This window comes from Daucus carota, chromosome 5 (assembly GCF_001625215.2).
Source record: "Daucus carota subsp. sativus chromosome 5, DH1 v3.0, whole genome shotgun sequence".
NCBI classification, from domain to species: Eukaryota; Viridiplantae; Streptophyta; class Magnoliopsida; order Apiales; family Apiaceae; genus Daucus; species Daucus carota.
In genome coordinates, this window is record NC_030385.2 from 12,066,313 (window position 1) to 12,209,918 (window position 143,606).

The window sequence follows — 143,606 nt, forward strand, 5'->3', positions numbered from 1 at the left end:
TGGGCCAATCTCTATTAATAATATTTTTACTCCTTGAACTAAAATTTGGAGGTACTTAATTGATATTTATTGTGACTTTAATGACTGAAATGATACCCCGTTAAGATCGGTGAGTGAAGTGATACATGACCTCCACTTCGATGATCACTTTTATATTTAACCCATTCACAAACTTAGTCTGCGGAAGCTTTGAAACACAGAGAAATGAAACCAGGCTCCCTTACATTTGTAACCAGTTTGAACGTAAAGTTTTCAAAACTAACCAGCCTACGTTCAACTTTTCAAAACTAACCAGCCTAATTCATTCAAAGTCGGGCGACCCCTGGAGGAAATCTTGGAGAGTGAAGGTCGCCCCTGGCAAGGGCGACCTGTGTTGGTGGTTGGTGCAGGCAGGGTCGCCCCTGCCAAGGGCGACCCCTGTTGGTGGTTGGTGCAGGCAGGGTCGCCCCTGCCAAGGGCGACCCCTATTGGTGGTTTCCCTCCGACAGGGTCGCCCGTAGCAGGGACGGCCCGCACTTAATTTAATTTGTAAATATTTTTACCCGCACTTAATTTAATTCGTAAATATTTTTTTATATACCTAATATTTTTTTATTTACCTAATATTTAAAGTGTATAAATTATTTACCTAATATTTAAAGTTTTATTTACCTAATATTGAAATGTGATGCAGATAATTATTTTTTGAAGGGTGTGCAAATAATTTTGATTGTATGGTCACATCCAAGGCCTGCACTGCAGTAGATTTTTTAGCTTTTTATATGCATGCTTTGTATAAAGTAACTGCAAAAGAAGGCTGAAAAAAATTTAAAGATACCCTAGACAAAAATGCAGCAGAGACTTGTCATTTCGAAATTTTAAAGATGCAAGAAGAGCAGTGCAGGGAGTTGCCATAATACAAATTTTGAATTATGTCATAACTGCAGCTACTTTTGAATATACATACATAATATTACAACAATAATTCATTGTGGAGCTGTCCTATAAATATGTCCTCCCCCATACATTCAACACATACACTTCACTCATTTTATTGTTTGTCATTGCAACACTTCTTCTTTTAATCACTTCAATCACCGCAGAATGGATAAGGGCAAGGCACCAATGACCCCCGGCTACGAAAAACGCCTAAAAAAACAACAAGAGAGAAGACAACCGGAGCTATTGTTGGGAGGAATGCGCAACAACCAAAACAACCAACAACCTGCAGCAGCTCCTAAAAGCAAACCACCACTGGTCGTGCAAGAAAAGCGTCGCCCACCACTGGGACGGATGGCCATGAATCAGCATCCAGGGGGGGCTCCAATGAGCCTGAAAGAGGAGATCTTACAGGAGAAACGTCGCCAGGCCGAAGAGCACGCTCGAGAGCTGGCCCAGATGAAATTCAACAAGTCTTTCCGCAAGTTTACTACTAGGAGAATCAGAAAGGGCAAAGATTGGGTGCCGACGTATGAGGAGGTATTAGACGAGTCGGAACGTTATCCTGAAGTTCAACAACTTTATTTTGACAGACTTCGTCGGTTGGGTATCCCATTTTCTGATGCTCGCTACAATCGATACATGGTTGGAATTATGAAAGAATGTGATGCACTGCAGAAGAAACTTGATGCACGTGAAGAAGCTGAATTTTGGGAAGTGTGGGGAGATGTGCCAAATTTTCTTTATGATTGCAATGAAAAGCATACCTCTGTGGCCGCTGATGCTGAAGATGATGATGAAGATTATGATTCCGACTATTATGTCGACATAACTCAGGATTGAGAATATTAAGGACTTCGAACTTATGTCATGCTCTTATTTAATGAAATGTAATTTTATTTGCATTTTTTATTTCTGCAAATCGGAATGATATGAGCAATATCTATTTATATTAACCTCAACAAAAATATTCATATTACCGAAAAAACCACATATTTTAGTGCTTGTTTTTTATTGTTGTTAATCCAAGCATTACATAAACTGAGGGATGTGTAATTTAAAGGAAACACAAGCATTATAGAAAATTAAAAGAAACACAAGCACTGCATAAAATTAAAGGAAACACAAGCATTACATAAAGTGAAAATAAAATTACATTTGATTAGAAATCTCCCCACTCCTTGTATCTTTAAAATATTTGAAATGACAAGTCTCTGTACTTCTTGTATCTTTTTCAGTCAAACTTGTAATGCAGTAGAACAGTAGCTGCAATTTAAAGGGCTGAGTAGACTACTCATAATTAAAGTTTGATATGACAAGTCCTTGCCGTTTGATATGTTATTGAAGGATGCAGTGTCTTGTGAAGCTGGTCAAAATAACCTACTGTTGATCATGTGAACCTCTGCATTATGACAGTAATGTTGATCATGTGAACCTCTGCATTATGATTTTGTTAGTGTGTAGTGTATTTATAGAGTTATAGTATGATAACGTGGCCTATGTATTTTTAATGCAGCCTTTGTTTTTTTGTGTCTTGTGAAGCTGGTCAAAATTACCTAATGTCATGCAGCTTTTCATTGTGCAGTGTGTTGTCAAGCTCTTCATTGTGCAGTGTGTGGTCAAGCTTTGCTTTATATCATGCAGGAGTATTTGCACTATTCACTACTGATGATCATGTGAAAGTTGCTATTATTCTGTACATTTGATCAATTGGATTGTAACTGCATTATTATCGTAGCACAATGATATGCCTATAAATAGGTTCACATATTAGGTTGTCAATGCACACACAACCATAGAGGGCGCATATAATATAGTGTAAATAATGAATTACACACCAGGTGATTTGTTTGTTGCCATGGGTAGAAAATGGTGGTGTGATTCAGAGTTTACGTACTCTTTAAACCCAAATTTACGTTACTCCCCTGAGTCAATTACTACCATGTTGCATGAGTGGGAGTGGCGTGTGCGTACGCTTGAAGTGTGCAGGGAACGTTGTGCACTAGCTGACCTTTCAATTCCCAAGCAAAGGGCTCGTACCATGCCTCGAGAAACGCCACAGGAGATGGAGGCCGCCCTCTTCAGAGCGAGAGAAGAGGAGAATCGCATGAATCTGCGACTGCAGCGTCAGAGTCTATACGATGATGCTAGGATGTTTCGCGAAGAAGGGGACTGGTTTAAAGAACAACAATACCTTGTATTGGTCACCAGCCCTGATTACTATTCTGATAGCTACATGTCTGATGACGAGTAATTGGTTTGTAGAAACGTCATCATTGTTTCCTGCTTTGAAGTTGAAGTTGTATTACTAGTTTTTTATTGTCTTTTATTAATAAACTTTGTTGTATTTCGTCAAAAGCACAACAAACACACAACATGAAAAGAAAACACAAACACACAACAAACATAAAACATGAAGAAGATAAGAAATAACATCAATTTTCGTCATCCCATCTAGATCCCTGTCCCCTCATGGTCTTCTTCATCTTCTTTAGTTTCTCAGCATGCTTAGTCTCCATGTTTGTAACTTCCACCGCCTGTGACCATTTCAGGTCACTAATTTCGTTTGAAAGCTTGCTAATCACCTCGGCAGCACGGCTTTCATGACGGTCCTCTAGCCAAAATATGTAGCCGCAACCATTGGGTCCGTCAGGACATTGCATCATCCGCCTCCCAGCGTCGGGACCGTTGTCTCGCCAAACTCTACTAACTACGACTTTGTCACAATAGCACTTCTCTAAAGCAACAGGCTCCATAAGTTTTGAAATTTTTTTCAGTTGTGGATACAAGTGAGGTGTGGAGCCAGTTATTTATAAATGAAAATAATGAACATCGTGACAACAAATTTAATGTAGCCATACATAACTTATTAAACTAAATAGGGAAAACAACAATAATTGCACATTGGTGAATCTAGCATTTCCTGCTTGAAGAACCCTCCCCCTTATTTTTTCCCTTGAGGCGTTCAAATTCTTCGTCATGCTTCTCTCTAATCTTTTCCTTTGTAAAATAATGCTCCCATATAAGATCACTCATCTCCTTAGTCATCTCAGTTAGCACAGCCGCTGAACGTGGTTCAAGTGGATCATCAATCCAAAACATATAACCGCACCCGTCCGGCCAGAATGGACACCGTGACATCTTTCTTCCAGCGTTTGGCCCAGTCCCTGGATATGTACTATGAACAGCAAGCTTTTCACAGTAGCATGTATCCCCTTCAATAACCGCATTTACTCTCTCCATGTAATTAAGTTTTTGTTTTGAGATGTATAAACGAGCTTTCCACTATTTATAACCAATATTTTCCCACATGGCTACAATAGACGTATCTGTATGCAGCATATTATTATATGTATACAGCATATTATAATCGCAAAAGCCAAAAAAAGTTCACATGGCTACAGTGGACGAAATAGTATGCAGCATATTATCATTTCAAAAGCCACAAAAAGTTCACATGGCTACAAAAAACAGGTCACATGCCTACAGTCTTCGTATTTGTGCACCCCCGACAATGCTATTTACTTTTAATGGTTCACATGCCTACAGTGGACGAATATATATGCAGCATTATATAATTGCAAAAGCCAAAAAAGGTTCACATGCCTACAGTGGACGAATATATATGCAGCATATTACCATTGCAGAAGACAAAAAAAGTTCACATGCCTACAGTTGACGACTTTATATGCAACATACTATGAATGCAGAAGAAAAAAAAAGTTCACATGGCTACAGTGAACGAATATATATGCAGCTTATTTTCATTGCAAAAGCCAAAAACAATTCACATGGCTACAGTCTTCATATCTCTGCACCCCTAACAAATGCTATTTACTTTTCATGGTTAAAGTAAAGGAATCTCTGCCTTCCTCCTCAACTTGTTCACATGGGTACAGTAGATATTAGTCTATATGTAATCCTATTTTTTGAAAGCTTGTACACTCGCAGCTTCAAACTTAAATCATCTTCTCATAAAATGTACTCACCCAGTAGAAAATGGTTGCTTAAACAAATGAATGACGACTACTATAGCTTGAAATACACTGATCCCAAAGAGTATTTTGCTGGAGTGAGGCGCGAGTGGGCATTCCGTCTTGAGGAATCCGATCAGTTGAGAAATGATTTGATTGGACTCGGTGCAAAGCTCCCCGTCCGCGAGTCTTTAGGCGTTTATCCGGCTCGTAACTTTAACGGTAGTTGGGCTGATTATCGTCGTTTGGTCATTGAAGCTGTGGAACTAATAAGGGAAGAGAACAATAGAATGTTGATGCGTCGTTGTCGTTTCTACATGATTAAGTTGGCTCAAGATTCAGCAAATGCTAGTGGTAGGGATATGTCTTTCGAAGAAGAATGTTCACTTCTTCAAAACCCAAATTACATTTCCGATTACGATATGTCCGATGAAGAGCCAACTGATGACGATGATTCTGATTAATAAATATGACATTGCTTAGGGTTTCTTTGTACTTCTTCAAAATCAAGGTGTTTGTACTCTTTTTATTTTTATTTCAATGAAATTGCAATTACAAAGACCATAAACATAGTAATACAATCACTTGAGGATTAGTCACATCTAACATATGACAGAATTCATCATAAGCTAAATAAAATCCATCACTGATGCTTTGCATACTCGTCAAAATTCGATTTCTCAATATCTTTGACTTTTACATCATACTCTAACCAGTTTTCTTCCAACAAGGCTATCCTTTGCTCGTCCGTGATCTGTCCTCTGAAGAAAGAATTATTTATATCTCTATCTTTTCTGTAGTGATATTCTCGTAACGGATTGCCTACTCCATAGATTACTTCAGTGCGAGTTTCTTCCTTAGTCGGCACCCAATGCCTGCCCTTTCTTGCTTCTCGATAATGCAACAACTGCATCTCCGCAACAAACTTCATCTTTCTCGAAACCTTTTCCGCAGCAATTGAAACCTCGCCTTTCATTTCTTCAGAACCCCAATCTTCTATCCCCTCGTCTTCTTTTCTCGATCGTTTATGCTTCCCCATTTACAGCTTTGTTGTCTTGGCCGATGTGAAATTTGTGTGTGTGTGTGTGTGTGTGGTTAATTCAGTACACTTATTGACATAAAACAGGTCACATGGCTACAGTGAACGAATATATATGCAGTTTATTTTCATTGCAAAAGCATAAAACAGGTCACATGGCTACAGTGGACGAATATATATGCAGCATATTATCATTGCAAAAGCCAAAAACAATTCACATGGCTACAGTCTTCGTATCTCTGCACCCCTGACAAATGCTATTTACTTTTCATGGTTAAAGTAAAGGAATCTCTGCCTTCCTCCTCAACTTGTTCACATGGGTACAGTAGATAAATGATTTGATTGGACCCGGTGCAAAAGAAAGAGAGACAGAGAGAGTAAAATGTTGCGAATTTAGGCCAACCATTTAGCAACCGGACCTCGCCTTGTTTTCTCACCACATATTATTATATAACATTACATATATATAATTTTGTTAATACATAATGAAACTTGAAATGTACCATTATTAATTTTTATATATTATTTCATTTCATTTCATTAATTATACTATTTTTACAAATTTATATATACATAATAAAATGATTTAAAATAACATGATAAACATATAAATTTTAAATTTAATTGCATGCTATGATTTGGCAGTGTGTATTCTAATCTATAGAGTGGCAGTATGAAAAAGTGGGTCCAATCTTTACTGTTGATCATGTGAAGGTATTCTATAAAGTGAGAAACTTTGTAGAGTAGAATGAGTGCAGGTTGAAAATTTTTGTTTGTTTTGTTTTGTTATTATTTCGATGATATCATTGTCTTCAAGCTCTCTCGTTGCATCAACCAACCACCTCTGTAATTGTGGTTTGAGGGCTGAAATTCGAACTTGTTGGAATGATGATATGATGGCTCAGAGATTTTACTGCTGCGGTTCTCGAACTGTAAGTCAAGTTTTGGAATTTACATCATATGTGTACATTGTTTGTGCTTAAAACTGTCAAATATTTTATTGCAGGCAAATAGCTGTTATTATTTCAAATGGATTGATGATGAGACTTTGGAGGACGATGTTATAATTACTCGATTGAATAATGAGCGTCTACATCTACAGGATACTCTTCACGCTTATGAGACAAGGGTGCAAGAACTCGAGAATGCAATTATGCTGGAGAGAAGCAGGAAGATGCATAAGGCAATGACTTCCGTAGTAGGATTACTTTGTTTACTGATCGCATTGTTTGTGGCTTTTCTCGTGATTTAAATGTTATGTTGTTAAATCTGTCGCAATTTGGTTTCAAGCACTTGTAATGACATATTTTCAAGTTAATGTCACGGATTTAATTGTTGTACATGTATTTATCGTCCTTCATGATCTACTCATTTTAGCAGTAAATATTGTTGTATAGAATTTACTTTGTCATTTCGAAACTGTAAATATGAGTTGTCTTCTCAGCACTCTAAACAAAATAGAGACAACACTCCAAAATAAGACTGCAAAGATAACATCACTGCAGCGGGGAGTTGTCATTTCAAACTTTAAAAGATACAGTACAACACACATAATGTGAAATCTGTCAGGCTTATTACTATACACATGTGAACCATGTCTTCCATCATAACACGCATGCCAATAGAAAGCATGCATTTAATCTCAATCAAAGCATGCAATAAATGAAAACATACTTCAAAATACAGTTGGATTTGAATTTTTGCCTAACAATAATTCATTGCCGAGCTGGCTTATAAATAGGTCCTCTAGTCTGCCTTCTACACATACATTGAACTCAGTTTTCAACTACGAAAATACAGTTGGATTTCAACTACGAAAATACATCGAAAACAATATTTCATTCATCACTTCAACTGCACCAAGATGGAAAAGGGTAAAAGGCCAATGTCCCCCGGCTATGAAAAACGCCTGGAACAGCAACAACACAGGAGACAACAACCGGAGCTATTGTTGGGAGGGATGCGCAGCAACCAAAACAACCAACGACCTACACTAGCTCCTAAAAGCAAACCACCACAGACCTTGACGATCAAGCGGGATCATGCGTACTATTTGCAACGCAAGTTTGGTACTAGGAGAGCCCGAAACGGCAAAGATTGGGTGCCGACAGAGCAGGAGGTTGAGGACGAGGGGAGACGTTTTCCTGAAGTTGATAAACTTCAGGATGACAAACTTCGTCGCTTGGGTAGCATATTTTCTGATGCTCGCTACAATCGATACATGGCTGAAATTAAGCAAGAATGCGATGCATTGCACGCTCAGCTTGATGCACGTGATGAAGCTGATTATTGGGCAATTTGGGGAGATGTTGACGCTGAGGACGATGAAGATGATGATGAAGAATATGGTTCCGACTATATTGTGGACATCACCAAGGATTGAGAACACTAAGGACTTACAATTCTCATTTTAATGAAATATTTAACGGTGTATCCGGCTAGTAACTAAGGACTTATGCATAATATTTATTTAAATGCTTATTAGACTTTTTAATTTATTTAAATGCATAATATTTAATCAAAATCTATTTACTGTGGAATCATGTGAAAGTTTATCTCCTGCTCGGTATGTTTTACTTGTAAATTTGATGTGAAATAAAGTTTTAGAGCCATGCCAAACCACACCTCTGTGCAAAAGATTTGTGAGCAGATATTAAATGACGATTTTGGATTAACATTAAATAAACAACTTAATGGATACGTACTGACTATTTAGAGAAACAACTTAGAGATTACACATCGGGCTGAGTATTGTACAATGGACATTTCCGGCTGCGTCTGGTGTGGCCCTCTTGCTTGCATCGACCACATTTGGAGCCTGTACGGGAACTATCCATCTCCGTTCGTATTCTCACGGACTGGCCCCTTTGTCCTCGGTTTTTCCTTTTCTTTCTCAATGCCTCGTTCGGTACAACAGTTCCAAACATTCTCCATTCCACTGGTAAGTCAATATCCCAATAACCAGTTGCTGGTAATGGATAAATCATTGGCTCCCACAATTTTAACAAAGTGGAGTTGTAGTGGAATGGGCCAATCCATTGTTTCCAGTTTATGGCATTATGGTTGCAACCAGCAATCAAATGTGAACACGGCAGGCGGTGGCATTCCCATTTCCCGCAAGTACATGTACCATTAGTTATGTCAACCACCTGTGTGTTCCCTCCCTTATTCACCCCTTTCACCCTGTACCTTTGTGTCTTAACGAAGAACAAGCCAGTTCCTCGGTTAAACGTTTCCACCCTGTGCCCGTTCGCCTTGGTTGAAATCTTCTCCAACTTATTTCTCGTCCTCAGACAAAGTTCGTGACCTTCGCTCATGCTCTCCTGCACTGCGTTCCTCTCCTTGTTGACCGTCCTAACAGTTTTATAAAACAGGAACTCAAGCATCGCGGCCACCGGTAGAAAGCGAGCCACACGCACGTTGCCATTAATGCTCTCCGTGATGTTTGTGGTGGCCTGACCGTAACGAGCGTGGCCTTTGTCATGAGAAATTGTCCATAGGGCCGGATTTATGGCCCTCAGCCACCTAAAGGCGTCTTCCGAAATATCCCCAATCTTTTTCATGTAGGCGTCGTGTTTTCTTATCTGTGGCGTATTGCCGGCGAGCCACATGTACATTTTAAGCTCAATTCCTGGGTATTTCTTGGAGAAGTTGCTCCTCACATGGTGGAGGCAGAATCTGTGAACTCCGAAAGGCGGGGTGAAACCATTGTTTTCGTCATTCATCGCAGCGAGGATCCCCGTGGCACGGTCAGAAATAATGCAAACGCCACGTCTATCTCGGCATACATGCTTCCGTAAAAGACGTAGAAACCAAGACCAGTTGTCCGTGCTCTCCTCATCAACCAAGGCAAAGCAGATGGGATATTGATGGTTGTTAGAGTCTACTCCCACCGCTACCAGCAATTTCCCATTATACTTTCCCTTAAGGAAAGTACCATCAATGGAAATAACTGGCCGTGCATACTGCCAACCATCAATCATTGCTTTCAAGCACCAAAATGCCCGAACGAATGTTGATGTACCCCTATCGGTGTGATGTGGAACCACATTAACCACGACCACGCTTCCTGGATTTGTACTGGCCATGACGTTAAGGAACCGAGGGAGCTCGTTATAGGTTGTTCGCCAGTTACCATAAGTGCTCTCCATGCCGGCCATCTTCCCCCTCCATGCTTTCATGTAACTTATCAAATGGTGGTATTCATCATTAACCATTGTTATGACGTTGCTCACCTTCAACTGAGGGGTTTGGGCCACCTGTACAAAGAAAAAAGCACTAAAATTAACATGCAAATACAAAATTAAAATAGTTAGGCTTATAATCATATAAGGGGTTGTACGACTTACGTAGGGAGCAACCAAACATCCAATCATTTTTGCAGAAATCTTTCGGTGGTCCTGCGTCGGCCTATCTAGGAGGCATGTGTGCTGCTCTGGACAATTTGTTATTTGAAAAAGCCCGTGGGTCTTCTTCTTCGCCGCCCTTAGCTTCCAGTTGCAGTCTCGAACCACACACTTTACTTTGTAGACGGACGTGCTGCTTTTCTCCACGAAGAAGTTCCGATCTGTTTTTATATGTGCCTCTTTGACAGCAGAAATAAGTATATCTTTGCTAGCAAATAGAGCTCCCTCGTTTAAATCATCAGCGGCCGGATCAAAAGCAAGTGACACAAGTGGGTCCCTATTTGAAACTACGACGGGCTCGTAATCTTGGCTTGTAAACCAGGGAGCTCTAGGCTCATGCATAGTCACTGCCTGTGTTTGCATACTCGTGTTGCCTTCTAGGGCTTCGTCTGAATCAGCCTCCGAAAAATCTTCTGATTCAGCAGCCTCCTCCTGTGACAAGTTCCAATCCGAATCGTCACTGCTGCTTATGGCTCTTTCCGAGCCATACTCTTCATCTTCGTCTTCGTACTCAAGTGCAAGAGTCACAACTGCACCTTTGTTCGGCATTTCACGAGGTGGTGATGGCTGTCTTCCACTCAAATCGTCCTCGTCTACAACCTCTTCAACAACAAAACGACCTGTATTACTAGAGCCGCCACCACCCCCGTAGGTGTAGCCACCCTCGAAGAAGCTACTTGACCACCCTTGCATGCTTCCGTAGTCGCTTTGGCCATAGTTCCCCCCATAATCCCCTCCAAAACTCCCGCCGTAGTTTCCACCATAATTTGCATACTCTCCTCCTGTAGCGATTTGTCCGGATTGTTGTGTAAATGGCCCTCCGTACTGTTGGCTCGGCTGAGCAATACTCTCAGCCTCAATAAACAATGCTACGTCTCCCCCCAAGTGAAATCTCGTGGGTATACTTAACATTCTACTAACATCGTCGTCTGATTTAATAGACTTAACAAAAAACCCAGTAACGAGGTTAGCAACCCCGATTCTTGGATACTTGACAGTAAGCTTGACATCCCAATGATGCCTACTAATATGCATCAACTGGAAGACAATATCTCGTAATTCTTCATACGAGGTGCCCGATTTCACAAACATCATTTCTTTCGGATCTAGGGAGTAGAGAATATCGTTATCTTGTTTGATGATTTCACCTCCCAAAAAGAAATTAACGTTTACGTATCCGTCCATCTTTGATTTTGAAGTGTGTGTTTTTTTATGATTTTCGTGTTGTGCTAGGATTTTCTCACAAGGTAGATTGACAATGTGAGGGATAGTATGTGAGGGATAGTTTGAAGTGTTTGTTTTTCTGATGGTTTTGGTTTTGGTGCATAATGAAGAACACAAAATGCAGCTTATAAGGACACAATTCAAAAGAAAATACTGTGCTTCAATAGTGGATGCATTTGCTTTCTCCACTTAATTGATTTGCAGAATCGTCCTCTCACCAAAAAAGTTATTCTTTCAGCAGTAAAAACAGGCATGAATAGTTGATGCATTTGATTTTTCCAATTAATGGATTTGCAGAATCGTCCTCTCACCAAAAAAGTCATCTTTCAGCAGTGAAAGCAGGCTTCAATAGTTGATGCAGATTGCTTTCTTCACTTAATGGATTTGCAGAAAATTGTCCTCTCAGCAAAAAAGTGAATATTTGAGCAGTAATAACAGGCATGCTGATTGAATTCTTGAATTATTTGAATGAAGTTTGCAGCTTTGTCCAGTGTTAAATCAATGCTTGGATGTGACCATACAATCAAAATTATTTGCACATCCTTCAAAAAATATTTCTCTGCATCACATTTCAATATTACTTAAATACAACTTTAAATATTAGGTAAATAATTAATAAACTTTAAATATTAGGTAAATAAAAAATATTAGGTAAATAAAAAAAATATTTGCGAATTAAATTAAGTGTGGGTCGCCCCTGCTGCGGGCGACCGTGTGCGGGCGAATCCCACCAACAGGGGTCGCCCTTGGCAGGGGCGACCCATGCCCTCAACAAAAATCAACAGGGGTCGCCCTTGGCAGGGGCGACCCGTGCCCTCCAAAATCTCCCTTCAAGGGTCGCCCGAGTTTGGTTGAATTAGGCTGGTTAGTTTTGAAAAGTTGAACGTAGGCTGGTTAGTTTTGAAAACTTTACGTTCAAACTGGTTATAAACGTAAGGGAGCCAATGAAACCACCTAGTTGTAAGTACATATATGCCTACAGATAATGATAACAAAAGGCATCGACAAAAAACCAAGTGAGTCGAAATTCAGGATCAAGTGAGGTAGCAATTGGAACAACGCCGCGTGAAATAGAGTACCTAGTGATATCAGATTCCTTCAACCAGAAAAGTTTACCAGCATCGCCATGTCTTGATGTACACTACTCTGATGGGGTGGGGTGGTGGTGCGCCTGAATCACAGATTAACTAATTATATTTTTAGGGTTTTATTTTTACCTATATCAACATATACACATATAGTATGGTCGTCGTTAAATGCAGTAAAAAATTACTTCGTGCAGTAATCAGAAATTACAACTAAGTCCTTTACTGTATTAAATACTTACTGCCTTATTAAATGTACTCGCGCGTACTACTGAGTTAATCAACTTTTACTCTTTTAAAGTCATCTAATTTTATTACTATTCCCTCATTAAATTTATTTAATAATACCCTCACGTGTTGTTAGGTGTATATTTCCTCATAAATGTTTATTTTTTTTATTTTATTTGTTAGTATTAAATTTGTTTCTATCATATTGTATAATATGATATTTAAAATTATATTATTTAGTAAACGATCAAAAAATGATGGAATATCAAACATCAACATTATTTACGTTTTTGTCTCATTATAAAATTATTTTTTTACCTTCGTTTGATTTATTTTGTCATAGTAAAATTACATGCTATCGGTATTTCAAATTAATCTTTTTCATATTTTTAGCCAAATTTATTAAATTTTGACTAAAACATATATTAAATATAATTCTAAAATTTTAGAATTTTATATTATTTATATAATTATTTTTAAAATTTATCTTTAAGTTTCTAAAAATTATTAAAGGACCATATTTTAATTATTGATCGAAAAACGAACTGTTCTCTCTTTTTTTTTTTTAACGTAGGAACTCGTAGCCGCTACCCGCACTTGGTAAACCCACGACCTCACATAATAGTCTGGAAATCACGTGAACCAAGGTAAACCGCACTTAAGCGACATGCTCTAGTTCAGGAGTCATAATTTTAAATTATTTTATTTTATATATCAAAATTGAAATAGGTAAATTGAAATTTACAAGTAAAAGCTTTTCAAATATTTAAAGAAAATTTGTGTTCGATATTCCTAAAAAATGCTTACGAAACACAAAATAAAATTTTACTACTAGAAAAAGCACTTGAAAAGGAAAATATGAAGATAATAGAAAACTGTTACAGTAAAATAGTTTGATAAATGTAAAAAGCTAAATCTTGATAACTGCAAAACATGTTGACCATAGTACTAATGTTTTACGTACAATGCAGCTCCTAAACATTAAATGCATTATTAACTTTCTTCTTTTCTCGTTTCCTTATGCAAAGCACAAAAAACTAGTCAGGGACACAAGAGTAAATTCTGATTACTGCATTAAGTAATTTTTTACTGCATTTAGCAATCATGAAATTATAATCTCATTTAACTTAATTACTTAACTAATACATAGCTTTATGCTCTTGTTGTGTAAGCAAGTATTTAATTACTTAACTAATTCATAGCATCATGCTCATGCTTGTGTTGTGTAAGCAAGTCCAGTATCTAGTTTCCATAATTCACTACTACTCCTTATGCATGAGGATTCGATGATAGCTAGTGCCAAATTCGAAACCTGACCCCTCTCTTCTATATCTGAAATTTTATGTTAAAATTGGCGATCAATATTAGTGAATTTGAATTCATAGATCCTTACATTTATATTTGATATAGTTAGTGTTAATGTCAGAGTGGTTTGGATTCCCTCGAGTTTGTCGAGAAGTTAATAAAAGCAACTGCATTCATATATGATGTAGATCCTAATAGGGCAAGAGGGTCAGTCGACCCTCCTTAATTTATGACTAAGGGCAAAGATATACCAAGTAGGGACAAAAGTATACTAATGGCAAAAATAACTACCATTGCACTAAGTTTCTACGTGAAAGAATAATATATGACAACTAGTCATGCAGTAGTTTTCTGATTAAAGTATAGTACCAGATTTGAGAAAAAACATAACACTACTAGTATTTATGTTAGGCCGAATTAACTCACTATATAAATCTATATGGTAAACACAATCAATAACAGAATACTCAAATAAGAGAATTAACAAAGTAAACTCCTATTCACAAAACTCAGTAGGTTACAAAAACTCTCTTAGTGATTTATATCTTATCACTAAGAGCTGCTGGGTTACAAGAATAATACTCTCGATTTTTTAACTCTTATAGAGTAAACCCTAATCTGTGTTTATATACACAGTTACATGATATCTACTGATTGACTTATAATTATCTGCTTCCTAAAATAATCTAATCAGTAGCTATCCTTCTCCTGTCCTGATTTGCACAATCTCCCTTGATCTTTATCTTCCTTATTTAGTCAAATCTGCTCCTGAAAACCGGCCGCCTGCAAACTCTGATCATCGATAAACTCTGATCCAGTTGGCAGTTGTTAAACTCTGATTTTAGTTAAACTCTGATATTTGCTTTAGCACACTAAACAAGTTAGATACCTGTGACATCATCAAATATGTAACAATCTCCCCCAACTTGTACATTAGACAGAATGAACAAGTTATATATATATGTACTGATGATGTCAAAAACTATCAAGGACAAATGCATAAGATAATTAATTTACAAAATTAATTACAACTTACAGAACCAGCAAAACTATCTATCAGATCAACCTATATCAATAGCTTTCTCTGACAAACTGGTTGATCAGATTTTCTTCTTTCAGCTTCAAGGTCTGTATCATCTGGGCTTTAACATTTCTGAGTTCTTCAGTTTCATCCCCAGTCTGATAGATAGCTTCTCTCAAGGCATTCACCTTGCTTCTTTGCATTGCCTCTCCAAGCTGAATTACCCTTGGTCTGTCTGCATCATTATTGTAACCCAAGATTCTGGTGTTTGCAATAGTCTCCATTACAGAGCTATTCTTTTCCATACAAATTTCAGAACCATCATCTTGAGCTATCTTTGGAATGTATTCATCATCAGACTTTACTCCATAAAATCTTCTCTTTTCATTGATAGTCCTTTTCATCAGATCAGACCATCTCTGAGTAGCTTCATTCTTGATCTCCAGCATATAATGGAAGTGTTCAAGCTCCCTCAGAGATTTCAGCAACAGATCAGCTTCTGAGACTCTGTAAACTCTGCCAGACTCTAGAAATATAGCAATTTTCTCTTTGTCCCCTGTGCCATCATGAGTATCCATGAGGATCTGCACTGATTCAACTTTATCTAGGTCTTTCTGAGTAACAGCCTCTCCCACCTTTTCAGTCAGAGGATAAGGATCTCTAAAAGTGGTTGCTGAACTTGTTTGAATTTTCTCCTTTCTGTGACCCAGACCAGTTGTATCATAAGCTTCCTCTCCTCTGGTTCCATGAGTCCTGATCCTGGTAAGCATTGGACTTTCCTTGTACAGACTTGTACCAAGGCTTCCAAAGAGACTCCTTTTCTTCTGATCTTGAGTCTGTTCAGAGTTTATCTTCAGCCAAGAGGCTTTAGCTTCTTCAACCTTATCTTCTTTTACTGGAGCTTTAACTTGAGCATTGTCAGAGGTTAAAGTCATATCAGATATTGACTTGTCATCACCCTTTCTTCTTCTAGTCAATCCAGCTTCTTCTTCTTCTGTCTGATCAGAGACATCAGTGATTATGTTTGCATTCCTGCTTAGCTCTTTCATCCTCTGGGAAGGATTCTCTTATGCTATCTTGATCATTGATTTCTTCATCACAGGAGGAACTGGAGGAACTCCATCAACAGGTTTCTTTCCTTTGTCTTTTGAATCAGTCTCAGTTTGAGTTTGAGACCTGGTTCTTGGTCTGTTGATGTCAGTGTAGTTCACCTCACTAATTACTATCCCCTTTTGCTTTGGATTCTTCAGTTTCTGTGAGGGATCAGTAATCTGTTTTTGCTCATCAGACTTTGTCTTGCTGATCTTCTTCTTCTCAGCAGCCAGTCTTTCTTCTTCAAGTCTGATGGCTTCTATATCCACTCCTGGATTTTCCTGTTCAAATATTTTCCTTGCTACAGCTTCATCAATGGCTTGTAAAGAAGGAGATTTGTAGAATAGGGTGGTTTCTCTGCCTCTGAACTTCAGAGTTTGACAGAACTTCTGAGACTCAGGGTCTCCAGCTTCAATCAGCTTATCAGCTCCAGGAATCAGATCTTCTTTCTTCTTTTCAACCTCAGAGTTCACAAAAGCTATCTCTTTAGATATAACATTAGAATCTCTGACTGCTTCACTTATGCTCTGAACTTGAGACATAACAATCATCTCCATAGACTTGTGCTTTTGTTTAGATTCTCTGGGTCTCTCAGAGTTTGCACCCTTATTACTCCTGTCTCTGACTTGTACCAACTGCTTGATGGATTTTTCTTCATTAACAGCTTCCTTAGCAGATTCCTTATTTCCTTTTCCTTCTTCATCATCATCATCTGACTTTTTCTTCATTAATAGCTGGTCATCTTTGCATTTGTCTTTAAGCACTCTCTCCCCCTTTTTGACATTATCAGAGGTAAGAGCTTGAACCAGATGAGCTACAGAAGAGCTCAAATCAGCCAGAGTATGCTGCATTGAAGTTTGAGTGGCCTCAATAGAAGTAAGTCTGTCTTCAATAGAAGGAGGTGTAGCTCTGCACATCCTTGGAAAGTAGGTTAGGTTACAGACTCTTCTACTTGCAGGTACAGAGGATGGAAGTGGAGTTTTAAGAGGAGAAGATTCTCTGACTGGTGACAGTGCTTGTATTGGAGAATCAGCCCTTACTGGTGTAGTATCTCTGACTGATTCAGAGATTGATAGGTAAAGACCAGAAGTCTGCAGAGGAATAGATGTTACCTCTGTTGGATCATCATCTTCATTGTCAACAAAGATGCTCAGAGTGTGAGATGCCAGAGCTTCAATAGCTGCATCAGAATTTGCAGCTTGAAGAATCTCCTGAGCAGGAGCTGCAACATTTACTTCAGGTTGGTTCATAGAGTCTTGAATCATCTGCAAGACAATCTCTATCTGTGCATCTTCTGATTGACTTGGAACATCAGAAGTCTTTTCTGACACATGAGTATCAGCTACATTAATGTCTTCATGTTGAATCAGAGATTCCTGATTCAACGTCAGCCCTTCATCTGATTTGGCCACTGCTAGTTGATCGTGAAATTCTGATGTTGATTCTGACATGTGAATATCAGCTTCCATTGTGCCAAGTGGAACTGCAGAAATGGGTTCAATCAAGACTGGCTCTGTATGTGAAGGTTGATCAGAGAATGAGATCAAGTCCTGTGTGAGATTCTCTGACTGAGGTGGTAGTGGGACACGTGGCAAGTGTCTAACGGTAAAAAAAATGGTAGTGGAGAGGTAATGATGACAGGCGTGTGAATCTGAATTACTGTGCAACAATTACCGAGAAAACACAATTAGTCACCGTGTTTTTCTCCACTCAGGAATTCAAATGGATTTTGTACCGTTTGACAATTAAATCTAATATTCTCGTGACCAAAAATTCATTTATTTTAAACTCCGACTTGAATCAGATGTTTGACCATTGACCAGAGTTTAAATAAATGGCAGATTATGAGTCAAAACAGAGATTGTTCATAAAATTTTGTACTGATGAGAGATAGACATTGAAAGTCTGAATAACAATTTTTCCTCAGAGTTTGCAAATGATTATTTGAATTTTATCAAAAATACTCGATGTCATAAAATTTGTTAATCACAAATGCGGAGTGAAAGGTGTGTGTTGACATGATTCTTCTATTGTCACAGAGATTGACAAATTTCTAAAAAAATTAGAAAGAATCAGATGTACAGAAGATGTTTTAACCATCTCATAAGCCGAGTTTCTCACAATATGGATCAGAGTATAAGTTTTCTTCTCGTTTGTAAGACATGTATCTTTGGAAAGGAAACTTCTCAGGGTAAGTGAGTCATAACCTTCATCAGATTTTTATTTCTCAGTGTATTTCTCCAGTAATCAGAGAATGCGAAAGGTCTCCAAGAAAAAATATGATTTTTCTGATGCATTTTGCTTAATACCAGCAGTGCACTTGGATCTTTCCTTTCACAGAATTTCTAAGATCTCAAAGGAGTACCCGAGATAACTTTTCTTTCTTTTGTTTTCTTTTCTTTTCTTTTCTTTTCTTTTCTTTTCTTTTCTTTTCTGAGAAGAAACAAATTTGTTGATCCATATCTGAGACTTATTCACTCTTAGCTTATAAGGGGAGTAAAGCAAGTTCTTCACTGAGTACATGTCTAATATTTAAGAAGTAAGGCAGTCTAGGCAACAAATTTAAATCATGTTTTGTGTAACATAGATTTCCACATATGTAATATCACAAAAATCATACTTAAGAGATGTTCATGACTTAATTCAAGTATTTGCAACATATTCTTCACAGGAATTTCTCTTATCAGTGAAAATTCATGTCATCAGAGTTTGTCAGGTCAGAGTATAAATATCAGAGTTTGTCAAACCAGAGCATAATCATCAGAGTTTAGATCAGAGAATAATAGATGCAGATGTTGATCAAGTATTTAAAAGAGATTAATAACAGATATCTTATTATGAAATGTAGCAGAGTTTAGAGAGGACCAGAGATCATCCCTAATTCGTTTACAAGTCTTGTGAATGTTGCTTCAGCCAAAGGTTTGGTGAAGATATCTGCTAACTGCTGATCTGTTGGGACAAAGTGAAGTTCTACCGTCCCTTCCATCACATGTTCTCTGATAAAATGGTATCTTATGCTGATGTGCTTGGTCATGGAATGCTGTACTGGATTTCCTGTCATAGCAATAGCACTTTGGTTATCACAGTAAATAGGAATTTGAGTAAGAGATAAACCATAGTCCAGCAATTGATTTTTCATCCATAAAATCTGAGCACAGCAGCTTCCTGCAGCAATATATTCTGCCTCTGCAGTAGATGTGGAAATTGATTTTTGTTTCTTGCTGAACCAAGACACCAGTCTTCCTCCAAGAAATTGACAACTCCCACTTGTGCTCTTTCTGTCTATTTTGCACCCTGCAAACTCTGCATCAGAGTAGCCAATCAGTGTAAAGTCTGATTCTCTGGGATACCAGAGTCCCATCTCAACTGTACCCTTGAGATATTTGAAAATCCTTTTGACTGCTACCAGATGTGGTTCTCTTGGATCTGCTTGAAATCTTGCACAGAGACATGTAACAAACGTGATATCAGGTCTACTAGCAGTTAGATATAGAAGTGAGCCTATCATACCTCTATAATTAGTGATTTCTACTGGTGATCCAGTATTTTTATCTAACTTAGTGGCTGTTGCCATGGGAGTAGTGGCAGCTGAACTATCCTGCATACCAAATTTTGTTAGCAGATTTCTGGTTTATTTAGACTGATTAATGAAAATTCCCTCATCAGTCTGCTTAACTTGCAGCCCCAGAAAATAGCTCATTTCTCCCATCATGCTCATCTGATATCTAGACTGCATAAGCTTTGAGAACCTTTCACAGAGTTTAGGATTAGTAGATCCAAAAATGATATCATCTACATAAACTTGAACTAAAAGCAGGTCATTACCATGGTTGAGATAAAACAGAGTTTTGTCTATTATACCTCTGTTGAAACCACTGTCCAGGAGGAATTGAGCCAGAGTTTCATACCATGCTCTTGGTGCTTGCTTTAGTCCATACAGTGCCTTGTCCAGTCTGTAGACATGGTCTGGAAATTTTGTGTCCACAAAACTTGGAGGTTGTTCAACATATACTTCTTCCTCCAGCTCTCCATTCAGAAAAGCACTCTTTACATCCATCTGGAAAACTTTGAATTTTTTGTGTGCTTCATAAGCCAAGAAAATTCTGATTGCTTCTAATCTGGCAACTAGGGCAAAGGTTTCATCATAGTCAATTCCTTCTTGTTGAGAATATCCCTTGGCTACCAGTCTGGCTTTGTTTCTGGTGATTAGTCCATCACTGTCTGTCTTGTTTCTGAACACCCATTTGGTACCAACTATTGATCTGTTCTTTGGTCTTGGTACTAATGTCCAGACTTTGTTTCTTTCAAATTCATTTAACTCCTCCTGCATTGCTGTTACCCAATCAGCATCCTTTAAGGCTTCTTCCACTTTCTTTGGTTCTGTCTGAGATAAAAATGAGTGAAAGAGACATTCATTTGCTGTTGCAGTTCTGGTTTGCACTCTTGCATCTGGATCACCAATTATTAAATCTGGTGTGTGAGACTTTGTCCATTTTCTCTCATGTGGCAGTTGACTTCTGGAATTTGATCCTCCCCCATAATCCATGCTATTTCCAATGTCATTCTGATTTTCTGATGCCTCTCCCCCATTATTCATGCTATCTCCAAGAGTATTCTGAGTTTCTGATGCTCCCCCTGAAGATGTGTTCTCATGATTCTCTGATGTATCAGAGTTAGAGGAGTCAGTATCAGAGTTTGTGTTTTCTGCTGATTCTTCAACATTTTCACCCAGATTTTCATTGTGAAAGTGCTCCCCCTCAACATGTGCTTGAGGTATGTGGGTTGGAGTGACATACTCTGATATGATCTCAGAGTCAGAGTCTATGGAGTCAGAGAATGCATCTTCATCTTCAAATCTCAGTTGCTCATGGTCAGCAAAATCTTCCATTCCAGTAATTTTCTTGTCATCAAAGGATACATGAATGGATTCCATGACTACCTTTGTTCTCAGATTGTAAACTCTGAAGGCTTTTGTTGACAGAGGATAGCCAACAAAGATTCCTTCATCAGCTTTTAAATCAAATTTGGTCAACTGTTCAGGATGATTTTTCAGAACAAAACACTTACACCCAAATATGTGAAAGTACTTGTGATTTGGTTTCCTGCCTTTGACCATCTCAAATGGTGTTTTCCCATGTTTGTTTATCAGAGTTGCATTCTGTGTGAAACAGGCAGTTTGCACAGCTTCAGCCAGAAGTAAGTTGGTAACTTTGCTTCCTCCAACATGGTTCTAGCAGCTTCAATTAGAGTTCTGTTCTTTCGTTCCACAACACCATTTTGCTGAGGTGTTCCGGGTGCTGAAAATTCTTGCTTGATTCCATTTTCCTTACAGAACTCTTCCATCTTAGAATTCTTGAACTCAGTGCCATTATCACTTCTGATGATCTTGACTGCATCTTTGGAAATTTTGTCCAATTGTCTGACATGCTCAATTAAAAGAAATGATGTCTCATCCTTGCTGTGTAGAAAATATACCCAAGTATATCTGGTAAATTCATCAACAATGACCAGAGTATATCTTTTCTTTGCAATGGACATTATGTTTACTGGTCCAAAAAGTTCAACATGAAGCAGATGATATGGCTCAAGAATTGAGGACTCAGTTTTACTTTTGAATGAGGATTTCCTCTGTTTTGCTTTCTGACAGGAGTCACAGAGTCCATCTGGAGTAAAAACTGATTTGGGAAGTCCTCTCACAAGATCTTTCTTCACTAACTCATTTATACTGTTGAAGTTCAGGTGAGATAGTTTCTTGTGCCAATTCCAGCTTTCTTCAATACTGGCTCTGCCAAGTAGACAGATTGCAGAGCTTTCAGAGTTTAAAGATAGCTTGGCTTCATAGATGTTTCCATGTCTATATCCTTTCAGAACAACTTTCCCAGTGCTTTTACTAATGACTTCACAGTGTTCTTCTAGGAAATCAACATGATATCCTCTGTCACATATTTGACTTATGCTCAGCAGATTGTGCTTAAGTCCTGAGACCAGAGCTACAGATTGAATGATGACATTTCCAAGATTGATATTGCCATATCCCAAAGTTTTCCCTATGTTGCCATCTCCATAAGAAACATTTGGGCCAGCCTTCTCCACAAAGTCTGATAGCAGGGCTTTATTTCCTGTCATATGTCCTGAGCATCCACTGTCCAGAACTAGGATGTTTTTCCTGTTGCCCTGCAATCACATACACAACTAATGATTAGTTTTAAGGACCCAGACTTGCTTGGATCCCTTTTTCTTGTTAAGTTTGTTAACACTAGCAGCGGAAGATTTATCAGAGTTTAAATCAAAGGTTTGTGCTAACAGACTTTTTAACAGAGTTTAAACCAGGAGAATCAATCTTTTTCTTCAAAGAAGGTTTCAATTCATAATAATCATAGTATAAACTATGGTATTCCTTACAAGTGTAAATGGAATGCCATAAACTACCACAATGAAAACAAGGATTTTCTGGTCTAAATCTAGTATTCCTAGTCTTAACTTCTGATTTGGAAAACATAGCATTTATGTCCTTATTCTTCCTGCAAAAAGAAGCAAGATGATTAGGATTACCACAATTATGACAAGTTTTCCTAGGAGCATTTGGAATAGGCATATAATTGTTGCTTTTGTTTATTCCTACCTTCCCATTTCTATTTTTCCTTGGTTCCTTAATCCTGTTTTCTTTCTTAACCTCCTTGAGCTTATGCTTAAGCTGTTTTTGAGTCATTAAACCAATATTGACCTGTTTAGGTTTATCAGTCTTTGATTTGTCCCGAGCCTTTGATTCTGCAACAAATATTACTGGAACTACCTTAGGTTTCTCAATTTTAATAGTTTCTTGTTTATGTGACTCAGCTTCATTTTTATCAGAGTATCCTAAACCTTTCTTCCAGTTTCCACTTTCTAAGATATTCTGAATAGTCTTTCCTGAGTTAGTCCAAGTTCTGACTATCTCTCTTTCCTTAACAAGTTCTGATTCAAGAGAAGCAGTTTTCTTTAAGAGTTCATTTTTAACAAAAACAGAGTCATCTCTTTCCTTCTGAACTTCTAGCATCTGAACTAGTTCTTTCTCAAGATAATCATTCCTTTTCTTAACTTCTAAGATTTCAGATTTTAGTCTCTCATTTTCTAAAGTCTGATCTATATAACTAACATGCATATTTTTGAGAAACAATCTTAACTCAGTTATATCTTCAGTATCAAAAGCAAGAGTGGAATGGCGTACCTTAGTTTCAACAGCCTCAGTGCTGTTGTCCATGTTTGCCATCAGGGCATAGTTGACTTCTTCCTCTGATTCTAATGAGTCTGCCCAGCTTCCCTTCTTTGTGATAAAGGCTTGTTCCTTTTCTTTCTTGGCTTTCTTACACTCAGTTGCAAAATGACCTTTCTCACCACAATTGAAGTAGGTGTATTTAGACTTATCAGCTTTTCCAGATTTTTCTTCTTTGCCTTCATTCCTTTTGTAGACCTTCTTATCAGAGTTTCTGTCTTTCCTTGAGAACTTCTTCCCTTTATTGAAGTTCTTGTAAGCCATCTTCTTGAAGCTTTTCACCATCAGTGCTGCCAGCTGCATCATCTCAGTATCACTGTCATCGGAGTCTGAAGGTATATCAGTGTCCGAGTCATCATCAGAGTTTGATGACTCAGTATCAGACTTTTTGACATGTGCTTTTCCCTTGCTTTTCACAGCTGTTTCTGCATGAACTTTTAGAGCAACTGGCTTGGGTTTCCCACCATGTCGTTTGCTCCTTTGCTCCATCTCAAGTTCATAAGTTTTCAATCTTCCAAAGATATCATCCAGAGACATCTCTTCAAGGTCTTGATTATCTCTTATAGTGGTTACCTTCAAATCCCACTTTTCAGGAAGAGAAAGCAGAAATTTGAGATTTGAATCTTCTAAGTCATATTCTTTATCCACTAGAGATAAGTCATTCAGCAGCTTGACAAACCTGTCATAAAGATCAGTCAATGATTCACCAGTTTTTGAATCAAAGTGTTCATACTCTTGAGTAAGTATGGTCCTTCTGTTCTTTTTGATGGCTTTGGTTCCTTGACATCTGATTTCCAAAGCATCCCATATTTCTTTTGCAGTTTTGCATCCAATCACCCTGTTTGACATAGCATTGTCTAGAGCACTGTGCAATAAGTGTTTTACTTTTGCATCCTTACTGATTGATGAGATGTCCTCAGGAGTATAGTCTTTCTTTTCTTTGGGGATCATCTTCTGGGGTTCATCTCCAACTGCAACAGAGAGCTTTGTTGGCATGTGTGGGCTATCATAAATCCTGTCCAGGTACTCTGGATCTGTGGATTCCAGAAACATAGCCATCCTAACCTTCCAGATAAGATATTCAGATGCCCTGAGGACCGGAACCCTAAGTGACTCATATCTACTGTTTGAAGTTTGTAATTTTTCAGACATGATTGTGTGATTAAGATCTCACTGTAGGTATATCAACAAACCTCGCTCTGATACCACTTGTTAGGCCGAATTAACTCACTATATAAATCTATATGGTAAACACAATCAATAATAGAATACTCAAATAAGAGAATTAACAAAGTAAACTCCTATTCACAAAACTCAGTAGGTTACAAAAACTCTCTTAGTGATTTATATCTTATCACTAAGAGCTGCTGGGTTACAAGAATAATACTCTCGATATTCTAACTCTTATAGAGTAAACCCTAATCTGTGTTTATATACACAGTTACATGATATCTACTGATTGACTTATAATTATCTGCTTCCTAAAATAATCTAATCAGTAGCTATCCTTCTGCTGTCCTGATTTGCACAATCTCCCTTGATCTTTATCTTCCTTATTTAGTCAGATCTTCTCCAAAAAACCAGCCGCCTGCAAACTCTGATCATCGATAAACTCTGATCCAGTTGGCAGTTGTTAAACTCTGATTTCAGTTAAACTCTGATATTTGCTTCTGCACACTAAACAAGTTAGATACCTGTGACATCATCAAATATGTAACAATTTAGATAATGTTGTAAAACGTGAGATAATATTTTAAAATGATAAAAAATGTTGTGGAACAGTAATGATGTTTTGAACGGTAAAGAATTACATAGTTTGAATATTAAATTTTTGTTTTCTGTGCTATCATTTTGGTATTGAACATTCTAATCAAGATGGACATGACTTGTTTATTAGTGAACGATTTAATTGAGCAAAAAAGATAAACTGAACATAACATTTAATGAAATCAATAAGATTATTTAATAAACATTTAATGACTTGTTTATCATTTTATGAACGACTTATGCACGACCCCCTTATTTTCGGAGCTAGATCCGCCAGTGGTATCTTCCTCATCCTAGAGACTAATTTAATTTTTTCAAGTATATAAATAGAGACCGAAACACACCATTTCATTGAGTCTTAAAGAATACGAAGTCGAAATCAATTTAATATATATGGCTATGGGTTTAAAAATTTCCCTATTGCTTGGTCTGTCAGTTGCATTTGTTCTTCTCATTAACTCGGAAGTGGCCGCTGAAAGTACAAGCAAGTCTAGTTAGTAGTATATGTCTTTTCTCTGTATACAAGAATTGCAGTGTTGTTAAGTTGATGCCTAACACATTATTAAATTTAAATTAATACAGCTGAGGGAGACAATGAAGGAGCTGGCCTTGTAAACATTGCATGCATGTGTTTAAGAAGTGGATTCTGTTGCCCTGGCGCTAACGCCGAAGCTGAAACACTTGTGAAAACTCAAGTTAAGCCCGCCGAAGCCGAAGCACTTTAGAACGCTCAAGTAATTAAGCCCTTATCTGACGCTTACGCTCGAGTACAAGCACTGGAGAACACTCAAGGCTCATTCTAGCGCCAATTTGTTGATGAAGAAATTTGAGAGTTAACAAAGATGAGGTTCGCGATCTGAATCAAGATCTGATGCGGCGGTTACTCGTCAGAATATGTGGTGATGATGTATGTGGATGTGGCAAGGATCATAGGCTAGGGTTTGTGATTGCAAAGAAAACTAGGGTTTTCTTCACAAGACTCTTACTCTAAAAAATTGTCGATGCCTACAATGTGCCTACGTACCCTTTTTTATAGAGGATCTAGCCAGACCTAGTTCTATTCTCCTAAGGAACCTACTTGGATTCGGTTTCCCTTCTGTCGTCTTCTGGAAAGGGGCCCAACATGATGAGGCCTAGTCATGGGCCTTGAAGACTCTCGAGCAGCCCAAGACTTACCCCAATGCAAGGGCGCGTCTTTACTCTCTAATGAGGACAACTAACCAGACTATAGAGATAGAGCCTTCTAAGGTATATTTTCGATAAGGTACCATAAGCTCCCCGATAAAGACAACTTTTCAGACTACAGAGCAAGTTCTTCTCTAATCTTCATCCTCCACCTCCCAAGAATGACAACTCCTTAGAATACAAGGTAGAGTCTTCTACAATCAACAGTAGGTTCCATATATGCTTAAGGGCGTCCCCCTGAACACAATATGTAACCTCATGTCCTTCTTATCTTCGTGTAGACCATCTTCATATAAATTCAACCAAATGTGTTCCCTACCAACCAACAGGGCGTGCCCTCATTGGAAGTCCTTCTGTGCGGGGTCATATCCAGCCCAATCTTGAATATATCAGCGTAAAATAGTTTTCCTTCATCATCTATGTGGGCCTGGATCACAAAACAGGTCTTTATATATTTGAGTATAACAATTACAACTCAAATAGCTAACGAAAAATATTACAATAACTACAATAATCACTTAATCATCTTCACTCAAGCCTTCAATATCTTCATCATTTATACCAAGAGTAATCAAGGTCAACATCACAGAGAATAACACCACTATAACCACACAAGTCTAGGCATGTTTCTTCTTCAATTTCTTCTTCCCCTTTTTATGAGTTGCTACAATCCGGTCAAAACCACTCTCAGTTAACATAAAATATCTGCATTTGACGAAAATGTGAGTCTGAATACACAATGTGATTATTTAAGAGTGGGATATTGCAAGTGCCAAGATGATATTGGGACATATACATTAATCGTACTTTCTCCGAATTTTATTATAATCTATAATGAAAGGTTAATTAATTTGAAAATAGAATATAAATTACTTAACAAAAAAAGAATTTAAATCAAATTTTTGGAATAAATTACATATTGAATTCTTAGTGTTTTCTTTATTATTTTTTCTCTAATGGTGTTTTTTATGTAAGATAATGTTTAATCCTTGTTCTTTGATGAAAGGAGAATGGCCTTCATATCATTACCAATATGTTGTATCATGTTTAATGTTTGTTCCTTCACCTACCTCCATTATCAGTAGTACATGTCTACTACAAATTCCAATTAAGTTTTCTCAACTGTGTAAATTAGTCTTCTAGTTTTCAATTTCAAGATAATTCAGTTTTCAAGTTAACGATGACAGGAAAGTATTATTAATCAGAGTGAGGTCACAAGGGTGAGAATAATTTGCAGGTATCCACAGACCACAAACATTTGAAATGCAATCTAAGAACTTTTGACAGGAACTTCTTTGTCCTTTTTAAGCTTCAGAGTTCTGTTAAACCCAAGCAGTTTCTTGTAATTTCGGAACTTATAGGATTCTCGAATGAACTGTAATACATGGTAGCTTCGAGCCCTTATGTGTCTTCGTAAATGTTTTGCTCGACCATCAAAACTTTGTAATCAAATGACTTTAGTTTAGCTTAGAAAATGTCTAAACTTGTGATTCTATATCGTACCGAAAACTTTTCATGCAAATGCTTCAGAGTTTTGTTTGTTTCAACTTGTAAGCACAATAATTATCTAATTTATTACATTTGCAAAGAAGGTCTAAACTTCACCTTTTCCCATCAGGCCCAAGCGTAGGGGCTATCCGTGCCAATTGCAACAAAGGAATCATCTGCTACTTTCTTATTTTTCTTTGGTTGTTCCAATAAATTGTTTCGGTCCTTTCCTGAGGATGTCAGAGGACCACCAGGTTCCACCACTAAGGGCAAAATCATAACTGGATGTGAGAAAATTAAATAAAAATTGTCTTTCGAAGCATTTGCCAGTAACCAAAGTGTCATTTGATCCCTATAGACCAAGGGCAGATATCATATCCCTGAAAGAAACAACAAAAAAATGGACCCAGAGAAACTGAGAAAACACACAATAAAGTTTAATATATTACCAAACACAAATTTGTAGCAATTAGACATTAAAAAAAGAGAAGGCAATCCAGAAAAAAGGAAGAATAAGACTAGTAGCTTTTAGTTCGTAAGTACCTGGTGCAATCTTTAATATAGTTTGTAAACCGGTCAATGACTTCATACAGAAAAACATGCACATTCTAGTATTAATACTAAGCTTCAAACACTAAGAATCTGAGGGTGATTGTGGTTGCTGGTGTGCCTGATGTGGACCTTGTTGTGGCGCTTGTTGTGGTGCTTGTGGCCACATTTGAGGAGCCATGAAGGGGTGAGGTGGTTGCGAGAAAAGAGCAGGATCCATAACTGGTTTGCTCATGATCATCCCAGAAGTTCCAGGCTGTGGGGACTGCTGCTGAGGCATATAGTAGTATGGGAATGAATCTGAAGGCCCTCCAACAGGCACTGGACCTCTTGGCACTGATGTTAATGCTTCTTCTTTTATATCTTCCCTCGGGACTATGTCTACTAAGAAGTCAAAAATTTCAGTCCTAGTAATAGCTGCAGCAATATCATTCTTTTGAAGTGTCCTCCTCTTATTCTCCTCAGTATGGTTCCACGATCGCAAAGTCAGCTCCAATATGAACATTTCGCATGCCCTGGCAAATACAATGGGTGCCTCTGCTGATATCATTCTTACATCTTCATCAGCCTTCATGATCTTCTTGATCCTTGCAAGGGGAAGACTATGGTTCTTAAAGTCTGTAACTTTTTCAATTTCTTGGTACTGATTTGCCCAAAAAGATTGAAGTTGCAGATGCAATTGTTGTTGCTGCTGTTGATGCATATGTTGGTAAGCTAGCTGTTGTTGTGCCAACTGTGCTCCACTAGGAGCAGGGCCAGTAGACCCAACAGACCCCACAGACGTTACAACTGATCCCCTACCAGGAGTCCCTGCTATTTGATTAGAGTCATACTGATTTATGCCAAATGGGAGATGAGTTGCACTGACTATGTTTGGCACCTGGGGCTGTGTGTGCCCTCCTTTTTGATCCATTCTGTGAAATGGGTTCAATGACCAATAAATTAATTAAAACTGGAAATTACATGTCATTAAACAGACATGAATTTCTTTTGAGATGCATTAATATTTGAGACTAAAACATCTTATAATAGAGGATAGACAAAAAACATAAAAAAAATTATTTTTGAAATCCTATTGCAGTAAAAGTGAAGCATAAACTACTATACTCGCAACTTTCAGCAAGGTTGACAAATAGATCACTTTTGTAGGCTGAACCAATGCGACATTATACAAGCTACCAAAGTATAAATCCTAAGTTGAAAGGATGAATCACCACTTCGCCTTCTCACAAAAGGATTCTAAGATTCTATTTACTCCTCAAATAGTGCTAGCAAAAAAAATAAAATACAAGTCTGATACTTCCACGAGGTCCTCAAAGGCAATCAGATAGGTTTTGCATATATAACAAATGATAAGTTTCATGTCTTCGTGAATATCTTCGCAAACTTGATCATGAGAAAGATTAAAATTCAAGAGAACAATCAACAAAGAATATCCATCAACATGTGGCTTGATAAAGAAAACTTGTAAAGTCGAATATTAGAAGTCCATGTTATAAACCAGATAAGAATACAACAAAAATCAAAAGGGGTTAGTTAAATACAAGCAATTGGTCTAGGCCCAACGATTGTTGGCAACATATATAATACCGACGGTTTTTTCAGCCGAAAGCTAAAAATCTTATAATAAATCGTTTTTCTACCCGAAGACGCAATATTCACATTAAAATTTAAGCTTAATGCTTTCTAGATGATAAAAAATGTTGTTAGTATGTTAGCATTGCCCATTGGCTTCTTTCCGACATGCCGATGAATATTCAGTTCTACAAGCAACAATCAACAATGCATTTTGATACGGGAATAAAAGGCCAAACAGATAACAGTAAATAAATTTGCAGGCGAAATTTAAAGTTTGTATAGACCCCAATTTGATCACAAGTATCAGAACAATACTCTGTAAATACCAATACATAATCACACGTACAATAAACAATACTCAATGCATGACAATACATAACTACCATTCTTATTTTTTGATTTAATTATACACTGTTTCATAACTAAAAACATAATCACACGTACAATAAACAAGATCACCAAATTTAGACCACAACATATTCGTTAATTGTTCAAAATTTTCGTCATTAAATTCAATAATCACATGCGAATATGAAATTTATACATGCATGTAAACGTCGAGAGTGAAGAACACAAACCTAGATTTAGATTATAGGCGAGAGGAGAGGGATGGGGAATATGTAGTTATAATACAGAGGGAGAGGAGAGAGATGGAAAATATGCATATATAGGTATGTAATGTATTGGAAGTTAAATTTCCCTTTATTACATGTTTCTCGCTGTATGCGTACAGAGACTATTTCACATCGAGACACACGAGGGATGATGGGCCGGATCCTTTTGAGATTTTATTTCACTTCGTTTTGTGGCTATCCTAAACATTTTTAGGATAAATATGGGTATTATGAATGATTTTGATTATTTGAGAACACCCTAAATGTGTATATATATAAATAAAACTTTACGTAATTGTTGGAATAATATTTGATTTGTTCGTCCGAATCAGAAATGAATTAATAAGTGTTTTTATTTGTTTCGTCTTTATTCAAGACGAAAACATGACATGCGTTCACAAATCCATAAACTTGAAATTATAACATGTTGGACCTTGTTTAGGCCGAAAAACACAAATCATAATATATGAAATTCTATTTGATTTGGATAAGGACAAACATTTTTTTTTTGGGTTTAGGATTTAATAATTTTACAACTTTATCCATAACCGGTAGTTATTTTTATGAATTTATTCATAATTAGTTATCTTAGGGTTTAGTTACTTTTATAAATTTATTCATAATTAGTTATCTTAGGGTAGTTGCTTTGATGAAAATATGAGTTGTTCTATATTTATTAAGTGATGAAATCAGATTCAGCTATTGAAACAACATTTCCAAATTGTTGAGAAGGTAGTTTGAAACTTTTTCCAATAGTGAAAAATTAAATTTTATATTATAGACATTTCAATTTAAAAGTAATATTAACATAAAAATTAAAGAATTGGACTATAACTTAAAAAATATCGAAATAAATTTTTATGTAGTTTTAAATATTGATAGACAGTTTTTATGAGTTCATAATACGTAAGAAGGATTTATATTATAATAAAACATTATTTTTACATCACATATCGTAGTGTCTTTCAAATTGTGTTATATTTTATTTCATCACTTTCATTCCCTCCAACTTAATTATTCTATTCATCTTGTTTTATAAATTTCTATATTCTCTTTTTATCATATATAAAATTATACGTTATCAATGAAATCACACTCACCGTCATCAGATGGTTGTGCTTACACGAGACGTATTAGCTTAAATGAAATGTATTAAGCGACATCTTGAAACTAAAATTGTACTTTGAAAATAATTCAAGACATTTTATAAAATGAATAAATTAAGCATAAGCATACCATGAATAAGTGCAAGATTTATGTTGAGGTTTTTTTTCAACCAAATATTATAAACAAATATTGTAAAGGAAACTAATTCTAAATTAAACGGTCCTTAATTCCCAGTAATTTCATATATTTATGAGTAAACTTCAAAGTTGTTCCTAAAGTTTACACCGATTTTCAAAATGTTGGCCTACACCGATTTTCAAAATGTTTGCTAGAGATCCAAATTTTCAGAAAGGTGGTCAAACTTTGGCTCCACTTTTTAAAAGTGTGGTTCCCGTTAAATGTCACTTAATGAGAGCCACACTTTTAAAAAAACAGAGCAAAGTTTGGCCACCTTTATGAGAATTTGGAACTCATTTTTACTCTTCTATCCGTTAATCCCTTTAGTGACATTTAACGGAGCCACACTTTTGAAAAGCGGAGCCAAAGTTTGACCATCTTTCTGAGAATTTTAAACTCTGGCCAACGTTTTGAAAATCGGTGTAAACTTTATCCACAACTTGAAGTTTACTCTATATTTATTTTGAACGCTAAAACTAAATATGATTATAGACAAGTATATACTTCTAATTATCCATATTTAGAGTTAAAAAAAAATATTACAAAGAGAATATATAATCCTATAATATTAACCTCTCGTTGAATTAGTGCATGGGTAAAAGACAAAGCCTAAAAGGGATAAACATGAAATATTCAACGCATACATTTCTTTCTTGGGTTTGATTAATGTGTATTGAAATTTGATGTATTTAACTTGTTTTGATTGGTGGAGTTTTTATACATATAGGAGATCCACTATTAATATCAAATAGTAGCTAATTAAAATGAGTTAAATAATAAAATTTAATGCTTAACATGTTCATGGACACATCACACAAAAACCGTTCTTTATTTCGGTGAGTAGCTTGTCACAAGATATTATAGGTATATAACGTGTCACAACAGCTATGCCACATTCATTATTGTCGGCTGAAAAACTCGAGAGCAGCAAGCTTTAAATATAGCCAGGTCCAAACAAGGCATCACTTATTGGGCACCTTAATGTAGGCCAAGTGCGTGGCATTGACCACTCTGGTGAGAGTACTGAGATCATACGCTATCCAACATCTCGACGTGTCCTGGTTATAAAAATACCCCAAACACTTACAGTCTCCTGTACATTTCACCCCACAATCACCATCTTTCACCGGCCCATCCCCGCTTGTGTACTTTATCATGTAGTGATCCACCCCCGCAAGCTTATTATAGTGAAAATCTTTTGGCCCGCAAGATGATAATTTTGGGGGCTCGCAAGTCTTGCTCCAAGCAAGAACCGGCCCACTAGAGGTTGGGCAGCCCACGCATTGGCTCTCCTCACAAAGCCCAAAGTTACCACACTTCTTGGGTAATTGACATTCAGAGGATTCGGACTCCGTGGCAGCTAGGCTTACTTGGAACAAAGGAGGAGGGGCTTTTAGAAACAAAGTATAAGTCACTTCCCACGCACCATAATCCACTTTATCATTATAAGTATAAATCTTGACATTCCCATCGATCTCTAATCTGAGAAACGACAATGTGGTATTGTACTTGATTCTATTGAGTATGGAGGCCCCACCCAATGAGTTCGAGATTCCGTATTTCAAGCTCAATAAAAAAGCAAAGCCCTGGTCATTCTCATTTTCAAACTCAAATGTAACATTCTGTAGGCTCTCGTTCTTGTTGAGTTTGGTGAACAAGGAGAAAGAGTAGTACCGGATGGGCTTGGGAGAGGTGGTGGGCTTGTAGTACAAATGCAGCCCTTTGGGCTCCATCACGAGACTGTACGGCCCATTCACGTTCTCACCCGGAGAAGCCCGGCTCACGAGCTTTGTAACAGCGCCCATCTTGAGTGACTGGCCCACTAGGAGCGTGTCGGTGGGCGTGTCGAAGCTTTGCCATAAGAATTTGCCTTTGGAGTCGTAAAGCACCATGTTACCATTAGGGAGAATCTTGAGGCCCACGACACCTTTGTTGGCTGTAGATGTTTGCCATGCGACCTGGCCGTTGGACCGGGCCAGCACGAGGTTCCCGTCTGGGCCGAATGTGAGCGTGGCGTTTTCGTCGACCGGGTTGCCCCGGTTGGCTTCCCAGACCCAGCGCATGAGAGACTCGGTGCGCCTCAGGCCCATGCGTAGGGCGAGTGTGAAGGCAGTGGGGGTTTGGTTGTAGAAGCAAAGCTGGAATGGGGAGGTGAAGGGGTCGAGAGGTCGGTAATCGCCGAAGTATTCACTGATGTACTGGCCTAGTTCTCCTTCATTGACGAACTTGAAGGTTTCATTTGCCGGAACAAGTGTATGACAAAAATCAATTCTTTGGATGAAGAAAAGTAAGATTGTCAAGGTGAGGGGAGAAAAGTAAGCCATGTTTTAGATAAGGTTTTTTTCTAGTGCATTATGGACTATGGTGTGTATTTATAATGGAAAATTTGAACAATGCTGGTAGCTGTACCCATCGATTAATTTGGATAGTAGCCTTGCTGTATTCCATGCTTTATTTCTAGAACTGCAAGAAAATTCAAACAACCAAATAATACTGCTGTGCAGGTATAAGACCGGACAAGTCAGAACTAATCAATTGATAAAAATATCTTATAAAAGTTTATCCAAGACTAGTCGAAGATTTTCGGATCATATAAATAATAGGGTCTTTTGAGTGATTTTAAAATAAGTACATTTTGTTTAAAATAAAGAAGTGAAGCAGAAGTTAAAAACAACTTGAGACTTATAAAAAATTAAAATGTTTAGCAAATAAGCAGAATGCATAAAATAAAAACAAGTATTCTCACCTTTTTACTTCTTATTTTTTATATAAACACTACAAATAAATATTTATAACTTATAAACTCATAAGCCCGCATTTCAAACCCGGCTGGATACCCACAAGTTTGGCGAGCTCCGTGAGATATATAAAGTAGAATACATGGCCGATGTTTTGTGGCCTTAAAAGTCCAGAATCAGCGGTTTGTTTTGTCGATTTATAAATTGATTTATGATTATAAGTCAAATATGCTAGAAAAATGATCTTAAATTCCGTAAATTCTGAAAGTAAGAGTTTAAAAGATGTCGCTAATATCAGTTATAACGTCTGATAATCTAGCGTTTTCAATTTTGAAATGAAAACGCTAGATCTTGTAGTGTCTTGATGTTGTAACCCATCAAAACGCTACACAATATAACGTTGCGTTAGGATTAACATAACTGAACCTAACAGAACGCGATGCTAGCATTAAATATAATTATTTAATCATAACAAAACAAAACGTTACAAAGCTACGCTATACGAGGATACTGATATTTAGAGTATTAGTCATGGAGAGGCTAGTCACCTATTTTCAATTTTTATTATAATTATTTTAATTTATTTTTTTCTGAATATATTTAATATTTAAATTATAACCATTAAAATGTCAAAAAAGAAAAAAACTACTCCTTCCGCCCCCTAGTTGTATTAGGGGGCACGTACTTTAGTACTTCTCTAATATTTAGTTCTACAACTTAATTTTAGAATTATTTTTCTGATTCAAAATTTAACTATTAAATTTTTATTCAGAAAAACCTATCTTAAAAATAAATTATAGAAATATATTTCATAGAAGAATTGAAATGCGTGTCAAATAATAAAAGTATAGAATTCAGCAGAAGGAAAGAGTATGTTATTTGCTTTTATATCTAATAAATTATTAATTGCAGTACTAATTATCTAAATTAATGAATTAAATTCAATTTTCTCTTATGACTATTTCCTGATAATAAATAATTTTTTAAGATGAGCGAGGCCCTCAATCTTCTTTGTCGGTATAAAATCAGGATATCGTAGACAAAATTCACAAATCTGGATCTCGTATCCTCTGCAGAGTGTGTTCAGTCAATTCACAGGATCCCAAATTACATATTGCATCGATATTATATTTGAATCGTAATTTATAAAATATATCTTTAAATTATTTTAAGTTAGGATTAAGATCCAAAATTACAAATATATTTTAGATTAATAATATCTATATTATATGGAAGTTCAATACAAAACTTTAATTAAGCGATTGATTTTAAATTTTATATAGTCGCTCATACATGTTGGAGTGCATGTATAATATAAATTATAATCATGTTGTTCAATATTACATAATATTTAAGATAATTTGAAAATTTTAGTATTCAAATTTCCTCACCAATGTATAAGAATTAATTATTAATTTAAACATATACAAGAAAAAATATTCTTTATTAGAACAGATGCACGAAACTACATGTGTAATTGGGTGATTTTTCTTTAACACTGCAGCTAAATCTCTTAATCATGCTGTGATCCCCAGATTACCCAAATTTTTTTTCAGAAATGATATTCAAATTTGGATCACCACTATTTACTGATCCAAATTTAGATCACCTACTTTATTATAAAAAAATAATTTTTATATTTCTGAATCTTTCGTTTATCGGACTTAAAATTAATTTGTGATTATTAATATTCATTTAATAATAATTGATATTTAATAATTAATAAAATTAATGTTTTAGTAGAAATGACTAGAAATGACTAGAAAACAGTACGATAAATAAAATTTTGATTTAATCAAACAGATTATTTATGTTTCTTCCAAGATAATCAAAATATTGTTCGTAGCTATTCATATCATTTTGGGATCCTTGAGTTTCATCTTTTTTATGAAATCAACAAGCACATTATTTTGTTTAATAATATTAGCAATTAAATATATAATTTAAATACTTTGATCGATGTTAAAAAAATGATTAAATTAATTAATTAATTATAATATAAGTAGTTAATAATGATTAAATATTAAATTCAAGATTATATAGTTTAATATAAAATTTATGTAATATAATATAAAAAAAATAATTTGGATCAGAATTTGAATCACGCTGCTGGAGTTGGTTAGAAATTTGAATCAGAATTTGGATCAGTTGGTGATCCAAATTTGAATTTTTGGATCACAACTGTTGGAGATGCATTAGGCTTCATATTTCACAGTACACTCTTCAAAAATGCTAATTCTTTTATTAATTTTTTCTATCTTGTTTTGATTTCGTATTTATTAATCTATTATCATATTCATTTGAATCTTAATATTTTTACTTAATATTATCACTTAAAAAAATTATTTTATTCCAGACTTTTAGATACACGAAACAATTTACATAGTTTCTCTGATTTAACAAATTAATTTATTTACTCAAATTAAGAACATGCAGATTTTATTATTATTAGAATCTGAAAAAATCATAAAAAAAAACAAAATTACATATTTTGTCCTCCGTCTGGAAAAATATTACAGTAGTAATCCCAGTGACGCCGTTTAGAGACAGGCAAAAGGATAACAATATACCGTATCCAGGTGGTCAGCGAAAGCCATGATATTACTCGAATATGCATATTTAATGATGTTGGCGGAGGATTGCCCAGCCCACTTGATGCATGTGGTCATGTTTGCGAGTTTATCCGGATTCTGACCGGGACCCAAGCCAATCAATTTAAATCTCCATTCCCGGTCAAGGGTCAACAATACTGACAATCTTATCTTGTGTTAAGTGTTAGTCGGTACTCCCCCGGCCTACCATTTTATTCGTATCACTTACTCCCTCCGTCCCCCTGAGTTGTATACATTGGGAGATGGGGACGCAGTACGAACTTTAATGCTTTCGTAAAATATAGTTCTATAACTTATTTTTAAGATTTTTCTTTTCTGTATAAAAGTTCGAATGTTATACTTTTATTCAAAAAAAGAAAATTTTCAAAATAAATTATAAAACTATATTTTATAAGAGCATTGAAGTGTGTGTAAGCAGTGAAAAAGAAACGTATAGAATTAAATGGGACAGAGGGAGTATCTGATTTTTTTTTAAATTTATAATAGTCCAACGTCAACATTTTATTCACAAAAAATTTTTCTATTAATCTTTATATCATTAATATATATATATATATATCGTATCTTTTAATTAATAAACATGATTATATCTAAAATATTAACGAATTAATAATTAGATGTATATTTTTTATTTTTTTGTTAATTGATTACACAGGCACACGTGGGGAGTCGAGCTACCGACCTCCCGCAAGGGGGTTCAAGAGCTCTTGATTAGATATATAATTGATATGTCGACCGGATTCATTAATACATATATTTAATAGTTTGTAGTTAATATGTGTAAATATATCTAGCATAGTAATTTATTCATAGTTAGATTAGTAAATAATATGTTGATTATCAAAGGTTTTGTAATTGATTACGTCCTCGAGACATTTACAACAGAATATTTAATTTACAGTTAAAATATTTGTTTTTAAACAATGTTTTAACAAAAAATGTTTAATTATGTTCTTAGATGAACGCATAGTCAAAATATCCAATTTTCAATAATATATTCTAAAATATGAATATTCATTAAAAAGAATCGAACAACAGATATATATTTCACTGTTGGAGGAGTATCAAGATGATAGGCAACAAGCAGTTTTTTTTTTTTGAAAGCGATTCATTAATATAATAGGGGCAAAATTACCCTAGAGCTTTCACCAACTTGCTCTAGGGTTCCAATCTTCCACATCAGGATTCAACAATAATTAGGACATACCCATAGGGAATGAACTGGATGAGACCACAAAAACAACTACTAATCACCGCTTAAACTAGTAATTAAACTAAACTTAATACTATTAATACTAATATAATTAGATTTGATTAAACCCCTCCGACAGATGACAGGGCCTTCAGACGAACCATCGCAGCAAACCCCTTACTGGCGGCCTCCCATTCTTTCCTGACCAACTCCCTCCATTAGCATGTTCACAGCTTCAGCATCCTCATCGTCAGTGATTTCAATGATCTTCCCCTCCTGCTCCTCTTCTTCATCATCAGTCCAGAGCCAGTTTTCATACTCCTCCTCAGACATGATTTCATAGTTGCCCTTACAGGTGCCCATACCCATATCCAAACTCCAGAGCTCCTTAACCTCTCCGAACAGCCTCTTAATCACCACCAACCTTGTCCTTTGCAGAGAGCCCGTCTAGGCAAGATAACGTGCCAAGTTGTTCTCGGAGGCTTCCACCGGGCGCACCACTAGAGATAGATTGGGGTCACTTTTCCTCTGATTCAGCTGATAAACCACGTTCTCATGGTTAGGATTGGTGAACCACTTCCAGTTCTCCCAGTCCTTGATAGCCTCGTGGTTGTCCAATTCAAGTTCTACTTTCTCCTCTCCCTCCAGAAACGCCATCTTGAGCCCCACCAACAAAGCCCACAACTCATTAGCTCTCTCTGTGAGATTTCTTATGGTTCCTGAGACCATAATAATAATCGTGCCTTTGTGATCCCTGATCACGATCCCGATGCCTGAGTCATTGTCATTAGGGTACGCTTCTGGCAGGGTGAATGCGTGAACATTCACCTTGACGAAACCCTTGGCAGGAAAAACCCAGGTCTTCTGCATGCTGAGAACTTAACTAGAGAAAATAGAGAATATTTGAAGAGGAAGTGTATGATAAGTACTAAGAAATTATGCATGGCTCTTGGCTTGCCCTGGAGTAATGATGGAGTTTGGCTGCCCAAGACCAATAAATTTCTCTGGCTATCTCTCCACTGCTCGAAGTGAAGATTTCCAATGTAATCTCTCAATTAGCTATGCACGCCACCACTGCAGAAATTCCATTGGGCTGTGATTTTGAAGTGGAATTCCTAGTCAGCACCATGCAATTATCCTCTTAAGGGCTTTTGGAGAGACTGAGCAATTAAACCCAGGCCTGCAAAAACTTATTTCTAAAACCACCATCCTTAGCTAGAGAATCCGCCCCCGTTAAATATTCCCTTGGTAAAAATTAGACCTTAAAATTATGGTCCTGGACTAGTGACTCCCATTCCAAACAAAAATCCAATGGATCCTCTTCCGACAAGCCCGCTCTAGCTTTTAAGAATAATTCTTCTAACAATTTAGAATCAGTACATAATGTGAAGACCCCTATTAGAGAAGCATTCCCCTTAACTGCAAAATATAAATGTAACAGTGCTTCTCTCTCAGCTTCTAGAGCGCAGTTGGCTTTACCCGGACCAGAAAATATAAATATCAAGTTGCTGTTTATGTCTGTTACACAACCTCCAATACCACAGCTTACAGATCCATCTGCCTTTAGTTTCCAAGCCCCATCTGAGTACCCAATGTATGATGTGTTGCACCAAATATATCCTTTAAACTTATTGTTTCTGTTAAAAAGAAGACATGCCCCTCTTGGATTGACCCTCTATAGAGATTCTAAACCTAAATTCATCTTACCCACTGCTAGGAGCCATTTATAAGACCTGATCTTGACCAGCCAAACCAACTTTTCTTCCTCACATTTAGATTTCTTATAAATTTTATCATTCCTAACTAGCCAGATAGTCCATAGCATAGCTATTAGTGCAGTTGACCATGCAACCCTGAGTTCATTACCATTTATCAACCTAATCATGTCAAAGAACTGACCCTGCCCATTGAGCACACTTTTCTTTATGCTCCACCAATCCAAGAATAATTTCCATGTATTATGGACTATGGGACACCTCCAGAATAGATGATCTTTGCTTTCCTCTCCAACCCCACATAAACTACAAACAACTTCTATACCACAAGTGATCCTTTCATTTAGTAGTTTTTTTAAGGGGAGGATGTCATGGAAGTATTTCCAAAAGAAAATAGATATCTTTGGAGGCACCTTAAAACTCCATACCTTCTTCCAGTGATTAATGCATGAATTATCCAATCCCATGATGATGTTGTAACCTTGCCTAGAGGATTATACCTGATGTCTAGCTGACCACCTAATAACATCTTTCTTTTTCCCTTTGGTAGTCTGTTTAACTATAGAGAAAATTTCCAATACCTCTTCTAGTTCCCACTCTCTCAGTTGCCTTGTCCAAATGGGATCCTCTAAGTGCTTCCATCTATTCTTAACCTCCTTTACTGTAAGATTTTGTAATTTAGATAGACTGTACACTCTATGAAAATTCTCTGCAAGTGGTCTCTCTCTGCACCATGCATCCTCCCAAAAATAAAAATTCTCCCCATCCCCTAACTGCCTATACTCCACTAGTATAGGAATAGCAAAGTGATACTCAACGATATTTAACCAAAATATAAATATTCAGTGTAAAAGTCATAAATACCCATAAAATATTTCACTGTAAGAAAACAATTCGAAGCACTAAATAAATCCCAGACGTTTTGCGCCGTATCTTTATCTACATCTAGATTAATCCCTAACTGCATGCATATACGAGGCAACCCTACATTACACGAAAACATGGACATATCAGAATTAAAAGGCCCATGAAAGAAAACTTACTGTTTTGGATTGAGAAGGAAGGAGAGGATGTTGGAAACCTATTTTTGATTGTTAGCGCCAATAGTTGTTAATGTTGCTTGAGAATGTTTAATTTAAAGAGATTTTATTAAAAAAGAGTAAGGGAAAAGGAGAGGCAAGCAGACGTTATATACGAGTATTATGAAATCAACGGCTAAGATTCAAGTGCCTCCTCGGGTTTGTGATTGAGATTAAATGTGAATCTCAATATATGACAGTTAGACTCCACCAAATGAGAAACATTAGCCTTTGTAGAATCCCAAGGCTTTTGAATTCTTTGAGATAAGAACGAAGCATGCTAACCTTGAAATTCTCTCGAGGATGGGCCAATGTTATACTTCATTAGTGTAGAGCCCGATCGAAGCCCAGGTACATGTCGAAAGCTTGCCTTAAAGTCCAAGTGACGGAGCCCATTCGAGTGAAGCTCACAGTTTAAATCCACAAGACCACATATCAAGTTACGGGGACGTTGCTGCTCAATGTTCACATCCCTGATTTGGTGGAACCACCTTCATTCTCCCACCTTGCTCAGTCCCGATCAAAGAAAGCAGGAGGTGTGCTTATATATACACTAGTATAGATTTGTCTTCACTTGTTCACAATTTTATACACCCAAGAGTACTACTTGTACGTTCTCCATTATCCCCCACTAAAAACTAGTACTCCCTCTGTTTTGTTTTAAAGGACGCTTTAGAAAGGTTTTGTTTTTTGAAAATATAGGTCGCTCTCAGTTTTCAAGAGTAGGTCAACAAAAATCTTCCCGGACTGCCCATATTTATTTTTTTGATTATCACGTATTCATGCATCTAGAATAACTTAAACGTCTCCTCCTTTAATGATGAATCTCATCTTGTATTTATATCACTGTTTCTTCTTCACTTCTTATCATTCTCTCATTGTGTACAATCTTTTCTTCTCCACAAAAACATTTTCTTAAAATATTTATACTTTACAGCTTTATTATGGAATATATATATTCTCATGATAAGTGTAGAATCAACCAAAGTGAAGATGCAAGTGATAATCAAATACAAGTAAGGGAAAATCTGACAGACAAAGCTATACGTGAAGAAGTGATGCTTATGTCAACCATATATATGCCGAGTTTATGTCATTTTATATCTGGAGAAGACGTTAAAGTAGAGTCAAAGTTTATGGATAGCTCACAAGATAAGAAAGCAGAAGACAAACAAGGGTTTGATCTCAACATGCATCCATTAGATCTTAACAGAGCTTCACAAGAGCAATACATACATGAGGTTGTATCTGAAATGTCCCAGATTTATTTTCCTATTGTATTTCTCTAAAAAAAGTGATGGTTTAATATTTGTTTTGAAATATTTATTTTAGATACATGTTAAAATGCATTGTTTGGTTGAGTTGTTTGTTTTATTCTTAATTTTTAATTCATTGTCTTGATTTTATTATATTCTTTCACTTTTAAAAAATGTCTAACAAAAAATAATAATAAAATAATATTAATATCGATATAGTTTTATTATGACAATTATAACAAATACGGATTTATTATAATATTCATATTTCACCAACAAAAGTAACAGTATGTACCTATCCTAATATTTTAATGTCAAAATATAAATAATGAATTATAAAAATATGTTAATTAATATAATTTTTATATTAAACAAAATACCAATTTTTTTTTATCATTTGTAGCACTATGTACCTCTTCTAATATTTTTATATGTACACAACTTGTTAATTAAATCAAATATTTTTTGAACACTTTTGTATCCATATTATATATCTCTTCTAATATTTTTATATATACATAATATATGAGGTAAAGTGTAATATTTTGATTACACAAAAATTGATAAAGTGAACATAATTTAATAGCAAAATATATATAATGAATTAGTTGAACTATATTGTATGAATATAAACTTTATATTTTTATATGTACACAACTTGTTAATTAAATCAAATATTTTTTGAACACTTTTGTATCCATTTTATTATTTTAAAATTAACCTATCATACAACTCAATATAACAAAACATATTTAATATTTAAACTTGGAAAATAAAAATATTCTAATACAAAAATAAAATTTCCACAAAATATTGATTACATCTCAAAAATTAGATCCATCATGACATCTTTGTACAACTTTGCATCACATTTTAGTTGACTAGGTGATTGGCCATATCTCTCCAAAACAGATTTTCTCATGTGTGGGATTTTATAATTATTGCAACCAGTGGCGGACCCAGGAATTTATTCCAGTGGGTTCCTAATATAAATGTTAAAAATAGAAAAAAATCCAGTAATATGATTGTAAATAATATGAAATAGTGGTAGAGATAGTAAGATGAGTACTTGAGATATCCAGTAATTGAATTATTAGAGGTAAGTTTTGCTATTAGTTTTAACTTTTAACGTGTTAAGCTACTCGCCCTTTTCATGTTTGACTGTTTCAGTTTCTACAAGGTTGTTGAGTAAGTGAATGATGGGTTCCTTCTTGAAATTATAGTGGGCTTCAAAATTAAATTTACTACCCATCATTATTCAAGCCCGGCCCAAGTGGGTTCCTGGGCACCCTCTTGCTTGACTGTGCGTCCGCCCCTGATTGCAACCCCTAACTTCCATTATAGCCTTCATGCATGATTGTAGAGTTAGAAAAATTCTATTAGACAATCCACTTGAAAAAATTTGGTAAGCTTTTTCAACTGCACAAACAAGCTCCTCAGTTGTTCTTGGAGCTTCCTGATACTTCAAAGAATCAATGGCCCTGAAAAAACCAAGGTCCAACACGTTCAAATCAGGATGCTGGTTGGCATCTTATTTTGATGTCAAGACCACTTTGCTGCACTGCTTCACAAAACTCTTTATCATTAGGATCGATGTGAGTTTTTGCATTATATATCTTGTTGAATATAGATGATAGAGTTAGCATCCTCCCTTGGCCCTTTTTCTAAAATAGCTGGCACCACATTATTGATAAGAACTGACCTTACTGTTTCTCTTTTCACTGAAGTCATAACTTTAGTTTCCATGGTCCCTGCAACCCTATTGACACTGCTTCTTTTCGCCGGTAACTTGGTGATAAATGGAAATATGCCAATCTTTCCCGAAAATATTTCCTTCCCTTCAACATCAAAACGTGGGCGAGCTATAGCAGCAAGAAACATTACTTTTGTCACAAAATTTTTACTTTTGCATGTGCGGTAGGGATCCTCCTCATTTGGAAAAAGATAATATTTCTCATTTTTCCTTGTCATGTTAAACCACTTCTCATCAATGTGAATGACATTCTCCATACTCTTGAATGTTGGATCATGAGGTAAACTGTCTTCTTCAAGCATGGATAAACAAAATTGTACTCTAGCCTTTTTGTTTTCATCTGTTAGAACAGGCTTTAGTGGATTAGTATGTCTTCTGATATTTCCATACCTGAAGTTGCTATAAATTAGTGATGGACTAACTTTCATAGCATTGGTTGCAGCCCGCACAGTTGTTCTTTGTCGGAGTGGTATCTTTCGAAACTGCTCTAAATCAATTTGTATGCGCTTACGTCCACAATTTTTTGTTTTTCGATGAGATACCACTACTAGAAAAAGTGGAATAGACATCACACTTCAGACATCAGTTAGAATTGCCACTGATGTTAAAAATGCTTTTAACATCATTTTCACTTAAACTGATGTGTTAAAGTACTTTAGACATCAGTTATTTATGCAACTAATGTCAAAGGTACGTGTTTAAAAAAAGTTTCCACCATTCCCACCCCTCTTATCCCCCTTATCAAAAATTTCCCTCCCTTATAAAATTTCAACTTCCCTCCCTTAAACAAATTTCAACTTCCCTCCCTTACACAAATTTCATCTCCCAACACATTACAAATATAAAACTTTAAAATAAAATCACTACAAAAACATACATATAAATATTTATATAAATCAAAAAACATTAAAATACACATATCATATATGTTATAAATTTGATATTATAAAAATAAATATTAAAAATTATAATTATTCAACTAAATTAAAATATTAAACTAATTAAAACTACTCCCCACACACACATAAATTAAAATCACCCAACACATTACAACCCAACACATTACAAATATAAATCAAAAAACATAACATTACATAAATAAAACAAAAACTTAAAAACATAAATCAGATATATACACAAACATTCACACACACACACATCACACTCAAATTAAAACACTCTCGAGTCCCGACCGAGCTCAAGAACCCTAGAAACCGAGCGACCTCGATTCCACCGGCGTTCATCCTCTCCGTTCGAGTTCAGGCGCTCCAAGAGCTGTAGAACCTCGATTACGCCCGCGCATCTTCAGTCTCGAGCTCTAACACTGCGCATCTTGCTCCTAGCTGCTATTTCGAGTGCTCGAAGCTTGAGCTTAATTAGTCGACTGGGAGCTTATTTCTTGAGTTGGTAAGCTCTCATTGGTGTATACATGCTATATTTGGTTGCTTTTTGGGTTAATATTGTGCTATTGTGTATATATGAAGATTTTTAATTTCGGTGTTCTTGTATATATATGAGGGCTACTGATTTTAGGGCTATTTGGGTTAATATTTTTCTACTGTGATAGTGTGTTTGTGTTTGTGATAGTGGGTTGATATTGTGCTGGCTACTGTGATATTTGCTTGCTTATGTTGAATATTAGTTTAGTTGAATAATGATACTGATTGGTGCTACTATGTATATATGAAGCTTTGATTGGTGTTGAGTATACTGATTGTTTGTATATTACTTGATTAGTTGTAATTTGAATGCACATCAGGTAGGTTGTAGGTATGTCGAGTATGGATAAAGAATGGATTTTGAAAGATAGGGATTCGCTGGATTATGAAATTGGTGTTGAAAAATTCTTGATTTATGCTGAACAAAACTGCAAGAATCCTAAGAAAGTACCTTGCCCCTGCTCGAAATGCGTAAATTTCAAAAAATTCTCGATAAAAATAATCAGGGGTCATCTTTATGAAAATGGTTTCAGTTTGGGGTATATTGATTGGATTTGGCATGGGGATCAGAGTGTAAAGTCATCAATGGGTAGCACACTGCACCCTGATGAAGACGAGAAAACTGCAGCTTCATTCGAAGCTGCATCTGGAGTTGCTGCTGCTGCTGCGATTTGTGATGCAGCATTCCATAATCCGGAGGGGGGGTGATTACGATAAAGAGTCGCACGATTTCAGGAGGTTTGTAGCTGATGCTCAACAGCCTCTATATGAGGGTAGTGATTGCACTAAATTAGACTCAATGTTAAGATTGCATAATTGGAAAGCGAGATTCGGTATTAGTGACAACTCCTTTACTGATTTACTCTCTATTGTCGGCTCCATCCTTCCTGAAGATCATGTACTGCCTGTTAATGCATACGAAGCAAAGAAATCTTTATCAAATTTAGGCCTCGAGTATATAAAAATCCACAACTGTCCGAATGAATGTATTCTATATAGAGGAGTAAATGAGAATGCTTTAGAGTGTCCCAAGTGTCGTCTATCTCGGTGGAAGTTGGGGAAGGATGGTAAAGCAAGGGTTAATGTCCCGGCCAAAGTTATGTGGTACTTCCCCATCATTCCAAGATTTAAACGGATGTTTAAATCTCCTTCGACAGCTGAGTTATTGACTTGGCATTCCAACCAGAGACTTCACGATGGCCAGATGCGCCATCCTGCTGATTCACCTGCTTGGCGGAATATCGATTACAGGTGGCCCACTTTCGGCAGTGAGCCTAGGAACCTGCGCTTAGCTCTGGCGGCAGATTGTATTAATCCGCATAATAATGGGCTAACTAATCGATATAGTTGTTGGCCGGTGGTATTAGTAACATATAATCTGCCTCCTTGGTTATGTATGAAGAGAAGGTTCATGATGTTAAGTGTATTAGTCTCCGGTCCACATGAACCAGGAAACAATATTGACGTGTTCTTACAACCGTTAATAGATGATTTGAAGAAGCTTTGGGAAGAAGGTGAACCGAATGTATATGATGCGAACACTAAATCTCTATTTACTTTAAGGGCAGTTCTTATGTGGACGATAAATGATTTTCCGGCATATGGAAATCTGTCCGGGTGCGTCAATAAGGGTTATTTGGGGTGTCCGGTATGTGGTGACGATACCGTAGCTAAATATTTACCTTATAGTAGGAAAATATGTTATCAAGGTCATCGTCGATATTTGCCTAGGCATCATCCATATAGGAGGAAGAAGGCAGCCTTCAATGGTGAACAAGAGCTTGGGCAGGCACTCACTACACCATAAAAGGGCTATAGCAACGCCAAGTCAGAAATTTACTCATAAATCGTTGCTGTTTCTTAACAAATTTTGACAAACATATAGTTGTTGCAATATTTTTAAAATATGTTACAAATGAGTGTAATTATTTGAAAAGTCTATAGCAGCTGCAACGAGTTTCTATAATTGTTGCAATATAGTTCAAAATTTTGGGCCCAAAAGTTTCCCGGGTTGCAAAAATAAGCGGGGCTTTCCTTTTTTCTTTTTGCGGGACTTTCCACCCCAGTCACATACATTGTTATTACTAATATTATTATTTATTATATCATTACATACATTATTATGTGAAGATCGAAGCTGAGCACTCAGGCGACTACAAGCGTGCGCGAGAAAGAGGGTGGCCAGGGAGATTCAAGCTAGAGAAAATCTCGAGCTCGAAGAACCCACTCAATTGCTCGAACAACATTCAAGCTCATAGGTAAATAACTGAACTATATAGTCGATTTTCTTCCCCAAATCAATTTTAATCCTTCAATCGATTTGTATTTGTTTGTAAATCGAAATGGGTGTTTAAATTAGTGCTTCTTTGTTGATTAGGGCTTCAATCAGGGCTTGTTAATTTGTTAGTTAGGGCTTGAGACTATGTTAATTTCAAGATCGAAGATTATAGCTCGAACTTTCAAGATCGAAGAACACTGAAGCTTGAATACTTCAGCTTGAAGGTAAAACTTAAATCTGGCATATTGCAAATCTAGGGTTCTAGCTAAATTTGGGGGAAAGGCTTGTCTAGAATTGGGGGCACTTGAATTATCTTCCTCTTGCTTCTAAGGTATATAATTTGTATTTTACAAATCTTAATTTCCTAATTTTGAATTATAAGAATGTGTATTTAGTTGGACGGATTTTTGGATTTATATTTGGTATAATGTTTTCATGAGTGATTGTTGTTAATGGTGTTAAATTGATGAATAATGATTGAGTAAGAAAATGAAGTAGTGGATAATGAGTGAATCTGTGTTTGGTAAATCACTTACAAGGTGAGTAACTTAATATAAGCTTTGGTAGCAGAGTGTGCAATAAGTATCTATACTTGTTGTGAATATAGCTCGGAAACTTGTACAGAATCCGTATGCCATTATTCTTACCACAGGCCTGAAGAGATATGCAAAATCGTATGTCTCGGTACCTTTAAACTGATATTTTGAAAAAAATGGGACCATGCAGTATCACTTTGAGTGATATCCTTCTTTAACTCTGTGAATATGTTTGTTAACAAACATATCCTTCATATAAATGTATTAACCGGTCAATTCAGCAGAAGCCTCACTGGGATTAGGTACCTCTACTCAAACTCAGAAGACATGGAGGAGCTTCCAAGCACTTGGAGCAATAGCTTTTGTTTATTCTTACTCTATGATTCTATTAAAATTCAGGTAAATTCTGGTCCAATCAAGTGATTATCCATCTACATTCCCTTATAAAATATTTACGTATATTAACGTGAATTATTCATACAGAACACGCTTAAATCTCCACCATCAGAATCGAAGACAATGAAGAGAGCTACACTACTAAGTAGAAATTTACATAGTTCTAAAAAAGATACCAAAATGGCCACTCGCAAATTATTTCCCAGTAGAAATATACATATTTTAGAAAAAGATACCAAAATGGAGCAACAGATGGATTTCTCTATAGATCTTGAGTGGAGCTTGCCTAATTATTTCGATCCGTGCAGCTGCTAGTTCATTTGCGAGTGTAGTTACCGATCTCAAGGTCTACAGGCCATTCCAGACTAGGTACTAGTGTTTTCGTTGTAAGAAACCAAGAAAATAAGAACTGATAGTGCTTATTAACTGATCATTAATAAGAAACAGAGTTTTGAATATGAGTACGATGTGTTTATGAGTCCTGCAGAATTAAAAAGCATGTAAAGCTGAAGAATTTGTAGTGTACACTAGAAATTTATAATAGTCAATGGATTCACCAATTTTATTAATACTCGAACAAAAAACCCCTATTTGTCTATGTTCGGCTCTCTACTTGTGTACACTCCTTTATTTTATTGATATATAATTTATTGTGTTTCATCCCTGAATTATATATTTCTTCCTAGGCAGATTTTACTACAGTTAAGTTACTGTTGTTTTAATTGTTTTCTGCTCTGCTCCTGCTAGGTGTGCTGGCTGATATGTTTTTGTGTTTTCAGGCTGCTGATGATTGTGCAATTTCCTTGACTAACATTATTCGCCAGCATGAGACAGAGTACCTTACTTCTATTCAGGCAGAAGCATATGTTTGTTTAAGTAGGTAAAGTTGAATTCCTTTAGCTCATTAATCATTACTGGCACTTGCATTATACAGGCATCATATTCAAACTTACCAGATACTACTTTTAAGGTTTGTTTCTGAACTTTCACATAGAAGATGCCAATAGGTTTAATACTTTATTGTTGTCATTTAATCCTTTTGTGTTGATCTATGGAAGTAATTGTATGACGGTATGACAATGTATGGCCGTCGGTTCTGCTTCTATGAGCTGCATGTCACATATAGGCCTTAAGAAATAAATGCCTGGTAATGGCATATTGACATCGAAAAATATTAAAAGATTATTGATATACATAATTTTGGGAATCAACCGAAAGTGTATACGCAAGGCTTATACTCTCCAGATATAATACCAAAATAATAGACGTAAACTGAATAATTAGTGGGCAAGTGCCTCCACTAACTCAATGCTGAATCTACCCATGTTTGTGAAGGTCGGAGTAAAATTAAGGAACAAGGTGTTGTATGCAGATTTTCAAGCTTTCTACTCTATACAGATTTCATATAACTCAACTTGATCAGCTTTTTATAGATAATCACAACTTTTTATTGAACCACTTCTCTATTTTTTATATTATTTTATAAGAAAACACTGACTTGCTTTTATGTTTCTTTTGTAGTTTAGGTTACTTTTAGGAAAAATGTGTTCAGAAGATCGAGACAATTAAAAAGGCAGCATAAATTTTGATACATGCTGCTCCCCAATGTTTAAAACAGATGAATTGGAATCACATGTTCATAGGAACCATGGCGACCTTCTTATAGTGCAGAGACAATGAAGGAAGAAGGAAATGAGTGGGAGGCTCCTAGTGCCAGGAAATCGGTGGCTTGGGAGTCAACTATTCAAGCACCACCAAGTCGATTCCATAATGCCTTCTTTTAACTTAATAATTTTAATTACCTATGTCTAAGTAGACTAATTCTTTTGTGTAAATTATGCTTTGACTTAATGGCTAATTTATGTATCCGACTTAGATTTGGAACGAGTTTGTAAGACTATATTGTCACGGTCATGGTACCGCTTTTCGATTGTTGGCTACTTGATGCTAATTAGAATTCCGAATTGACAGTTGAAATTTGTTGACAATTGAAATTTGTGGCTATATGCCTGGCTATTTGTATTTGTAGCAATGACCTTTTCATTTTTTTTATAAAAATTTGTTGCTATTGCATAAAAATCTATTGCAAAAAAAAAGTATAAAAATATTGCAATATGGGTGAAATCATTGCTATATCTTGGTTAAAATTCATTGCAATTGGTCTAATATTTGTTGCCTTAAAGTCATACAAATGAAACAAAATTAAGCTAATGCAATACAAGGAATGTGTTGCTGTAGACAAACATTTGTTGCTATATCGATTTATTGCAATAAAATAATTTCATTGCTGTATGGGGAAATATTTGTTGCTAAATCCACCAATTGCAACGCGGTCAGATGCAACGCCAAAATTTGGCACTTTTGTTGCTATAGAACCTATTGCAACATATATAACACTTTGGGCAATGGTTTCTCCGCGTTGCTATAAGCCTTTTATGGTGTAGTGACTACCACCACTTTCTGGACAGCAGGTATTAGAGCAACAAGAAAAAATTCAATTTTCTTTCGAAAACGAAGTGAAAAAGTCAAAGAAGGTGGACTGCCCTTGGAAGAAGAAGTCAATATTCTTTGAGTTGGAATATTGGAAGTTCCATCATGTTCGCCACTGTCTCGATGTTATGCACATCGAGAAAAACGTGTGCGATAGTCTAGTTGGGACGTTGTTAAATTTGAAGTTCAAGTCCAAAGATAGCGAGGCATCTAGGCTTGATATGATGGAAATGGGGGTGAGGGCTGATTTAGCTCCCGAAAAAGGAGAAAAAAGAACTTTTCTGCCTCCTTCCTCATTTACTCTAACAAAAGCCGAAAAAAGAAAAGTGCTCAAATCACTCTCATCAATGAAACTGCCTTATGGACATTCCTCGAACATCAAAAATTGTGTATCAATGCGTGATCAAAAGTTGTTCGGGCTCAAGTCCCATGACTGCCATATACTCCTTCAACAATTACTCCCGGTTGCAATTCGTTCCGTACTACCAAAAAATGTTAGAGTTAGCATCATACGGTTGTGTTTATTTTTCAATACTCTGTGCAACAAAGTGGTAGACATATCAAAACTTGATAAACTGCAGGCTGATGTAGTACTGACCTTATGTGAGCTTGAAAAAATATTCCCACCCTCTTTTTTTGATATAATGATACATTTAATAGTGCACTTGGTGAGAAAATTGCGTTTATGTGGACCGGTGTTCTATAGGTGGATGTTTCCATTTGAACGGTTCAATAAAGTATTGAAACGTTACGTGAGAAATCGTTATTTCCCAGAAGGTTGCTAGCTGAAAGATATCTTGGCGAAGAATCTGTAGAATTTTGCGCAGAGTTTGTGAGAGAGAGTTGCACGAGTACTGCTGGTATTCCTAAGGACCAGGACAAGCTTTCTGGTCCTTTATCGGCTGCAACAGTGAGATCTATAGAAGAAAAAGAACGAGACGAGGCACATTTACATGTCCTCTTAAACAACATTGAAGTGCAGCCATATATTCAGTAAGTCTACTCTGTCCTGCGTTAACTGTACAATTTAAAGTAATATGATTTGACTGTGTTAACTGTCCTCTGTCCTGTGTTGTATTTGAAGTAATACTCTGTCCTGTGTTACTCTGTCCTGTGTAAACTGAAAATTTAAATCCATATTTATTTACTCTGTCCTGTGTAAACTGAAAATGTATGTAATTTAATGTTAATATTTACATACTTTACATACTTATAATTTAGGAACATGCTTATAAATAGTAAATACTATTATTATAAGTAACTTGTAAACTGAAAATGTATGTAATTTAATGTTAATATTTACATACTTTACATACTTATAATTTAGGAACATGCTTATAAATAATAAATACTGTTATTATAAGTAACTTGTAAACTGAAAATGTATGTAATTTAATGTTAATATTTACATACTTTACATACTTATAATTTAGGAACATGCTTATAAATAATAATTTACATACTGTTATTATAAGTAACTTATAAACTGAAAATAAACCTATTCAGTGGATGATCGGGGAGCACAACAGGCTCTTTGCTGATTGGTTTCAAGAACAGGTCTGCACTTAATTGAATGTGAATGGAAGTGTGTCTGAGACAATAAGGTGGCTTGCGGCGAAACCATCATTTACTGTTTTGACATACGAAGGCTATCTAGTTGATGGTGTCCGATATTTCACAAAGGAGCGAGATGATGTGAGGGTTGTACAAAATAGTGGAGTTAGTTTAACTGCGAAGACAATCCAAGTTGCTAGTGCGAAAGATTTAAATCCCGTGGAATGTGACATGACATTTTATGGAAGAATTGAAGAAATATGGGAATTGGATTACCATGCGTTTCAAGCCCCATTGTTCTTGTGTAGATGGGCATACAGCGACAAAGGCATCAAGGTTGATGAACTAGGCTTCACACTTGTGGACCTTAGTCGACAAGGCCACAAGAATGACAAGTATGTGTCCGTTGATCAAGTGAAGCAAGTTTTTTACATCGAAGATCCCGTTGATTCCTGTTGGTCAGTCGTATTAAACTCAACGACTAGAGATTATCATGAGATTTTCAATGAGGATGATCTTGGAGACACGATCCTAGAAAATTCCCCATTCTGTTATAAAATCCCTAAAGTTGATGTTAGTGCCGACGATGATGAAGCTAGTGTTGGCAATCAACGAGTGGATGGCGAGGGAATTTGGCTTAAGAATTAATCATTTGCAATTTGATAATATTTAGTGTTTTGTGTGCTTGTTGTTTAGTGTTTAGTGTTTAAAAGAATTCTTCATATGTAATTTGATGATATTAAATGTATTTGTGCTTGTTTAGTGTTTAAGAATACCCATTCTATTAATGTTTAGTGTATTCTGATAATATTTAGTGTATTTGTGCTTGTTTAGTGTTTAGTGTATTCTGATATTAAATGTATTTTGTGCTTGTTTAGTGTTTAGTGTATTCTGATAATATTTAGTTATTTGTGCTTTGCAATTATCTCCACTTGGTTAATACAGGAGCAATGACAAAGAAGGGGAAATCACCTAAGAAGAACCAGTCTAAAGAGGAACCTGCTGCTGAAGAAGCTCCACAAGACACTATTGCTCCACAGCAAACAGCTCCACAACCTACTGAAAGTACTACACAAACTGGAAGAACAAGGACAACTGGAGCGTCGCGAAGTGTTTGTGCTATGCATAAGGTAGTGATGAAAAAAGCGCAAGGGAAGAAGATAAAAGTGCGGTACAATACAATTGGAATTCCAATTGGACCCACCAGGTCCAAATTGCAGTCCTACATAGGAATGCTAGCAAGGACAATGGTGCCAATAGACATTCCAACTTGGCCAAAGGTGGACTCTGAATTGAAGCAGAAGTTATGGGAAGATCTCGAGGTCCATATTCTTTCTCCCTTCTCTGCATAATTGTTCACTGCATACTTCTTTCTCGAGGTCCATATTCCAATTTACTGCATACTTGTTCATTGCATACTTGTTCTTCTTTCAGGCTACGTTCGAGGTAACTCCTGAGAGTCGGAAAAGAATTCTCCAATCAGCAGGAGCAAAATGGAGAAATTTTAAGGCCAAATTGACTGCTGACCATGTGCTCCCTTATATTGGACACAAAAAAAAACTAATGAAGCCACCAAAGCAGTATTCTTTTGTCGGTAAAGAGGCGTGGAAACGGTTTGTTGCAGTTAGGACCACAAAAGATTGGAAGGTATGTTCATATGACTTGCAATTTTCTAATTTACTGTAATTTACTGTAAATTTTCTAATTTACTGTAATTTACTGCAATTTTCTAATTTACTGTAATTTACTGCAATTTTCTAATTTACTGCAACTTGTAAATCATTTAGAATTTAGAATTTACTTGGCAATTGGAAATCATTTAGAATTTGTGGTTACAAGTTTGAGTCTTTTATTAGACTATTCCAGCAATTTATAGCCAGCTGATATGCCACTGGCAAATAGTTAAGTGCCTTAGTTCATTGCTGACGAAAACATTACGTATTTATTAAACTTGTAGCCATGAGGCCCTGCTTATCTTTCTTTCTTATATTTATTAATCTTATTTTTATTTGTATATTGTATTTGTATGCAGAGAGTGAATAAAAAGCATAGCGATATTGTGGGAAACCGAAAATATCCACATCGAGTATCAAGAAAAGGATACATTGGGCTGCAAGAAGAGGAAGTAATACTCTTATCCATGATTAATTTGTAAATATTTGTATATGTATTCCAATAATCTTCACTTTGCCATGATTAATTAATTTGTAAATATGTGTTAATTTTTGGTAATAGAGGCGCAAGGGGAACTTGGAACCTGATGAAGTGCCAGATAGGGCGCTTATGTGGAAAAAAGCACGTATGCCAAAAGGGGAGGGCCAGCAGATTGATAAAATTCTGGCTGAGATAAACAAGAAAATTGTAAGACCATTTTTTCTATGCTTATTTCATTTTTAAAAAATCACACCTAACTTTTATCTTTTCTGTTGGTAGGATGCTTTGATGGAAAAGCAGTTAATTGGTGAATTTAAACCAGCCGGAGCCAATGATGTGCTTGGTACCGTATTGGAAACTCCGGAGCATTCAGGTAGGGTTCGAGGGGTTGGAAACTTTATACCTCCAACAATGTTCTTTGATCTGCCCAAAAAGAGAAGGAACTGAGTAACCAAAGAGGAGTTGTTGGCTCGTGATCAGCAAAGGCAAGCGGAGTTCGAACAGAAAACGAAGGAATTTGAAATGCAGATTGCTGAGTTGAGAGAATTAATTGCTGCAAAGAATCTCCAATCACCACTACTGTCCGACAAAGCAAGCTGTCGAGGGGAAAAAGAACAAGAACAAGAAAAGAATTTTTCTAAACCAGAAATTGTAAAAGAATTGGTGGCAGCTGATGAAGAGGACGAAAATGTCACTATTGTTGATCCTCCTCCTCCAGGAAAATTGGTAAAACCTATATTCTATAAATTTATTAGTCCGTAGAAAGTAAATACAACATTATGACTAAATGGATTTATACATATAAATCTAGGGTCCGCGCAAATGTGAGATGGCGGTGGACAACATTGAGAACAAGGTAGCATTCGGTGTTGCTTATGAGGAGGGAGGTGAAATGAGTACAACAATTCATGGAGTGCCTCTAAAAGCAGGATTTATTCGTGTCGGGGTGGATGGAAGCATCAAGGGAGATGCTTTGGTTCCTGTGCCAGTAGTTGGTGAGATAGAAACCGTCGACCAAGCTATTGGCTCTCATCTAGCATGGCCTAGAGACATGATTATTTTTAGCCCCACTGTTGAGGTATGCTATCATCACAATAATATGTACATTTAAATGTACATATTATTTGGCGTACTAAATATGCTTATTAATCTGGTATATAGAATAATATAAGTAAATTATGCGTAAATGTAAATTTGCAGAAAAAGAAAAAGGCAAAGGTGCCGGGTGAGCTGCAGAGAGTGCACGCCCTTTTTAATTCTGTGAAGCCAAAGGAGGATGTGCCTCCTCGCTTTAGGGTGTTGTACAAATTTTCAAAAACTATGATGAAAGAAAGTAGCAGCTCGATACCAGTTCCATGTGATGTTCAAGTCTTTGGAATGGAAAGAACGATTTATCTACTCGAGGAGAATATAACTGCGCTGCATGTTAGAGTTTAATATGATTGGTCAAGCTGCAATATCAACATATATGGCGTAAGTTGTCTTCTAATTTTGTTTCATTTTATTTCGTAATAATCTTTACACAATATTGAAATATTTCATATGTATTTTTAGGTATTTGCATTCTGGGTTTAGGGACACACCGGGTAGAGACTTATCATCGTCGTTTGGATTTCTTCATCCAGCCACATATATTCTGAATGATGAATTTAACGCCTATGTTGTGCAAAGGCTGAGAGAGGGAGTAAATCGCATGAACTTCATGCCTTTTAATTACAAGTATGTATGACTCTCTCTTTTTTTTTATTTGTAATATAATTTGTGAATATATTAGTTGGACCTCAATATGTGTTATCTAATTATTTGTAAATGATATAATAAAAAACAGTTTGCATTGGATTTTGGTCGTGATTTGGGAATCTGAAATATTCATCCTCAATTCATTGCCTCATTATCCACATCCTGATGAACTAGAAAAGGCATTAATGAGGTAATTTATTTACGTTGATTTTACGAAAAGAAGTTATTTTGGTTTTGAAAATGTGTATTCTACAGAGCTGTTCGTGCTCATAATGCTGAGTTAGGACGGGTAATCAAGAATCCCAAAGTTAAAAACCTTCCAGTAAGTTTATAGTTGATGTAGTAAATTTTGTGACTAATTGATGTCGAAGCCTTATTATTTTCCTGTTTGATTAATTTTTTTGTCTTTTTGTTGGATGTATAGGGATGCCCCAAACAACCAGGTGGCACAGAATATGGATATGCGGTCATGCGATTTATGAAAGATTTAGTTGAGGACCCGGACATGAAACTTTTAGACAAAATATTTCATTACTTTTCCTAGTATATATATATAATAATAATAATAATTTTAAGTATTTAAATGAGATTATTAAAATGCAGAAAGTTAAGTTAAGAAATGCATACTGATTTTGGTGATTGCATGTATGTTATATTTCCAGTGGGCTGCTAGGAGTCGCAAGACTTACTCTAAGGCGGACCTCGACATCGTTCGGCTCGAGACACTGGATTATATCCAATCAATTATGTAGTTTGTATTCTCATAATTAGATCATGTTATCGGATATTATAGGATCTGCACTTTAAATTTATGTTTGGATATATGGTGTATTGGTTGAATGTTGGTTATATTGGTTTATTAATGCAAATCAGATTTAGAGGTTGATTTTGATAGTTTTGCATTTGATTTTGGTAGTGCTGCAATTGGTTTTGGTAGTTTTGCAATTTATTTTGGTAGTTTTGCTTTTGATTTTGGTATGCTGCAATTGGTTTGGTATTTGGTAGTTTTGCAGATTTGGTTTTGTAAACAGGTTGGTTAGACATCATTTATACAGCAAAATGATGTCAAATTATATTAATGCATAACATCGGTTAGAAAAGATAACTGATGTTAATATACCATTATAACATCAGGCACTATAATTAGAACTGATGTTATTGATTGTTAAAACATCAGTTCATTTAAAGTTGAATCGATGTTAAAAGATATAGACATCAGTTAGTAGCTGATGTAACCAAAAAACTCGAACGATGTCTTTGTGGGTGATGTTAAAGGCATCGAGCTTTTACATTGGTTAATAACCGATGTTAATGACAACAATAGACATCATCTACCTTAACAGAAACCGTTGTTAATGATAACATAGAAATCGGTTCCCCTATGTTTAGACATCGTTTGTAGCAATAAACTGATGTAAAAAGAGCAATAGACATCGGCGTTTTTAAACAATCGATGTAAAAGGTTACAACAACATCGTTTTTTGGGGAAAAACTAATAAATTGGCATGTCTAGAGTATGTTAGATTAGATTAGAATATCATATTATGATCATATTCAGAAGATAAAAGTGTGTTAAAATTGGAAAATCGATTTATTATATCGGTTTTTTAAGTGGAAATGATGTAATAAGTGGTCTTTTACATCAGTTATTAACTGATGTTAAAGACAGGGACCTTTAACATTGTCCACAGTAACATCAGTTGAACTTATACGGGACATCAGTTTTTAACTGATGTATATTAGCATAATTCTAGTAGTGTACATTAACAACTCCATCGGCTATGTTCTCTTTTGATCATTTCTAAATTCTCTGAATAGTGCGCATTGAGACTGAAAAGATGGAAGCAACCTCTCTTGTGGTGTATTTTTTGAGTTTTCTATTGACACTTTTCCTTAACAGAGTTGCATAAATAGCCTGTCTCATGTCATTTGTGAGCACTTTTCTTTTTTTTCACTTCTCCTTCTTCATCTGTGATTTCTCTTTCACCTAAAAATTTTGTGAGTACAAAAAATTATATTATAAACCTAACCAAATTATAAACAATGAATAACAAAACAATATAATAAAATTAAAAAATTTTACTCTCAAAAGACGAAAGCTCGCTTGTATCAAATATGATTGGAATATCCTCCGCGTGTTCTTGAGAGAATTCTTCACTTGTAAAATTATTTGTACCTGCAACAATTAAAATAGCAAATATTATTTTTAAAAAATGAGAAATAAAATTTTCAAATATATATATATATAATATATTAAATATTTGATGAATACAACTACAAGACATTTATTTTATTATATTAAATTTTTCTTCTTACAATAAAATATATTTCAACTACGAAAAAATATATCGTGATACAATATTTGTTTTGCCAAGATTTTGTCTTATATTTGACTAGTTATATCTTAATTATGTTTTCCATATCCAAACTATATTTTCTTATTTTAAATATTTGTTATTATATATGTCAGTTATTTTCAGATGAGATTTATTTTATCATGTATCTAACCAAAGAGATCTCTTATCTCTTTGGTGTAGATTCTTATGATTTGTTTAACATTATTTTTGACTTACTGTTCTTTTTAAAAAATTTATATTATATACTTATCTTATTTCTTTAATTTTATTATGGTTTTGACCCTTTTCATCTGTCATTTTAAATAGTTTTCTTATTTTATTGTCGGCATGACCTTATAATGTTTTTTGTATTGTATTTTTCAGGGTAGGAGAATGGATGGATTAATGACAGCGAGACCTCTTATGGTATTTTATTGTCGAACATTAAAGCTTTATTGTCTAGTGTTCCCGGCCATCTCTGCATGTCCGAGGATTAGATAGTAAACTTTCTTGAACGAAAAAAACTCCTGGCTGCGGCTTTTGTACTCCTCGGTATACGAGAAAGTATCTTGTGACCAAAAAAAAGTTAATAATAAATTCGGTGCTCCATTCAAGACATTACCCGTGACATAATAATTTTAATAATTTTTTTGAATAAATATTCCCTCCGTCCCATTTAATTATATACATTTTTTTCACAGCTCGACACACATTTCAATGTTTTAAGAGTTTCTTTATCTGGACAAGATGCTAAATTTTATTCATATTTTCTTAAAAACAAGTTAAAATTTAGAAGTATTAAAGTGTGTGTCGCGTTCTCGTTCCCAATGTATATTAATCAGGAACGAAAGGATTATATCTTTAAAATACTTTTATACTGAAAAAGAAATATAAAAGAGTACTATTAAGTTGAAAATAATTGCAGTTCCGGTTCCTCAACGAGATGCTAGAGACAGAGTGGCCTGGGTGGACTCTATAGATGGGCAGTACAGTGTTAAGACAGGATATAAACACTGGCTCAAACAACATGGTGAAAACATAAATGTAGTGCAAAGCGAAGGATGGAAGAAGATCTGGAAGTTAGGTTGTGTTCACTTGGAGTGAATGGAATGAAGGGAGAATGGAATGAATTTTGTACTCGAAAATGGTGTTGATCAAAGAAAATGTATACAAATTTCATTCCTTCAATCATTCCATTCTTACTATTTTAACTAAAAGTCTATCCCACATGTTTTGGAAGGAATGCTCATTCCATCTCTACATCATATTTCTTTACAATTTTTATCACAAAAACATTGAACTCATTCATATTTAGTCACTATTAGCTCATACTTTCTTCTTTCTCCATAAAAATTCAATATAATTTTTCATTCCATTCTCCCCTCATTCCATTACCTTCAAGTGAACACAGCTTTAGAGTTGCCTCATAAGGTCAGAGTGTTTTTGTGGCGGTTTTGTCGTAATAATATTCCTGTTAGAATTCGGTTACGATCTAAAGGAGTACGTCCCCCTGTTATTTGTCCTATGTGCAATGTGGATGTCGAGCATGTACTGCATCTATTTTTTGATTGTCCTTTTGCGACCCAGTGTTGGAATCATATGGGTGTCTCGTATGACATGCATGATGTAACATATGCTCCTGATTGGCTACTTCAAAAACTTGGTACTGGTTCTAAAGCCGAACTAACAAAGATCGCTACGTTTCTTTGGGGTGTTTGGTGTTGGCGAAATAATAGAGTTTGGGAAGACAAACACGTAAAGAAGGGGCTGGTTTGACTGTCAGAGGAGTTCTTAGGGCAAACCCAGCAGTGATCCAAAAATCCAAATTTGGGGCACATTAACTCAAATTCTCCTCCAATAATGATCTAAAAAGTGATCTAAATTTGGATCAGTGAATAGTACTGATCCAAATTTGGATCACCACTGTTCACTGATTTGGATCACCTACTTTATTATAAAATAATGATTTTGTTATTTCTATATCTTTCGTTTATTGGATTTAAAATTAATTTGTGATTATTAATATTTAATTAATAATAGTTTATAATTAATAATCAACAGAATTAATGTTTTAATAAAAATTTAGAATAATAGGAAAGCAAATTTCATTGAAATTAAAAAAATAGTACATTACATGCATGAAATAAAAATTACATAAAATGCATAAAATAAAATTACAATATCGAGAAATGACTAGAAAACAGTACGACAAATATAAATTTTGATTTAATCGAACAGATTATTTTTGTTTCCTTCTAGATAATCAAAATATTGTTCGTAGCTATTCATATCATTTTGGGATACTTGAGCTTCATCTTCATTGTCTTAATTGTGAGTTTAATATAAAATTTATGTAATATAATATACAAAAAGTAATTTGGATCAGAATTTGGATCATGCTGCTGGAGTTGATCCGAAATTTGGATCAGTTGGTGATCCAAATTTGGATTTTTGGATCACAAACGGCTGGAGATGGCCTTACCGTCCATCTAGATCGTGATCGTTAGATTAAGGAAAGATATATTATAAAGAATGTTTTTTTTTATCCTTTTGATCTAAATTATAGTGACTTGGGATCTAACTTCTAAGTGTTAGGTTTTTAGTTTTTAAAAATATTAAGATTCGTAGATGTTAGCGAGGAATTGGACACAGATGCTTGGACGCTACATATAAGATTAACATAAGAGAAAATTTATTTATCTTTCATCAAGATTACGGGCCAGTTTGGTTGCTTCTCTTGACCCGTTTGTGTAAAGAAGTAGAAGCACTTTTAAAAAGTTGAGAATGCTAGCTTCTCTCTCACAGTTTCTACTTCTTTTTTAAACACTTTATTAACTTATTTACTTCTCACTTCTACTCCATTTCTTCATTATAAGTAAGAAGTCACTTCTTTTAAGTTAACACAAACGGCCCCTACATCTTATGTGTTGCTACTTCTGCGGAATAAACTTATACACTTCACAATTCACATGTGTCACATCCGTGTCATAAAGAACACAAAAAAAATCATAGACTTGCTCCTTACAAACAAGTTGTCGTAGGGTCTTTTATACTCCCTATGTGTTTTTTCTTTTCTTATTTGCAATGTCGGGACTGTTCATAGCATAAAACAAATTACTAATTTACGTTAAATTTGTAAGATTAAATATAATCGTGAGTGGTCTTGTTGGATTCGTATTCACGAGTACTTTAATACGGTGAAGTTTTTATATTTAATAAAAATACGAAACTAAAGATATTAACGATCAAAAGTGTGTATTGACAAACATGTCAAAAACAAACAGAGAAAAGTATTAAGAGACTGAGGAAGTATTATTTTGAACTTTTGTTGTTACAAGATCAAATCAGCAACAAAGCTTTCTATATATACACACTGATAAAAGTAAATGCTAGATGAAAATAGTACTGGGATTTGTAATTACTAATAGCAGCTAAGAAGTATTTGGTACTTCTGTTAGTAATTACAAGCATTTCACTTTCTAGCTACCAAAGTACTAATAATAATAGTTTGGAGTGCAAAACTTCAGCTCCTATATTTATCATCCATTAACTCTGGTGACTAATGGTCCGGCTAAAAAATATAGCTAAAAAAAAAGCCAATAGTGTGTTACCTGGTAAAACATGTGCCGGTTGGCAGCAATTAAAATTTTTAATTCTGGCTGCTAGAAAATGAATTGCCGCATACTTCCCTTGGCCGACCAAGGATCAAATCCGTGTAAAGAAATCTAATAATGTGATGTAGTAGTTGATGAACAGAAGGTAAGGAGATGTAGCAGTGAATACTTGTTATCGCAGAAGATATTAGCCAAAAGAAACACATAGAAACGGGATATTTGAGAGAAATCTGATAATGTGATGTAGTATTAGATGAAACAGAAGCTAAAGAGATGTAGCAGTGAATACTTGTTATCGCAGAAGATATAAGCCAAAAGGATCACATAGAAACAGGATATTCGAGAGAAATCTTATAATGTGATGTAGTAGTAGATGAAACAGAAGCTAAAGAGATGTAGCAGTGAATATTTTTATCGCAGAAGATATCAGCCAAAAGAAGCACATTGAAACAGGATATTTTCTCAAGAAATAGTTGCAGCAGATATGCTTATCAAAGCAAGTGATGCACTGGAAACATGAACTGGGTGAAAGAGATTGTTCAATCTCCTCCCCTAAATGTGCTAGTTTGACGTTAATGACTGTAACTTGTAAATCATTTCACATTGGCCAAAGTATAGTACACTTGTACCATTATTAGAATTTAATATTGACCAAAATACAAAATCATAAAGCAATTCGAGAAACATTCAAGGAGAAGGACTATTAAAACTGTTCCTTTTATTATAAAGGATGAGATGATAGAAAGGCCCTGCGAGCCGGATTTTGCCACCGTATGTGTAAGCCGAGACCCCAATGAGACGGTGTCGTTCTACTGCACTTACTGTTCTCTTTGTCGTAGATGATGGTGTAATTTGAGCTGCTAACATTTCTGAAATAGCAAGAGTTGTGGCTGTTAAAGCTGTATGCCTGCTGTGTACTTCCTACACCGCTGACTACCAGGTTGCCCTTAACAAGCATAGTAGATTGTCCTTCTTGCAAATTTTCAAGAGAGCTAACTGATGATCCAAGCTCAGATTTCTTGATTCTCTTCTCATTGAAACCCAGTGACAGATTAGCTACAGATGTATACGCTCCATCTCCTTGGTCAACATTATTTGAGTACAAGTAGAGGGGAAACCTTTTTAATGAAGTTAAGGAATCCAAATAAGGTCCTGACTTCGCAATGACATTATCATTAAAATCAATACTCTGATGCACTATTTGTGAATCCCCATTATCGCCCATCTCCATGAAATTGCTGTAATTGAACTGTTGAATTGCCTGAGTTGTTATCTTCCCGTAAGATGATTTCACCCATCCAGTAGACTTAATTAGCCTACTAACCGTTGTCAAAAAAGTCCCATTGAACCCGGTAAAATTTGATACAGAAGAAACATGACAAGGCAAGGTACTCGTTCTCAATACCTTGCCTTCAGTTTTTTCAGTCTTTGCATCCAACCAGATATGCAAATTTGCGTCAATGTACCACACATTTAAAGCATTTGTAACACTAAAACCAAACTCATGAGTCTTCCCATCTAACAATGTTCCTAGAGACGGAGTAACCTCGATATCATAGGAAGGGAGATCAAATGATCCAATTGCAGAAATGGGTCTCCATAGAAGGGGATTAATTCCTCCAGTGTATACGACTGTAAATGGCCAAACCGCCCCAATTACCTTACCATCCAAACTAACCAGAACTTCCCTAAAAGGCCCGTTCCCCGGAACATTAGTCAGGTTATTCTCAGCAATGTACTCATTGGGTAAATTGGTATACCAAAACTCATCATTTTCATGAGGTGAAACGTAAACCTCCAACACAGCCTTATACGCATTTTTGGGCAAATTAAACGTCTTTGACTGCACATCAGTCGAATTAACTACTTCAAACCACAATCCATCATTCAATGGTAAATTCCTCGAAATGGGCATGATTAAATCAGCATTAGAACCATAGCCATGACCAAAATCACCCCCATTCGACAACTCTTTCTTAGCAGGATAAAAGTGGAAACTCAACTCAACATGGTAAACCCCAGTATAAGTATTATCAACAAGATTGCCCAAATAAACAGCAAGAGTCTGATTGGTCATAAGCAATGAGTAATACCTGGTGACATCTTTCTTAACACTCCAAACAATCCCATTGCTCCGTGGCTCCGCGGTGCAGCTCCTGAGAAGCTCAACCCCTCCAAGCCACACCCCGAAAATGCGGTCAAATTGCCTGCCCTTGCAAGTAGCTTTCCATTCCAGAACAATTTTTCCAAAATGCTGAAAAGGGCATTTCGAAAAGGGGGGTTTATAATCAGCAAGAACAGGAGGCTTGCCATATGTATACCCAAAATCATGTTTGAGAATGAGCTGTGAACAAGGCTTTGTGGGGGGCAAGTCAATGGGTTTGGTCACTTCAAAGAAAGTGGTAGGTGGAATCTCATGTGTGGACTCAGATAATTGTGATCTGAAGCGAGATTGTAGTGATTTGGGAACACTTGCATTGGAGCCAAGGAAGAAGAGAGATGAGTAGAGTAGGAAGACGAGAGCGAAACCCATGAGTTGTTTGGAGGATCAGAACTCAAAGAGTTTAGTACGTTGGTTGTTGTTTGTTAGGTGGAGATGCAAACAATGTAGTACTGGAAACATAGAGTGACTTACAATACAAATCACTGGAATCAATGTAATGATTTGATTTTTTTCACTTGGAGATAACTGAGCCAGCTAGTCCCTCGCGTATCTATTAGAATAGGCAAGTACTTAATCCCGGTGGCAGACAATCCATTTTATTTTGCATAATTTTTCCCCTTCTATTTTCATTTCGAATCTTTTCATTACAATTTTACGCTTTTTCAAAACTTCTTTGATCTCTCTATTAATATTTTATTTTATTTTTTATCGTACCATTCCATCATTTACCCGGCCAAACACAATATGAAGAGGGGCGAGTAAAACCAAACCAAAATCTAGAAACCAAATTGAACCAGGTAATTTCATTCTAGTCCGATTCTATTTTTCTAATAATTCGGTCTATTCAGTAATTCGGACCGAATAGACCATATTAAAAATCGATTCAGTCTAGTTCTAATAATAAATATTATAAATTTATGTTATATATATATAAGCTAAAGTGTAAATTTATTTATATCTATTTTGATGAAATGGTTATTATTAATTGAGGTTATTTTTAATCATGATCTCTTAGCTTTATTTATAATATATGCTTTTGTTTGGGAAAAATTATTCCATCTTTCAAGCAAGACCTGACGAAACCTAATTATTTTAATTCGGTCCATAACGGTTAGGTTTGTAAAGAAAAAGGATATTTCGATTTTTAGTCTGTTCCATTCGGTCTAGCCGAACCAACCAAATGCTCACCTCTGGCCATAAACCAAACAAAATAAAATATCAAGCCTCACAAAAAAAAACACTTAATTTTTCTATATTATAATTAGAAAAATGTAGATATCAAAAAAAAATACTCTGATACAACACTTTTTTAACCTGACACTCCACAACAGAATCTTTCACCCGACACTCAAAAACAGTTTCGAGCAACATTTTTAGACACACCCTTAATATCAATCCAAGGAGGTTTTTATTGCACACAGAATAAATTTTTAATCGCCTTAAGAAAATAACTTTTAATCAAGGAAACATTAACTACAGTTCAGAATATCAATAACCATGGAACTTTAAAGAGATCGAGTCAAGTTTCATAGATCGAGAATGTAGACAAAGAAAGCTTGAATATCTTAGGATAACTGCATTTATCCAGACTTCTGTATAGCTGGAGATGCTTGGATATTGAAAATTTTAGTCATCCTCTACCCCTAATAAGCTATATATACACACCTCTCGGAACTAGCTACTGGAAGTAATCCTCAGGGACATAGAATTTCAACCCAATAGCCTGTAGCAACAAACACATACCTTTGGTCACTGAAAGTATTAGTACAAAAATGACGTAAATGCATACTTTATTTTGATTGGTACAAATAGAAGTGCATGTGATATGAAACCAATCTGCATGGATCAAAACGAAAATAGAACAGGAAGGAGAAACCACAACACAATAGAACAGCTGCTAATTCACTTGTTATCTCTATTCATGTCATAATTAGTTATCCTCTATAATGATGTGTATTGCCTTTTATAGGAGAAATGCCTGATTTTAGTACCCATGCAAATCAACATAATACTTTCAACATGTTTTTAGCTCTCAACACAACTTCATTGTTTATATTAGAGTTCCGGTTACCTGACATACGAATGTCAGGACATACCATCAGCAAAACAAACCGTAAGACGGCTTAACCGTAAGTTTTTGATGCATATGCAAGGGGTGCTACAGTGTCATCCAACGGAAAATAGCGACTAATATTCGACTGTTCTGGACCAGCTGCCTTATATTAGATATAGATATACATAACAAATATAAACCAAAGAGGGAAATACAAATGCACCTCTGCAAATTTAATATCAGCATCACTATGATCATCAGGTCTCCCAGCAGCATCACCAACATAAAAGGACCTACATTATATAAGCACAAGTTAAACCACGTATCTTCTTAGTATAACTTGGTCTGGATAACAAGTTATTAAAAAGTTATGAATAGAATGAAACTAATAGTAATTAACATGTCAAGAAACAAATATAGAATAATAGATAATACTAGATCCACATGTCCTCACAAAGTAAAGGTTTAATAAAACAAAAGGAAAAGTGGATATAACTGATCCATATCAACAGGAATGCCAGAGTTGAAATGCTGCTCCATAATGCGCCACATCCCAGTCTCAGGTTTTCGAAAGGGGTCTCCTGCTTTATTACCAGATTTACCTATCCCACATGCTATAAACACCTGCACAAGGATGATTACACATTAACGCAATTTATTGTTTATCAAGTAATTGGAGAACTTGTATGCTAAGCACTGCTTCTTATATGAAAATGGGTGTGATTCAGGCTACATGATGATAACTAGAGTATTAATCCTGGAGCACTCAAAAAGATTGATTGGTGTGAGATATTAAAAGTATTAATATATTTTTATATTAAGAGTAATAATCAGACATAACAATGTCCAAATTGTCGTAACATATTTACACAACAACACTTAGCTCTATCAAGTGATTATCAATTTAATCTCTAAAATTCATAAACATAAACTAGACTTCAATCTTTTTCTTCCAAAGATTGTCAATTTTCGGGGCTTTTAGATACTATTCTGATTTTGTCCCTACTTAACCCAATTATAAGATTTTAAAATGATACCATACAAAACCAATTAGCTGGGCAGTTATCTCTAAACCTATGTTATTCGGACTCGGCTAGAAGTGTCCGGCATGGATACGTGTCTATGTGTTGCACTTGGTAATATTTTGAAAAATGTACATGTTTTTGGCTTTACATAAGTGTCCGAGTCCGAGTGTTGAGTGTCCGACACAGGTACTTCGAGGCAAAATGAAGAGTCCGAGTAACATAGCTCTAAACCAGAGCAGAAATGAGACCAGTGAAAGCACCCTTCCAAAGATTGTCAATTTTCTGGGCTTTTAAATATTTTGATTTTGTCCCTACTTAACTAAATTATAAGATTTCTAATCAATACCATAGAAAACCAGTTAGCTGGATCCTGGACAGTTATCTCCAAACCAGAAAGGAAAACGGTCCAAGGATCTCCCTCCCCAAAAGAAACAATTTCCAGATTAGTAGAACATTAAAATTAGCTATCATAGTTACAATACCAAATTGCCAAATGGTCATTCCACATTTGATGTTACTATATTGCATCTTATTTAAATTTCTATATTTACCCTATGGAGATATGCATGCGCGTGGATGAATTCTCAGGAAGGGCAGACGCGATAAAACTTATAAATAATGCAAATACCTGAAGCTGGAACTTTAATTCCAGTAAATTGTCTCATTATTGATATTGTGTTTTCTTCCTTTCATCACATCCCAACAACAAATATAATAATATACCAAAACTTGCTATTGACAGCATATTTTTTCAGAAGTAAAGGAAATGAACCACCTGCATAGGGACTCCGACTTTCTTGATAAAATTACTGAGCCGGCCAATTTTTGAGTCCACTGCAATTTGTCTCTTATTTTTCCAGCGGTCAATATTAGATTCATTGGTAAAAATTACCTACATATCATATCATACCATAAAGATTAACATGATAAAATAATGGAGCAAATGTTATATATAAACATTAAACATATATAAGAATAATTTGGGTTTAAATGATCACAATTCTATAAATAAGAAGCTGAAACACCATCTGACTTTGCTTTTAATCTGCTTATAATCCTTAATCCCCATTTTTAAGCCAAAACGAAAGAAACTAAACTGGTCTAGAAAGAAAGAGAAGCATACCAGCTTATACCCATCATTGTACAAACTTTGCAGCTTTTCGGGTATAGAAGGATACATGAGAGACCATGCATCTGAACCAACTCTGAAAATGATGAAACAAGTATGGTCACACAGTTCACCCCTTATGATATTTCCTCGAGATAGCACTAGATAACCCTACAGGTCATAAGCCTTCCAAAGTAATTTTTTTCAGAACAAAGTTATTAATGTGTACTACACTACAGTCCTATATTTAGAAAAAGATGACATACCAAAAATAGACAATACTTTAAAAGTATGACTCTTGCAATAGCAGATCTTTTGTATTTTCATATGCATTGTTGGATTTTGGACTCGAGACATCGAGAAGCTTTTACAATAGTACAATACTTCCAAAAAGATCATATATAGATGAGCTGTGAAATTATCATTAAAAACGAACATCTCTTGCATACAAGAGTATGTACTTAGAACCAGTTGTTAGAACCTCTCATGCATGATGCCATTCCTCATTGATCTATGATGAGGTCATTAATATGTCTATGATACTTACACATTGCCATAATTATTGCCTACAAGACCTAAACACATACCTTCGTAAAGATGTTTTGGCAAGGCACTGATCAAAATCAAAAGCAGCAATCTTGCTTGAATGATGAAGACCATCATCCTACAAAATGTAAACATTATAACCACAAGTTGCATCGCCAAAGCACACCTTCCTGAGATGCCAGAATATACAAGAAACATCCCTTTGACGCGGGGCGATTTAGAAAAGTTAGAGTTCTTACATATAGCTGTTATTTTCAAAAGTATTGGTGCCAAGCTAATGATTGAGTTCTTATTTAGAGAAGTACCATAACAGAATAGTTTGTTCAAAAGAAATAGGACAGAACATTAGGTTCCAATGTCTCCTTATATATTTAATCTAGTTAATAACAAATCTTAATTGTGGTCCAGTAGAACACTAATGTGTATTGTAAAAATCATTTTTTGCATAGGTACCTGCAGATGCTCAACCAAATTCCCTCTGTACACTATACATTCATTCATTTTTTTGGAAACACCAAAGAGGCTATGACACAGAGTGGGGTCCATCTACCATTTCCCCTCCATATGAGCTTTAGACACAGTTTTTAACAGTTCCAAATAAAAAAAGTTATCAGTTTATCTTACCCCCTCGAGAAATATGATTGTCTGAAATGCTTTCCACTTTGGTAAGAGTGTAGCATCCTAAGCAACAAAAGAAAAAATAAACACATAGCTGTGAGTAGCCGGATAGAGAAGTTACGAGACACTTAATTGCCAATAAGTCCCAAAATAAAGAAATCTGGGCATATAATTGTAACTGCACTATGGAAACACAAACATTGATGTCAATAATAGTGTACTTAGTTATGGTTGTAGAACATAATATCTATGGTTAAACTTTACCATATATTTGTCCAGGATATCAAACACTGAAAATCTTAACTTCATATTAGGCGCCTCGTAAGGTGGCGACACCTAGTAACAATTCAAAAAAATGAGTTAGGGAAGTTGCTCAACTTCATGACAAAAAGAAGACATAATAGTAAACTAATTTACATCTGTTTCCTGAAATATTATATAATAACATAGCTGGCGCAGAACAACCCACTACAAGATCATATAAGAAAAAATCGTCAATACTCTAAAACGGCATATCCAACTTTTACCTTCCGTGTATCCTTTTTCTCTTCATCGTCATCCTTCGTAACCTGTCAAAAACATAAGTTAATCATGAACTCAAAAACTACAAGAGAGTCAAGTATTATACTAGCTATCATCAAACTTAAACCTCAGAGATTTTCCTTTTGCGGTCTTTAACTGTATCTTTATCTCCATCAATAACCTGAAAAAATGACCGGTAACAGATAAAACAAAAGATGCATCGTTGCTTAAATTGTGTTTAGCAACCTAAAAGTACATATTAGAGATCAATTAAAGTTAAAAATAGTATGTAATGGAATGAAACCTTTTCGTGTGTGGCCTCTATTAAACTCTTCAAAGCAGCCTGATCAGTAGTCTGCGAAGATATATACTAATTATGAATACAGAAGAAAACAAAACATAATAATAATAATAAGAAAACAAAACATAATAATAATGATAGTACATTTAAAGTGTGTAATTGTAACCTTGAGAGACGTGAAACCGGAGATGGAATCGACGGAGGTGGAAGTGAGAGGAAGACAATTGAGGTGATACCATTTAGTAGAATCAAAGCCCCGGGGGTCTCTGCTCACACTGCCTAAACGGAGAGATTTGTTATCGATTGAAGTAGAGCATTTCTTGCAAGAGGAGCGATTCGACTTGGCGTATTCAGCGATTATCTTTGAAGACGAAGACGACATTGTTGAAAATGAGATGATTAGTTTTGCAATTGAGCTTCGGAGAATGGGGTTAGGGTTTAGGAATATAACTGACATCAACTCAAAGGGGTTTGGGGATTCAAATTCACGGACTTCTGTTTTTTCGCGTGCTCCGGCCGACGGGGCTTATTTTTCTCGAAAGAAGTACAGTTCTATTTTCTTTTTCATTGTCTTACTAAGTTACTCCCTCCGTCCCCCCGAGGGGTCGTTTGGTTGGAGAGGGGGTATGGGGTTGGAATGAGGAATCGGGTTAAGCTGGTATGGGGTTGAGGTATTATTTATGATATCAGGTGTTTGGTTGAGTGGTGGAATTAATATGGTTGAATTATAATATTTATGAGTTGTTAATTGTAATTAATTTAAAATATCATTAAATTAATATTTATATACATTTTTAAGTCATTAATTTCATTTTGTGTTAAAAATTTACAAGAAATAATATAAATAATAATGAAAATAAAAGAGAACAATGTTGATTCCTGAAACCCACGTTTCATACCCACCTCCCCCCTTGGGTATGAAATTCTCATACCTTGTGGGTTTGAGGAATGGGTTTGATGAAATAAAATTCTCAACCAAACACCAGGTATGGGTTTGTAATGAACAAAAACCATACCTGATACCAGGAAAGCCTGAACCAAACGACCCCTGAGTGAGTTGTATACATTGGGGGACGGGGACGCGGCACGGACTTTAATGCTCCTGTTTTACATAGTTCTATAACTTATTTTTAAGATTTTTCTTTTCTGAATAAAAGTTTGAATGTTATATTTTTATTCAGAAAAAGAAAATTTTAAAAATAAGTTATAGAACTATATTTTACAAGAGCATTGAAGTGCGTGTCGAGCAGTGAAAAAGAAACGTATAGAATTAAATGGGACAGAGGGAGTACTACTATTGATTTTTATTTAAATCAAAAAATAAAAAATAGATAATTTGATAAAATTTTAAAAATCTAATAATATTATTTAAAATAATAGAATCCGGAACCTTTCATTTCGGATAAAATATCATTCATAAAAATTGTGTGAAACTTAATATGTAATATTTTTAAGAATCTTGACTAACGATAAAGTGATATACTTAATATATAGGGAAAATTAAATTACAAGTCCCTGAACTATTGACGTTTTATTATCTAGGTCCCTGAACTAAAGATTCCGTATTTCAGGTCATTTAACTTTTCCGTTTTCTCATCTAAGTCCTTTCGTCAAAAAGATTCTAACGGTGTTAACTCGGTTCTTGAGTTTCATACCGATCAAGCAATTTTGAAGGTGTTAGTGATATCCAAACTCAAAGTTCAAGTACTCAAATTGAAGCTTGAGTCGCTAGTGACACTCATATGACACCAATTTTCACAAACTATGTTCAATTCAAAATTTTATAAATTTAGGTCCCTAAATTCGATAAAGAGCCCTAAATTTATGGTCCAATTTGGTTTTTTTTTTAAAATTAATCTAATTTGTGAAATTTGTTGTCATATTAGTGTCGTTGGTGATTCAAGCTTCAATTTGACTACTTGAACTTTGAACTTTGAATTTGGATGTCACTAACACCTTCAAAATTGCTTTGATCTTTGTGAAACTCAAGAACCCTAGTTAACACCGTTAGAATCTTTTTGACGGAAGGACTTAGATCAGAAAACGAAAAAGTTAAGTGACCTAAAATACAGAATAATTAGTTTAGAGACCTAGACAATAAAATGTCAATAGTTCAGGGACTTATAATTTAATTTGCCCTAACATATAATACTTTTAAGAATCTTGACTAACGATAAGGTGATATTTTTGATATAAATTTTTGAAAGAGTAACTCATTTGAGTCAGTTATGTAATCAATAACAAATTTGATACATTTAAATGCAGCAAGTGACCTATTTGATAATTAACCTTTTCTATATGTAATGAAAAATAAAAGTAGATATAAATTTTAAAATTAGTATATTATTGCGTTCAAAGATGCTTTAACATGAGACTCAATAAGGTGATATTCTCCGCTACTATATTACGAAGAAAATACAGAAATGCTGCTCCAAAATTACGATGCAAAACTTCACAGCCAATACAAAGATGGTGACTTTTGAGCCTGTTTGCCCCGCCTTTAACCCGAGACTTAAAGTTGTATCAAACTTTAAACTGCAAATGTCTGTTTGTGTAATAAATCAGACTTCGGCTTAAAATCAGAAATAAGTCAGAAGTTGACTTTAAGCCAGAAGTTAGTTTGAGATACTTTTTCTATAACTTAATTTTTTTGAACTTTTTTTTTATAAAAATTATTCCTAACTCCCAAGTCATAAGTAATAAATCGGGTCAAATGGCGTTTTGTCACTCAACTGAACAGAAACTTGCAAGTGGGTCATCCAACTCAAAAAGTTTTCATTCACGTCATTATACTCTTAAAAATTTTCATTCAGGTCAACCGGCGTTACACTCCGTTAAAAATTTCACGGAAAGCTGACTAAGCGTCGTGACTTGGCTTAAATAAATTCACTGTGGCATGTACAGTCAGCTGAAGCAGCATTTTGGCCACTCAACTGACTGCAAACTTGCAATCGGGTCATCAAACTCAAAAATTTTCATTTAGATCACTTATCATAATATCCGTTTAAAATTGAAAAAAAGTAAGAATTAAAAGTTATCACGCAACACCTTTTTATATGGTAAAATACTAAAATTAATTTATAGGTCCCTGAATTATTGACGTTTTATTGTCTAGGTCTTTAAATTAAAGGTTTCATATTTTAGGTCACTTAACTTTTTTGTGTTTCCTGATCTAAGTCATTCCGTCAAAAAGATTCTAACAATATTAACTAGGGTTCTTGAGTTTCATACCGATCAAAGCAATTTTGAAGGTGTTGGTGATATCCAATCTCAAAGTTCAGGTAGTCAAATTGAAGCTTGAGTCGCTAGCAACACTCATATGACATCAATTTTCACAAACTAGGTTCAATTCAAATATTTATAAATTTGGGTCCCTAAATTCGACAAAGAACCCTAAATTTATGGTCCAATTTAGATTTTTTTAAATTAAATCTAATTTGTGAAAATTATTGTTATATGAGTGTCGCTAGTGATTCAAGTTTCAATTTGACTACTTGAACTTTAAGTTTGGATATCACTGACAACCTCAAAATTGATTTGATCTGTATGAAACTCAAAAACCCTAATTAACACCATTAGAATCTTTTTGACGGAAGGACTTAGATAAGAAAATGGAAAAGTTAAATGACTTAAAATAAGGAATTTTTAGTTCAAGGACCTGGACAATAAAACATTAATAGTTCAGGGATCTATAATTTAATTTTTCCCTTTTTTTATCTCTTAAAAATTTCGAAACTTATTAACGAATGAAACAAATACATACACATAAAATGGAAAAATTAATTCTAAATTCCCTGAACTATAGGCACTTTTTTTCTAGGTCCCTGAACTATAAATATCAATTCATATATAATTCGACTCTTGATTTTTTTCCTACCTGGGTCCTTCCGTTAGATCTGATTTGACGCCGTTAGTTTTTCCGGTGAATTTGGTCGGAAAAGCTCAAATCCGGAGAGCTCGGATTTTACGACGAGGCTAATTTGAACACTAAAAATCACGAAAATTATATGAACATGCTCATAATCACACGATCTATCAATCTACATCATTATAATTCGAAAAAAAGCTATTAAAATGAAAACTAATATTCAACTCAAAATTCGAAAATTACCAAACTAAATTTTGATGGTATAGATGGATAGGGGATTGAAAGACGAGCAATTTGATTACTCAAGCTTCAAATTTGGATACCGGAATCACCTTCAAAGTTATCTTTGATTCTCATGAACTCAAGAAGAACTAATGGCGTCAAACCAAATCTAACGGAAGGACCCAGATAAGAAAAAATCAAAAGTTGAATTACTTATGAATTGATATTTATAGTTCAGGGACCTAGAAAAAAAAGTGCCTATAATTCAGGGACTTTAGAATTAATTTTCCCCACATAAAATCAATAGTTTCACCCACAAAAACTTATTCTTTGTTTATCTCTTATCTTTTTATATATCAAAGGCCATTTTGGAAAAACTTATTAAATTTTTGAAGGACTTTATTTGTAAACTTTATACTTATCAAAAATTACTTATTTGTAAACTTCATACTTACTAAATTTTTGACGGACTTTATTTGTAAGCTTCATCTCTTATTAAAAATTTAATGAGTTTTTCCAATATGGCCTTAAGATATATAAAACGATAAGAGATAAACAAAGATTAAATTTTTGTGGGTGAAACTATTGATTTTATTTGTATGTATTTGTTTCATTTGTTAATAAGTTTCGAAATTTTTAAGAGAGAAAAAAAAGGTGCTGCATGATAGCTTTTAATTTTTTTTTTCAATTTTTAACGGATATTATGATAAGTGACCTAAACGAAAGTTATTTGAGTTTGATGACCTGATTGCAAGTTTGTAATAAGTTAAGTGATCAAAATCTCGCTTCAGCTGACTGTGCATGCCACAATGAATTTATTTAAGCCAAGTCACGAAGTGGATTTATTTAAGCCAAGTCACAACACTTGGTTAGCTTTCCGTCAAATTTTTAACGTAGTGTAACGGCCAGTGACCTAAATTGAAATTTTTTAAGAGTATAATGATGTGACTGAAATTTTTTTGAGTTGGATGACCCAATTGCAAGTCGTCAGTTGAGTGACCAAAATACCATTTAACCCGTTATAAATCCAATTTTACTTGTCATTATAATCTATGACTGAAAGCTTTTTAAGTTGGATGACCCAATTGCAAGTTGTCAGTTGAGTGACCAAAATACCATTTAATCCGTTATAAATCCTATTTTACTTGTCATTATAATCTATTTCACCACTTTTAAGCAATAAGTAATTTCTTGTATCATCCATTATAGTAGAAATGTTAACACATTGCACCATTCCGTATCTGAAACACCAACAGTCTTGCATCACTGCAGGGTTGTTTAAAGCAAAATAATAAAGTGGATGCCTCCTGTTACAAGAGGCAGAGAAAGTTTGCCTGATAATAATCAAAATATATATCTTAGGGTTTGGAATGATTACTATGAGAACAATTGTTTTCCAAAACATGATAACTGTTTTAACTAATGAAAAAATAAAAAAGAATTAAGCTATCCAGCTCTGGGATCACTGATATGTTTTTAACAAGTATAATAGTATATAATGTATATTAAGAAATTAAAGTGATTAAATACTTGAGTTCCAAAATCACTGCTCCTCATCGCTGCTGGTCTGATCAACAGCTTCTTGAGACTGTTGATGGCTGAAGTCTTCCATAGTATCATTTTTCTTTTCCAGCAATTCATCCAGAAAACTATTAGCATCTTTCTACAATTAGAATACAAAAAAAAAAAGAAGATTACTTGACAGTTGGAATGCAATGAGTAAAAGCTGAACTAGAATTACAGTAGATGATAAGATACAAAAAGCAACTCTATCTTGTTTATATACACTTGACTGAGCAACTGAGATAAGAAATTTAGTTTTACTCGGTGATACTTATACCTTCGTTTCAAGTCATCCAAGGAATGTAAAAGAATTTAGTTCCTGATTACAGAAAAAAACCCGAAAGGAATGGCAGTGGAAAGATATGAACTGCAAAAATTTCTCTAGTGTGTTCCATAAAATAACTGGAGGAAAGTGAAATTAGAGTTTAAAGTGTGCTTTCGATTTGGATTAATGAAAAGGAAATACTTATAATATGGCATACGTATTCTGTAAAGGAATATGGGACGTTTTTGCAACCTGACTCGTGTTATTAAGTTGTACACTCAAAAGCCTGGAGTACAACGTACCAAAGCTAAAAATGCCATCTCTAATTTACAAAGCAAAACTTAATTCTTTATAAATGCACCAATAGAAGAGGAAAAACCAAAACAAAGTAGAACATAATACAAGAAGATGCTAAGGGTATAGCTTTTTTTTCTGGGGCTGAAAGAGTTCCTTATTAATTAATATTTTCACGGATATCTATTGCAGAAACATCCAATCATTTCATCCTTGTCTTACTAGAAATACTGCAAATTAAAACAGATACATAGAACTCTGCAACCTAAAATATTGAGAAGAAGATATCATAAAGATCAAGGTAAACAATGATCTTGCACTACTTCAGACTAGTTATCTCCTTGAAAAGGCAACCGGAATTAGAACTTACAGAAAAAACAACTAACATATTTTATTATCTCATGTTACAAAAAGCCTACAGACAACTGCCCTAAGTTACCCGGACACGGGTATGGGTATCTGACACGGGTACAGATCCAAGAGTCAGATTCGTAGTTTTAGGATAATTAGGATTCGTGGACATGGATCCGGAATTAGACTCGGGTACGGGGACTTGGCACTTAAGTTCCACGCAAGTAAAACTTTATATAGACTGATTTATTATACATTCATAAAAATAGTGTCTATTGCACATAAATCACACAAACTGAAAATTGAAGCATAAAATCAATAGAACAACATAGAAACAAGTCATTCATGGATCTTGATCTCTATAAACAAGTTGAAACAAGGCCTAAGTTTTCATTTTGACCTGGTATGTTACAAGGTGAAGTGTCCGGTTGTAATAAGAAGGATCCGACTCAGATCCCATACCCACACCCATGTCATGTCCGGTGGACACGGGTATAGGCACAAAAATGGAGAGTCCGGGTAACATAGCAACTGACGGTCTGACGCAGGAAATATGAGAGGATTGGAAAGGTATAATAGCAAAGTTTAGAAGAATTCAAAATAAATAATTTTAGAAGCATTAGGACCCGACTTCTGTGTAAGATATACCTTTTTAGTTAAACCATGAGCAGACATGACCTCATAAAACTTTCGCATCAGCATTTCTTCTTCCACCTACAAGATTAAAGACACCAGATTCAGTACTTCTTTACTTATAAATCGTATATGCTAATTTCACCGAGTGTGTGTTTGCATGTGAAGTTGTAACATCTGCAAACACAGTTGCGCATAAATTGAAACTTAATTATTTAATAAGAACCTGAAGTTTTTGCAGTTCATGAGACATTGATCTGTAAGTCTCCCATAAAAGCTCATTCTGTTTCTCTAAATGCCTGTACACAAATGAATTTATATTATAAGGAAGTAGTGCTTGCATACAATCAAAAGGGTTAGAGTTTCACTGTAAAGTATCCAAGATCCTACAATCAGTCGCTCATTAACTTTGAATATTCACTTGCTCAAAATAATAGTTAAATTCTTTAAGAATAAATAAGAAACTGTGAATATAGTGTAATTCTTTTAGCATCGCCAACAAAGTCCACAAAGAAACTAGACTATATTGATCGGCGATTTCAGTACTTCAACCATTGGAAAATTTAAAAAGCATTTCACAGGGCTTACCTGGATGTTTCTGCAATGTATCCTGGATCCATTCTTTCACAACCGCCGTGTGTCTTCCGAGACTATTTGCAGCCTACAAACGTACTGAACACTAATTTGACGATGTAATCTACCAGGGAGAAAATACCTGATTAGAAAAAGGATTTAATTATCGAAAACAGGGAGTCTAGACATATTCTCAACGGAAAGTTGGAAACTCATAATTAGCTACATGAACATACAAAAATTGAGACCGTATAATCTATGCAGTTTCTGTAGTTTATAGAACATTACGAGTCATAAAATCACAAACATTAGAAAGAAACTTCCCTATTCTCTCAGTAGTAAACAAACGAACTCCCTCCCTCCCCCTCTCAGAACAACAAATCTGTACCAGAACAACAAATAATGAGCACAAATCGATAACTTATCCATATTATAGGCAAAGCTGGAGATTCGAGTAGTGTGTATATTCTAAAGAAACATGTAAATTTAAGAGACAGATTCAATAGTCAATACATTAAAACTCAAAATATACATACCTCCTCTTTTGAAACTCGAAAAGCTTTCGATGCTCTTTGAGTCTCGCTCTTCCCGCTATCAAATTTCAGTTGTGGAGCTCTGTGTCAAATCACAATTTGTTGCCCCTAATTTTTTTTGCCCTAATTTCTTTCCCTTCCCTCTTTCTAACTTCAGTTATATTATTTGATTGAGATTTTAATGAATTGTTTTTAGTCTATGGATTTTAATGGATTGTATGAGATTTTGATTTTGTGCGGATTCTTGATAAAATGTCGCAGAGTTGATGGGATTTAGGTACAATGTTTTAAAATCCCATTGATTTTGATGTGATTTCAAAAAACTTAAAATACACTGAAGAATGCCACAAAATCCATCATTTTATGAAATGAAAAAAAATCCATCAGCATTTGAATACCATCAGATTTTAATGGATTTTAAACAATCCCAATTGAATACCATCGGATTTTAAAGCATAATTTAAAATCTCAATTGAATACCACCAGATTTTGTAGCATAATTTAAAATCCCAATTGAATACCTCAAGTTTTTAATGGATTTCAAACAATCACAATCGAATACCCTCGGATTTCATGAATGCAAAAAAATGCTTTAAAATCCCAATCCAATACACCCCTCTTAGTTTTCTGAAAAAAAAGAAGACTAAATTGCTATTTAATGACTTGTATAATAAATTTTTTTCACGTTAATGACCGATTTTAAGAGTCAGCATTTGTGTGGCTAAAGAAGTGATTTTAAAGCAACTAAATGGCTCCGCACTCTCTCCGTTATAGACCTTTAACGGACGTTTGTTTAATTGAAATAAAACATAATTCAAAGGTTAAAGCTGCCATTTAACAAACTACCATAGTATAAGTTTATATACACACTCCATTTGTTCATCCAGATGCATAAATATATTATCATTTGAAGCCAATCTTATCTCTCAGCTCAACAACTTTTGCTATTGTTGTTGTCGAAACTTGCTGAGATTCATCAAAAGATTTAGCTTTGCTCAGTGCTTGTTATGGTGACAAGCTCATCAGCTGAAGGAACACAGAAGCTTATCTTGAACCATAAAGCAGAGTAACAACACACCACAGAATCAGTTACTAACTACCTGCCAGCTAAGCAACACAGCTCAGCAAAGATGGAACGTTCCAGAGACAAATATAAATATACTTCCATTTCAGTTAGTTAGTCAGTTTTTCATTCTCTCTGTTTTAGCATCTAGATCTCTCTCTCCATTTTCTTTCCAGTATGTAGTCTTGTATACAGTATCTCTCTGTTAGATAGTAAGCCTAGATGTTCATGGAAGCTTGTAATCCAGTGTACCAATTCAGTAAATGCAGTAAGAATGTTTCTTGTTCATTTCTGTTCTAGTTGATTCAAAGCATTATTTCTTGATTTCGTATAATTGTGATATGGTATCAGATAACCCTGAGATGAAATTAGTTTCTATGCAATTTGATGGGAATTGTTATTCTGATTGGAAGATGTCTATGTTGATTAGCTTGGGGGCTAAGAATAAGAAAGGTTTTGTAGATGGTTCAATTAGCAAGCCTGTTAACACTGATTCCAACTTTAAGGCTTGGGACAGATGTAATTCTATGATGATATCTTGGTTATTGGGAGTTTTAGATCAAAACATTGCTAGATCTGTACTGTACTTTAAGTCTGCAAGGGAAATTTGGGTGAATTTAGAGGAGAGATATGGTCAAGCCTCTGGAACAACTCTGTACTCTCTACAACAATCATTGTATGAGCTTAAACAAGGACAAGATACTATTTCTGGTTTTTACACCAAGATGAAGATGTTGTGGGACCAATTGGATGATGTTGATCCATTGGCATGTTGTTTATGTGGTAACTGCACTTGTAACATATCACAGAAACTGGTGAAGTCTCAAGATGACAGAAGGCTAGTAGATTTTTTGATGAAGCTAAATGATGGATTTGAAATGATTAGGGGAAACATTTTGGTCATGAGTCCATTGCCATCTATCTCTCAAGTTTACCGATTGTTGATTCAAGAGGAGAATCACAAGAAAATTTCTCAGAACTCATCTGCAACTCAAGGAGATACATCTGCAATGGCTTTTTTGGCAAACAAGAAGCCTTATCACAACCAGGACAGGTTTAAGCCTAAACAGAATTTTGCTAGTGGAGACACAAGAAACAAACCAGTGTTTTACTGTGATTACTGCAAAATGAATGGTCACACAATTCAAAGGTGCTATAAGATTCATGGTTATCCACAGAATAATAGGAATGACATAAGGTATGCTGCTGCTGCACAACTTGAGGAAGATAATTCATTCAATTCAGATTCAGACACTGTGTCCTTTACTTCTGCACAATATAAGCAGATCTTGCAGTTAATTGGAAAAGAAAAGTCAGAGGATGAGAATACTTCAGACACACATCACAGATCTGCAAATGTTGCAGGTAAATTTTGCTTTACTTCTTTGTCAGGATCTCACTGGATTGTGGATAGTGGAGCTACAGACCATATGTGTCATGATCTATCTTTATTCACTTCTTATACTGAAATTCAAGGCCAGGACAATTTTATTACAATACCTAATGGCAGCAAAGTCAGCATACAGTTCAGTGGTACAATACAATTGAATTCAGTAATCACTTTGACAGGAGTTCTTTATGTTCCAGATTTCAAATTTAATTTGATATCCATTCCCAAAATCTGCAAAGATATGAATTGTCATGTAGTATTTACTGATAATGATTGTTATCTTCAGAGTTCCTCAATGACTGCACAGCTTCTTGGTAAATATATGGAGGGATTGTACTACATGGATCCAGGAGAGACACATATTTCAGCAACTTCTTCAAAGTCTAATCAACAGGAAATCAACAAAGCAAAACTATGGCATTTAAGGATGGGACATCTGCCTGTTCCTATGATGAAGCATCTTCCTACTGTCTTTGATGACAAATCTCATTCTTGCAAATTAGATAGTATCTGTCAAATTTGTCCATTAGCAAAGCAGACCAGAAGTGTTTTTCCTCATAGTACAACTAGTTCAACAAAGATTTTTCAGCTCATTCATGTTGATACTTGGGGTCCTTACAAGGATATTACTCATAATGGTTGTAAATTTTTTCTCACAATAGTGGATGATTTTTCAAGGATGACTTGGGTTTTTCTGATGAATGGCAAATCTGATGCTATTAAAATTCTTACAGATTTTATAGCATATGCTGATAGACAATTTGCTACTGTTCAAGCAATTAGAACAGATAATGCCTCTGAATTTTGTGGGAAAGAATTGCAGCAGTATCTACATCATCAAGGAATAGTTCATCAAAGGAGCTGTGCTTATACTCCACAACAAAATGGAGTTGTGGAGAGAAAGCACAGGCACTTAATTGAAACAGCAAGAGCCTTATTCTTCCAATCTAAGGTGCCATCCAAATTCTGGGGGGAATGTGTATTAGCTGCAGCTCACATTATCAATAGAATGCCTCTGCAAGTTCTTTTCAATCTCAGTCCATACCAGAAATTTTTTAATAAACCTCCTTCTTTAAAACATATCAAGGTATTTGGTTGTCTTTGCTTTGTGTCTACATATGGACCTCACAGAACCAAGTTTGACAAAAGAGCACTGCCACATGTTTTTATAGGCTATCCTGCTGATATAAAAGGTTACAAGGTACTCAACTTAGATAATATGGAAATTACTGTGTCAAGAGATGTTGTTTTTCATGAACAACACTTTCCTTTCCATATTAATTCAGAGTCAGCTCCATTTTCATTTTTTCTGCCTGTAACCTCACCATTTACTGTTGATCATGATTTCTATATTCCTGATTCTTTTACAATCATGAATACTGATTATACATCTGGAGATCAGCATCAGCAGTCTCCTACTTCATCTACTAATAGTAGTAATTCACTTGATCAAAATTCTCATTCTTCATCTGACACTCTTCAACTGAGAAGTACTAGGACATCTAGACCCCCATCTCACTTAACTGATTTTGTCTGTCATAATAGTATTTCTCACTGGTGTAATCTAGTGTCATATGAAGCCATGCCTCCTTCTCTTCACTCTTTTGTTGCCAAAGTAGATGTTCTTACTGAACCAAAATCTTATGCTGAAGCAGCAACAGATCCTAGATGGGTGGAAGCTATGCAAAAAGAGTTGCAGGCCTTACATTCTAATCATACATGGATTTTGGTGCCTCTTCCACCTGGAAAGAAGGCAATAGGTTGTAAATGGGTTTTTAAGATCAAATTAAAGGCTGATGGCAGCGTTGAAAGGTTTAAAGCTCGGTTGGTTGCAAAGGGTTTTAATCAAAAATGGGGTATTGATTTTTTGGAAACATTTTCCCCTGTTGTTAAAATGGCCACAGTTAGGTGTTTGATTGCTTTGGCAGCTCATAAGAATTGGTTTATTCACCAACTGGATGTCAACAACGCCTTTCTACATGGTGATTTGTGTGAAGAAGTTTACATGCAGGTGCCTGAAGGACTTCCTAATCCAGATCATATGGTTTGCAAACTTGTCAAATCACTTTATGGACTTAAGCAGGCATCTCGACAGTGGTTTGCCAAGTTAGTGGGGGAATTGCACCATATGAAGTTTACTCAATCCAAAAATGACTACTCTCTATTTGTCAAAGACACAGATGGTATGATCACTATCCTTGCTGTATATGTAGATGACATCATCCTCACTGGAAATGATGTGAATACCATTAATGGTCTGAAAAGACACTTAGATGCTGTTTTTAGTATTAAGGACTTGGGAAGATTGAGTTACTTTCTAGGCATAGAAGTAGGATATTTGCCTGAAGGTATCACACTTGCACAGAAGAAATTCTCTAAAGAATTGCTGATTGAGGCTGGTATTGGTACTGATCAGCATGCTGCTGCACCATTGCCTCTGAATTTAAAACTGAGAGCAGATGAAGGCCAGGTCTATAATGATCCAAGTCACTATAGAAGTTTAGTTGGGAAACTCAACTTCTTAACACACACCAGGCCTGACTTAGCTTTTACAGTACAACACTTGAGTCAATTTCTTCAGGAACCAAGAGAACCTCATTACAATGCCTTGATACATGTCTTAAAATATGTGGCTTGTACAGTTGGTCAAGGGATCATGTTGAAAGCAAATGAACAACTGACATTGCAGGCATACTCAGATTCAGATTGGGCTGCATGTTTAAACACTAGAAGATCAATATCTGGATATGTACTGTTGCTTGGGAAATCACCAATTAGTTGGAAATCTAAAAAGCAAGGTACTGTATCTAAGAGCTCTTCTGAAGCAGAATACAGATCAATGTCTGCAGCAGCTGGAGAAGTTACTTGGATAGTAAGACTGCTTGAGGAACTAGGAATGAAGAATCTTAAACCAATCACTTTACATTGTGACAATCAAAGTGCGATCCACATAGCAAAGAATCCAGTACACCATGAGAGAACAAAGCATATAGAGATTGATATTCATTTCACCAGAGATAAAGTCATGGAAGGATTGCTGCAGATTTCCTACTTACCAACTGAATTGCAAATTGCAGATGTACTTACCAAAACATTACCTTCAGCAAAGTTTAATCAACTATTATCCAAACTTGGCATGACAGGAGATCATTCCAGTTTGAGGGAGGGTGTTATGGTGACAAGCTCATCAGCTGAAGGAACACAGAAGCTTATCTTGAACCATAAAGCAGAGTAACAACACACCACAGAATCAGTTACTAACTACCTGCCAGCTAAGCAACACAGCTCAGCAAAGATGGAACGTTCCAGAGACAAATATAAATATACTTCCATTTCAGTTAGTTAGTCAGTTTTTCATTCTCTCTGTTTTAGCATCTAGATCTCTCTCTCCATTTTCTTTCCAGTATGTAGTCTTGTATACAGTATCTCTCTGTTAGATAGTAAGCCTAGATGTTCATGGAAGCTTGTAATCCAGTGTACCAATTCAGTAAATGCAGTAAGAATGTTTCTTGTTCATTTCTGTTCTAGTTGATTCAAAGCATTATTTCTTGATTTCGTATAATTGTGATAGTGCTCTTGCTTCGAGCACATATCCTTTCTCTGCCATGGCTTTCACTGCATCTTGAGCCAATGACATTGTTTCTCCAGCAAAAAGAACATAAATAATGCCTTCTATAACATGCTGCTGAGATAGTTGTATAGATGTCAATAAAAGGAAACAAGGTTAACATGGAATTATAGAAATGACAGAAAACTGTACAAACAACTCGCTCTCAACAAAAGTAAGAATTAGCACTGCCAATAAACAGGAGTACTGATAGAATATATATTTTTATATATATTCAATATGATTTTATTCTCATATTTTATTATATTTTGCACTGATTTGGATATTTATTTAATATATTTTCATATTTTATTGTAGGGAATAAAAAATTCCAAGTTGAGAAGGATTTGAAGATAAATTAGCTATTTTGTAGCTAATTTCTATTAAAATTCGGATTTATTGGGTTCTACCCGATTTCCGCACTGTTTGGGTCATAACTTGAGTTCCGGATGTCAGATTTGGACGATCTTACTGCCCACGCGAAGCCCTTGAAATTTTCCTTAATTTAGAAGTGGTCCAAGAAGTAAAGACCAACTGGAAAAGCCCGAAAACTGGACAGAACAGAAAGCTACGAATTTTGAGACTAAATCCTACTTGGTTTTCGAGTTTTATTGGGATATTAGTTTAAAATATTAAAAGACATATATACTATACTATTAAAGTCGAAACATTAAAAGTTTGGTCGGTAGGTACTTGGGCCAAAATACGGGCCTATGCATGTAATCACTTATTCACTTGGGCCGAAATACGGGCCTATGCATGTAACCACTTATTCACTTGGGCCGAAATACGGGTCTATCTATATAACCAATTATTCTTTCTAAATAAAATATATATTTTTTTTAAATTTTCTAACTAAAAAAATTCAACTTTCTAAAATAACATCGAGCAACATAGTAATTACCTTTTTAACTAAAACACATTATCTTTTTCAGATTTCCTAACTAAAAAAATCGATTTTCAACAATTAACACGGGCAACATATGTATAAAAACATAATATTATTATATATAGTTATTAATAAATAACCGGTGATATTTTTCAACTAAAATCAATTAACATTATTTTTAAATATTCTAACGGTCTCACTTTAAAACTGATATTATAAATTTATACTATACTGCATATTATTATACTGTTAAAGACGAAAGCCGAAAAATGAGAAGTTCAATTGGTTAGTTGGTCGGCCGATCAGTCGAGTTTGGTGAGACGGTTGTTATTCAATCCACGGACCTCATTAATTTATAATATGTTATAATATTTTTTTATTATCTATCAAATCAAAACATTAAAAATTAGGTCCGTATGATGGATTGATATTTGGGTTTATACGTCTCTTTAACTTATAATATGTTCTATACTATATTATTAATTATTACTAACGAAATATTATAAGGTTGATTGGTTGATTTATATATGGGTTTATAGATTTCCTTAAATTATAACATGTAAACAAATATATTTAATATTTTCATCAAAATATATGTTCGACCTAATTTTTAATTAGTCATTTGACGGACTTAACTATTAAGAATTTATTCAGCTGTTGAATAAAAATTTATTTAACCACCTTATTCTATCGTAATTTTATTTTTACAATAAAATTAGTTAAATTTAAACTACATATGATAAAATAATAAATATTATAACCACCCGTGCATTGCACGGGTTATAAGCTAGTATATTATTAGAGATAGAATTAGTTTTATCATTGTAGAATATTATTAGAGTAGAATTAGGGTTAGGGAGGCTTGATGAGGCCATGACTTTTGTGTACGTGACAACAATGAAGGTTCAAGGTTTTCTTGTATAGTTTTCATATCTTTTCTTATTAGTTTACTTATGTGTTTTTATTATTCTACTTGCCTTAGTTGTTTATTTATTATTGAGTAGTGTGTTTTAGGGCTTAAGGGGAAGCCATGTTCGCACTATGATGTTGGCATGAATTTACAGTAATTTGATTGACTGTTTAATCCTAATTGATATGTTTTAATATTGATTTCTGTAATCGGCCGATATCATGAATTGATTTTATGCGAATAGGAGTATAATCGAGAGATATACTACTAGAGGCACACATACACTTAGCAGAATTGAATTTGAGCGCGAGAGCATCATTGGATTTCTGAAAGCATTAATACTCGAGAGAGATTAACATTGCTTTAATTACCGGATTAATTGGATTACTAAAAGTGATTATTTCTGTAAGCATGTTTCGAGAGTGTTGATACTTGAGAGAGATTAACAAACTCTAGTTGCATGACCATTGTAATTGCTTTAGCTTAGAGCCAATTATTGTGCAAGCATGGTGGACCTGATTGCCCTGGACTTTTTATATATTATTTTCGTGTCTTATTAGTTAGTGTTAATTTAGTAATATTAATTAGTTAAAAATATTTCTTTCAATCATCGTTTGATTTGGAAACAATTGAATGTGACTAAATAGAATTGATAACATCTGTCTCCTTGAGGATACGACCCGCATTTGCCAGTCTGCACTACAACAGACACCGTGCGCTTGCGGTTAGTTATAATTAAACGCATCAAGTTCTTGGCGCCACTGCCGGGGAGACGACTAGTTTCTATTAGTTTTGTTTGGTTATCTAGATTGTTTCCTTTGCCTCGTTGGAACCCTTGTTCCAATTGAGGCGGATTTTACTGTGTTTTCTTGGCTTGTGTTTTTCTTTCAGGTTTACAATGGAGGGAGTTGATAACTTTGCACGTCTATCTTCTCTGATCGAGGCATACACTCATGATAATGCCTCACTGAATGCTACAGAGCCTACTATGTGTCCGATGAATATTAATGAGATGTCACAAGTTTCCCCGAAGACTTACAACTTCTGTCAAGTTTGTGGTGTTTAGGGTCATTATGGTTATGAATGCTCGTACAATATTTTCAATTCTCAGAATACTCAGTTGAGACCAACAAATGATTATCAAGAAGGATATAAGTACAATCAGTATTCTAACTCTTGTGATCAACTATGGATGGATCAACCGACTTTCTCTTACACGGATAATGGTTTTCAAAATTTTTCATATCATGATCAACCGCAGTTTCAAGAATAATATTATGAAGAGCAGTATGAGCCACTGCAACAATATCAATATTCTCTATCGGAAGAGCCACAATTTTCTCTAACTGATGTGGCTATGGAAGCTGAAAAAACTAACGAGATGTTGAAAGAAGTTATGCAGGAGATCAGTGAGCTAAAAACTCAAAATCTAATGATGGAGGTTCAAATTGCACAGTTGTCTAGTTTTTCCACTACATGGCAAACCGAATCCCCCTCACCCTCTCCATCTATTTAACCAGAGATGGGCATAAATACTGTCATACTTGCAAGTGATGAAGAGTGTTGTTATAGAATAGAAAACAAAGAGGGTGAGCGATTCGTGCTTTGGACTGGTCTCGGTGCGAGATGCCTACGTATCTTCTGCGTGGAGAAGAATCAAGTCCAAAACGTAGTTCTAGTTATGAGGGGTAGAGCCCTTTATATAGGCGCTTCGGAGTCAGAAGTCGGATGGAAGTATGTTTCCGTGTATCAGACTTCTTATCGAAGTATGCCTTGAGGCAAGAGATAAGATAGAACTCTTATCCTTCCGTTGTTGATATTTATTCGAACTCCGGGATGTTTATCCGCTAGAATCAGATGTATTGTAGAATTTAGACTTGTAACTGGACCTTTAACTGAGCCTCTATTGATTAATTACGAAATTAATATCTCAGGCCCTATTTAACTGGGCTTTAGTATTCTTGGGCTTTTAATATCCAATAATAATCAAATATTATTTCCGACCCCTATCATTTGCCCCCCAACTTTCGACAAGTTTCGTAGAAACTTTTCAAAAGTTGCTGAGACCTTATCGGCTTTCCGAGCTTCATTCATTACGCGAGAAAGCTAACTTCTGCCAATTCTTATCACCCAAGGTCTGAAGTTCCATAAATAGCGCAAGGATCTCACCGATCTTGACTACTTTGAGATAATTCGAGAGATGATTTGAATTGACTGTATAGTAAAGATAGCTCTGTTTCGTATCCTTCGGGATTGCATTTCATTTTTTTAATTGGAATATCAGAAGATACGAGTCCTTTCTATGACCTTCTGAGTAGTTTCTGAATCATTACGGGTCCCTTTTATTTGCACAACAAGTATCCTTTTCAGATGTATGCTTGTAATGGTGCTCTCGAGCATTTCCGTATTTTTTCCAGGGCTTAATTGGAATTTCTGCGGTTAAATTCCAATTTTCTAGAATTTTTTGAGCCTTTAAAGAATTTTCAAAATATTTTTTGAAACTAAAATCCCAATTTTACTATTTTTCCTGATTTTTCAGGAATTTTTCCTGTATTTTTCCAATTTTTAGGAATTCTCAGAATTTAATTAAAGAATTAAATAATTCTTTAATTTGATCAATCAGCCCTTGAGTGGAATGTGTCTCCTGGGCGTGCCTTGCCACGCCAAGGAGACATGTATAATACCACGCCTGGGAGACAGGTCTCCTGGGCGTGGTTGCATTAAGCCGGCCAAGGCTGGTTCTTATGATGCTTCCTTGGCGTGCTTAGACACGCCAAGGAGACATGTTATGTGCCACGCCGAGGAGGCATGCCTCCTGGGCGTGGATGGATGATGTCCGTTTAGGATTGCCAAGTTGATGCTTCCTTGGCGTGCTTTGGCACGCCAAGGAGGCATGTTCTTAACCACGCCTAGGAGACATGTCTCCTGGGCGTTGGCAAGAAAGGCCTATCATAGCTCGTCAAGTTGATGCTTCCTTGGCGTGCCTTGGCACGCCAAGGAGGCATGTTTACTAGTACGCCTAGGAGACATGTTTCCTGGGCGTGCATAGGTGAGGCCTGTCCTGGCTAATTAAGATGATGCTTCCTTGGCGTGCCTTACCACGCCAAGGAGGCACGTTGTTTCACAGGCCTAGGAGATACGTCTCCTGGGCGTGGGTTGGTGATGCCCATCACAAGTTGAAGAAGTTGTTGTTCTCTAGGCGTGCCATGCCGCGCCTAGGGAACATAGTTTTTGACCAACGCCAAGGGTACGTGGTTATGAGATAATCGACGCCTTTGTTTAACATGTGAATGAGCCCTAGGCGTTGCATGCCCCGCCAAGGAGACATGGTAGGTGCCACGCGTAGAAGATGCGTTTTGGGAGCCAAGTAGTGTTATATGCTGTGGGCCTTAGTCTATAACTTGTCAGGCCTATATAGCTTATTTTTCTTTTAATTTTTTGTGGTTGTCTCCCAGAACTCTCGAGATCCTTCTAGAATGGATTTAATTTTTCAAATTCGTGGGCTTCCCGCCTCTGACACGGCTTAATGACCGGCCCAAAGCCCATTTTACCGGTAGCAACCTGTTCATTTTAGGATTTACCGGCAAGTGAACGGGTCGAGCTTTTCCTATATAATGTGTGACTTGGGAGTTCATTTCTCATTTCACCCAAAGTTTCCAAGTTTAAGAGCTAAAAACCCTCCCAAACACTCTCAAAAATTCTCTAGTTTCTCGGCGAATTTCTAGGCGTATCTTCGGCAATCTTCAACTTTTCTCCAGTATTCCGGCCGATATTCAAGGCATTTTCCAGTTTCCGGGCAATCTTCAAAGATTTTCCCAGATTCCGACTAATCTTCATCTTCATTCACCAATTTCTGGGCTTCAAACCTTCATCAGAAGAATATCAATGGCGGATTCTTCTTCATCCCAGCAATCTCAGCTCTCTCAGCCTCCTGCGGCCAAGCCTAAGGCCAATCGAGGTAAAAAATCTCTCGTTCATGCCAGTGTTTTTTCTCTTCGTGATTTGCTAAGTGAATTTGGCCAAGCTTTTCCCAACTTGCTTCACTTAGATGCATATAAGTTTCCTTCCAAGTATGATCAGAAGGACGTTGATGCCATAGCTTATCTTTTTGGCATCAACGGGCCTTATAGGGCCGTGGCCCCAGGCCCAAATGACCGAGCCTGCTATCCCAAACCTGGGGCCATTAGAATCTATAAAGAAACCTTTTACGCGGGCTTCAGATTGCCTCCCCCAGAGTTTGTTTTTAGATTACTGGCCGAGGCCCGCGTTTGTCCAACCCAACTCCAGCCCAACGGCTGGAAATTCATTTACTGTTTCTTAGTCCAATGTAGGAGACATGGCATCGAGCCCAGTGTCTCCGTTTTTAGGTATCTTTTTAAATTCGTCAACGCACCCAATGACGAGGGTTGGGTCAAGATCCAATACAGGACCCTGGCCCGTAGTATTTTTGTTTCGGGTACAGCACCCGATTCTCTTCCTCACTGGAAGAAACAATGGTTTTATATATATCTGGAGGACGCGAATTGGGCCGATTATTTTTTCTCGGACTTTAGTAGAGCCGAAGATGGGCCTGTTAGGTCCCTAAAACTGGGGGTGGAGGAAGAGGCCGCAATAAGAATTTTGACCGGGGATTGCCTCCACCATTGCTCCGTTCTCGTTTCTGAGGCTTCGCTCCAGGAACATGGGTTAAGCGATTTGGGCCCAGAGGGTAATTTGCTTTTACCCCTAATTATTTGGGCCTCATTTATTTGTCGATTATTCGTTCTAATTGTTTCTTAATTTCGTGTTTGCAGCCCAAGAAAGGTTGAACACCATCTTTGCCAAGAGGGAGAAGGCCGCAGCGAAGGCTGTGCCGGCCGAGGTCCAACGGGTCAAGAGGCCCAGGAAGAGCGGGGTCCAGGAGGTCGTGGAAAAAGTCCTGACTTTCTTAACGCCAAGGGCCCCAACCGTGGACGAGGATCCCAGCCCATACGTGGTCCAATGGGGTCTTCTAAACAAAGACACCATCGTGGGTGATGCACGGGCCGCGGCTGAGTGGTCAAAGAATGTGGTCACCCCACGGGATAGGGCCCACGTTGTGGAGTCCTCAGAAGACCTTCAGATAGAGATGCTGGGGGCCCAGGCCGTGGCAACAGTAAGGCCCATTTTCCTTTCTATGTCATTTCTTCTACTTAGAAAATTTTTGGGTTTTGTTTTACTTAGTAGATGTTTTCTTACTTAGGGATTGTTTGCTTGCTTTCTCGCAGATGAACACTTATCTCCAGGCGGCCGTTCACAACCTGAAGACGGTGAGGGCGGAGAAGGCGATCGCGGAACGTGACCGCGATCGTTACTTCGAAACCTCAGCCGCTAACTTCGAACAGTTCAGGAAAGTGGAGGCTGAGTTGGTGGCGGAGCAGGAGAAAGTGCGCACGTTGGAGGCTGAGCTGGCCAGGGTGCGCCGGGAGGCGATCGCCGATTATAAGGCGTCGCCGGAGTTCGCCGATCTCCTTGCGGCGGAGTACGACTCTTCCTTCCACGAGACCTTCAAATCTTGCTGGGAGAGAATCATAGATGAAGTGGGGGCCCAAGTCGAGGGGGTCACACTGGAACGGTTCCCGGTTCCTGTACTTCCCGGAGAAGAAACCCCTTCTCCGATGGCGGTAGAGGATCTCGGTGACTCGCACCCATTCGATTCCCAAGATGGTGGGGTCCCCACTGAGACTCTTGTGATCGAGGATCCCCAGCGGATCGAGGAGGGTCTCGAGGAGGAGGTCGAGGCCCAAGATGAGGAGACCCGGGAGGAGGAGGCCCAAGGGCAAGAGAAGGCCCAAGATGATATCTTTGATGACGGGCTTCCCTAGATTAGGCCTTCCTTCAGCCCGGCGCGGCTTATTTTGTAATTATTCGGATATTTATACCCTTCGGGGTTTTAACTTATTTATTTAAGCTCACTTTTGCTTCGTATTTTGTTTTGTGCTTATCGTGCATTTAATATTCTTTTCTTAGAATATTTTTAGATTATTTTCTGTCTTATGCTTTTATCTGCTTTTCTGCATATCGTGCATTTAGTTTAGGATTTCAAACCTATCAACAAAATATCCTTAACTTAGGATTAAAATTAAACTTGGGAAACCAAGTCTAAGAATAATCTTCTGATTTTTGTAATCACCCTGCAGGGTTTAGCCCTTACGAGTCAGTGTATTATTTTATGAGCTTTCTATCCAAAGCGGTTCGTACTTAGGATTTCTAGCTTTAAGCGTGTAAGTTCAAACTTGAAACTCGTGGACTTCTATTGAAGAAAACACAAGTGGAAATACAAGTAAGAATAACTTGAATAAACAAGTTAGATAATCCTCAGGACTTTATTAATATCATAGTAAAAGAGATAAACTACTTTCGGAAATCAACTACATGGCAGTGGTCAACATGACCTTATTCTTGTGGTAACTACTAACTTCTGTCATTATAGAGTAAATATCAAGTGTAATATGTCTTCAAGTTGGTTGCATGCCAACTCCTAGGAACTTCGACTCCTTCCAGGGTCTGGAGCTTGTATGAGCCATGGCCTGTGACAGCCTTAACCTGGTATGGGCCTTCCCAATTTGGAGCCATCTTGCCTTTGGGACCCACTCCCGAAGCTTCAATTTTTCTAAGTACCAGATCTCCTTCCCGGAAGTATCGCTTCTTAACCCGTAGGTTATAGTAATAGGAAGCTCGTTTCTGGTTTTCCACAATCTTAGCATGAGCTTCGTCACGAATCTCATCAATCATATCAAGTGCAAGCCTCATACCTTCTTCATTGGCTTCTGGCTCATACTGCTGGACCCTGGAGGATGTATGAGTGATTTCAAGTGGCACCACTGCCTCGGCTCCATAAGCCAGCTGAAAGGGGGTTGCCCCAGTTGAAACCTTGCAAGTGGTTCGATACGCCCATAGTATAGGAAGTATGTCGTCGGCCCATGATCCCTGGGCCTTCTCGACTCTTTTCTTCAGCCCATCGAGGATTATTCTATTGGCCACCTCAGCTTGTCCATTAGCTTGAGGGTGGGCGACTGAAGTAAAGCGCAACTCAATCGAGTAGTCCTCACAATAACTTTTAAACTCAGCGTTATTGAACTGAGTCCCATTGTCTGTAACCATGACTCGAGGTATTCCGTACCTGCAAATAATGTTTTCCCACACAAACTGAGCAACCTGCTTGGTGGTTATCTTGGCCAATGGTTTGGCCTCAATCCACTTAGTAAAATAGTCAATAGCTACCAATAGAAACTTTCTCTGCGCACTAGCAAGTGGAAACGGTCCAAGAATATCCATCCCCCACATTGCAAAGGGGATAGGAGTATTAATAGACGTCAGCATCTCAGGTGGCTGTCGTACAACGGGTGCAAACCTTTGACAACGATCACACCTTTTCACATAGTCTTGAGCATGCTTTAGCATATCTGGCCAATAGAATCCAAGGCGAGTCACTTTATGAGCCAATGCTCTTCCACCAAGGTGTTGGCCACATACCCCTTCATGAACTTCTCTAAGAGCTTCTCGAGCCTCATCCGGCCTCAAACATCTCAAATAAGGGATCACAAACGATTTTCTATATAAGACCCCCTCAATGAGTACATACTTAAGGGCCCTTACCTGTAACTTCCGTGCTTCATCAGCATTAGGCGGCAGATGACCGCTTTGTAAATACAACTTAATCTCATCCATCCAAGTGGCCCCTGTGTCAATGGGGGCAATTAATTTTGCTTCGATGCTAGGGGTTCTTAAAACCTGATAATAAACGCTTCCTGAGCATACCTCATCATCGGAGGATGCAAATTGGGATAAGGCATCAGCCTTGGTGTTCTCCTCCCTTGGCACATATTCTACCAAGCATTCTTCGAATAGTGCCATCTGGGTCTTTACAATCCTTAGATATTTTAGCATAGTCTCCTCGCGGGCTTCAAACTCACCATTCACTTGGAAGACTACAAGCTTCGAGTCACCACAGACCTTCAAATTCTTTACCCTCAAGGTTCTGGCTAGGCCAAGTCCAGCTATCAATGCTTCGTACTCTGCTTCATTATTGGTGGTCGGAAAATCTAGCTTAATAGCATATTCCACCGTAAAGCCATCGGGGCTTTGGAGCACAAGTCCTGCACCACTACCTTTTGTTTTTGAAGCCCCGTCAAAAAATAGTAGCCAATATTCTTTAGGTTTTCCTTCCTTAGTAGGCTCTTCTACCTTGTCTCCTTGCCCCCCGACTTCCTGGTTGCTAATGGTACATTCAACTAGGAAGTCTGCTAAGGCCTGAGCTTTAATCGCCGTTCGAGGTTTGTATCGGATATCAAATTCTCCAAGCTCAATGGCCCACTTGATCAATCTTCCACTAGCCTTAGGGCTGTGTATAACATTCCGGAGAGGTTGGTCTGTCAGGACTTCTATCTTATGAGACTGAAAGTAAGGTCTTAACTTCCTCGAGGCCGTAATCATGGCCAAAGCAAACTTTTCGATCACTGAGTAATTTAGCTCCGCTCCATGCAGAACCTTGCTCACATAGTATACTGGTTTCTGGACTTTGGATTCCTCCCGAACCAAGACGGCACTTAGCGCTTGTTCCGAGACAGCTAAGTATACATATAGGGTTTCGCCCTCCACGGGTTTCGATAAGAGTGGTGGTTCTGCCATATATTTCTTTAGATGTTCGAAGGCCACTTGGCTCTCATCCGTCCACTCAAAGTTCTTAACCTTCTTTAATGCTTTAAAGAAAGGCAAGCACTTGTCTCCTGACTTGGATACAAACCTTCCCAAAGCTGCAATTCTTCCTGTCAGTTTCTGAACATCCCTTATACTCTTTGGGGGTTCCATATCTAGGATAGCTTTTATCTTGTCGGGGTTGGCTTCAATACCACGCTTTGAGACCATTAAACCCAGGAACTTCCCAGAACCGACCCCAAAGGCGCACTTAGCAGGGTTTAACATCATCTTATGCGTCCTCAGGACTTCAAAGGCCTCTCTAAGGTGTTCAAGGTGATCCGCTTTGTTCAAGCTTTTCACCAACATATCGTCTACGTATACCTCCATAGTCTTTCCAATCAGATGTTTAAACATCTTGTTTGCAAGGCGTTGATACGTTGCTCCTGCATTCTTAAGTCCAAAGGCCATAACCAAATAACAAAATACACCAAAGTCAGTGATAAACGATACCTTGGGTACATCATCCTTGTCCATCCGGATCTGATTATATCCGCTGAAACCATCCATGAAGCTCAGCATCTCATGTCCAGCGGTGGCATCTATTAACGTGTCTATCCTTGGAAGAGGGAAACAATCTTTGGGACAGGCATCATTCAGATCAGTGAAATCTACACACATCCTCCATTTTCCATTGGCTTTCTTGACCATAACAGGGTTCGCCAACCATTCTGGAAATTGTATTTCTTCGATAAAACCTGCTTCCAACAACTTATCGACCTCCTGTTTAATGGCTTCTTGCCTTTCAGGGGCGAAGTTCCTTTTCTTCTGTTTAATAGGTTTCCTCGTGGGGTTTACATTCAACTTATGTGTTATGAATGAGGGGTCGATACCTGGCATATCAGCTGCTGTCCAAGCGAAAACATCACGGTTGTTCCTCAAGAACCTCACAAACTCTTGTTTCAAATCTTCCTGGAGTAATGCTCCAACATAAGTGACCTTTTCAGGTTCTTCTGTATACAATTGGATTGGAACCAAATCTTCGGCAGGCTTACCTCTCCTTTCCTCTTCTTCTCGGACATCAAGGTCCTCTATAGGTAATACTTGCCCCCCGGCTCCTCCAGATCTTAATGCCCCAATATAACAGCTTCGGGCCATTTTCTGATCTCCTAATTCTTCCCCAATTCCGTTCCTAGTCGGGAATTTGATCTTCATGTGGTAAGTAGATGGGATGGCTTTAAAAGCATGTATTCCAGTCCTCCCAAGGATGGCATTATAGGTTGACGAAGCTTTAACAACCAAGAAATTTATCATGCATGTGGCTTGTCTAGGCTCGGTACCCATAGTTACAGGTAGTTGGATCATGCCTTCAATCTTGGTTTCCACATTGTTAAAGCCATATATCGGCATGTCCGAGGGTGTAAGTTGATTATCGGAGTATCCCATCTTTTCATAGGCATCATAAAACAAAATATCCACCGAGGCTCCATTATCAATGAGCACTCTCTTTACGGACGAGTTTCCAATCACTGGTGTGACTACTAAGGGGTCATCATGGGGGAATTTTACCTTCTCGAGGTCGACGTTATCGAATGCCATTGCATAGTCAATTTTTGCCCGCTTCGGGGGTTCCCCAACTATACTCATTACTTCCCTTGCATAAGCCTTTCTTGAATTGCTTGAAGTGCCTGCAGCCGTAGGTCCTCCGGAGATTACATTAATAACAGGCCCTCGAGGCTGAGTTCTTTTGTCATCGTTGTCTCTCCCTCGATTATCATTGTCTCGATGATTCTTGTCTCCATCCTTGGTAAATTTGGATAACTTGCCTCTTCGGATCAAGAACTCAATCTCATCCTTCAACTGCCGGCAATCATCAGTCTTATGTCCTGTGTCTTTGTGGAATCGACAATATAAATCTTTGTTACGTTTCTCCGGATCAGTCCTTATAGGCTTCGGCCATCTAACACTTTCATCCTTCTCAATTTCCAACAGGATTTGACTCCTCGGGGCGTTAAGCCTGGCATACTCAGTAGACCTCGGCCCTACCTTCTTTTTAGCAGGCGATTTCTCCTCCTCTTCCTTCCGGGAATACTTATTCTCAGCATTATACTCCGTATCATTCCCACGCTTTTTGAAGTTGGTATTCGGTCCCTGATTGTTCTGGGATTTTCTCAAACTTTCCTCCGCCTTTATATACTTTCCGGCTCTCTCTTGTAAATCGTTCATATTGTCCGGAGCCCTCTTGGCTAGGGATCGGCGAAAATTGTCATCTGTGGTGCCTTGTTGGAGTGCAATCATGGCTACCTTCTGATCTAGATCTGGGACCTTCAAGGCTTCTTTGGTAAAACGATTCATATACTCTCGGAGTGATTCGTTCTTACCTTGATGCAAATTCATTAGAGAGGCAGAGCTCTTAGCATGTGTTTTGCTTCCGACAAACTGCCCTATGAAAGCCCTGCTCAAGTCAGCGAAACAGGAGATAGAATTAGGGGGTAGGCGACTATACCAATGTTGGGCCATCCCACTTAAGGTTTGGGGAAAAGCGCGGCACTTGATTGCTTCAGTGACGGGCTGGAGTAACAGAGCGTTCATGAAAGTCCGAACATGATTAGCGGGATCACCCGTGCCATCGTAAGCTTTAATAGTTGGGAGCTTGAATTTTCGGGAAATCCTTGCACCCATGATTTCTTGCGTAAAAGGGGGAACCGGGTTATCAGGATCGCCCGCTGGTAACAGGTGAATTTGATTCATCACGGTTTGACGAGGGTTTTCATCCCTAGATTCCGGGGGTTGCATCCTTGCTTGGTCTCTTTTTAACCGTGCGATTTCCTCTTCATAGGCCCGGATCCTTTCCTCATAAGTTATTGGCCCCCGGGGCTCATTAGTTTCTTGCCTATGGCGGCGTCGACGGTGTCGATCAGCATCTCTCCTCCTTCGAGGGGGTGTATCATGCTCCTGCTCCGATTCGGAAGAGTCGTAGTCAGTGACATGCACATAGTCATCTCTTGTGCCTCCACGGGTGGTTGTAGTGACCGTTGAGTAATGTGTGCCGGCGTCGGTGACGGTTGCAATTACTCGAGTCAGAGGGGGCAGCGAGCCAAAAGTCAGGGGAGTAGTAGTTTGAGCAATGGTCGTACCAAGCGGGAGGGTGGTAGTTACAGGGGTTGACTCAGTCGAGACCCCAGTGGTGGTCCGACTGCGTGGAACATGAATTTCAGAACGTATTCCGGTTGGGTTCGTCATGGTTATTGTTGTTTCCCACAGACGGCGCCAAATGTTATAGAATAGAAAACAAAGAGGGTGAGCGATTCGTGCTTTGGACTGGTCTCGGTGCGAGATGCCTACGTATCTTCTGCGTGGAGAAGAATCAAGTCCAAAACGTAGTTCTAGTTATGAGGGGTAGAGCCCTTTATATAGGCGCTTCGGAGTCAGAAGTCGGATGGAAGTATGTTTCCGTGTATCAGACTTCTTATCGAAGTATGCCTTGAGGCAAGAGATAAGATAGAACTCTTATCCTTCCGTTGTTGATATTTATTCGAACTCCGGGATGTTTATCCGCTAGAATCAGATGTATTGTAGAATTTAGACTTGTAACTGGACCTTTAACTGAGCCTCTATTGATTAATTACGAAATTAATATCTCAGGCCCTATTTAACTGGGCTTTAGTATTCTTGGGCTTTTAATATCCAATAATAATCAAATATTATTTCCGACCCCTATCAAGTGTGTTAATTTATCGATCTGTGTTGATGATGTGCCTACTAATAAAGAGGAGGATCGTGCCATTTCTGATGGAATTGATGATGTTGTTGTTGTAGACCACGTGCTTGATGATAGGGTTAGCGAGGAAAGCAATGCGAAATTGGTTCTTGTGTCTCTTCCAACATATGTGCCTGAAATACTATTGCCTACTTGGATGGATGACATGACTAAAGTGGATCAATGGTTTGATAATGATAAATTTGCATTTACTCCAACCCCTACTCTTGGACATGAGAATACATGTTTCAGGGTTGAAGAGATGTCAAGAATTGTCCTAGGAAATCTTTCTCAAAATTTGGTGGGTGATCTATTCCAAAAGACTCTTGTACTTCAATTCTCGGAAGATGGGGAAAGTGATACTGATCCCTTATTCATTGATGTGAGAAGCCAAGAACTTCAACTAGCTCCCGAGAAAGTGAGGAGTTTCGAAAAGCCGCCACCTAAGCCTCCACCTCGTGTGAATATTCAGGGAGTTCATTTTTCTGGCTGTGAATTTTATCGTTGTTTTGTCACAAATTTCTCCAAAATTTTGAAATCTCTTGCTCAATTATTATTTTTTAATGTGACAATTAAATTTAATAATGCTTGTTTGGAGAATTTTGCAGGATCAAAACAACTAATTATATTCATGATATTATTAGTGGTGGCGAGGTTTTGTTCGAGAAGGTGGACACTCCACGTTTATTTCTACGTGGTTTGAAAGGGTCAAGCTAGTGACTCTAAAAGAGCGCTTTTTGGGAGGCAACCCAATATGTTGTAAGCTTATATATTATATAATATTTTTTTATATATTTTTAGGGATTTTAGATTTTTTTTACTCCCACAAGATGCCTTGTTGAATTTTTATGAAGTTTTTCGGGTAATTGGTAGCTGAGAGAATAATTTATTTAAGACACTCAGTGTTTTATTTAAATTTTGGAAGCAGTGTTTTTAAAAAAAAAATGTGAAAAAAAAATAAAGCAGGCGTGTGTTCTTGAGAAGCAATACACAGTCGACGAAAACCAGCGCTTTCTTTTTCCAATTCGGCGGTGCAGAGTAGGGGTGTACAGACAATCCGCTCAACCGCATTAACCGCTCGCACTGTTCGCATCCGAACGGCATTGTGCGGATAACCGTAACATGTGAGTTGGTTGCGAATGATATTTTAAATAATCGCTTATTTGTGGTCTGGATGCGGTTGTAAATATTTAAAAATCGCAAAACCGCAACCGCAACCGCAACCGCAAACCGCATATATATATTTATAATAATTTATATTTTTAAAAATATATTATTATACTATATAAATTAAGAAATTATACACAAATATATTTATATAATATTAATTTTATGATATTATAAGATCTGTAAATGTATTTACAGAATTTATTCATCTAGACGTAGATGAAGATTTGGATTATTGAGATTCATGATTCAAGTGCTTCTGCGACTGCTCCGTAGATGTGCATGGATTCTCATCTTCTGCTAGTTACAAAATTCCAAATCATGTATTATCTATTATGACTCATTTATTTTATTTTTGTGTAAAAATGTTGATTTGAATTGAAGGTGTGTAATATTTTGTAATAGTTCACATTTATTTTTCTAAAATTATTATATACTTATAATATGTGGTTGAACCGCAAACCGATCCGCATAAATCGCTAAACCACGGTTGAAATTATGTGGTTAATCGCAACCGCAAATGCGGTTGTGGTTGTAGATTTTCTAAAACCGCCATTTGCGGTTTGGTTCGACTTTGACCCTAAAACCGATCCGATCCGAACCGCGTACACCCCTAGACTGCAGAGCTCCTGACGCACAAGACAGACCACGAAGACGGGCGTTCAATTTTTATCGTAGTATAAAGCTTCTGCCAATGAGAACAGCTATTTGCTCCTTTATTATGCGCGCGCTACTCTGTTGTGGGCCTCAAGCCCTGCGTCCATTTGATTTTACTCCTCCATTGATTTTACTCCTCCATCCTGCCAAATCCAACCCATCAAGCAGAGCCCACATTCTTTACCAAGCCCAGCCCGTTGTACTATCTCGTCCAGAATGAAATGTGAGGTTGCTGGGATTTGATCCCTGTACCTCTAGAGAGAACATTTACATGCCACCTTCAAACTTTGAAGAGATGCATCCACATCAATAAAACTTGAGAAGTCCGGAGACAATTCACAAAAACATTTCAGGGGAGTTTTCCTTTTAACTAATATTATATAATTATATTGATATATTTATATCATATATGTTCATTGAGGACAATGAACCACTTTAGTGTGGGGATGATTTCTCAATGATTAAAAAAATCAAAAAAATAAATTATATATTAGAAAAATCCATAAAAAATTGAATAATTTTTAATATATTACCATATCTTGAATTTAGGAAATTCATGTTAGTTGCATTAAAATTAGAGCATGTAGTTATTAATTTTGTTTGCATATTTTTTTTTTTAGTTTTTTTTATTCATTTCTTTTAGCTTGCATCATTTCATGAAAGTAAATAATACCAAGTTAATTTCTCGTGATGTTTTTATTTGCATAATTTCATGGCTAGTAGTCTTGATCATATGTGTGTCTTGCATGCTTAGAAATTGTTTGTGCGGAAATTTTAAATACACTATAAAATGCTCTAGAGACAAGACTTAGACTAACTTAATTCTTGAGTTTTATCTATGAGTCGAGTGTAGAATTTTGACTATTCCCTTTTGAGCTTAGAGTATGTAAATCTTAAGTTGAGGGGAGCTTTAAGATGTATATGCCTTTCTTAAAAAAAAAGAGAAAAAATAGAATATTGCAAATAAAGTATCGAGTACTCCTTTGAGATCAACGGGTGGTAAAATTTGAAAGGGATGATCCAGGTACTTGTGCTGGTATTAAGTGCAATTGTACTAGAAATAATTTTTCTTCGTGACTTTTCACAACCCTTGGTTACTGGAGAATTACTTGGCTAAAAAAAAATGAGCTAGCAAAGTCTTATGGTGGTCGTAACTCACTTACCCTGAGAAGCGTCCCGACCTTAGACCGAGCTTGAAAAAAAAAAGAATTTAAAAAAAAATACTGAAAAAAATAAGTGAGGCATAGAAGTTCTTTTGCGACCATGAGCTGTAGTTGACTCTAATGTAACGAAGTGTTTAAGCATTATTCTGATTAACGACTCATGGTTAAGACTCTGTTGAAGTTTGTTGGTCTCTGTTTTGTTTCACTAGAGGGCATGTTCAGCACACACGATGCACTCCGTACTTGCAGTGGAAAAGTTGCATGACTAGTATGTGAAATAGATGGATGCCTTGATTGTTACATATCTTGAGGATATATATTGACGAGGTTGATGCTTTCATGATTTTTTTTAGACATATTCATTTAGTTTGCATTCATAGTAGTTGCATGTTTAAGACTTGGTAGAAAATAATGAATTTTGTTGGTAGATTCACTATAAACCCTCACGAGATAACACTCGTCCTACTAGGGCTGCCAAGGGGTTTAACGGCTTGTTGCATATGCTCAATGCAATCGTGTCATCTACGAAAGTGGTGTTAGTTAGTTAGGACTTAGTTTTTATTTCGCTTATTTGCCCGAGGAAGTGCAAAAGCTTAGTGTGGGGATGTATGATAGAATATATTTTTATATATATTCTATATGATTTTATTCTCATATTTTATTATATTTTGCACTGATTTGGATTTTTATTTAATATATTTTCATGTTTTATTGTAGGGAATAAAGAATTCCAAGTTGAGAAGGATTTGAAGATAAATTAGCTATTTTGGAGCTAATTTCTATTAAAATTCGGATTTATTGGGTTCTACCCGATTTCTGCACTGTTTGGGTCATAACTTGAGTTCCGGATGTCAGATTTGGACGATCTTACAGCCCACGCGAAGCCCTTGAAATTTTCCTTAATTCAGAAGTGGTCCAAGAAGTAAAGACCAACTAGAAAAGCCCGAAAACTGGACAGAACAGAAAGCTACGAATTTTGAGACTAAATCCTACTTGGTTTTGGAGTTTTATTGGGATACTAGCCTTTAACCCGTGCGAAGCACGGGCGAGTATATAGTTCGTAATTTATTATTTATAATTTAAATTTTAACATCATTTTATTAGTATTTTAGTATTAATGGATTGAATTTTAATTAAATTATATGATTCAACTGACTATATTTTCTCCCGGTTACTTAAAAATGGACAAACCCTAATATATATATACATATATATATATATATATATATAGAGAGAGAGAGAGAGAGAGAGTTAAGTTCTATGGAGTACATAAAAACATTGGAGTATTGGAGTACAAATAATAATTTTTTAGTTTGATCCTATATAATATCTTTGATTATCCAAATTTTGATATAATCTATCATTTATTAGTTGTCTTGCACATAATTGTCAATTAATCATTAATATCTTTCAACTTTAACAAGTATTAAGATTATTGTTCTGCTTATTAGTTATATTGCTGAACATAGAGTCCTATGATTTATAAAAATAATTATTCTACCATTTGATCACGATGTTTATGTTGCAGAACATAATGTGCAGGTTGTCAAATATTTACATTAAAAATAAAAAAAATCATAAAATTCTAATCTTTTCTAAACATAGCCGATCGTGTAATATCTTTGAAAGATTCAGTAATCTAATCAATCGAATTTCAACGTAAAGGGTTATGTAATGGTTATATAGAAATGGAACACGTTAAAGTTAAAAAGAGTTATATGAAAGTTCTTGTTAAAAAAAGATATTCAAAATTATATATCTATAATTTTATTTATAACATCATTATATATTTTTAATGATTATAATTTTTTTAATGAAATATTATATGATAATGTATTGTTATGAGTGTTTTTAGTATTTGAAACTGTTTATAATACTAATAGACTCCACATTTGTAGACTTGTAGTACCAAAAGGAGAGTACCAAACCAAAAAATATAACTAAAACCTTGGACTACAAATTATACCCATGTTGGCTTATTATAGTATAGTATAGATTAGTTTTAAATATTAAAAGACATATATTATTAGAGATATGATTAGTTTTATCATTGTAGAATATTATTAGATTAGAATTAGGGTTAGGGAGGCTTGAAGAGGCCACGACTTTTGTGTACGTGACAACAATGAAGGTTCAAGGTTTTCTTCTATAGTTTTCATATCTTTTCTTATTAGTTTACTTATGTGTTTTTATTATTCTACTTGCTTTAGTTGTTTATTTATTATTGAGTAGTGTGTTCTAGGGCTTAAGGGGAAGTCATGTTTGCGCTATGATGTTGGCATGGATTTACAGTAATTTGATTGACTGGTTAATCCTAATTGATATATTTTAATATTGATTTATTTAATCGACCGATATCATGAATTGATTTTATGCGAATAGGAGTATAATCAAGAGATATACTACTAGAGGCACACATACAATTAGCAGAATTGAATTTGAGTGCGAGAGCATCATTGGATTTCTGAAAGCGTTAATACTCGAGAGAGATTAACATTGCTTTAATTACCTGATTAATTGGATTACTAAAAGTGATTATTTCTATAAGCATGTTTCGAGAGTGTTGATACTTGAGAGAGATTAACAAACTCTAGTTGCATGACCATTGTAATTGCTTTAGCTTAGAGCCAATTATTGTGCAAGCATGGTGGACCTGATTGCCTTGGACTTTTTATATATTATTTTCGTGTCTTATTAGTTAGTGTTAATTTAGTAATATTAATTAGTTAAAAATATTTTTTTCAATCATCGTTTTATTTGGAAACAATTGAATGTGACTAAATAGAATTGATAACATCTGTCTCCTTGAGGATACGAACCGCATTTGCCAGTCTGCACAACAACAGACACCGTGCGCTTGCGGTTAGTTATAATTAAACGCATCAAGTACGCGCAAAAGAATGAATATAGAGAAATCCATCATCGTGCGGTTTACTGAAGATGGAGAAACCCATCGTCCTGCGGTTTATTGAAACCCATCATTCTAAGTTGAGAAAAAATTTGAAGTAAATCATTACTTTAGCACAACACAAGATAAAACACCAAGCATCTAGATTCTTGATTAGAATAGTGCCTTCGGTTACAGTTGTTTAACTTCTGTCCTGACCAGCACCCTAATCAAAATCACAGGAAGGTAAAGAGTCACGTTTCCATCATCTGAGGGATTTAAGTAGCTGAGTGAGATTTAAGTAGTTTGAATCCGGAAACATATACTAGTTAATAGTTATTATTAAATTTTAAATTATTTTCTACATCTGGATTCAGATTCAGTGAACATTTGAATGTTATTCATTAGCTCAGATCATTTTTTACTTTCATTTTTCTGAAAATCTTCTGTTCAACTCTTATAAGGGATATAGTACTAGGGAGGTGAGGTGAAGGTAATTTAGGATGGCAATAGTAGTTGCCTTCACATTTTTTTCCTTTCTTTTTTCATCTACTGCCACAACTATTAAAACTTTAAAAGGATCCGCACGAGTGATTGGATATAATATCTGAAAACACTTCACACAAATTCATCAAGGCATCTTGTGGGAGTAAAAAAAAATGAAAATAAAAATAAAAATTTTAAGCTCCTAAAAAAATACAAAAATATATTATATAAATAAACTAAGAGAGACCTTGGGTTGCCTCCCAAGAAGCGCTCTTTTAGAGTCATTAGCTTGACCTTTTACCTCCAAAAAGAATCTGTAAAAGGCGGAGTTTCTGCTTTCTCAAACATGATCTCACCATCAAAAATAAAATCCTTAGCATCAATTGTTGTCTTTATCCTGCAGGAAGTCTCCAAACAAGCATTAATAAAATTAATTGTCACATCAAGATATAACAACTGATCAATATATTTAATAGATTTGGAGAACTTTGTGATAAAGCAACGATAGAATTCACATCTATCAAAAGATTGAACTCCCTTGATATTCACATGAGGTGGAAGCTCCGGTGGTGGTTTTTCCGAACTTCTCACTTTCGCAGGAGTTAGTTGAATCTCTTGGCTTCTTCTTGCTTCAATGAATAAAAAGTCAATATTGCAAATACCTTCTTCCGAGACTTGAGATGCAAGAGCCTTTTGAAATGGGTCATAGGACAAATTCTGAGAAATCTCATCTTGGACAATCATCACGTCAACTTTAAAACATGTGCTCTCAAATATGGGAGCAGAGGTCCGAGTAAAAGCAAAGTTTTCTATATCAAATTGTTGATCCACCTTAATTAAGTTGATTCCTTTCGAGAATGGTAATTTGAACACACAAGGCGGAGGAGAAACTGCTACCAACTTGATATTGCTTTCTTCACTTAGCTCATCATCACTTGCATGGTCCACAACATCAACAACATCATCAATTTCATTGGCAATGACATGATCCTCCCCTTTATCAGTAGGCACATCATCAACACAAATCAAAAAATTATCACACTCATCATCACTTGCAGGAATGATAGTTTTTATTTCATCTTCAATCTGGGTAGATAGAGGTAGAGAAGAATCAGGTTGCCATGTAGTAAAAGAACTAGCCAATTGTGCAATTTGAGCCTCCATCATCAGTTGTTCAGCTTTTAATTCTTTAATCATCATGGTACTCTCTTCAATGCTTTTTTGGAAGTTCATAGTATCATCCTCAAAACTCTTGCTCCTATTAATCAACATATCGCATACCTCATTCGTCTGATACGATGGTACATCTACATTGGTTAAAGGAACCTGTAGCTCTTGTTGTATTTGAAAATATGGATATTGTTGAAACTGGGATTGATCATATTGAGGCTGATAATATTGTTGCTCATACAGCTCATATTGTTGCAATGGCGGTTCATTATAGCATTGTTGTTGAAATTGTGGTTGATCATGATATGAGAAATTCTGAAAACCATTGTCTATGTGTGAGAAATCTGGTTGACCCATCCATTCTTGATTACAGGAATTAGAATACTGATTGTACTCATATCCTTCTTCATAATCATTCACTTGTCCCAACTGAGCATTTGGAGAATTAAAGACATTGTACTTGCATTCGTAACCATAGTGACCCTGAACACCACAAACTTGACAGAAGTTGTAAGTCTTAGGGGCAACTTGTGACATCTCGTTGATACTCATTGGACGCATAGCAGGCTCAGTAGCATCCAGTAAGGCATTTTCACGAGTATATGCCTCGATCAAGGAAGATAGACATGCAAAGTTATCAACTCCCTCCATTGACAACCTGAAAAACACAACACAACCAAGAAAACACAGTAAAATCCGCCTCAATTGGAACAAGGGTTCCAACGAGGCAAAGGAAGCAATCTAGATAACCAAACAAAACTAATGGAAACTAGCCGTCTCCCCGGCAGCGGCGCCAAAAACTTGATGTGTTAAATTATAACTAACCGCAAGTGCACGGTGTCTGTCGTACTGCAGACTGGCAAATGCGGGTCGTATCCTCAAGGAGACAGATGCTATCAATATTTATTCAATTATACTCGATCGTTTCCAAATCAAAACAATAATAGAAAATATTTTAACTAACTAAATTAACACTAATTAAAAAGACACTAGAATAATATATTTAAAACCTAGGGCAATCAGGTCAACCATGCTTACACAATGACTGGCTCTAAGCTAGAGCAATTAAAGTGGTCATGCAACTAGAGTTTGTTAATCTGTTTCAAGTATCAACACTCTCGAAACATGCTTACACAAATAATCACTTTTAGTAATTCGATTAATCAGGTAATTAAAGCAAGGTTAATCTCTCTCGAGTATTAACGCTTTCAGAAATTCAATAATGCTCTCGCACTCAAATTCAATTCTGCTAATTGTATGTGTGCCTCTAGTAGTATTTCTCGATTATACTCCTATTCGCATGGAATCAATTCATGATATCGGCTGATTACACAAATCAATATTAAAACATATCAATTAGAATTAACCAATCAAACAAATCACTGTAAAATCATGCCAACATCATAATGCAAACATGGCTTCCCCTTAAGCCATAGAACACACTACTCAATACTAATTAAACAAGTAAAACAAATAGAATAATCAAGACACATAACTAAACTAACTAATAAAAGAGATGAAAACTATGGAGGAAAACCTTGAACCTTCATTCTTGTCACGTACATAAAAGTCATGGCCTCCTGTAAGTTTCTCCCTACCTAACCCTAATCTAATCTAATAGTATATGATGATAAAAACTCATCCTCTATCTCATAATAAAAGTCTTTTAATGTTTAAAACTAATATCTATACTATACTATAATAAGCCAACATGGGTATATTTTGTAGTCCTATGTTTTGGTCATGATTTTCGGTTTCGTCACTTTTTTTTGGTCATCTGTATAACTAATAGTAAAATTTTAACTCTTATTAAAATTCTATTTCTTAGTAGATAATTGATAATTAGATATTGGTTTATAAACAAATGCTGCTGAAGGGCCACTGCATTCTCTGGGAGGCTACTCACGCAGTTCGTTACACACACTTCCACCTCTTCTTATTCAAATTCCGTTTCATCTGCAGCGCCTGAAACTCACCGTCATTTAACAATCGATCGATTAAATTCAGCATATACATACACCTATAGACACAGATAATGGATGGTTATATGAGTAGCGAAGAAGAGAACTGTTATTCTGATCGAGACTCCTTCGATGGTCTTGATAACGAAGAGTCTGATTCTCAGTGGGTCCCACCTAAACCTTCTTCTATCAAGGTATCATCATTCCCCTTTCTTAGTGTTTATATATTGATGTTGATTAGCCTCTGTATGTATGTAATGCTACATTCTCATTTTTATTCATCAGTTTTGATTAAAGATTGCAACTTTATGTGTATTTATGTATCTACGTGGTGAATTGGTGTTTCAATTTGTGATGTTGATGCTGTGGTTTTTATTCCTTGATTTTTCTTATGGTTGGGGTGACTTTGGGTTTTTTTACTCGGCTGATTAGGTGAAAATTAGGCCTTCTTTAGCTGTTGTTGTCTTTTTGTATATGATTCGTATTTGAAAGATTAATTTGAATGTCTGTGTCGGTGTAATTGAAACATAGATATAATTTGTAGTCCTATTTTTTGTTTATGTTTTTTGGTTTGGTCATTTTTTTATCCATCGTTAAACTAATACTAAGAAACGGTCTCCTATTAAAATTCTCCCTCTTAACAGTATTGGTTTTACAAATGAAAACAAATACTCCAACTTTCATAACTGCCATTCACCTTCGCCCTCTGTCTCTCTCTCTCCGTCTCGGCGAGAGCTTCGTAGCTTGACCTCCATCTCGGCGAGAGTTTTGTAGCTTGACGTACAATACAATGCAAAAAGACGAAGTGAAAGAGGTAAACTTAATTACCTATTTATTTGGTTTTTCGAGTTTTAATTGTTGGTTTAGATATACTTACGAGCTTCTCGAATAATTACTTACGATAATTTGATTTTGACGTATTAGAGGCTTTAGAATGTAAATGGTGAAGAGTTAATGTAGTGTGAGGGGGGGTTTCGTCTATTGAGTTGACTAAATCAATTATTTTCAAAGAACTTCAAGTTTATAAATGTGCGACTCATGTGAAGTCCGATAAATAGAAATGTCTGGAGAAGTTCAGGCTTACACCTGATTGTATATATTACAAATTTAAGTTGTTTTCTGTATGATTGAGTTGGGTTTCTCACTTACAAGATTGCTTAGTCGTACTTGTTGGCTTTAGTTGATCATATTATGTAGGTTATAACTTATAACTTTACGTGCTCCACAACAATACACTTGGGTATTCCACATGTTACATATTTGATGATGTCACAGGTATCTAACTTGTTTAGTGTGCAGAAGCAAATATCAGAGTTTAGCTGGAAATCAGAGTTTAACGACTGGATCAGAGTTTAAGCGATGATCAGAGTTTGCAGGCGGCTGATTTTCAGGAGCATATCTGACTAAATAAGGAAGATAAAGATCAAGAGAGATTGTACAGATCAGGACAGCAGAAGGATAACTACTGATTAGATTATTTTAGGAAGCAGATAATTATAAATCAATCAGTAGATATCATGTAACTGTGTATATAAAAACACAGCTTAGGGTTTACTCTAGATGAGTTATCAATTGAATATCATTCGTGTAACCTAGCAGCTCTTAGTGATAAGATATAAATCACTAAGAGATTATTTGTAAACTACTGAGATTTGTGAATAAGAGTTTATTGAATTATTCTCTTATACTTGTGTTTGTTTTGGATTGTGTTCACTATATTATCTTATATAGTGAGTTTATTCGGCCTAACAAGTGGTATCAGAGCCAGCTCTGTTGATATACCTACAGTGAGATCTTAATCACACACAATCATGTCTGAGAAATCACAAAACAGTAGATATGAGTCTCTTAGGGTTCCGGTCCTCAGGGCATCTGAATATTCTGTCTGGAAAGTTAGAATGATCATGTTTCTGGAATCTACAGATCCAGAATATCTGGATAGAATTTATGATGGTCCACACATGCCAACGAAGCTCTCTGTTGCAGTGGGAGATGAACCCCAGAAGATGATTCCTAAAGAGAAGAAGGACTATACTCCAGAGGACATCTCATCTATCAGTAAAGATGCAAAGGTGAAGCATCTGTTGCATAGTGCTCTGGACAATGCTATGTCCAATAGAGTAATTGGATGCAAAACTGCAAAGGAGATATGGGATGCTTTGGAAGTCAGATGTCAAGGAACCAAAGCCATCAAAAAGAACAGAAGGACCATACTTACTCAAGAGTATGAACACTTTGATTCAAAATCAAGTGAATCACTGACTGATCTTTATGATAGGTTTGTCAAGCTGCTGAATGACTTGTCTCTTGTGGACAAAGAATATGATTTGGAAGACTCAAATCTCAAATTTCTGCTTGCTCTTCCTGAAAAGTGGGATTTGAAAGTAACCACTATAAGAGACAATCATGATCTTGAAGAGATGTCTCTGGATGAAATCTTTGGAAGGTTGAAAACTCATGAACTTGAGATGGAACAAAGGAGCAAACGACATGGTGGGAAACCCAAACCAGTTGCTCTAAAAGTTCAAGAAGATTCAACTGTGAAAAGCAAAGGAAAAGCTCATGTCAAAAAGTCTGATACTGAGTCATCAAACTCTGATGTTGACTCAGACTCTGATATACCTTCAGACTCTGATGACAGTGATACTGAGATGATGCAGCTGGCAGCACTAATGGTGAAAAGCTTCAAGAAGATGGCTTACAAGAACTTCAACAAAGGGAAAAAGTTCTCAAGGAAAGACAGAAACTCTGATAAGAAGGTCTTCAAAAGGAATGAAGGCAAAGAAGAAAAATCTGGAAAATCTGATAAGTCTAAATACACCTGCTTCAATTGTGGAGAGAAAGGACATTTTGCAACTGAGTGCAAGAAAGCTAAGAAAGAAAAGGAACAGGCCTTTATCACAAAGAAGGGGAGTTGGGCAGACTCATCAGAATCAGAGGAAGAAGTCAACTATGCCTTGATGGCAAACATGGACAACAGCACTGAGACTGTTGAAACTAAGGTACCTCATTCCACTCTTGCTTTTGATACTGAGGATATAACTGAGTTAAGATTGTTTCTTAAAACTCTGCATGTTAGTTATAGAGATCAGACCTTAGAAAATGACAGACTAAAATCTGAGATCTTGGATGTTAAGAAAAGGAATGATTATCTTGAAAAGGAACTAGTTCAGATGCTAGAAGTTCAGAAGGAAAGAGATGACTCTATCTTTATTAAAAATGAACTCTTAAAGAAAAATGCTTCTCTTGAATCAGAACTTGCTAAGGAAAGAGAGATAATCAAAACTTGGACTAACTCAGGAAAGACTACTCAGAATATCCTAGAAAGTGGGAACTGGAAGAAAGGGTTAGGTTACTCTGATAAAAATGAAGCTGAGTCATATAAACAAGAAACCATTAAAATTGAAAAACCCAAGGTAGTTCCAGTAAGATTTGTTGCAGAATCAAAAACTGATACTCCTAAACAGGTTAATATTGGTTTAATGACTCAGAAACAGCTTAAGCATAAACTCAAGGAGGTTAAGAAAGAAAACAGGATTAAGGAACCTAAGAAAAATAGGAATGGAAAGGTTGGAATAAACAAAAGCAACAATTACATGCCTGTTCCAAATGCTCCTAGGAAAACTTGTCATAATTGTGGTAATCCTAATCATCTTGCTTCTTTTTGCAGGAAAAATAAGGACATAAATGCTATGTCTCCAAAATCAGAAGTTAAGACTAGGAATACTAGATTTAGACCAGAGAATCCTTGTTTTCATTGTGGTAGTTTATGGCATTCCATTTACACTTGTAAGGAATACCATAGTTTATATTATGATTATTATGAATTAAAACCTTCTTTGAAGAAAAAGATTGATTCTCCTAGTTCAGCATCTGTTAAAAAGTATGTTAGCACAAACTCTGATATAAACTCTGATAAATCTTCCGCTGCCAGTGTTAACAAACTTAACAAGAACAAAGGATCCAAGCAAGTCTGGGTCCTTAAAACTAATCATTAGTTGTGTATATGATTGCAGGGCAACAGGAAAAACATCCTAGTTCTGGACAGTGGATGCTCAGGACATATGACAGGAAATAAAGCCCTGCTATCAGACTTTGTGGAGAAGGCTGGCCCAAACGTTTCTTATGGAGATGGCAACATAGGGAAAACTTTGGGATATGGCAATATCAATCTTGGAAATGTCATCATTCAATCTGTAGCTCTGGTCTCAGGACTTAAGCACAATCTGCTGAGCATAAGTCAAATCTGTGACAGAGGATATCATGTCAATTTCTTGGAAGAACACTGTGAGGTCATTAGTAAAAGAACTGGAAAAGTTGTTCTGAAAGGATACAGACATGGCAACATCTATGAAGCTAAGCTATCTTTAAACTCTGAAAGCTCTGCAATCTGTCTACTTGGCAGAGCCAGTATTGAAGAAAGCTGGAACTGGCACAAGAAATTATCTCACCTGAACTTCAATAATATAAATGAACTTGTGAAGAAAGATCTTGTGAAAGGACTTCCAAAATCAGTTTTTACTCCAGATGGACTCTGTGATTCCTGTCAGAAAGCAAAACAGAGGAAGTCTTCCTTCAAAAGTAAAACTGAGTCCTCAATTCTTGAGCCATATCATCTTCTGCATGTTGATCTTTTTGGACCAGTAAATATAATGTCCATTGCAAAGAAGAGATATACTCTGGTCATTGTTGATGAATTTACCAGATATACATGGGTATATTTTCTTCACAGCAAGGATGAAACACCATCTTTATTGATTGAGCATGTCAGGCAGTTGAACAAAATTTCTAAAGATGCAGTAAAGATCATAAGAAGTGATAATGGCACTGAGTTCAAGAATTTTAAAATGGAGGAGTTCTGTAAAGCAAATGGCATTAAACAGGAATTTTCAGCACCTGGAACACCTCAACAAAATGGTGTTGTAGAAAGGAAGAACAGAACTCTAGTTGAAGCTGCTAGAACCATGTTGGAGGAAGCAAAATTGCCAACCTACTTCTGGGCTGAGGCTGTGCAGTCTGCCTGTTTCACACAGAATGCAACTCTGATTAATAAACATGGAAAAACTCCATTTGAAATGGTTAAAGGCAGAAAACCAAATCTCAAATACTTCCATATCTTTGGATGTAAATGTTTTGTTCTGAAAAATCATCCTGAACAGCTAACCAAATTTGATTTAAAAGCTGATGAAGGAATTTTTGTTGGTTATCCTTTATCAACAAAAGCCTTCAGAGTTTACAATCTGAGAACAAGGGTAATCATGGAATCCATTCATGTATCCTTTGATGATAAGAAAATTACTGGAATGGAAGATTTTGAAGATCATGAGCAACTGAGATTTGAAGATGAAGATACATTCTCTGACTCCATAAACTCTGACTCTGAGACAATATCAGAGCATGTCACTTCTACTAACCAACCTCAAGCACATGTTGAGGGGGAGCACTTTCAAGATGAAAATCTGGATGAAAATGTTGCAGACTCGGCAGAAAACACAAACTCTGATTCTGACTCCTCAAACTCTGATCACTCTGCATCAGAGAATCAGGAGAACATATCTTCAGGGGGAGCATCAGAATCTCAGAATGCTCATGGAGATAGCATGAATAATGGGGGAGAGGCATCAGAGAATCAAAATGATACTGGCATGGATCATGGGGGAGGATCTAGTTCCAGAAATCAACTGCCACATGAAAGAAAATGGACAAAGTCTCATACACCAGATCTGATTATTGGGGATCCAGATGCTGGAGTACAAACCAGAACTGCAACAGCAAATGAGTGTTTATTTCATTCATTTTTATCCCAGACAGAACCAAAGAAAGTGGAAGAAGCCTTAAAGGATGCAGACTGGGTAACAGCAATGCAGGAGGAGTTAAATGAATTTGAGAGAAATAAAGTCTGGACACTTGTACCAAGACCAAAGAACAGGTCAATTGTTGGTACTAAGTGGGTTTTTAGGAACAAAACAGACAGTGATGGTATAATCACAAGAAATAAAGCCAGACTGGTAGCTAAGGGATATTCTCAACAAGAAGGAATTGACTATGATGAGACCTTTGCCCCAGTTGCCAGATTGGAAGCAATCAGAATTTTCTTAGCTTATGCAGCACACAAGAAATTCAAAGTGTTTCAGATGGATGTAAAGAGTGCTTTTCTCAATGGGGAGCTGGAGGAAGAGGTATATGTTGAACAACCTCCAGGATTTGTGGACACAAAATTTCCAGATCATGTCTACAGATTGGATAAAGCACTGTATGGACTAAAGCAAGCACCAAGAGCATGGTATGAAACTCTGGCTCAATTTCTTTTGGACAGTGGTTTCAACAGAGGTACAATTGATAAAACTCTATTTTATCTCAACCATGGTAATGATCTGCTATTAGTTCAAGTCTATGTAGATGATATTATTTTTGGGTCTACTAATCCTAAACTCTGTGAGAGATTCTCAAAGCTTATGCAGTCCAGATATCAGATGAGCATGATGGGAGAAATGAGCTACTTTTTGGGACTTCAAGTCAAACAGACTGATGAGGGTATTTTCATTAATCAGTCTAAATATACCAGGAACCTGCTAAAGAAATTTGGCATGCAGGATAGCTCAGCTGCTACCACTCCAATGGCAACTGCCACTAAGTTAGATAAAGATACTGGTTCACCAGTAGAAATTACTAACTACAGAGGTATGATAGGCTCACTTTTATATCTGACTGCTAGTAGACCTGATATCATGTTTGCAACCTGTCTCTGTGCAAGATTCCAAGCAGATCCAAGAGAACCACACCTTGTAGCAGTCAAAAGGATTTTCAAATATCTCAAAGGAACAGTTGAGATGGGACTCTGGTATCCCAGAGAATCAGACTTTACACTGATTGGTTACTCTGATGCAGATTTTGCAGGATGCAAAATAGACAGAAAAAGTACAAGTGGGAGCTGTCAATTTCTAGGAGGAAGATTAGTTTCTTGGTTCAGTAAGAAACAAAAATCTATCTCCACATCCACTGCAGAAGCAGAGTATATTGCTGCAGGAAGCTGCTGTGCTCAGATCTTATGGATGAAGAATCAACTACTGGATTATGGGTTAACTCTGACTCAAATTCCTATTTATTGTGATAACCAAAGTGCTATTGCTATGACAGGAAATCCAGTACAGCATTCCATGACCAAGCATATCAGCATAAGGTATCATTTTATCAGAGAACATGTGATGGAAGGAACAGTAGAGCTTCACTTTGTTCCAACAGATCAGCAGTTGGCAGATATCTTCACCAAACCTCTGGCTGAAGCAACATTTACAAGGCTTGTAAACGAATTAGGGATGATTTCTGGTCCTCTCTAAACTCTGATACATTGCATCATACTATATCTGTTAGTATTTGTTGTTATAAATCTGATCTACAACTGCATCTGTTATTCTCTGATCTAAACTCTGGTAATTATACTCTGACTTGATAAACTCTGATATTTAAACTCTGACCCGACAAACTCTGATGACTTGAATTTTTCATGATGAAAGATACTCCTGTGAAGAATATGTTGCACTTAACTGAATTTAGTCATAAGCCTCTCTAAAGTCTGAATTTTGTGATATTACAGCTGTGGAAATCCTTAACACACAACACATGAGTTAATTTTGTTACCTAGACTGTCTTACTTCTTAATTATTAGATATGTACTCAGAAAAGAATCTGCTTTTCTCCTCTTATGAGCTAAGAGTTAAAATATCTCAGTTATGGATCCTCAAGATATTTCTTCTCAGAAAAGAAAATCAAAAGAAAAGAAAAACAAAAGAAATTATCTCAGGTACTCCTTTGAGATCTTAGAAAATTTGTGAAAGGAAAGATCCAAGTGCACTGCTGGTATTAAGCAAATGCATCGAAAATTAAGTTAATTTTTGGGGACTTTTCACATTCTCTGATTACTGGAGAAATACTCTGAGCAAACAAAAGTCTGATAAAGGTTATGACTCACTTACCATGAGAAGTTCCCTTTCAAAAGACAAATGTTGTTCCAAAGAGAAGAAATGATATACTCTGATCCATTTGTGAGAAACTCGGCTTATGAGATGATTAAAACATTTTCTTATTATCTGATTCTTTCTAATATTATTTGAAAAATTTGACAATCTCTGTGACATTAAAATATTCATGTTAACACACACCTCACTCCACTTCTGTGATTAACAATTTTTTTTCTCTTCGAGAAATTTTTTTTTTTTTGACTAAAGTTCAATAAATATTTGCAAACTCTGAGGAGCAAGTGTCGTTTAGACCTTGAATATTTATCTCTCATCATTACAAGATTCTATGATCACTCTTTGATTTGTCATTTTATAAGTCATTTATTTAAACTCTGGTCAATGGTCAGCCTCTGATCGAAGTCCGAGTTAAAATAAACATTTTGGTCAGATAATATTAGTTTTTATTATCAAACGGTAGAAAAACCATTTGAATTCCTGAGTGGAGAAAAACACGGTAATTATTTGTGTTTTATTGGTAAATGGTGCATATTTGTTCAGATTCACACGCCACTCATTATTACCTCTCCACTACCATTTTTTTTACCGTTAAGAACATGCCACGTGCCCCACTACAGCGTTTATATCTCACCCGCATGCGTACATACATATATATTCTCAGAAATCGAGTATTTTCTTCTCACTTCCCACGATATCTCTCTCTCTCTCTCTGATAATATTTTCAAAATCTCTTGTGCGCATTTCATCAAACATCTCATCTACACTTCACGATTTTCTTGATTTTTTTCCAGAAATCATGTCGACAACTGCTTTCGAGTTCAATGGCGCAAAGTTCGTCACCAACAACTACTCAGCCATACTTGATAACGATGAAGCTCCCAAAGAGTTTCATCTTATTCAGGACTTCCTGGCTCACAGTGAGCTAATGTATGCTCTAACTCAGCCTGAGTCCATCTCTCCTTCTCAAGTTCTCACCCTATGGAGATCAGCAAATTACGATGATGGAGGTGAAAATGGTTGTCCATCTCTCACCTGCAATTATGAAGGTCAAGAATATGCTATCTCACCAGCAACTATCAGGAAGGCTCTTCATCTTCCTGAAGAGAAGAAGTTTGATTCCTCAGTCCCTACTCAAACTCTGAGGGACATGATGATTTTTCTTGGGTACACAGCAAGTACTGACAAGATGGGAGAACTTAAGCGTCCACATCTCTGCAAGGAGTGGAGCTTCTTTTATGATTGCATCACCAGGGCTTTCGGCAACAAATGTAGCAACTTTGATGCCATCCCCATCTTCAGTCAACAGATTGGGTACTCTCTGATTCATAATCTCAAATTTGATATTGCTACATCTATCTTGAGATTCATTGGTGATAGGAGAAAAGAGAATATGAATATAGTCTATTATGCTAGATTCTGTCAGCTTATATTCTCTTATTGTTTTCCTGATGTGCCCATTCCTGAAACTGGTAATGAATCACCCTTTAAGATCACCAAACGTGCTTTTACTGATCTTATTAAGAAGGATAGCAAGAAACCGCATGTGCCTGTATTTGCCATTCCTGTGACTGTACAGGATAAATTAAGAGTCGCTTTACCTGATAAGTATTCAGCTCTATTCTCTGATGAGAATATACCACAGCCTTCACCTTCTACTGTTGATCCAGAACCAGTCCCAACCTCTGGTTCTTCCCAAAAGGGGCCAGTTGTAAAATCTACTCACACACTACCCTCTCGTTCTTCACAACAAGGACCAGTTGAAAAATCTTCACCCAAGAGGATACTCAGGTCCACTAAATCCCCAACCAAACCCTCTCCTCCTCCCAGAAAAAGAAGATTTCTGCAGAAAATATCAGACTCTGACTCTGATGAAGCACCTCCACCTCCTCCACCAGCAAAGAAACAGAGAAAGAAAATCAAGCCAACCACAATCACTGATCTGACTGTTGAGCCACTTCAGTCAGAGAATCCAACACAGGCTTTGATCCCATTCTCTGATCAACCCTCTGGTACAGAGCCTGTTATGATTGATCCTATCACTGCAATTCCACTTGACACTATGGCAGCTGACACACAAATGTCAGAATTATTCTCTGAGCACAATGATCAACCAACAATGACAATTGCAGCTGATACTCTTGTGTCAGAAATAACTCCTGATGTTCCCAATCAATCAGAAGATGCACAAATAGAGTTGGTCTTGCAAATGATTCAGGATTCTCTGCTTCAACCTGAAGTTATTGTTGCAGCTCCTGCTCAGGAGATTCCTAAAACTACAAATTCTGATGCAGCTACTGAAGCTCTGGAATCTCATACTCTGAGCCTCTTTGCTGATGATATTGATGATGATGGTGCAACAGAAGTCACATCCACTCCCATCCAGACACCTGGTCTTCACCTTGAAATCTCTGAGCCAGTCAGAGACATTACAACTGAAAGGGCTGATTCTCCAATCAAAGTACTATCCCCTGTCAGAGAATCTTCTCCTATCAGAGCTCCCACAGCTCCAAGCTCTCCGCTTCCATTCTCTGTGCCTGGCAGAAGAAAAGTCTGTAATTTAACTTATTATCAAAGGATGTGCAGAGCTACACCTCCTTCTATTGAGGACAGACTCACTTCCATTGAGGCCACTCAAATGTCTATGCAGCATACTCTGACTGATTTGAGCTCTTCTGTAGCTCAGCTGGTTCAAGCTCTTACCTCTGATAATGTCAAAAAGGGGGAGAAAGTGCTCAAAGACAAATGCAAAAATGACCAGTTATTAATAAACAAAAAGTCAGATGATGATGATGAAGAGGAAAAGAAGGAAGCTGCTAAGGAAAATGTAAAGGAAGACAACACCATTAAGCAGTTGGTACAGATCAGGAGCAATAAGGATGCAGACTCTGAGAGACCCAGAGAATCAAAACAGAAGAACAAGTCTATGGAACTGACTGTTATGTCTCAAGCTCAGAACATAAGTAAAGCAGTCAGAGATTCAGATGCTATATCTAAAGAGATAGATCTTGTGAACTCTGAAGTGGAGAAGAAGAAAGAAAAATTGGGTGCTGAAGCTGAAAAGCTGATTGAAGCTGGAGACCCTGAGTCTCAGAAATTTTGTCAAACTCTGAAGTTCAGAGGCAAAGAAACCACTCTCTTTTATAAATCTCCTTCCTTGCAAGCAATTGATGAAGCCATGGCAAGGAAAATCTTTGAAAAAGAAAATCCAGGAGTGGACATTGAAGCCATCAGACTTGAAGAAGAAAGATTGGCTGCTGAGAAGAAGAAGATCAGCAAAACAAAATCTGATAAGCAAAGACAGATTACTGATTCCTCACAGAAACAGGAAATTCCAAAACAAAAGGGAATAGTAATCAGTGAAGTAAACTACACTGATATCAATAGACCAAGAACTAGATCTCAGACTCAATCTGAATCTGATATAGCAGATAAAGGAAAGAAACCTGTTGATGGAGTTCCTTCAGCTCCTTCTGTGATAAAGAAGTCAATGATCAAGATAGCATCAGAGAATCCTTCTAAGAGGATGTTAGAGCTGAGCAGAAATGCAAATATAATCACTGATGTATCTGATCAAGCTATAGAAAGAGAAGCTGGGTTGATCAGAAGAAGAAAAGGTGAAAGCAAGCCAATATCTGATATAGCTTTAACCTCTGACAATGCTCAAGTTAAAGTTTCAGTTGAAGAAGAGAAAGTTGAAGACACTAAAGCCTCTTGGTTAAAGTTAAATTCTGAGAAGACTCAAGGTCAGAAGAAGAAAAAGAGTTTATATGGGAGTCTTGGTACAAATTTATACAAGGAAAGCTCAATGCTCACCAGAGTAAGAACTCATGGCACCAGAGGGAAAGAAGCTTATGACACAACTGGTCTTGGTCACAGAAAAGAAAAGATTCAAACAGGCTCAGCAACTACTTTCAGAGATCCTTATCCTCTGACTGAAAAAGTAGGAGAAGCTGTTACACAGAAGGATCTTGACAAAGTTGAGTCAGTACAGATTCTGATGGACACTCATGATGGGCCAGAAGATAAAGAAAAGATTGCTATATTTCTAGAATCTGGCAGAGTGTATAGAATATCAGAAGCTGATTTATTGCTGAAATCTCTGAGAGAGCTGGAACATTTTCACTATATGTTGGAGATCAAGAATGAAGCAACTCAGAGGTGGTCAGATCTGATGAAGAAAACAATTAGTGAAAAGAGAAGATTCTATGGAATAAAGTCTGATGATGAATATATTCCACAAATAGCTCAAGATGATGGTTCTGAAATCAGCATGGAAAAGAATAGTTCTGTAATGGAGACTATTGCAAACACCAGAATCTTGGGTTATAACAATGAAGCAGACAGGCCTAGAGTCATTCAATTGGGAGAAGCCATGAAGAGAAGCAAAGCTAATGCTTTGAGATCAGCTATATACCAGACAGGAGATGAAGATGAAGAGTTAAAGACTGTCAAAGCTCAAATGATACAAACTCTGAAACAAATTGAAGAAGATCTGATTACCAAGTTTGTTAAGGAAAGCTATGGGTATAGACTGATTGGATAGTTAGTTCTGCTATGATCTGTAAGTTGTAATTAGCTCTGCCTATTCTGTAAGTGTTGATTTATTTATGCAGATTAATTACTTCATGCATTTGTCCTTGATTGTTTTTGACATCATCAGTAAATATATAGAACTTGTTCATTCTGTCTAATGCACAAGTTGGGGGAGATTGTTACATATTTGATGATGTCACAGGTATCTAACTTGTTTAGTGTGCAGAAGCAAATATCAGAGTTTAGCTGGAAATCAGAGTTTAACGACTGGATCAGAGTTTAAGCGATGATCAGAGTTTGCAGGCGGCTGATTTTCAGGAGCATATCTGACTAAATAAGGAAGATAAAGATCAAGAGAGATTGTACAGATCAGGACAGCAGAAGGATAGCTACTGATTAGATTATTTTAGGAAGCAGATAATTATAAATCAATCAGTAGATATCATGTAACTGTGTATATAAAAACACAGCTTAGGGTTTACTCTAGATGAGTTATCAATTGAATATCATTCGTGTAACCTAGCAGCTCTTAGTGATAAGATATAAATCACTAAGAGATTATTTGTAAACTACTGAGATTTGTGAATAAGAGTTTATTGAATTATTCTCTTATACTTGTGTTTGTTTTGGATTGTGTTCACTATATTATCTTATATAGTGAGTTTATTCGGCCTAACACCACACTCATATAGTAATCACACATAATAAGCAGTCCCATATTTTATGTAATATGGATATTACATAAAATATGGGACTACATATTTTAATATGTAATTATTTTATAATATGGATATTTATGTAACAAAATACGGGACTACATATTTTGTAGTCCCATATTTTGTTCATGTTTTTTTGGTTTGGTCATTTTATTTATCATTTCGAAACTAATACTAAAACTTTGTGTCCTGCTAACATTCAATCTCTTAATAAATATTAGTTTTATAAACAAAAACAAATACTACAAATTTCATCAGATACACTCATCTTCGCCCTCTGTCTCTCTCCATCCATTCTTTGAAGGCTGAAGCTCTCAAGCAATGGCACCAAAGCTGGGAGCTATATTCGAATCAAACACGGTTGTTGTGCAACTTGAACCAAAGCTGGTAGGCGCAAAGTATTTTAATATCACATTTTTCCTTTTATTTTCTGTTCACGAAAATCAGCCTTGACCACGAACAATAAATGTGAATCCACTAAATTGAATTATCCAAACCCTAGATATTCGAATATAGGGGCAAAATTAGCTTCATCGTTAGTCTACTAAGGTAATAGTGCTTTTTGCTCCTTATGTTTCCCTGATTCTTTGTATCTCTTATTGTATCTATCCACGTATTTGTGAAATTGAAATTCATACAGATTTTATACGTATATGCTTGAGCGTTGTTAGAGATCTTTTTTTAGGCATCTTATCACTATTTGATGCTTCTAATTCACAAATTCTTAGTCACTTTATTTCGACGGCGGACGATTACAATTTATTTGGCTGTAAGACAGGTTTGTTTATCGATAATTTTTCGGTACATAATTTTACAGCATTTTGATAAGCGGATTTGTCTTCTTTCTTTTTTATATGTTTTAATATGATAGTTTGGTTTTATAGATAATTTTACAGTATATTGATAAGCGGATTTGTCTTCTTTTTTTTTTATACATTTTAATATGATAGTTTGGTTTTATAGAGTAGAAGAGGATTTTATATTTATAATAGTTAATGATAAAGGGGACAAGGTGTATTAGCTAATTTGTTTTTTGTTGCAGTGTTCTGTCATCTGTTTTGAGTCAACTACAATTCCGCTACACACAACCTCCGTCCAAGGTCTTGCATATGAGGAATTTGCCATGAGAGTGCACTGAGGAGGAACTGATTGAACTTGGTAAACCATTTGGTAAAGTTGTCAACACCAAGTGTAATGTTGGAGCCAACCGAAACCAAGATTTGATTGAATTTGTAAGCGTGCATCAGTTTTCTCATTCTCTTCCGTTTGGCTTAGTCACCTAGCCCCTTTTAATTGTATTAATGCTTGATAATATTTGTTGTTAACTAATTTGTGTACATGTTTCTTTTTGTTTTTGTTTGATAGGCTGAATTAAATCAACCTATAGCGATGATATCATATTTTGCTTCATCATCAGAAGCGGCTCAGGTCTGAGGAAAAACTGTCTACCTACAGTATTCCAATAGGCAAGAAATAGTGAACTTCAAAAATACTGCAGATGTTGCTGGAAACGTGCTGGAGATGTTGCCAGTCGCCGAGAGCTTAGTAGCTTAACACAAAATACAAACAAAGAGGCGAAGAAAGAACTGAAAGAGGTAAGCTTAACTACCAAAATCATATTCACACTGCAGTAGGATTTTGTTAGACCTAAAATTAGCTTGATTTATTTGGTTTTTTGAGTTTTAATTGTTACACTTACGAGCTGCTTTACTTATGAAATTTGATTTTAACGTATTAGTTCTGGCTTCTATATAACATTTTTACCAAGGTTAGAGAGGCTCGAAGCTTTAAGCTGTAAGGTTGTACTTGTCAGTAATTAAAGAGCTTGCTTCCGATGAGTAACAAGTTTGGAGAGGTGATTTTACGAGAATTGTCTCATTTTATAATTCAGCCATATTAAAGAATGAAAAATCTAACTATTAGTTTTAGTAATACTAGATCATCAAATTTACAGATTATTCTATGGCGTTGTAAACTAAACCTAACAGATTATCTCCCACTCGAAAGTGGAGACCTTACACCTGCTATTAAAAAAAAAACATATTGCAAAATATCCCTGAATCATGGTGGTAGTCAGATGAAAGCTGCAGAGCTCTCCCCTGTTTGCTCGGATTGTAAGGGCTTTTAGAACAAAACAGTGCGATCAAGATTTTAATTAAGAAACAAGCTTATAGGAATTAGGATAAAAATACATTACTTGGGGTTGTTCCAGTAAGTGTAATATTTTTAAATTGAAGGACCTTATACTTGGGAAAGATCATATATTTGCAGGTGATCAGTGCATGCTATATTTCTGGTGGTTAGTGTAGAAATGCAAACAAACGTGTTTTTTTACCAAACTAGTGGCTTAACATGATCGAAAGTCGACACCTATGTGCTCAACAATGGAATCATATTCTATTACTGCTTATCACTGTGTTGTTGTGTTAACATTGTTTCTCTCATTATATTTTGTACATGTAGGATACTCCATTTTCACATACCAGTTCTGAGCATCGCTGCTTTGTTATAATTTTGTATACATGTTAAGTAGTTGTTGATTTAAAAATAGACATTTGCAACTGGATTTTCAATTTAGTCATTCCTGTGTGTGGAGAAACTATGTTAAATGTGTCACATATTTGCATTTATAGTTTGGGGCGGACCATCTGCGTCATGTTATGAGGCCTGTTACTCCTATGCGATTTGTGTATGTGTTGTCCTTAAAACATGTTTTGTATCCCGTGTGTGAGCTGTGTATTTCTCTTTAGCATTATCTATTTAAACATTTAATTGTGTTCTTCGCATTTAGGTAAAGGTCGTCGAGGTCCTGGTCCTTCTTTTGATAAAGTATATGCATGTTAATGTTAAGGTTCTCCTAAAATGGATGAACTTTCATTTGAAGAAAGCCGGATATGTAAAGGAGGTTACCAATTTTTCTCCGGATTTAAAGGTGTGGGATAAATTTGTCAAAATCCAGTCACAGCGGAAGTGTGGAACTTTTTCAATCTAAACATGGATTATATTCATACTGACTACCTCATACTCCGACTTTCATATCTTCATTGTAGTAAAGATATAACATTTTTTATCTATCTGACAAGATGAATTTCTTAAAGTAAACTTTGTTATCGCTAGAATGGCTTTGTCGGCGTTTTAAAGTGTGTTTCCTGTGCTCTTACTAACATGGGAGGTTTCATCATTTGCAGGACGGACGGCCTATGCTCACTTGCTTACTGCTCTTGCTCCAGAACTTGGAAGTAAAACTGTCTTGGCGACAAATGATCCTACTGAAAGAGCAAATTTGATCGTGGAGCAAGCTGAGAACATGGACTGCAAAAGATAGTTTGCATTTGTTGCAGAAATTTTTCAACATAGGTCAGATTATATTGATAATTAGTCATGGAGTTTGATACTATCAGCATACCTCATTTTATATAGGTTTAACAATCTTAAAGAAGGTTGCAAATTTGACCAACAAACAAATCCGGTCATGTGCATTTGAACCTCTGTTATGTTGTTACCGTCTGTTTTATTCTCTGCAGGAATGGCCTACATGTGATCATGAAGGAAATAATTAATTAATACAATAAAGCAAGAGTCATGAATTCACCGCCATAACAGTAACAAATTAATTACTACTGACAAAATATCTACACTCTTTGTATTTCCACTATAGGTTGCCCAGTCAAGACTATATTGATGCAGTTTAATTGCAGTGAAGCACTAGCCGACAGATGGGAGGCAATTGACTAAGTTATAGCTAATAATGTTTGTAGCATTGTTTCTCTATCATCATGATGGTAATATCATGCCTAATAGAACATAATCTAAACACGTTTTACACACAAAAGAAATTGTATTTTGGCAACAGAACTCTTTTAAAGTATACATACTGCTATAATTGTGTTTCACTACATTATTTACTTGAGTTGAAAATGAGTTTCTGTTGTAAATGCTTCTATTTTACTTATGCAGTCAAAGTCATACCAATCTCATTCTTTCGTAGTTCACACATGTAGGAACCATTAAGTATGCATGACCTTCCCTGTTACCTTTGCATGTGCAGGAGTTTGTGCAATATCCTGTGTGATCAACCTCAACATGATGTACTTCGGGGATGCAATATTAGCGAGCGCAAATACATGTGCCTATTTATAATGGCCAACCAATTTCTATATGCAGTCAATTTGTGTGGATAAGTTGATTCCAAAGCTGGGTGTCTTTAAGTCAAGGGTGCAGTGCCCTCTGGAGGAGGTGAATGAACTCGTGAAAGTTGATCAAGTGCTCGAGCTTATGGGTTTTGTTGGGTCCGATATCTCAAAAATTGCTCAGGCTGATGTTTAGTGGTAGTCCTGCACTCCTGCTTGCTGTTATATATATGTATGGTTAAGGGGTAGTATTTGAGGTCTCAGTTTCTCTTTCTCAGTAGTTTGTATGATATTTTGTTTGCTTGCTCTTCCAATTGGGGTTCTTTTCGTTGTGACCTTTGCAAGATTGTATGAGATTTACGGTACTTTATTTTTTTAGATATTTCACAATCTTCTTAATTGTATCACTTGAAATATTGATAAATTAACTTGATATTCATTTTTTATATTAGAGGAAAGTTTAAGCATAATTAAATTTTAGAATTTTTATATTAAATAGTGCAATGTAAATGTATATTAGAATTGAATATAAAATAAAATAAAATAACTTAAGAGTAATATATATTTATATATTTTCAAATCAAGCAATTTATAACTTTGCTAATTAATAATTTATATTCCCTCTAGATTTTATTTCTGATATTTATTTTTGTTATCTACGCTATTTTCATGCATGATTTTCAGTTTTAGGTTTAGTTTAAAAATTAATCTAATCTTGAATTTGAGATCATTTTGTGAAATTTTTGGAAAGAATTCAGGATTTTGGGTACATGAAATTTGAAATATCAATGAAATTAATGTTTTTCTTATTTTTTGAATTAAGTTTTTAGTTTTCTTCATTTTAAATCGAAAAACCACCATTTTATTTTCTTTACTTTTAACCAACTGAATTCTAACTAATAAATACTTTTAATTAAGAAGATTTTTTATTTGAATTTGTCAAAACCAATTCAAAAAGCTACCTATAAATTATTAATCACATATTTTTAGAATATTGGAAGTGAGGGGTGGATGATATAATAGTGTCTAAAATATGTTACATAAGAAGTTGCGAAAGTTGTTCTGTATAAATGCTTCTCTTAAAATATGTTACATAAGAAGGTGCGAAAGTTGTTCTGTATAAATGCTTCTCTTTTATTTATTATAAACCGTAAAAATTAGTTGTAATATCAATTATCCAAAAAGTCCTAATTGTTGCTAGAAATGAGTAAACAGTATTATTTCGTAAGTAACAAAATTATCTAAATTATTTACGAAATTAATTAGTGGCATATTCTTATTTTAAATAAAATATGCATTATACATATAATTTAAACAAAAAATTTCTCATACATTTATAAAACATTTTTGTTTTAAAATCCCATACATATCAAGAATTTAAAGTGAGGCATGTATTTAAAAGTTATCATGGTAAACACAATACATAATAGATTTACAATTTAACGTATCAAGGATTCGTAAATTTTCGGTTAATGTTTTTTTAATGTAGGTAAATTTCCGTTTAATGTTTTTGTTTTGTTTTTTTTTTTTTAATATTTTGGGTTAATATATTAACATATTTATAACTTGACAGCAACTGCAAATAAGAATCAAAAGCCTTACAATTTTTTCTTTTTAAACACATTCTTGCAAAAAATTGTATTGTTCCTCTTGTAGAGACTGTCATTTTGTGAGTTTGTGCTTTCTCTTCTTGGTCAATGCCCCTATTTCTGATGTCGAAACAAATATACTGAATAACAAATTATACATCCATAAGCTATATTCTTATAATGTCAATATGATTTATATCTTAGTTTTGGAATTTTATTTTAACAGAGAAGAACTAACTTGAACCGGAGAAAGAAACAGATAAGTGGAAAATCTTTTAAGGCTCAAAGAGACCAGAGTATACGTTGCACCGTTTATGTACCTGATATTGACCATAATATGAGCACGAATTAGTAGATATTTTTACATTTAGATGGTTTGTAAATGTTATTTCAACTTGAGAAAATACAGTAATAACCTCTTAATTTCAGGTGACTGAAGAGCAGGTTGGTGCTTTATTTAGTAGCTATGGACAAGTAAGTATATCAGGCTTTGATTCATTGTGATCAATCATTAAGATCTTCATGTTATTGTCTAATGCAAAATTCATTTCTCAACACAACCACACTTTAGCCCTCACTATGCTGGAAAATAAAAATATTAATTGTTCATACTAATATTTTATAATATAAAAAAATATTGTACAAGACAAACTTTCAGAAGTGAATATAACCAATCAGTTCATATAATTTAATAACATTTTATTTAATCAATAATAAAACACTAATAAAATGATATTAAGTTTATAAATAATAAAATTAAAATTATATGGTCGCCCATGCTTCGCACGGGTTATAGGCTAGTATTAATAAAACTCCAAAACAAGATAGGATTTGTCTTCAAAATTCGTAACTGACTTTGCACAGCGGTTTATGGGATTTTTCAGTTGGATTTGGCTTCTCGGACTGTCTCTGAATTAAAGAAAATATCCCAAGCTTCGCGTGGGCTGTAAGAACATCCAAATCCGACATCCGGAAGTCAAGTTATGGCCCAAATAGCTAGTGTAGAAATCGGGTAGAACCCAATAAATCCGAATTTTAATAGAATTTAGTTCCAAAATAGCTAATTTATCTTCAAATCCTTCTCAACTTGGAATTCTTTATTTCCTACAACAAAAAAATAAAAATCTATTAAATAAAATCCAAATCAGTGCAAAATATAATTAAATATGGGAATAAAATCATATAGAATATATGTAAAAATATATTCTATCAGGTACTTATTAAAATATTCTGGATTGTTATACAATATATTGAATCATCATTAATTTTATAATAATTTACAGAATATCAAATATAATAATGGTATGAATTTTATACCTCTGAAAATTAAAAATCGAATATAAACCAATGTCTGATACTAGACTATAAACCAATTTTTTACGATAATTTTTGTTAGGAATATGTTATACTTGATGATGCAAAAATACTTTAATTATTTTTCTTAGTTATTTTCATGTAACTGATCAACGGATAACAATATGACATACTTAATAGTAGTATCCATTGATCAGATTATCCATCAACAAATGATGAGGTGCTCAGTAGCGGACCCAAAAAATTTTCTCAGTGGGTTCCTTGCTTTATTTTATTAATATAAATAATAAATATTTAATTAAATATTAATATTTAAATTTTTGATATTAATATTAAATGTTAATTTAAAGAACACCGGAAACTAAAAAGTATATATTTATACAAATATATTAATAAATACGAGATTTTAAATAATTTCGAACACCAATCGCCCAATAGTTAATAAGATTTCTGAATTATTGAGGTAAATTATGAGTTTGATAAATATTTTAGCGGGTTCCTACTAAATTTTAAATTAATTTTTAACCGAAATTTACCTTATAATTACACTTTGGTGGGAAGTTGAGTGGGTGCCCGGGAACCTATAGCCAAGGCTATGGGTCCGACCCTGGAGGTGCTTAATGGTGCAATGTATTCTTAGCAGTTGATAGATGTTATAATGATCAACTGATATAGCAATTGTTCTTTCAATAGATGTGTAGTCAAGATGAAAAATTCTAAATATTTTAAGTCATGTAATCTATACAAGTGAAGTGAAGAATCAACTGCTAATAAGAAGCATCAACGGATGAATAAAAGCCTCATCAACTGCTGTCTCAATCCATCAACGGTTATCAACAAAACCCTATCAATTAATACATTGAAGATACTATCAACGACTACATTCTTAGTTATCAATTGACAGCTACAGGTCAAGAAAAAGGACAAGAGTCACATGGGTTGATGTGGAAGGTGTTGTACCAGTTTTGTAAGCTAAATTATAAAGGGTTTAGTCAAATATTGGGAACCTCGAAGCCTAATATTTCAAGCAAAGTAACAAGAATTTCAGCCGCCAAAGTTTCCATTTAAGTCCAAGAAATTCTATATTTGTATTTGTTAGAAAAAGAGTAGGAGTGTGCTTTTGCAGACTAGCACAATCATTTCCAAGTTTGTAATAGTATAAATACACAATGTAATTTTACATTTCATTGTGATAAACATAGCAAGAACAGAAGAGCAAATTAAAGTGATAGTTTTAGTAAGTAAGATTTGTAAGTTTTAGCTTAAGTTTCTTTTATAAGCAACCAAGTGATTTAACTTGGAAGGTTCTTAATATAAAAATCATCAGGTGGACAAAACAATCCAACTGAAATTTTTGAAAGACCTTATTCTTAAATTTAGGTTTAGTTTTTAGTTGCTCTTGTGTTTTGATACAAGTTTGAGTAAAAGAATTCGAATTTTTTTGTAGATTGTATTCAACCCCCCTTCTACAATCTAACTCATTGTTTGTATTGTTAAATAAAAATTTTAATATTCAATATACTGAATTATCATTAATATTGTAATAATGACTTAAGTAAAACTCTTAAGTTTGTTGATCACATTAAATATGGATAATGGTATGAATTTAATATATTTGAAAATTAAAAATCGATTATTAGTAAGAAGAGAGCTTAAAATATCCAATACTACGGGTGATCACTTGTTGATTCGATTAAGTTAAAAATCAAAATGATGTGAAAATTACAACCCAACTAATATAACAAATGATCTAATGAAAATAACAAGAATTATTCTAGTGTGTAAGAAATTGTGGTTACACAAAGATTTATGTTTACTTATTAAACAGGTGAAAATGCATAGTTTTGTCAATATTTCTCGAATATAGTGAACTTGTTTTCATGATTTCAAAGTACAAAAATGCTGGTATGAGAATGGGGCTTTGCCAAACCAAACCAAAACACATATTCCTTGGGAGGTTCCATTTAATTTGATCTATAAATATCTGTAATATCGGTTTTAACCGAACTAAAAATTGGTTTGGTTGATTATTTATAAATAAATTCATTTAAAACAATATTATATATAATACTTTTTTCTGAATTATAAACATAAATATAAGCATATAATATATTTGGAGGGGTAAAGCCCTTTATATAGTAGGCTTCTGCACTTGGGATAGACAAGTCTCTTATATTGTGTAATCGATGTAATTTATCTAGGACTCTAGATGTTTATCGTCGAGGACTTAGAATACTTGTTGAACTCTGAAGTTCTAAAGCCTTTTAGAGCATCTCCAAGAGCCTCAGAATTGACTCTTAAATATAATATAAAAAATTGGGCTCTTAGTGTTTTAGTACAAAGTTAAGAGCATAAACTCCAACAATGCCTCTCTATATTTCTTCTCTATATCATATTTTATTCATGTTGGGCTCCACTAAAACAAAGATCCAAACTCAAAAGTGGGGATGAATTAGAGGGAAAGAGTTTTTTATTGAAAAAAAATAAGTTAAGAGCCAAGTTGTGGCTCCTAAAAGAGAGGAGAGAAAATGGGCTCTTAACTTTTTGAAGAGCCTCTAAGAATCTCTTGGAGCTTTAATTTATACATGGCTCTTTATTTTTTCACTTAAGAGCTTGAATAGAGAGCCTTTTGGAGATGCTCTTATTTAATTAGTTTCCTGCCAAGGGAGAGCATGGGCCGGTTCGGCTTGGTTTCGGGATAAAACCGGAATCGCAACCATATATCTTCGGTTTCTAAAATTGAAAACAGTAACCGCCGGTTCGGTTTCGGATTCCGTTCCGATTTAAATATATCAGTTCGGTTATTATCGGCTCGGTTTCGGTTGCAAAACCGATAATTAAAATTGAAAAATAATAGATAAACGAGATAAATTAATTGGAGGAGTTAAAAAAAAGGGATCATAATTATTAAAGCCGGGATTTTAAAGTTTCAACACAATGACTAGATCCAGTGCAGGAAATTAGAAGCAGATGTAACTTGGGACGAGTCTGTTAGGCCTAGTATATGAATTTTAAGTTCCAGTTCAATTGACAAACTGATACTACAGAATTGATGCTGCAGACTTGTATGTTTTTCAAATCTATGAACAGTTTTACTAATTTTAAATATGATATAGATTATATATTTGTTGTTTTATTATATATAACATATATTATTTAATTACTCCCTCCGTCCCCTTGATTAATATACATATGAACTGGGCACGGAGACTAAGAAAAGTGTATAAAGTAGTATGAAATAATGGGAAAGAGAAAGAAAGGTGGGTATAGTGGTGGGACCCATTAATTTTTAATATATAAAAGAGAGATAGTGGAATAAAAAGTAGTTTGAAAAGGAAGGAAAAGTGAGAAAGTGGTGGGACCCATTAACTAATTTGGGAAAATTTTGAAATGTATAGAATTAAGTGGGACATCTCAGAAAGGAAAGTGTATAGAATTAAATGGGACGGAGGGAGTATTATTTTAATAATCGGTTCGGTTCGGGTTTTATCGGTTCGATTAAGAGGTATAACCGGAACCGAACTATTTAAGTCGGACCGGTTTTTAATTTTTCGGTTGTGGTTTCGGATTGGTTATATTTAGATCGGTTTTCTTCGGTTTTTACGGGTTTCGGTTTCAAATCGGTTTTTTGCTCACCCCTATCTTGCCTTAAGCAGGATTATGAATTCAGGCCGTGATAGGGCTCGTTCCTGGATTCCGGCCTTGGCAGGGCTAGGGGCTCAATTTTTGGGCTTCGACAGTCCAAGTAGCTCAATTGTGGGTCTAATTACGGGCCACATTAATTAATTACGAAATTGATTAATACTTAAGTGTTTCAGGCCGTTATCAACAGGGCTTTTTAATAATCCTTTAATAATTAAGAATTATTTCGACCCCTATCAATAACATTTATGACAAATAAATTTCGTAATTTCTTAGGTCCCTTGAAATTTAAATAAAATATATAATATTAGTGTAACTTTTAAAGCACAAAAAGTGAAAGCCGTTATGATTACGATTTCGCATTTAAGCATTTTAAATGTAATATTTTTAAATATTGTCCTTATCTTATTATTATATACTATCTCTGAAGTAACTGAACGTAACGGCAATATAATAAATGTATGATTACATTTTATGCAAAATCTATGTCATATCTTTATCTATAGCATTCATTGCAAATAGTAGCTAAAAGTTCTCGTTGGCCTATAAATAGTCTCATCCAGCAAAAGCAATGAGACATAGACGATATCAAGTATAAGCATTACACAAACTAAAAAGTTGTGATCAAGATAATGGCCACAACAAAGAGTGTCATATTTACAGTAGTGATTATAGGATTCATAATGATAGCAACACACATACAGGTAGCCAAGGCCGATTGCAATCCATTGTTATTGATCTCTTGCCTTCCGTCAATAAATGATCCTAGCATACCCCCACCCCCTCAATGTTGTACTAATCTAAAAGCACAACAACCATGCTTTTGTCAATATCTCAAAGACCCCGATTACAAGAAGTATTTAACTGCTCCAGGTGCCAAAAAAGTTGCTGATACTTGTGGAGTTAGTATTCCCACCAAATGTCCAATGTTGTAACTAGATCAATAATTTATGTGAATGTATGACATGTAGTTTAAATAAAATGGAGTTATTTCAATGTTTGTTTCTTCGATATTTAGGTAATTCAAAATAAAGTAGTAACAGAAGATAACAATTCATCGAAGTAGGAAAAAATTTCGAACACAAATCAATTTCACGTAAACATTATAATTTAATAGTTCGATGTAACAAGAGAGCTTAGAATATCCAATACTAATTACTACGGGCTATCACTAGTTGATTCGATTAAGTTAAAAATCGAAATGAAGTGAAAATTACAACCCAGCTAATATAACAAATGATCTAATCAAAATAAAAAGAATTAGTTCTAGTGTGTAAGAAATTGTGGTTACACAAAGATTTATGTTTACTTATTTAACACGTGAAAATGCATAGTTTTGTCAATATTTCTCGAATATAGTGAATTTGTTTTAATGATTTCAAAGTACAAAAATGCTGGTATGAGAATGGGGCTTTGCCTAACCAAACCAAACCACATATTCCTTTGGACGTTCGGTTTAATTCTATCTATAAATATCTGTAATCACGGTTTTAACTGAACAAAAAATAGTTTGGTTGATTATTTAGAAATAAATTTAGTTAAAACAATATTATATATAATACCTTTTTCTAAATTATAAACATAAATATAAGAATAAGTATATAATCTATTTAAAAATAATATTATATTGTGGCAAGAATTTAAATTTTTAATATTTATAAAAAAATATCTATTTTTATATTTTAATATAATTATAGTTATTTTATAAAAAACTTAATATTTTAAAATTAAAATAATAGCAAGTCAACATCATTTTGACCGCTTAATCCGCTTAATAGTCCGCTTAATTTTCAATAACGCTTAATCACCAGTTTATGACACATTGAAGCGTTTTTAAGGCCAATTCCACTTAGGCGACCGCTTAAGCGCCCGCTTAATGCGCTTTTCACAACACTGAGTATAAGGCGACAATTTTTCATAATCCCTTCGAAAATTGTAAATCTGTTATTAAATTTGTAATAATAAAATTCTATGTATCATCAAGATGTCAATTAAGTTCTGAATACTTTAAATTCATTTCAATATTTAAGATATTTGATTATCAATAAATCTAATAACTGTTATGGATCAAAAATCGAGCGGTGAACTCTGTGCTTTTTGACTGCACTCGTGAATTGGAACTCAAACAGGTCCTTACAAGATGCCTACGGATTTTCAGTTGGGTGAAGAATCAAGTCAAAAACGTAGTTCTAGTTTGGAGGGGTAGAGCCCTTTATATAGTAGTCTCGATGTTAGAGACTGATTGGAAGTATGATTCCATGTATCAGTAGTCTCGTAGAAGTAGGCTTCTGCACTTGGGATAGACAAGACTCTTATATTGTGTAATCGATGCTTGTCTAGGACTCTAGATGTTTATCGTCGAGGATTTAGAATACTTGTCGAACTCTGAAGTTCTAAAGCCTTTTATTTAGTTTCCTGCCAGGGGAGAGCATGGGCCAGTTCGGTTTGGTTTCGGGATAAAACCGGAACCGCAACCATATATCTTCGGTTTCTAAAATTGAAAACCGTAACCGCCGGTTCGGTCGATTTAAATATCTCGGTTCGGTTATTATCGACTTGGTTTTGGTTGCAAAACTGATAATTAAAATTGAAAAATAATAGATAAACGAGATAAATTAATTGGAGGAGTTAAAAAAAAGGGATCATAATTATTAAAGCCGGGATTTTAAAGTTTCAACACAATGACTAGATCCAGTGCAGGAAATTAGAAGCAGATGTAACTTGGGAGGAGTCTGTTAGGCCTAGTATATGAATTGTAAGTTCCAGTTTAATTGACAAACTGATACTACAGAATTGATGCTGCAGACTTGTATGTTTTTCAAATCTATGAACAGTTTTACTAATTTTAAATATGGTATAGATTATATATTTGTTGTTTTATTATATATAACATATATTATTTAACTATTATTTTAATAATCGGTTCGGTTCGGTTCGGGTTTTATCAGTTCGGTTAAGAGGTATAACCGTAACCGAATCATTTAAGTCGGATCGGTTTTTAATTTTTCGGTTTTGGTTTTGGCTTCGGATTGGTTATATTCAGATCGGTTTTCTCCGGTTTTTACGGGTTTCGGTTCGGTTTCGGTTTCAAATCGGTTTTTTGCTCACCCCTATCTTGCCTTCAGCATGAATTCAGGCCGTGATAGGGCTCGTTCCTGGATTCCGGCCTTGGCAGGGCTAGGGGCTCAATTTTTGGGCTTCGATAGTCCAAGTAGCTCAATTGTGGGTCTAATTATGGGCCACATTAATTAATTACGATATTGATTAATACTTAAGTGTTTCAGGCCGTTATCAACAGGGCTTTTTAATAATCTTTTAATAATTAAGAATTATTTCGACCCCTATCAGTAACATTTATGACAAATAAATTTCGTAATTTCTTAGGTCCCTTGAAATTTAAATAAAATATATAATATTAGTGTAACTTTTAAAGCACAAAAAGTGAAAGCCGTTATGATTACGATTTCGCATTCAAGCATTTTAAATGTAATATTTTTAAATATTGTCCTTATCTTATTATTATATACTATCTCTGAAGTAACTGAACGTAACGGCAATATAATAAATGTATGATTACATTTTATGCAAAATCTATGTCATATCTTTATCTATAGCATTCATTGCAAATAGTAGCTAAAAGTTCTCGTTGGCCTATAAATAGTCTCATCCAGCAAAAGCAATGAGACATAGACGATATCAAGTATAAGCATTACACAAACTAAAAAGTTGTGATCAAGATAATGGCCACAACAAAGAGTGTCATATTTACAGTAGTGATTATAGGATTCATAATGATAGCAACACACATACAGGTAGCCAAGGCCGATTGCAATCCATTGTTATTGATTTCTTGCCTTCCGTCAATAAATGATCCTAGCATACCCCCACCCCCTCAATGTTGTACTAATCTAAAAGCACAACAACCATGCTTTTGTCAATATCTCAAAGACCCCGATTACAAGAAGTATTTAACTGCTCCAGGTGCCAAAAAAGTTGCTGATACTTGTGGAGTTAGTATTCCCACCAAATGTCCAATGTTGTAACTAGATCAATAATTTATGTGAATGTATGACATGTAGTTTAAGTAAAATGGAGTTATCTCAATGTTTGTTTCTTCGATATTTAGGTAATTCAAAATTAAAGTAGTAACAGAAGATAACAATTCATCGAAGTAGGAAAAAATTTCGAACACAAATCAATTTCACATAAACATTATAATTTACTAGTTCGATGTATCAAGAGAGTTTAGAATATCCAATACTACGGGTGATCACTAGTGGATTCGATTAAGTTAAAAATCAAAATTATGTGAAAATTATAACCCAACTAATATAACAAATGATCTAGTCAAAATAAAAAGAATTAGTTCTAGTGTGTAAGAAATTATGGTTACACAAAGATTAATGTTTACTTATTTAACACGTGAAAATGCATAGTTTTGTCAATATTTCTCGAATATAGTGAACTTGTTTTAATGATTTCAAAGTACAAAAATGCTCGTATGAGAATGGGGCTTTGCCTAACCAAACTAAACCACATATTCCTTTAGAGGTTCCATTTAATTCTATCTATAAATATCTGTAATATTGGTTTTAACTGAACAGAAAATGGTTTGGTTGATTATTTAGAAATTAATTTATTTAAAGCAATATTATATATAATACTTTTTTCTAAATTATAAACATAAATATAAGTATATAATCTATTTTCTATTAAAGACAACAATTGCTAATGCAGTTGATTATAGTCACACGAAGATACCGAATATAAGATATACACAATAACCAAATTATACTTTATTCGGAAGATAAATTAACTTCCCCCAATCATTATTCTCGTGATTCTTTCGTAAATCAATGTTCAAGACATAAAGCATGTATCGAGTTATTGAAATATATCCCTTGAGCTTACTTAGTATGCTCCTCTTGGATAAATGACATTAACATGATATTTTAACATCATTGAACATTTTTAATATATGTTTTTATGTATTTAAATATTTGTTATTTAATAACCAAAATAGAACTAACCAAATTATCTTTTTTTTGTTTCTATTTCAATTTTACACACATTTTCGGTTCCGTTCTTTTAAAACTAAGAAACATCATATTTTTCTTTGATAGAAAATTAAACCAACTTAAATCTATGTCGGATACGACACTATAAACCGATTTTTGACGATAATTTTAATATTCAATATACTGAATTATCATTAATATTCTAATAATGTACTTAATAAGTAAATTCTTAAGTTTGTTAATCACATAATATATGGATAATGGTATGAATATAATACCTGTGAAAATTAAAAATCGAATATCTTTTGCTATAATTTTGAATTTGGGGATTGTAATCATGAATTTTTAAAATGAAGTATTACCTAAATCTTTTTATCAAATAATATCTTTTACGTGATTTGAAGTAACGATAAGAATTTATTTGTTTAGATCAAAGTTATGCAGAATCTTATCCGAATCACTAGTATATTTTGCAATATTTTAACATGATGTTAAATTTTAAATTTTTTACTTAAAGAATATTAGCAAAGATTTTAAATTATTTATATAATAAAATAAAAATAAAAATTGTGAATAATAATAAAATCTAATATTTTATAGTATAAGCAGTGTTGTGAAAAGCGCAAATCATTTATAAGTGATGGAGGGACGTTCTAGCACTTAAGTTGAATTTTAACCGGGTCAATAAGCGGATTAATAATATTTAATTATAATATGAATATATTTAAAAATAATATTATATTGTGGGAAGAATTTAAATTTTTAATATTTATAATAAAATATCTATTTTTATATTTTAATATAATTATAGTTATTTTATGAAAAAACTTAATATTTTAAAATAAAAATAATAGCAAGTCAACATCATTTTGACCGCTTAATCCGCTTAATTTTCAATAACGCTTAATCACCCGTTTATTACAAAATTGAAGCGTTTTTAAGGCCGATTCCGCTTAGGCGACCACTGAAGCACCCACTTAATTCGCTTTTCACAACACTGAGTATAAGGCGATAATTTTTTACCCTTCGAAAATTGTAAATCTGTTATTAAATTTGTTATAATAAAATTCTATGTATCATCAAGATGCCAATTAAGTTCTGAACACTTTAAATTCATTTTAATATTTAACATATTTGATTATCAATAAATTTAATAACATTTATGACAAATAAATTTCGTAATTTCTTAGATCCCTTGAAATTTATATAAAATACAAAGTATTAGTGTAACTTTTAAAGCACTAAAAGTGAAAGCCGTTATGATTAAGATCTTGCATTTAAGCATTTTAAATGTAATTTTTTTAAATATTGTCCTTATCTTATTATTATATATTATCTCTGAAATAACTGATCGTAACGGCAATATAATAAATGTATGATTATATTTTATGCAAAATCTATGTCATATCTTTATATATAGCATTCATTGCAAATAGTAGCTAAAAGTTCTGGTTGGCCTATAAATAGTCTCATCCAACAAAAACCATGAGACATAGACGATATCAAGTATATGTATTACACAAACTAAAAAGTTGTGATCAAGATAATGGCCACAACAAAGAGTATCATATTTACGGGAGTGATTACAGGATTCATAATGATAGCAACACACATATAGGTATCCAAGGCCGATTGCAATCCATTGTTATTGATCTCTTGCCTTCCGTCAATAAATGATCCTAGCATACCCCCACCCCCTCAATGTTGTACAAATCTAAAAGCACAACAACCATGCTTTTGTCAATATCTCAAAGATCCCGATTACAAAAAGTATTTAACTGCTCCAGGTGCCAAAAAAGTTGCTGATACTTGTGGAGTTAGTATTCCCACCAAATGTCCAATGTTGTAACTAAATTAATAATTTATGTGAATGTATGACACGTAGTTTAAATAAAATGGAGTTATTTTAATGTTTGTTTTTCTTCGATATTTAGGTAATTCAAAATTAAAGTAGTAACAAAAGATAACAACCCATCGAAGTTGGAAAAAATTTCGAACACAAATCAATTTCACGTAAACATTATAATTTACTAGTTCAATGTAACAAGAGAGTTTAGAATATCCAATACTACGGGTGATCACTAATTGATTCGATTAAGTTAAAAATCAAAATGATGTGAAAATTACAACCAACTAATATAACAAATGATCCATTCAAAATATAAAGAATTAGTTCTAGTGTGTAAGAAATTATGGTTACACAAAGATTTATGTTTACTTATTTAACACGTGAAAATGCATAATTTTGTCAATATTTCTCGAATATAGTGAACTTGTTTTCATGATTTCAAACAAAAATGCTGGTATGAGAATGGGGCTAAATCACATATTCCTTTGGAGGTTCCATTTAATTCTATCTATAAATATCTGTAATATCGGTTTTAACTGGAAAAAATGATTTGGTTGATTACTTAGAAATAAATTTATTTAAAACAATATTATATATAATACTTTTTTCTAAATTATAAACATAAATATAAGTATATAATCTATTTTCTATTAAAGATAACAATTGCTAATGAAGTTGATTATAGCCACACGAAGATGTTGAATATAAGATATACAAAATAACCAAATTATACTGTATTCAGGAGATAAATTAATTTTCTCCAATCATTATTCTCGTGATTCTTTCATAAATCAATGTTCAAGACATAAAGCATGTATCTAGTTACTGAAATACATCCCTTGAGCTTACTTAGTATGCTCCTCTTGGATAAATACATCCCTTGAGCTTACTTAGTATGCTCCTCTTGGATAAATTACATTAACATGATATTTTAACATCATTGATCATTTTTAAGATATATTCTTATATATTTAAATATTTGTTTTTAATAACCAAAACAGAAGTAACCAAATTATATATTTTTTGTTTCTATTTCGAATTTACACACATGTTTGGTTCCGTTCTGTTAAAATATAATTTAAAAAAAATCATATTTTGGTTCAATAGAAAATCGAACCGGCTTAAATCTATGTCCGATACGAGACTATAAAACCGATTTTTGACGATAATTTTAATATTGAAGATATCGAATTATCATTAATATTGTAATAATGTACTTAATAAGTAAAATTCTTAAGTTTGTTAATCATATCAAATATGGATAATGGTATCAATTTAATACCTCTGAAAATTAAAAATCGAATATTTTTCACTACTGTTTGAATGTAGGAATTGTAATCATGAATTTTTAAAATAAAATATCACCTAAATTTTATCATCAAATAATATCTTTTACGTGATTTGAAGTAACGGTAAAAATTTAATTGTATAAATCAAAGTTATGCAGAATCTTATCCGAATCACTAGTATTTATTGCAATATTTTAACACTATGTTAAATTTTTAATTTTTTAGTGAAATAATGTAAGCAAAGATTTTAAATTATCTATATGATAAAATAATAAAACTTGTGGATAATAAGAAAATCTAGTATTTTATAGTATAAGGCGACAATTTTTCATAATCCCTTAGAAAAATTGTAAACCTGTTATTAAATTTTTAATAATAAAATTCTATGTATCATCAAAATGTCAATTAAGTTCTGAATATTTACATTCATTTTAATATTTAACATATTAGATTATCAAAAAATTTAATAACATCCATGATAAATAAATTTCGTAATTTCTTAGATCCCTTGAAATTTGAATAAAATATATAATATTATTAGTGTATTTTTAAAGCAGAAAAAGTGAAAGTCGTTTTATTACGATTTCGCATGTAAGCATTGTAAATGCAATTTTTTTCAATATTTTTCTTATCTTATTATTATATATTATCTATGAAGTAACTGACCGTAACGGCAATAAGATAAATGTATAATTACATTTAAGCAAACTCTATGTCATATCTTTATATATAGCATTTATTGCAAATAGTAGCTAAAAATTGCCGTTGGCCTATAGATAATCTCATCTGATGAAAATGAAAATAATGAGACATAGACGATATCAAGTATAAACATTACACACAAAAAAATTGTAATGACCACGACAAAGAGTGTCATATTTACAATAATGATTATAGGAGTCGTAATAATAGCAACACACATACAAGTAGCAAAGGCAGATTGTAATCTAAATTCATTGATCTCCTGCTTTTTGGCAATAAATGACCCTATCATAACACCACCCCCTCGATGTTGTACCAACCTAAAAGCACAACAGCCATGCTTTTTTCAATATCTCAAAGACCCCGATTACAAGAAGTATTTAACTGCAGGTGCCAAAATAGTTGCTGATGCTTGTGGGTTAGTATTCCCACCAAATGTCTAATATTGTAAATAGATTAATAATTTATGTAAATGTATGACATGAAATTTAAATAAAATGAAGTTATTTTCGATGTTTCTTTCTTCGATATTCAAGTAATTGAAAAATTAAAGTAGTGTACAGAAAATGACAATTCATCATGGCATGAAAATTTTTTGAACACAAGTCAATTTCACGTTTACATTGTACTTTACTAGTTTGATGTAACAAGAGAATTTAGAATATTTAATACTACGGGTGATCATTTGTTGATTTGATTAAGTTAAAAATCAAAAATTATAAAATGATGTGAAAATTGCAATCCAACTAATAACAAATGATCTAATTAAAATAAGAGGAAATAGTTCTAGTGTGCATGAAATTTTGGTCACACAAAGATTTATGCTTCCTTATTTAGCCTTTGGTAATGTCTAGTTTTGTCAATTTCTCGATTATAGTGAACTTTTTTCATGGTTTCAAATGTAAAAAATGTTGGTATGAGCATGGTGCTTTGCCAAAGGAAACTGAATGATACAATTTCTTGTTAGGTTATATTTAATTCTATCTAAAATTTTCTATATTATCGGTTTTAAACGAACAAAAAATTGATTTGGTTCGATTATTTAGAAGTAAATCAGGTTAAAAAAATTTGTTTAATACTTATTTTCTAAATTATAATACATATAAGTATATAATCTATTTTCTATTAAAGACAAGAATTGTTAATCGAGCGGATTATAGTCACGCCGAGATAGTGAATGTACGATATACACAATAACCCAATTATATTGTTTCGAAAAAATAAGTTAATTTTTCTCAATCTATAATCTCGGCGGCATCTCGTGATATCATTGTACCAGTGACACACCATCGAATTTTCATAATAGTTTAAATGGTCATTGGGATCAAAGGTTTGACTCCCTGGTTGATAAAGAGCCGCTTCAGAAATAGGGGAGACCCCGCCTAGGATCTTTAGAGAAGGTATCTTAGTTATCCTCCAGGGACTCTGAAGAAGAAATCTTATTTCATTCTCAAGAGTAAGATTTTGACTTTCCCAGCCTACATAACTGTAGTAGAGATTTAAGACTCTTAATTGAGAAAGTCCAGATATAGCCTCGCGTGGAATTGTCCTAA

General features: G+C 35.3%; 7 protein-coding genes and 1 long non-coding RNA gene across 12 annotated transcripts; 1 reads left to right on the forward strand and 7 right to left on the reverse strand.

Moving 5' to 3' along the window:
- Nucleotides 1-8,663: 8,663 nt before the first annotated feature.
- Nucleotides 8,664-11,522, reverse strand: LOC108221341 (uncharacterized). Its single transcript, XM_017395224.2, has 2 exons — nucleotides 10,281-11,522; nucleotides 8,664-10,190 (listed from the first exon to the last, which is right to left on the reverse strand). Exons 1-2 carry the CDS (start codon nucleotides 11,520-11,522, stop codon nucleotides 8,664-8,666), a joined length of 2,769 nt encoding a protein of 922 aa, XP_017250713.2.
- Nucleotides 11,523-28,618: 17,096 nt separating this feature from the next.
- On the reverse strand, nucleotides 28,619-29,446 carry LOC108221342 (nuclear transcription factor Y subunit C-9). Its single transcript, XM_017395225.1, has one exon. The coding sequence runs from the start codon at nucleotides 29,444-29,446 to the stop codon at nucleotides 28,619-28,621; it is 828 nt and encodes a 275-aa protein (XP_017250714.1).
- Nucleotides 29,447-32,819: 3,373 nt separating this feature from the next.
- LOC108223777 (epidermis-specific secreted glycoprotein EP1) lies at nucleotides 32,820-34,360 on the reverse strand. Its single transcript, XM_017398195.2, has one exon. The coding sequence runs from the start codon at nucleotides 34,331-34,333 to the stop codon at nucleotides 32,972-32,974; it is 1,362 nt and encodes a 453-aa protein (XP_017253684.1). The 5' UTR covers nucleotides 34,334-34,360; the 3' UTR covers nucleotides 32,820-32,971.
- A 9,849-nt stretch (nucleotides 34,361-44,209) lies between these two features.
- LOC135152729 (uncharacterized) lies at nucleotides 44,210-44,923 on the reverse strand. Its single transcript, XM_064093817.1, has one exon. The coding sequence runs from the start codon at nucleotides 44,921-44,923 to the stop codon at nucleotides 44,210-44,212; it is 714 nt and encodes a 237-aa protein (XP_063949887.1).
- Nucleotides 44,924-47,608: 2,685 nt separating this feature from the next.
- On the forward strand, nucleotides 47,609-51,031 carry LOC108222652 (uncharacterized). Of its 3 annotated transcripts, none has more exons than XR_001807029.2 (3): nucleotides 47,609-48,051; nucleotides 48,171-49,006; nucleotides 50,525-51,031. It is a non-coding gene; the product is annotated as an uncharacterized LOC108222652 (long non-coding RNA). The 3 variants fall into 3 exon arrangements; XR_010292327.1 differs by having other exon boundaries at nucleotides 50,530-51,031; XR_001807030.2 differs by lacking the exon at nucleotides 50,525-51,031 and adding an exon at nucleotides 49,091-49,146.
- A 12,436-nt stretch (nucleotides 51,032-63,467) lies between these two features.
- Nucleotides 63,468-65,614, reverse strand: LOC108222648 (peptide-N4-(N-acetyl-beta-glucosaminyl)asparagine amidase A). The gene has a single exon (XM_017396536.2). It carries the CDS (start codon nucleotides 65,422-65,424, stop codon nucleotides 63,613-63,615), a length of 1,812 nt encoding a protein of 603 aa, XP_017252025.1. The 5' UTR covers nucleotides 65,425-65,614; the 3' UTR covers nucleotides 63,468-63,612.
- Nucleotides 65,615-66,478: 864 nt separating this feature from the next.
- LOC108222650 (polynucleotide 3'-phosphatase ZDP) lies at nucleotides 66,479-71,827 on the reverse strand. The gene is made up of 12 exons (XM_017396537.2): nucleotides 71,395-71,827; nucleotides 71,232-71,282; nucleotides 71,055-71,108; nucleotides 70,933-70,974; nucleotides 70,670-70,741; nucleotides 70,412-70,468; nucleotides 69,829-69,905; nucleotides 69,257-69,338; nucleotides 68,909-69,025; nucleotides 67,605-67,732; nucleotides 67,332-67,401; nucleotides 66,479-66,778 (listed from the first exon to the last, which is right to left on the reverse strand). The coding sequence occupies exons 1-12, from the start codon at nucleotides 71,683-71,685 to the stop codon at nucleotides 66,734-66,736; spliced, it is 1,086 nt and encodes a 361-aa protein (XP_017252026.1). The 5' UTR covers nucleotides 71,686-71,827; the 3' UTR covers nucleotides 66,479-66,733.
- Nucleotides 71,828-76,653: 4,826 nt separating this feature from the next.
- LOC108222651 (uncharacterized) lies at nucleotides 76,654-79,705 on the reverse strand. 3 transcript variants are annotated; one of them, XM_017396539.2, is made up of 5 exons: nucleotides 79,534-79,705; nucleotides 79,013-79,121; nucleotides 78,651-78,723; nucleotides 78,440-78,505; nucleotides 76,654-76,981 (listed from the first exon to the last, which is right to left on the reverse strand). In XM_017396539.2, the coding sequence occupies exons 2-5, from the start codon at nucleotides 79,042-79,044 to the stop codon at nucleotides 76,862-76,864; spliced, it is 291 nt and encodes a 96-aa protein (XP_017252028.1). In that variant the 5' UTR covers nucleotides 79,045-79,121; nucleotides 79,534-79,705; the 3' UTR covers nucleotides 76,654-76,861. The 3 variants fall into 3 exon arrangements, with proteins under 3 accessions (XP_017252028.1, XP_017252027.1, XP_063950712.1); XM_017396538.2 differs by having other exon boundaries at nucleotides 79,013-79,379; XM_064094642.1 differs by having other exon boundaries at nucleotides 79,530-79,705.
- Between the last annotated feature and the right edge of the window lie 63,901 nt (nucleotides 79,706-143,606).

What these genes read in the sequence shown, in the direction of transcription:
- LOC108223777 (XM_017398195.2), bottom strand. Translation starts at nt 34,333, where the DNA reads ATGGCTTACTTTTCTCCCCTCACCTTGACAATCTTACTTTTCTTCATC.
- LOC135152729 (XM_064093817.1), bottom strand. Translation starts at nt 44,923, where the DNA reads ATGTCTATTCCACTTTTTCTAGTAGTGGTATCTCATCGAAAAACAAAA.
- LOC108221342 (XM_017395225.1), bottom strand. Translation starts at nt 29,446, where the DNA reads ATGGATCAAAAAGGAGGGCACACACAGCCCCAGGTGCCAAACATAGTC.
- LOC108222648 (XM_017396536.2), bottom strand. Translation starts at nt 65,424, where the DNA reads ATGGGTTTCGCTCTCGTCTTCCTACTCTACTCATCTCTCTTCTTCCTT.
- LOC108221341 (XM_017395224.2), bottom strand. Translation starts at nt 11,522, where the DNA reads ATGGACGGATACGTAAACGTTAATTTCTTTTTGGGAGGTGAAATCATC. An exon ending in GATGTTTGGTTGCTCCCTAC is followed by an intron (nt 10,191 to 10,280) that starts GTAAGTCGTACA and finishes TTCTTTGTACAG; the next exon opens with GTGGCCCAAACCCCTCAGTT.
- LOC108222651 (XM_017396539.2), bottom strand. Translation starts at nt 79,044, where the DNA reads ATGGATCCAGGATACATTGCAGAAACATCCAG. An exon ending in TACATTGCAGAAACATCCAG is followed by an intron (nt 78,724 to 79,012) that starts GTAAGCCCTGTG and finishes ATTTGTGTACAG; the next exon opens with GCATTTAGAGAAACAGAATG. An exon ending in CTCATGGTTTAACTAAAAAG is followed by an intron (nt 76,982 to 78,439) that starts GTATATCTTACA and finishes TTCTAATTGTAG; the next exon opens with AAAGATGCTAATAGTTTTCT.
- LOC108222650 (XM_017396537.2), bottom strand. Translation starts at nt 71,685, where the DNA reads ATGTCAGTTATATTCCTAAACCCTAACCCCATTCTCCGAAGCTCAATT. An exon ending in TAGAGGCCACACACGAAAAG is followed by an intron (nt 71,109 to 71,231) that starts GTTTCATTCCAT and finishes TCATTTTTTCAG; the next exon opens with GTTATTGATGGAGATAAAGA. An exon ending in ATATCCTGGACAAATATATG is followed by an intron (nt 70,469 to 70,669) that starts GTAAAGTTTAAC and finishes TTTGTTGCTTAG; the next exon opens with GATGCTACACTCTTACCAAA.